The 140,240-nt window shown below is 49.5% G+C and overlaps 4 protein-coding genes across 10 annotated transcripts; 2 read left to right on the top strand and 2 right to left on the bottom strand.

Moving 5' to 3' along the window:
- Window positions 1–433: 433 nt before the first annotated feature.
- PLEKHG6 (pleckstrin homology and RhoGEF domain containing G6) lies at window positions 434–18,758 on the top strand. The gene is made up of 16 exons (XM_007967327.3): window positions 434–600; window positions 1,883–2,088; window positions 3,357–3,512; window positions 4,731–4,895; window positions 5,272–5,367; window positions 5,584–5,634; window positions 5,968–6,117; window positions 7,016–7,126; window positions 7,261–7,410; window positions 7,567–7,704; window positions 8,010–8,129; window positions 8,454–8,586; window positions 8,702–8,817; window positions 15,952–16,097; window positions 16,771–17,463; window positions 17,652–18,758. The coding sequence occupies exons 2-16, from the start codon at window positions 1,951–1,953 to the stop codon at window positions 17,659–17,661; spliced, it is 2,373 nt and encodes a 790-aa protein (XP_007965518.3). The 5' UTR covers window positions 434–600; window positions 1,883–1,950; the 3' UTR covers window positions 17,662–18,758.
- TNFRSF1A (TNF receptor superfamily member 1A) lies at window positions 18,278–32,603 on the bottom strand. 2 transcript variants are annotated; one of them, XM_007967329.3, is made up of 10 exons: window positions 32,272–32,603; window positions 23,923–24,076; window positions 23,571–23,699; window positions 23,201–23,350; window positions 22,901–22,979; window positions 20,355–20,428; window positions 20,125–20,238; window positions 19,794–19,822; window positions 19,305–19,593; window positions 18,278–19,144 (listed from the first exon to the last, which is right to left on the bottom strand). In XM_007967329.3, the coding sequence occupies exons 1-10, from the start codon at window positions 32,308–32,310 to the stop codon at window positions 18,834–18,836; spliced, it is 1,368 nt and encodes a 455-aa protein (XP_007965520.1). In that variant the 5' UTR covers window positions 32,311–32,603; the 3' UTR covers window positions 18,278–18,833. The 2 variants fall into 2 exon arrangements, with proteins under 2 accessions (XP_007965520.1, XP_072876517.1); XM_073020416.1 differs by lacking the exons at window positions 22,901–22,979; window positions 23,201–23,350; window positions 23,571–23,699; window positions 23,923–24,076; window positions 32,272–32,603 and adding an exon at window positions 21,709–21,815.
- A 5,187-nt stretch (window positions 32,604–37,790) lies between these two features.
- SCNN1A (sodium channel epithelial 1 subunit alpha) lies at window positions 37,791–71,762 on the bottom strand. 4 transcript variants are annotated; one of them, XM_073020418.1, is made up of 14 exons: window positions 70,504–71,762; window positions 69,845–70,313; window positions 55,643–55,910; window positions 53,537–53,727; window positions 46,746–46,849; window positions 46,241–46,404; window positions 45,720–45,818; window positions 45,411–45,528; window positions 40,523–40,601; window positions 40,356–40,413; window positions 40,148–40,203; window positions 39,925–40,000; window positions 39,279–39,461; window positions 37,791–38,789 (listed from the first exon to the last, which is right to left on the bottom strand). In XM_073020418.1, exons 2-14 carry the CDS (start codon window positions 70,258–70,260, stop codon window positions 38,751–38,753), a joined length of 1,851 nt encoding a protein of 616 aa, XP_072876519.1. In that variant the 5' UTR covers window positions 70,261–70,313; window positions 70,504–71,762; the 3' UTR covers window positions 37,791–38,750. The 4 variants fall into 4 exon arrangements, with proteins under 4 accessions (XP_072876519.1, XP_007965522.3, XP_007965523.3 ...); XM_007967331.3 differs by having other exon boundaries at window positions 37,792–39,461; XM_007967332.3 differs by having other exon boundaries at window positions 37,792–39,461; window positions 70,808–71,011.
- A 7,438-nt stretch (window positions 71,763–79,200) lies between these two features.
- LTBR (lymphotoxin beta receptor) lies at window positions 79,201–85,794 on the top strand. 3 transcript variants are annotated; one of them, XM_007967336.3, is made up of 10 exons: window positions 79,201–79,560; window positions 79,694–79,790; window positions 80,143–80,253; window positions 80,332–80,484; window positions 81,190–81,286; window positions 81,466–81,563; window positions 82,754–82,861; window positions 83,156–83,181; window positions 84,335–84,563; window positions 84,890–85,794. In XM_007967336.3, the coding sequence occupies exons 1-10, from the start codon at window positions 79,465–79,467 to the stop codon at window positions 85,165–85,167; spliced, it is 1,293 nt and encodes a 430-aa protein (XP_007965527.1). In that variant the 5' UTR covers window positions 79,201–79,464; the 3' UTR covers window positions 85,168–85,794. The 3 variants fall into 3 exon arrangements, with proteins under 3 accessions (XP_007965527.1, XP_007965526.1, XP_007965525.1); XM_007967335.3 differs by having other exon boundaries at window positions 79,202–79,557; window positions 80,128–80,253; XM_007967334.3 differs by having other exon boundaries at window positions 79,203–79,560; window positions 80,128–80,253.
- The last annotated feature ends 54,446 nt before the right edge of the window (window positions 85,795–140,240 follow it).

Below are 140,240 nucleotides of genomic sequence, written 5' to 3' on the forward strand. Positions count from 1 at the left end.
GCAGCGATGGGACCCCCGCCCCTCCAGCTGGCAGGCGGGCTCCCTGCCTGCTTAGGGGTCTAGGCCGAGGCAGGGGGAGGACGGGAGAGTCGGCACTCGCCGCCACCAGTAGGAGAGAGGGGTGCCTGCCACAGGTCGTCACCCTCGCCGCCTCCCCCGGTGGCGCCCCGCCCCGCACTCAGCCCTCATTACGGCAGCGCCTCGCGGGGGTCTGGCCTGGAGGCGAGGGCGCGCGGTCCCAGCCCTCCCGCTGGGCCGGCGGGTGTTGAGTTCAGGTGCGACCGAAAAGGGGACAGGAGGGCACCGCCACGGGAGCTGTCCTCGCCAGGGGAGGCGGTGGCTGCGGGAGGGCGGGGGCTGCTCGGTCCCCAGGGTCCCGCCCCTCTGCCCCGAGCGGTGCTGGCGGTAGGGAGGGGCCGGCCCGGTCCCCGCCCTCCTCGCCCGGCCCCGCGCTGCCCGGCTCTGGCGGGCCGCTCGATCCCAGTCCCAGGCCGGGCATCGGGGCTGACTGGCATCGCCTGGGAGCCGACGGCGACGGGGAGCCCCGCGGGCGGGGAGGGCGGCGCAGGGCAGCGGCTGCGGTGACACCTGTGAGCACAGGTGAGCGGCGGGAGGGCTGCGCGGCCGGGGGCGGGGCGGCTGGGACCGGGGTCTGGAAGCCGGGGCGAAGCGGAAGGAAGGCCTGGCCTCCCGAGGGCGGGGAGGAGGGGAGCCGGGGGCCAGGCTGAGAAAGGACCCTGGGTAGGGAGCAGTGCGAGGGAGACGGCGCCCTCAGAGGGAGGACTATTGGGAGGCGGCAAGAGGGACAGCGAACGTTTCCTCCTCTGCTCCTAAATCGGAGGAAAGGGAGGGTTGAGTCGGGACCTCAGGCTCACCTGGTGGGGCACAAGCACCTGCGCAGCCTCCTTGAGCCCACCGCCCCTTAGGAGGCCTCTCCTCTTCCAGGCCCTGCCCACTCGAGGGCGGGCCCTCCCTCCAGGTTTAGCCGGGAGGGATGGAGCCCCACGCCTGGCCACCAGCTCCATGGTGGTGTTCCCAGAGGCTGGGGAGGACCAAATATACAGCCCGAGAAACTCTTCTTCTATTTGACTGATCTCTAAGGCCAGTGGCCGGACAGCTGGCCCCAGTCACCTCCCTGTCTGTGGCCAGGAGGGTTCGGGTAAGACACGGGCAAGCCTTTCAGTAAAAGTCAGACAGTAAATATCAGCGACTTTGCGGCCTACACCGTCTGTCCCAACGAGCAAGAAAGTGGTCACAGATTATTAGGAGACCAGCAGAGGAGGATGGATTCCAACAAAACTGTAGTTATGGACTCTGAATTTGAATATCATATAATATTTACTTGTCCCAAAATATTGGTGGTTTTTTTGCAGGGGGCAGAAGTTGTTTCAACTGTGTAGATATGTAAAGGCTTGCAGGCTGTACAAAAACTGGTGGCAGCCTGGGCTGTCTCCAGCCACCCCCACTCCCAGCCCACCCCACCCACCAGGGCCTCCCTCCAGCTTTTTCCCAGGCTTTATATGGGGAAGGGAATGGGGTTAGAACCCTCCCACCTGGGTGTATCCAGAAAGCCCGAGACCTGTCTGTGACCCTTGTTCCCATTTGAGACCAGTGCAGGAGCTTGTACCCCAAATATGCACACATTTGAGAGAGGAGGTACATCTCCAAGGGGCTTCCTACACAGTATGTACCTGGACCTACCCTACTCCCATCAAGTCATAGATGAGGCAGCCATGTTCCCCCCAACAAGTGACTAAGCCCTTGGCCTTCTCCTTCCCCACTATACCCTCCTGCCCAGGCCCCCCACCAGTGTTGGTCTCCCACCTGGTGCCATTCGCTGATTGGGAATGGCCCTTCCATTCCTCTCTTTTCTCTCTTGCAGCCCTAGGGGACCTCTTTCTCCTGGACATTGAAGATATGGCCCTTTGGAGGTGACCCAGCAGAGAAGGGATGAAGGCCTTTGGTCCTCCAAATGAGGGCCCCCTCCAAGGACTTGTGGCCTCCCGCATTGAGACTTATGGGGGTCGGCATCGAGCCTCCGCTCAGAGCACTGCTGGCAGTCTCTATCCCCGAGGAGGCCTGGTGCTGGTGAGTCCAGACTGTGCCCCAAAAGTGACCTGGTGGGGCAGAAGGGAGGACACCCAGGCTGTGGAGTCTCTGTCCCCTTACAGGTTCAGAGGTTGAGCTATTCCTGCCTCTTACCCTACTCTTCTTTCCTGGGTTGTGGGGAAGAGGAGGGCAGTGACAGGGCCAGGCTCCAGGGATGTCACACCCCAGTCCCAGACAGCTGGGCAGGAGAGGCAGAGCCAGGAGAAGCCAGGCCCGTAGAGGAGTGCTGTTAGACAGGTCTCAGACAAAGAGCTGCGGGTAAGGTCATCAAACCCCAGAGCTGGCGCCTCCCAGGCACCCGCCTCTGCTTGGCAGGGGTTTGAGGGCTTCCTGAGATCTGCCTTTCCCTAGTCAGGATGAAGATGAGCAAAGGTTCAGGGTGTCCCTACTCCTCCAGTGGTGGGTAGGGACAGGAGGGTGCCTGACTTGGCTCCACCCCTGGTTGGAACTGCCTGGCCCTCCTCCCATCCTGACCAAGGAGAGGGGTGTGGAAGTCAAGTCTGTCCCTCAGCCTGCAGGCTTCCCCTCCACCTTGAGGACAGTTCTGCTTGTGGCTGGGATATCCCCTGCCTCACTGCACGAGTATTTTGCCTGTGGAGATGGGACTTTCCTAGGCTGTGGGTGAGAAGGGAGACTAGGAAGCATGTGGGGTAATTCAGGCCACAGGCAAATGAAGGAATGTGACCAGGCCTGCCCTGGGAGGAGCCGTGTGGTGGCAGTGGCCTCAGCCTTTCACACGGAAGGGCAGCCACTCCCAGCTGGATGGGATGCAGGCTGCACACCCCCGGGGAGGAGGCTGCACATGTGTGTGCCCTCGTCCCCATGTGTGAGGGAGGCTGGTCACAGACAAGGGGAGTTACGAGAGACCAGAATGCTGTGTGCACCATGCCTTGTCCATGCACCCGCCGTGGTACAGAGAGCAGGAGGCAGTGGGGGCACACACACCAGAGCCCAGGCATGTGTGTGCCTGTGCACCTGCTCGGCAGGAGGCCCCACTTCTGCCCCAGGCCCACTCGGGGAGCCAGGCTGTCATGCCCCTGCCCACTCAGCTTAGCCTTGCTGGCAGCGGCCGCTGTGACTCAGGGCAGGAGCAGCCCACACCAAACTGGTTTGCGGGGAGAAGTGAGCCAGCCCGACTTACCAGGGTGGGGGAACAACATCTAGAGCCAAGACTGCCCCCCTACTACCTCTCTGGGGTTTCTGGGGAAAGGGAGGCACCCCCAGAACTTCCCCTACTCCTCTCCCAGGATCCCAGTCGCCGACGCCTCCAGCAGTATGTCCCCTTTGTCAGGGGGTCTGGCCAGTCCCGAGGCCTGTCACCCATGAGATTGCGAGATCCAGAGCCTGAGAAGAGGCACGGGGGCCATGTGGGGGCTGGCCTGCCTCACTCCCCCAAACTCAAGGTAAGGGGGTCCCTCTCCTCCCATCCCCACGCATGCAGCCCCAATTGTGATGGCTCCACAGATGACCGGCAAGCCCCAGGGGCTGAGACCATAGGTCCAGGAGGCTGCTGCCTGCCAGTCAGACATGGCTCTGCCTAGGGCCCCTCAGGGATATATCTCTCCTTGGTCTATGCATGGCAACGAGGGACTTTGACTTGAGACACTTGGATTAAATGTGGATAAACGATTGATATTGAGCTTTCAGTTTTTGAAAATTACCAAGTCAAATTAGCAAGTCGCTGAGAGTCAGGTATGCTCCCTCCATCCTCAGGACCACATCATCCTTCGCCGCCACTGTGAGCCTCACCCCTCCTCTCGAGCCACATCCGAATGGAGTGAGTGAGGGTTAGGAGTGTCTGTTGCTCACATTACTAGATGCCAAAGAAACCTGTAAAATGGGCCGGGCGCAGAGGCTGACGCCTATAATCCCAGCACTTTGGGAGGCCGAGATGGGTGGATCACCTGAGGTCAGGAGTTCGAGACCAGCCTGGCCAACATGGTGAAACCTCGTCTCTAGTAAAAATGCAAAAAAAATTAGCTGGGCATCATGGCGGGCACCTGTAATCCCAGCTACTAAAGAGGCTGAGGCAGGAGAATCGCTTGAACCCAGGAGGTAGAAGTTGCAGTGAGCCGAGATTGTGCCACTGTACTCTAGCCTGGGCGACAACAGCGAAACTCTGTCTCAAAAAAAAAAAGAAGAAAAAAGAAACCTGTAAAATGTAAGCCATGCTACCTCATAAAAAAATGCCATTTTTTGGGCAAATTGTCAGTGGTGCCTGAGACCACTGGTTCTCTAAGTCTTTTTCTGATTCACTTGAAGTTCCCTCTGAGTGTCTGTTTCTGTCCCTCCCCTACCTCATTCTGATTCAGGAGACCCATGGAAAGCCTCTTTCCTGTCAGTGAGCCTAGATCAGACCCCTCTCCAGGGATCTTTTTGCAGACCAGGGTGCCTCTTCACCCACATTCCAGCAATGCCTTTTCCCCTGGAATTCCAACTGGGACCGACCCCTGTCCTCCAGGCCTCCGTGTCCCTACTAATACTCAGTGCTGCCTGTCATCTCCCATTCCAGACACACACACACACTTAAACACACATGCACACACACACAGCCCTCCTGGAGCCCTGTGGCTGGGTGCCAAGGATGTGGCCAGAGCTGATGCCCTGCTTGGCTCCCCCAGGAAGTCACCAAGGCCCATGAGCTGGAGGTGAGGCTGCACACTTTCAGCATGTTTGGGATGCCCCGGCTGCCCCCTGAGGACCGGCGGCACTGGGAGATAGGAGAGGGTGGCGACAGCGGCCTGGCCATCGAGAAGTCCTGGAGGGAGCTGGTGCCTGGGCACAAGGTGAGCCTGAAACTCACAAGGTGAGTCCGTCCCCACAGCGTGAATGCACACACAGATTCTGCTCTAGAGGAGGGAAAGGCCTTGGGAAGTGGGGTCATGTGGAAAAAGCATCTGGAAATGTGTTGATCTGGGTTCAGACCCCAGCTCTGCCACTTACGAGTGAGACCTTGGTCGAGACAGTAAAGTTCTCTGGGCCTCAGTTACCACATATGTAAAGTGGGGATAATACCACCTACACATTGGTTTGAGGATTAAAAGTTCATGGTCATGCACAAAGTGCCTAGAACCTATGAAGTGGATCCAGTAGCACTTAGCAGCTGATACATGCCATTCTAATTATCATTCCCCAACTGAACCAGCATTCTCCCCACCCCAGGAGATGAGCCGGGAGCTCTGCCACCAACAGGAGGCCCTGTGGGAGCTCCTGACCACCGAGCTGATCTACGTGAGAAAGCTCAAGATCATGACCGACGTGAGCCTCCCTCAGCCCCAGCCCCGGCCCCATCTTCCCTGCATGATCCCCCATCCTCCCAGACTGGAAGACAGGTCACTGGGGGAGGGAGGGGCAGGATTTCAGGCCAGTCTGGGATCCAGGAAGATAGGTCAGCAGTACTGAAGTTGATGGGGGGTGGGAGGTGACACTGAAGGGCTGCGCTGGGTCCTGAGACCCTCATCCCCCTCCCTGCAGCTCCTAGCCGCTGGCCTGCTGAACTTGCAGCGAGTGGGACTGCTGACGGAAGTGAGTAGGGGCTCGGGGGGATCCTGGCACAGCCTGAGCTCTGAGCCTGGGGGTGAGGGTGGGCCCTGCAGCCATCCCTGTCTAAATTCCCACTGCACTGTTTTTTGGGACGCCTTGTCCTCCCTACTTCCCTGTTACTGGGGACTCCAAGCAGGCCACAGGCCCCCCATTTCCCAGACTGGCATCCTTGAGATCTCCCAGGCCCACTGCCCCCTTCATCCCTCTTCACCCCCACCCCTGCTGTCCAAGCTTAGGGTCCTCACCTTTCCTGGGCCAGTGCCACCCCTGGTGACCTGCCAAAGGTGTGCTGCTCAGTTCTGCTCCCTCCTCCAGGTGTCAGCTGAGACCCTGTTTGGAAATGTCCCCAGCCTGATTCGAACCCACCGGAGCTTTTGGAAGGAGGTGCTGGGGCCCACCCTGGAGGAAACTCGGGCCTCGGGCCAGCCCCTGGACCCCATTGGTTTGGAAAGTGGCTTCCTGACGGTGAGGCCTGTGAAGGGCTGTGTCCGGATGGGGCAGGACTGGGAGCCCGCGGGGGTTCTGTGTGTAGGGCATGCCCGCAGTATGCAACTCTCTGTGATTTGAAGGGCCACCGGACACAGTCCCTGCCCCTAATATCACCTCACCTCCTCCCTCCATGCCACAAGTGTGACCTCTGTGCCGCGGGTTCCTTGTTCCTCTGGAGGCCCCTATGACATGAACACACAGCTGTCTCAGGGAAGGGTCGCACCTCGGCTCCCATCAACTACAAAAGCTGGGTGCAGCCAATGGGGCCTAAGTGAGGGGACCCTTAAGATGACTTGGGCGGGTGTAAAAGGCCACAGGAGGCACCCGGGGCATGGAGAAGAGTGACAAGAGAAAGCAAGAGGGCCTAGGGTCTCACTTTCTTCTACAATGTTACCTAGCCAGGAAAATGTGGGCCCTGCAGGGAAAAGTTGCAGTGGGGTAGAGAGGGAGGCGTACTTCTCCTGGGAGCCTTAGGCACCCCCTCCACAGGAGCAAGGCTTCTGAGCAAACCCTTAGGTCGCCACCCCACCCCCAGGGTGAAATGGGATCTGCAATGTCCTGAAAACGGTCCAGCTGAATTATTGATGGTGGGAGAGTAAGTTCAGAGCAGCAGGCCCCAGCAGCGCTGTGGATGGAGGGAGCTCAGAGAGCTCTAGGTCTGTGTCGGGACCTCAGGCTCCTCCCTGGAATCCAGAGAGAGGGGCCTAGCCTTGAGAGCATTCCTGGGAGGATCCTGGGAGGGAGGGACTGTCAGGAGCCGGGCTAAGGGCTTCCATGAGACTCTCGTCACCTGCTCCTGGGTCCTGCAGCCAGAGCCTGTATTCATGGTCTTCTCCCCGTACCTGCTCCCCACCTCCTGTATCTGTCTCTCCAGTTTGGCCAGAGGTTCCACCCGTATGTCCAGTACTGCCTCCGAGTGAAGCAGACCATGGCTTACGCCCGAGAGCAGCAAGAAACTAACCCTCTCTTCCATGCCTTCGTGCAGGTGGGAGGAGGGGTGCTGGGGAGGGGGACGGGTGCATCTTAGCCAGCCAGTCTCCAGCTGAGCCTGAGGCTGAGTTCACCACTAGGCAGGGCAGGAGGGAGCAAACCCCTGAGCTCCACCCGCCTTCCCTGCAGTGGTGTGAGAAGCACAAGCGCTCCGGGAGGCAGATGCTCTGTGACTTGCTCATCAAGCCCCACCAGCGCATCACCAAGTACCCACTGCTGCTCCATGCTGTGCTCAAGAGGAGCCCCGAGGCGCGAGCCCAAGAGGCCCTGAATGCCATGGTAGGTGCCCCGGGGGGCTAGGACTCTGGTGCGTCAGGGACTGGGAGGGGGTCTCTTTCTTAGTGTGTCTGTGACAGTGTAGCGCTGTGCCGTGGCTGGCGTTGGTTGGGAGAGGTGCTGAGCCGTCCCTCCTCCCGCACCCCCAACCCCACCTAGATCGAAGCCGTGGAGTCATTCCTGCGACACATCAATGGGCAGGTCCGCCAGGGCGAAGAGCAAGAGAGCTTGGCGGCTGCAGCCCAGCGCATCGGGCCCTACGAAGTGCTGGAGCCACCCAGTGATGAGGTGGAGAAGGTGAGAGGGCAGAGGGAAGGGGCCCAGGAAAAGCAAGTCCCAGGGATACTGGTGAAAGGGGGCCTGGCGAGGCCAGAACGCCCCGTCCTTGGGTGCCACAAGGGTGTCCATCATTCCTTCCCGGTGGTGACAGTCCAAGGGGTAGAGGTCAGAAGAGTACAAAGCAGGCACTGGGAGGCTTCCTCTAGCCCATGGGGGAAGGACAGAAACAGAAAGGTGTTGGTGGCAGAACCAGGAGCCGCTCTTGGCCAGGAAGTCCAGGCAGCCTGCCGAGCACCCTGACCCCTCCCCTCTGTGTCCCTCAGAACCTGCGTCCATTCTCCACCCTGGACCTGACATCCCCCATGCTGGGGGTTGCCTCTGAGCACACCAGACAGCTGCTGCTGGAGGGACCCGTGCGAGTGAAGGAGGGTCGAGAAGGGAAGGTGAGGGTGCTGCGGACAGAGTGGAGGGGACGGGGCATGGTGGGAGAAGGTAAGAGGCAGAAACGCCAGAAGTGGGAGAAGAGGGGTTTTGGGGAAAGGATGTGGTTCTGGCTAAGCCCCAGTCATTTGTGTGACCCTGAGCCAGCCACTTTCCCTGCCTGTAAATCGAGAGATGGGACCAAAGTGACGGCCCTGGCCACTCCCGCATTTGGGCTCTGCGTGTGTCCCTGTGTGCCTGCGCACCATGCCTGTGCCTCCTCCTGGAGCAGCCCTGCCCCTGGCTCCAGCTGACCCTGTCTCTTTCCCCTACGCCCCCACCCCCAGCTGGACGTGTACCTGTTCCTCTTCTCTGACGTGCTCCTCGTGACCAAGCCCCAACGCAAGGTGGACAAAGCCAAGGTCATCCGCCCCCCTCTCATGCTGGAGAAGCTTGTGTGCCAACCCCTGAGAGACCCTCGTACGTCCTTCCTGCGGGGAGCCTTTTCTTCTCCCTCTTCTTAGCGAGGGGAAGGAGGGGCTGGGATGGAGATCAAATAAAGGCTGGCCTCTTGAAGGTTGTCTCCTCCATCCAGACAGCTTCCTGCTGATCCACCTCACTGAATTCCAGTGTGTCTCCAGCGCCCTCATTGTGCACTGTCCCAGTCCTACAGACCGTGCCCGGTGGCTGGAGAAGACCCAGCAGGCTCAGGTACGGGAAAGCCAGGGATGGGGAGGCATGGGCAGGGGTCCCCAGAGCTCAGAAATGGGAGCACGACGGTGGCTCACACCTGTAATCTTAGCACTTTGGGAGGTCGAGGCGGGAGGATCACCTGAGGTCAGGAGTTTGAGACCAGCTGGCCAACATGGTGAAACCCTGTCTCTACTAAAAATACAAGAATTATCCAGGCATGGTGGTGTGTGCCTGTAGTCCCAATTACTCTGGAGGCGGAGGCAGGAGAATCACTTGAGCCCAGGAAGTGGAGGTTGCAGTGACCTGAGATTGTGCCACTGCACTCCAGCCTAGGTGACAGAGTGAGATCCTGAAGAAAAAAAGAAGGAAGGAAGGAAGGAAGGAAGGAAGGAAGGAAGGAAGGAAGGAAGGAAGGAAGGAAGGAAGGAAGGAAGGAGGGAAGGAGGGAGGGAGGGAAGGAAGGAAGGAAGGAAGGAGGGAAGGAGGGAGGGAGGGAGGGAAGGAAGGAAGGAAGGAAGGAAGAAAGGAAGGAAGATGGGAGCATAGAGGGGAGGAGGAGAGAGAGGCTGGGGTGGATTCAGGTTCAGACTGGACAATCTGATGTGCCCCAAAGAGGGAGGCAGAGCCTCCACCATCCATCAGAAGATGGAAAAAGCCTTTGGCCAGCTACTGTGCCAGCCACTGGGACAGCCCAAGACATGGCATCCCCTGAAGGTTTGTACAGCCCAAAATGATTAACTTCTAGAAGTCATCTTCCATTTGCAGACATTTACAGGGCACTTGCTGAGTACAGGCACTAGGGCTAGGTGCTAGGGAATCAGAAAAGAATAAACCACCATTCCTGCCCTCAAGGCATAGGTGCTGTAGCCTAGTTAGAGTAATTAGTAAACAAATAATAGAGAGACGTTGTGTAGAATGAAGCCGGGACAGAGAAGGGAGCAATGCATTGTCTGCTGGGTCTGTTTGGAAGGAACACAGAGGAGCTGATGTCTGAGCACCATTTAGGAGGATACCTAGGAGTATGTCAGGGAGTCAAGGGCGGAAGGGAAGGGCATTCCACATGGAGGAGCAGAAAGTGCAAAGGCCAGAAATGTGAAACAGTTGTGTGTGTTGAGAGAACTGCCCCCATTAGTACTGCTACAGTATAAAGTACAAGAGTAGATGCAGCAGGGAGAGGCTGGTGGGTAGGTGCCACCAGGTCATGCCCATCTCTGGATGTCACGATAAGGTATCCTGTAGGTGAGCTTTGTCCTTTGGATGACAGAGGGCCAGTGAAAGGGCCGGGCAGGGGAGTGATGTGAGCAGATAAAAAGCAGGAGGAGTTCAAAAGAAGAGAGATGCAAATGGAGCTGTATTAGGTCCCATAAACTTGGTGGCCTAAAATATATCAGAAGCTTAATCTCTCACAGTTCTGGAGGCCAGAGGTTTCAAATCAAGGTGTGGGCAGAGCTGAGTTTCCTCTGAAGGCTCTAGGGGAGAATCCCTCCTTGCCTCTTCCAGGTCCTGGTTGCCCCAGGTGTTCCGTGGCTTGTGGCAACCAAATTCCAGTCTCTTTTTCTGTCTTCCCCTGGCCTTCCTCTCCGTATATCTGTGTCCAAATTTCCCCCTCCTTTCTCTTACAAAGACGTGAGTATTAGATTTCGAGCCCACCCTAAATCCAGGGAGAGCTCATCTTGAGCTCTCAGGATCTCTGCAAATCTGCAAAGACTCTTCTTCGAAATCAGGTCACATTCACAGGTTCCAGAGGGTAGGACACAGATATATCTATCTTTTGGGGGCCCACTATTCCACCCACTACAGGAGTGGAATGGCCAAAGGGGGTGAAGATTTGAGTTGGACTTTTAAGGATGGGAAGACCGTGAGCAGAAGAATCAGAGGACCAACTGGGCTGGATATATTTCTGGAATAACGGCCATATCTGCCTAAGTCTAGAGCACAGGGTTTGTGTGAGTGCGTGGTAAGAGGCCAGATTCTACAGACCCTCAGAGCTGCAGAACCCTGTGGCCTGGATGGGGTTGGGTTGAATAGGGTCGACGAGAGACAGCCCACCGTGAAACCGTGAATCTTTTTTTTTTTTTTTTTTTAAGACAGAGTCTTACTCTATTGCCCAGGCTAGAGTGCAGTGGCATGATCTCAGCTCACTGCCACCTCAAATTCCTGGGCTCAGGTGGGTCTCCCACCTTAACCTCCCACGTAGCTGCGACTGCAGGTGTGCACCACCACACCTGGCTAATTTTTTGCATTTTTTTGTAGAGACAGGGTCTTGCCATGTTGCCCAGGCTGGTCTTGAACTCTTGAGCTTATGATCTGCATACCTCGGCCTCCCAAAGTGCTAAGATTACAGGTGTGAGCCACCGTGCATGACCCTGCCATGCATTCTTGAGCAAGGGTGAAATCAGTGGGTTTCCTCTTGAATTGGGTTTTCAGGAAATCAGGTAGCAGTGTGCTAGGTGGGCTGGACGAGGGAGAAATTGGTGACAGGAGGTTTATTGTACTAGTTTGGGTGTAAAACATGGAAGGTTTAGTGCCACAGCCTTAGGGAGACATTGCAAAAAAGGACAAAAAACAAAGGAGAAGAAAGGAGCTAAAGAAGAGGGAAGAAGCAGGGGAGCTTTAGGGACACTGTGGTTAAAGTCTATACTGAGTTCAGAAAAATCCATGTGATTTTTCGTGTGACCTTGTGAAAGTTATATGACCTCCCTCAACTTCAATTTCTCCAACTGCAAAACAGATATACACAATAACAGTACCTGCTTCCTAGGGAGACTCAAAGCTGTCTTTCAGCTTAGGCACACAGCCTGGTGCCAGCACTGGGCACAGGCTCAGGAACTCCAGATACCCAGAGGCAAAGAGCACAATTGGCCTCCTGAAGTTTCAGTTTGGAAGACTGCATTGGCAATGGGACCCCAGAGAGAAATGCAGTCATTAGAAAGGGAAAGGGAAACGCGTTTGTTTAGTTATTGCTTCCTCGGTGAGGTGGCTTTAGGGTAGGAATATTTAAACAGCAGCCCTTTGAAATCGAGGCAGCCAAGATATCCCCTAGTGGAGATATCTTAGGGGCTTTGGGAAATGCAGAAAGAAAGACCCGGAATTCAGGTGAAAAATAAGGACAAAAGACACACCCCAAAGAGAGGCAGGTGAGTTTTGTGATGACAGTGGTCTCCCATCTGCCCTGTCCCCTGCTTCCAGCTACCTTCACAGTCCCCTCTGCGTGGCAGGGGCTTCTCTCCACCCCTTCCGCCTAAGCCTAAACACACTTTCCCCTAGGCTGGACTGACTGGCAAGTGAATCATGCTGGTGGTTAATCAAATTTTCTTGGCCAGGCGTCGTGGCTCACCTCCTGTAATCCCAGCACTTTGAGAGGCTGAGGCAGCCAGATGGCTTGAGCCCAGAAGTTTAAGACCCAGCCTATGGCCAACATGGTAAAAACCCATCTCTACAAAAAATACAAAAATTAGCTGGGGGTGGTGGCATGCGCCTGTAGTCCCAGCTGCTCGGGAGGCTGAGGTGGGAGGATCGCTTGAACTTGGGAGGCAGAGGCGGTGGTGAGCTGTGTTCCCACTGCTGCACTACAACCTAGACAGCGGGGTGAGACCTTGTCTCAAATAAATAAATAAATAAATAAATAAATAAATAAATAAATAAATAAATAATTTTCCTGAAGGCTAGAGGCTCAAGGGGAGCCCAAGGACAAAAGCAGAAGCTAGTGGCATCAGTGTTCCTAAAGCCCCAATTCCCCAGGACAACCAGTGGGGGTGGCAGTGAGTGCCAGGCTACCTTTTTTCTTTGCCACCTTCAGAACTTTCTCCTCTTTTTTTGGTTTTTAGTCACAGAACAACAGCCAGACCCTCACCTCCTCCCTTTAGAACCCCCAGGGCTACTAAAAATTACCGGTATTTTACTAAGCAACACAACTCAGCCCCCTGGTAGCCTCACTCCAGGCTAACAGGAAAGATCTGTAAAGATCTATAACCAAGATACGCACCAAGGCTCCCTGGCCTTCCTTAGCAAAACAAACAAAACTGAAACTTTGAAATTACTTTTCCTGCTATTGTCTTACACCAAATTCTTAGGGAATCCTCTCTGGAACCATCAGTCTTTATAAACTGAAGAGGGCAGTAGAGTCTCTGTTGGTCCTTTTCATGGAGCAATCCCCAGGGGTCAGACTATTGTTTTCTCGCCCTGGCAGAAATGTTGACTTGCAGATGTATTCCTAGCGGGTCTAGCTGTGATGACTCACGCTTTCAGAGAAAGTAAGCTTCTCCAGGGAGAAGAGACTGAATCTTGGGGAATGCCCAGGGACTGAGAAGAGGAAAAGGAACAGTGACAGGAACAGAAAGAGTTGTCAGAGATGGCGACCAAGAAATGAAAGCAGGGAGACCGAAGGAGACAGCCGAAGCTAAGAGCCAGGGTCTGAAGGAGAGGCCAGAGCAGCTGTCAGGGAGTTACTTCACCTCTTGGGGAAATGCAGTGCACGCAGGACAGACAGTCCGCAAGTGGCCAGGCACAAGGCCCAGCACTGTATGGGAACTCCATAAATGTTTGCCATTGTCGTCATTAGGAGAAAGGGGTGGTCTTTGGGCCTGGGTAGGGCCTGCTGCTGACTGGGGAAACGCATCCGCATCTGTTGCCCAGGAAGTCAGTGGGCACCTTTCAAAGCTCGGTTTTAGTCCAGCACTGGGGAGTTCTGGGAGGAGAGTGGGTGAATCTAGGAGCCACCCCAGAGACAGCAGGGAAAGGAGGCATTTCCTCTCCACGGGGACAAAGGAAGAAGAATCCTGCTGGGGGCCCTCCCTTCCTCTTCTCAGTTTTGTAGGGGTGTCACATTCTGGCTCAAGCACCAATTTCCTTTTCCTTTCCCGTCCTCCCCTCTGCCCTCTCTGTGTCTCTCCTCTTATCCAAGCCGAGAAAATCCTCCCAGGGTTGCTGGAGAGGCTTTGGGTTCACTGGGAGGCACCTCAAAGAGGCCCATCCTCATCCCTCCCATTTCCCCAACCCCTGCCCCGTGCTCATGGCTTCCCCCGACCCCGGCCTCCAGCCTCTTCCTGGGGTCGGGCAAGGGGCAAGTTTAGCAGAGATGCTGGCATTGGATGTCCCTTACAGAAACTCTGCTTCCTTCCAGTTCTTTTCTTTCACATAACGTCCCTCCCCTGGCACCCCAAACACAAACCTGAATTTGGTCCTGTGGGGCAAAAGGGCACCCAACAGGACAAGCAGGTCGGCCCAGCGCCTCCACCCTCCCTTCTCTCACTCCTTCCCTCACTTCACATGGAGTTGGGAGATGAGGCCTGGGAAAGAAGGAGTCCTGCCCCAGGTTCTAGCCCTGGCAGGTTTCCTGCTCCCAGGCACCCTCCCCTGCTCTGGCCAACAGACCACATCTTAGGAGACTGCTGTCACCCTTGGGACTAAGTGACTGCAGAGCCAGAAAAAGCAGAATTGGAAATACAAGCCTGATGTCATTTTCCTATCCCTGTTCATCCATTTCATCTCTTGTCCTGACCCAGCTGCCCCCAGGGTTTCTGGAGAGGCTTTGGGAAAGTCTAGGTGCCCAGGAATTGCTGGCTCATATACTTCAAACTGGGGAGATACTGGAAATATTTCACAATTAGTACAGCATGGGCATCAGCCAATCAGAAGGGAGCGTGCACCAGAGGTCCTTTGCTGTGCCAGATGTTCTCCCCCTAGTTGCCAGATCATGGGGGTGGGGGAAGTGAATGAGACCCAGGCAGCAGCCATTTCCTTACTGGCACAGAAGACTTCAATATTTAACAATGATATGGCCATACCAACAAGTGCTGACATTAGTGCTGCCCACGGCAGCCACCGGTACCTCCCTTTTGCCAAGGCTTGCCTCCGCCTCCAACCTCAGCTCTACCACCTTCTCTTCCCTCTCCTTCCCCCTCCCTCTCCCCCTCCCCAAGCTAACAACCGACCTTTCCTAACTCTTTACCTTTCAAGGCTGTCCTTGAACGTGTTGCATTGACGAAACTAGGACTCAAAGAGCAAGGCCCTGTCCCAGCTCTGCTTCTCCGTACCTGTGGGACCTTGGGCAAGTCACTTCACCTCTCTAGGTCTAGGTTTCTTATCTGTAAAATGGGCTAGGATTCATGTTCTCCACACCACAGGGCAATGGTGGGTATCAAATGACCACATGTGCAAAGGTGCTTTGAAAATTTTTTCTCAGATGGCGCCATTTCATTCTGATAGTACCTGTATGAGATCGCCGAGTAGGGGAGGAAGACAGACAATATAATGCCTCCTCTCCTCAGCCTTCTAGGAACTTTCCTCCCTCTGAAGGACAGCAGAGACCTCAGCCCAGGACAAAGCCCACCTCTGCCCATGTTCTGCCCTCCTGCTCCTCCCAGCTTCAGGGCAGAGGCCCAGGTGGTAGGAGAGGGACGCTCTTGAAGGAGCAACCAGTACCAATTCAGAACACTTATTCCACCATCACCACCAACCAGGGAGGGCTTCCTGAAGGAGGGGGCAGACCTGATAACGGGTCTGCCAATGGGACATGAGAAGCAGGAAGACCTGTACAGGTAGGAAAAGGGCCATTCTGTTCACCCCACTCACCCCCAGTACTAGCTCCAGAGTTTGCTGCCAACCAAATCCCAGCACCACCCCACTTTCTTACTGTAAGAAGTACCCCCTTGGGCAGTTACTTAACCTTAAAGTCTCCATGTCTCAGTAGTAAGGTAGGGGTAAAAATATCTGGTTCATGGGGTTTTTGTAAAGATTAAATAAGGTAATGTAGGCCGGGTGCGGTGGCTCACGCCTGTAATCCCAGCACTTTGGGAGGCCAAGTGGGGTGGATCACAAGGTCAGGAGTTTGAGACCAGCCTGGCCAAGATGGTGAAACCCCGCCTCTACCAAAAATACAAAAATTAGCCGGGCATGGTGGCAGGCGCCTGTAATCCCAGCTACTCAGGAGGCTGAGGCAGGAGAATCGCCTGAACCCGGGAGGTGGAGGTTGCAGTGAGCCAAGATCATGCCACTGCACTTTAGTCTGGGTGACAGAGTAAGACTCCATCTCAAAAAATAATAAAATAAAATAAAATAAGGTAATATATGTAATGCACTTAGCAGGGTGCCTGGCAAACAACAAGTGCTCAATAAATGAGAGCTCTTAATAATGAAAGTGTCCTGTCCCAGATCACCCTACAGAAACTGAAGGCAGAGGAGTACGTTCAACAGAAGAGGGAGCTCCTGGCCCTCTATCGGGACCAGGACAGGGAGTCCCCCAACACCAGGCCCCCCACGCCTTCCCTGGAGGGCTCTCAGAGCAGCGCAGAGGGGAGGTAAGGCTCACATGGACTACAAGGTCTCCCTGAGTAGGGGGCCACAGACAGGGAGGGGAAGAGGAGGAAGCCATAAGGCTGAGAAATGGCATCACTGTACACTTTTGGTGGAACTGGGAATAGATAGAGGAACGCAGGCTATAGGGCAGGGTAGGGAAGGTCGGTATCAGCAGTGTTGGGTCGGGGGTGGGGGGTAGGGCACAGACAGCCTACAGAGTTAGCCAGCCTAGAGGCACACAGGAGCGTCCTCAGAGGAGCAGGCTCGATAATGAAGGTAGGTGTGGATTTGCAGAACATCAGAGCTGCCAAACCCCCGAGTGTGAGAGGTCCATCTAGGATAGCACCACTGCTTGGCAGCAGCTTAAGGAGAAAAGAAGAATCGATCATTGAGGATAATATCAAGTAAGTTCAGGAACCACTCAGCAAAAACCTGACCACCCACTCAATACAACATCCTGGACCAGGTGCTATGGATGAAAGAGTTTAGAGGCAGCCCGTACTCTCTTAGGAGCTTAAAATCTAGCCAGCCAGATGAGAAAAACAATCACAGTGCGATGGAAAGGTGATACCAAAATAAGTTTGGAGGAGGGGCCGTTTCTGGATGTAGTGATCAAGGGAAACTCCCTGGACTTGAACTTGACCCCTATGCATCTGACTCTGCCATTAATTGTAGGACTCCTGAGTTCTCGACCATTATCCCCCACCTGGTGGTGACAGAAGACACAGATGAAGATGCTCCCTTTGTGCCAGATGATACCTCAGACTCTGGCTACGGCACTTTGATCCCAGGCACCCCCACGGGCTCCCGCTCCCCGCTGAGCCGTCTACGCCAAAGAGCCCTTCGGCGGGACCCTCGCCTCACCTTCTCCACCCTGGACCTCCGGGACGTCCCTCTGCGTCCCCAGCCTCCCAACCCCCAAGCTCCTCAACGCCGAAGCGCCCCCGAACTGCCAGAAGGAATCCTAAAAGGAGCCAGTCTTCCCCAGGGAGACCCACCGACCTGGTCTGAGGAAGAAGATGGGGCCTCGGTGCGAGGGAATGTGGTGGTGGAAACACTGCACAGGGCCCAGCTTCGGGGCCAGCTTCCCTCCTCCCCAGCCCATGCTGACTCTGCTGGGGAAAGCCCCTGGGAGTCCTCAGGGGAGGAGGAAGAAGAGGGGCCTCTGTTCCTGAGAGCTGGCCACGCATCCCTGCACCCAATGCGGGCTGAGGACATGCTCAGAGAGATCCGGGAGGAGCTGGCCAGCCAAAGGATTGAGGGTGCCGCGGAGCCCCGGGACAGCAGGCCACGGAAGCTGACTCGGGCCCAGCTGCAGAGGATGCGGGGACCCCACATCATTCATCTGGACACCCCTCTGTCCACATCGTAAGTGCTGGAGGGAAGCTGGCCTGGGAGGGGGCAGACAGGGATGTCTGTATGGGGCGGGGGATGCAGTATAGAAAGAGGGCAGTGCAGGAGCAGGGGCGGAGGCAAGAAGGGCTCTCCGCCTCTCTTCACCCGACTCTCACCCATTGCCACTGACTGTCGCCTAACACCCCCTCCTGTCTTTTCAGAGAGGTGTGAGGAAGGCAGAGGACCTTTGGCATGCATCTCTCCCAGAGGAGATCTCTCCCCAGTAGTGCTGGTCACCCTCCGGCATCCGTGACTCTACCTCAAGGACCACATTTCCCAAAGGAAGCCTGGCCCAGGCACCCTGCCTCCGGCTCTGAGGACTTTGGGGATCAAGAACTGTAAATTGATGTATCACAGGTGCACCTAAGCCCCACAGAAAGTTGTGCATAAAAATGACTGCCCTGGCGGGGCATGCCTGCCCGTAATCCCAGCACTTTGGGAGGCTGAGGTGGGAGGATCCCTTGAGCCCAGGAGTTCCAGAACAGCCTGGGCAATATAGGGAAACCCTGTCTTTATAAAAAATTTTTTAAAAAATTACCCAGGTGTGGTGGTACACCTGTGTCCAGAGGCTGAGGTGGGAGGACCCCATGAGCCCAAGGGTAGTAGGCTGCAGTGAGCGCACTCCAGCTTGGGCAACAGATGAGGGTGGGCGGAACAAGAACCTGCTACTCCTCTGTCAGTTGGCGTGATCGTGGTGGGCTGCCTGGCCCTAGTGCACGGCTTTTCCCATCTCACCCCTCAGGATCTGGGCCTCTGCCCCCGCCTCCCATCCTGACAAACCACTCTCTTTAAGAGCAGAGCTTTAATTTCAGAAGTTTTAGTGTATTTACAAAAGTCCACAGCTCCAGCTGAAGGCCCCATTGTTCCGTGCTCGCCCCTGCCTTGGGACAGTTCAGCTTGCTTTGTGCTTGTCCAGGCAGAGGGCATAGGACTGCCAAGTTTCTATTAGTGTAACATGATTGATTTTAAAAAACAACAACAACAAAAAAAACAAAAAACAAACAAAAACTGCTTATGTACTGTGAAAAAGGCTCAGGGACGAACCAGGGGCCCCTGAGCAGCCTTGCTGGTGAGGACACCCAAAACGGGCATGAGGCATAGCGTCCCTCATCCTCGCAACCACCCACTCAAGCTCTTGAGCCCACGGCGCTCCTCTCTCCGCGCGCGCAGTGCTGTCGGCGGCGCGCATGCAGCTGAGAAAAGCTATGTACATCTAGAGGGTAGCACCAAGTAGGCGGCTGCTAGCCCGTTTGCCCCTCCAGGACCCCTCCTCTCCAGAAAAAAGTGGGGTTGGAAGGGGATCTTGCAGGACCGTCCTTAGAGCTGCCCGCAGGGGCGCAGCCTCATCTGAGAAGACCGGGCCCAGGCGGGAGGGCGGCAGGGCCGCACAGCGCCTCCTCGATGTCCTCCAGGCAGCCCAGCAGGTCCATGTCGCGGAGCACGCGGCCCAGCAGCTCCAGCGTGGCCTCGCGCCGCGGCGTGCGCCGCCTCCAGGTCGCCAGCATGCTGTATTGCGCCTCGCGCAGGCAGCGCCCGTTCTGCAGCTCCAGCCGATCGATCTCGTGGTCGCTCAGCCCTAGGCGCCGCACGAATTCCTTCCAGCGCAACGGGGGCACGTTCTCCACCACGGCGTACAGCGTCGCGGGGTCATCAGCTGCGGGGACGTAGGCCGGTGAGCCTGGGGCGGCAACCCCAGGCCCCGCCCCGCATCCTGCGCCCTCCCCTTCTCCTGGTCCCCTCTGGGAGGCCGCCCGCGCTCACCTGGCCCTCCCCCAGCCTCCTCCCCCCAGTCTCCCGCGGCAGGAGAAACTCACTGTCTAGGCTCTGTGGCTTGTGGGCGCTGTCCTCCCACTTCTGAAGGGGAGTGGGGATGGGGGCAGAGGCGAGGGCTGTTGCAAGGATGGGGTCAGCCCCCACGTAGGGTGGTGCCATCTCTCTGCGGGAAGCCGCGAAGTTGGGACAGTCACCGGGGGTATAGGTGGAGCTGGAGGTGAAGGTGGAACTGGGCATGGGACTGAAGCCCAGGGTGGGGGTGAAGCCTGGAGTGGGACTGAAGTTTGGGGTTGGGGCCAGGGGCTTAGTAGTAGTTCCTTCAAGCTCCCCCTGAAAGAGAGAAGGTGGCGCAGCATTAGTAGGGGAGCAAAAAACAACCCCGGCCCTCTTTATTCTGGATAGGGGCTGGGACTTAGAGGGAATGAGGCGACCCTCCGGGAGGTGTAGGATGATTCCAGGGGATCTGAGTATTAGGCAATTATGAGGAACGGTCAGGGACATCTGGGAGTAGCTCTCTGATTTCATCTCACCTCTTTTTCAGGTGTTGATTTCCCACAAACTGAGAAAAAAGAAAGAAAGCATCATAAATTTCACTTCCTCTCTCAGCCCTGGCACCCTAGACTCAGCTGGCAGTGGGGACTTGTGGTGACACGCCTCAGGGCCTATGTGGCCCCAGGGACGAGAGAGCTACTGATGCAGCTCAACCTCTCCCCAGCCATCCAGGGCCACCTTCTACCCAGAGTCCGCAGCAGTGTGAACTGAGGGGACATTCCTCACCTCCCTCCACATGTGTCCATCGCACCCACCCACATCCTCCCTCACCCCCACCAGCTCCACCTCCCTCCCAAAGGCCCCACTCACCAATGGAGTAGAGCTTGGACTTCCACCGTTGGTAGCGATACATTAAACCAATGAAGAGGAGGGATAAAAGGCAAAGACCAAAGAAGATGACCAGGGGCAACAGCACTGTGGTGCCTGGAGACAAAGCAGGTGTTGGTCAGAGGAGAGGGCAGAGGGGGGCCACAGGGATAGATGGATGGGTGGGGGCAAGGAGAGGGAGAGGGCAGGGGAGCATGGTCACTTCTCCTCACCTGAGTCCTCAGTGCCCTTAACATTCTCAGTCTGGGGTAGGCACAATTTGGTGCACTCCAGGGTTTTCTTACAGCTAAAAGAAGAGACGGCACTGGTGAATAGCAGCCCTACCATTGGAGGAACACAGAAAAACAGCAACACAGATTGTTGGACATCCTTTCTTTACAAATATTTTTGCTGTCTCTTGATATAATTTGTTTTGGGAACTGATGCAGAAGAATGAAACACAGTTAATCATAGAATCATTTAATTTTAGAATTGGCAGGGATCTTGAAAAGGTTGTGGAGAAAATGTGAGAAGCAGTCAGGGTCAGGGTGCAAATTCCAGTCCATTCCGTGGCTAGCAGTGTGAATCTAGGCAAGCCATTAACCCCCAAGCCTCGGTTTCCTCATCACCACAGGGATCACCCACCTCTCAGGATTGAGGATTAAGCAAAATGATTATACCTCATTTAATAAGTGCTTGAGAAGGTAACTAGCTCGCTGTTATGGGATTGCTGTTTCATCGCTGTTTTGCTGATAAGAATCCTTTCACAAAGAGAGGTTAAAGGGCTTTTTCTTAAATGACACTGCTAGTTACAATCCCTGACTTTGGGGAGGGGGAGTCAAACATGCATATGAAAAATTTAAAAATACATGTTACTGGGGCAGCCAGAGAGCACGCTGTAGAACTAGCAGAACTTCCACATTGGGAGTTGTCACTGGACAGTGTGGAGTGATGAGAACTCTATGGGGTGGTGCTGGAAGGAACTTGAGAGAATGAGTTCCCAGCAGGAAGCTGAAAGCAGGGAGAGGCACTTTAGCCCACCTCTCAAGCTCATGGTGAGAACCACACAGAATAGTATAAAAGTGCTTTCAGGAAGAAACGAAGCCAGGTGTAGTGGCTCACGTCTATAATCCCAGTACTTCGGGGGGCCCAGGCGGGTGGATCACAAGGTCAGGAGATTGAGACCATCAGGAGATCGAGACCATCCTGGCTAACACGGTGAAACCCCGTCTCTACTAAAAATACAAAAAAAATTAGCTGGGCATGGTAGCAGGCACCTGTAATCCCAGCTTCTCGGGAGGCTGAGGCAGGATAATGATGTGAACCCAGGAGGTGGAGCTTGCAGTGAGCCGCGATCGCACCATTGCACTCCAGCCTGGGCGATAGAGTGAGACTCCATCTCAAAAAAAAAAAAAAAGTGCTTTCAGGAAGAGACGAAGCCAGGTGCGGTGGCTCACGTCTATAATCCCAGCACTTTGGGAGGCTGAAGCGGGTGGATAACCAGGAGTTTGAGACCAGCCTGACCAAACTGGTGAAACTCCATCTGTACTAAAAATACAAAAATTAGCCAGGCATGGTGGCACATGCCTGTAATCCCAGCTACTCAGGAGGCTGAGGCAGGAGAGTTGCTTGAACCTGAGAGGCAGAGGTTGCAGTGAGCCAAGATTGTGCCACTGCATTCCAGCCTGGGCAACAGAGCAGGACTCTGTCTCAAAAAAAAAAAAAAAAAAAAAGATGAAGATTAATGAAAAATAAATAGCTCTGTGTCAGATGTGTTGCAGGTTTTGTTTGTTTGTTTGTTTTTGGTTCTCATGAATTCACCAAATGAATGTCATTATGCTTACTTTAAATATAAGAACGGTAAGGCCCAGGCCAGGCTTGGTGGCTCATGCCTGTAATCCTTGCACTTTGGGAGGCCGAGGCAGAGGATTGCTTGAGCCCAGGAGTCCGAGGCTAGCCTGGGCAACATCGTAGGACCCTGTCTCTACAAAAAGTAAAAAATTAGCTGGCTGTAGTGGTGTGTGCCTGTAGTCCCAGCTACTCAGGAGGCTAAGGCAAGAGGATGGCTTGAGCCCTGGAGGTGGAGGCTGAGCCATGGTTGTGCCACTGCACTCCAGCCTGGGTGACAGAATGAAACCCTGTCTCAAAAATAAACAAATAAATAAAAATCAGGCTCAGAGATGTTAAGAAACTTGCCCAAGGTCACGTAGCCAATAAGTGGCTATGCTGGGGTTCAAACTCTGAGAGCCCTCAGAGTTTATTCTTTGCAAGTGAGTGACAAGAACAGCCACTGTGGAGCCAGGAGTGAGGAGGCCTAGACAAAGAGACTAAGGGGGAAATACCATATTTCATCAAACCTAAGATGCCATCAAGAATAAAAGGCACTTTTCTTTACATGACTACCCAGACACACACAAAGCTGCCAATGAAACCTTGATGAATCATCAATTATAGGAAATTTGATTTCAGAGCTGTCAGAGTGTATGTCCTAGAATCAATGAACTATCATAGATCCTATGGCCCAAGAATCTACATATCTGAGTTGGAAGGGCTACAAGTCCTTGGGGCATGATCTTCTATCCTCAAAGACTCCTTAAGATTTGAAGAACAAGGGGAAGGACCACCTGGTGTCTTCACGAGGTGTCTCCCACTCAGCCAGTAGGAGCCTGAGCACTCTGGGGCATCCTGGCATCCATTGTCCCACTAGTGGCTCCCACCAAAGTCACCCATCCCAATCCATGCCACCATCCAGTGCCCAACAGCTCTCAGAGATACTCACTTACTACAGGAGACACACTCGTTTTCTCTTAGAAAGAACCCTGCATGGCAGGTGCACACGGTATTCTGTTTCTCCTGGCCTGCAGGGAGAAGTGCAGCACAGCTAAAGAAGGAGCACCCTGCACCCTCACCCCACAGGACAGAGGAAGTGACGAGGGACAGGGTGGGGGCGGCCAGAGAGGAGTTGGTCGTCAGACCCACAGACTATGGGAGGGGGAAGGAAAGGAAATGCCGCTACATGGGGAAGGGGCCAGCCCCTGTGGGGGGGGAGAAGGCTTGGCGTCAGGAGAGCTGCACTCACAGGAGAGGTGCACAGTCCCATTGGGGCAGAGGCTGCAATTGAAGCACTGGAAAAGGTTTTCACTCCAATAATACCGGTACTGGTTCTTCCTGCAGCCACACACGGTGTCCCGGTCCACGGTGCAAGAAGAGATCTCCACCTGGCCCATTTCTGGTGAGGGGAGAAGATGGGGTATGAGTTCTGCATCCTCCTGTCCCTGCATCCCCTTCCTGATATTCCCCTAAGCATGTGTCTGTCTCTGTAACACACACTCACATCCATGCAGTGTCCCACCCACACACACCTTCCTGCCCACACCAACCAGCCTGCACAGACAGGCATGCACACACCGGTCAAGACCCGCCTGACTCTCCAGCCTGTGCACACTCACCCTTTCGGCATTTGGAGCAGCTGAGGCAGTGTCTGAGGTGGTTCTCTGAAGCGGTGAAGGAGCCGCTCTCACACTCCCTGCAGTCCGTATCCTGCCCCGGGCCTGGACAGTCATTGTATAAGTAGGTTCCTGTGAATGGAGCAGCAGTTAGGCTGCAGGTGAGAGTTCAAGGAAGGAGCCCCATACTAGGGACAACAGCCAGAGCCAATTCCCTGAAGTCTCTAGGAGAGGAGGGAGGGAGAAAATCCCAGTCCAGGAGAGGCAGCAAAGTTAGGGAAGAACATCTGGAAGAAGCAGAGGAAGAAGCAGCACCCCAGACCTGAGGGCATTCACCGTTTCCACTTGCCCCTACCTTTGTGGCACTTGGTACAGCAAACGGAATTATTTTGAGGGTGGATATATTTTCCTTGGGGACACACACTATCTCTCTTCTCCCTGTCCCTGAGGGGAGGGACCAGTCCAATAACCCCTGAGGGGTATATTCCCACCAACAGCTCCAGGAGCACCTGGGGAAGAATCAGATAGAGGAGACACCATCAGGAGAGGGACGGATGGGAAGCTTAGGGGCAGCAGATCTAAAACTTCCCCAGCTCTGGCCGGGCGCGGTGGCTCAAGCCTGTAATCCCAGCACTTTGGGAGGCCGAGACAGGCGGATCACGAGGTCAGGAGATCGAGACCATCCTGGCTAACACGGTGAAACCCCGTCTCTACTAAAAAATACAAAAAACTAGCTGGGCGAGGTGGCGGGCGCCTGTAGTCCCAGATACACGGGAGGCTGAGGCAGGAGAATGGTGTAAACCTGGGAGGCGGAGGTTGCAGTGAGCTGAGATCCAGCCACTGCACTCCAGCCCAGGCGACAGAGCAAGACTCCGTCTCAAAAAATAAATAAATAAAATAAAAAATAAAAAATAAAAAAAAAAATAAATAAATAAAACTTCCCCAGCTCAAGTCCTTCCTTGTAAAACATTCTGCGCAGGCCAACCCACTCACCAAGGTTAGAGTTCTTCCTTGAATCTTAGACAGTTGGGATCATACAATCTGATGCTTATTGTTCTCTAGTTGTCCTGTGTGTTCATTTTTGTTCCCTCAACTCAAAGCTAGTAGGCCCCAGACCTAAGCTGTATTTTTTTTTTTTTTTTGAGACAGATCTTGCTCTGTTGTCCAGGTTGGAGTGCAGTGATAAAATCACTGCAGCCTCCACCACCCACACTCAAGTAGTCCTCCCACCTTAGCCTCCTGAATAGCTGGGACTACAGGCGTGCACCACCATGCCCAGCTAATTTTTTTTTATTTTTAGTAGAGGCAGGGTCTTGTTACGTTGCTCAGGCTGGTCTCAAAATCCTGAGCTCAAGTGATCCTCCCACCTTGACTTCCCAAAGTGCTAGGATTACAGGCATGAGTTCACCCCTGTATTTTATCCTTACTGTGAAATCCCCCACAGCAGCTAACAGTGCTGGACACAGGGCAGACGTTGAAAGGATGTGTTTTTGCTTGGGAATTGGTAGGTTACTTCAGTGATGGCCCTTTCTTCCAACAAGCAGCCCTAAAGATTGGGGCGGTGTTTCTCCCTCTGGGTGCTGGGTTCACCGTGTGATTGCTTTGTGAACATTCACAGAGGTAAACAGTGAGGATCTGTGCACATCCCGGGAGTATTTCTTCTTTTTTTTTTTATTTTTTGTTTTTTTGAGACGGAGTCTCGCTCTGTCGCCCGGGCTGGAGTGCAGTGGCCGGATCTCAGCTCACTGCAAGCTCCGCCTCCCGGGTTCACACTATTCTCCTGCCTCAGCCTCCCAAGTAGGTGGGACTACAGGTGCCCGCCACCTCGCCCGGCTAGTTTTTTGGTTTTTTAGTAGAGAGGGGGTTTCACCGTGTTAGCCAGGATGGTCTCGATCTCCTGACCTCGTGATCCGCCCGTCTGGGCCTCCCAAAGTGCTGGGATTACAGGCTTGAGCCACCACGCCCGGCCCCGGGAGTATTTCTAAAAAGGTCAGCTGGTGGTGGGGGCGAGTGATGTTCCTGTGAGCTCCACTCCTGGGGAGTGGGCAGAAGCAGAAGGAAGTTTCTTTACATGCTTGTATCAAACCTTACTCTGCCTCCTGCCCTCACATTCCCTGACCCATCCCCTCCACCTCAAAATTTACACAAACACCCGGGGTTGGCAATGACAAATGGGGAGGAGAGTAAAAGGGAAAGGTTGGGGATCCCACATGGGTAGACGGGGGACAAAGTTGAGATGGGGGGAGGAGTGGGCAAAGGTGTACAGGACACTCAAATAGAGCTAGCCAAGGCTAGTGACTCAGCTTGAGTCAGGTGGGAGCTGAGGGCGTGCTGGGGAGTCCTGGAGCCCCCTGCACGCCATGGTATTCTGGAAGGTATGCTTTGCAGTCTCAGGCCAACCCCACAGCAGCTAAATGGCTTGTCCTGTTCTGGCATCAGTGCCAGGAAAGCAAAGCCAGGAGTGAATATTTAGCTCCAACTTGGACTTTGATCTCTGCCAGCTTCATTTCTGGTTTTCCCTGGGCTTCGGTTTTTTGTTTTTTTTTTTTCTTTACTATAGGAGACACTTTGTGTAAAGATAAGAGGGTGTCCTCAACCTCTGTTCAACACTGAGGAGCAACTGACTCACCAGATCACAGAAACCCTGGGGCAGGGAAGGAGGGCCAGGCGGCCCACAGCCACCCAGCCTCACCAACTCCACATTTCAGAGCAGGAGGCCAGTCACACCCTGAGTCAGCCAGTGGGAGATGCTGCAGCTGTAGGTGCGCAGGCCCGGAAGTTCAAGCCTCAGCCGCAAACATGGGAAGTCACACGCAGAAACACAACAGCAGCCCCCGCAGGTGGAGGTGTGCACCCCTGCTCAGAGGACAACCTTCCCCAGCCCACGCCAGCCAACGCCGTGCCACCTCCCCTGAGAACAGGACTGGGGCTTCCAGGGCAACAGGAAGGGTTTGGGGTGGTGATGGGAAGAACTTCCCAATCCTGAAAGTGTGGTTCCTTTCCCTGAAGAAGTTGTTGGAGCACCTAAGGTCACTGGCACTTTGAATCCCATCCAGGGAGCTTGAGGCAGAGTCAACAGGCAGAGACAGAGTCATGACGAAGAACTGGGGGACGCCAACCCCAGACAGCCTTAAAGGGAGCTTTTCAGGGACCTCTGGCCAGTGGGGGATGAGCCTCCCTGCGGGGAGGGAGGGAGAGAGGCTTTCTCAGGCCACATGTTCCCTTCTCTTTCCAGCACTCTGGGGGTTAAATCAAATCCGGGAAAGGGAAATATTTTCCCAGCAACTCCGCCCCAGTGACTCAGGCCAGAGGGAGGGAGATCCAGGGAGGGGAGAGGGAACTAGCAGCTTCCCCAGCTCCTCAAGGGTCATGAGTCAGCAGAAAGGCAGAAGGCACCAGCCTGCAAGAGGGACTCCATCTAATCCCTTCTTCCTATGGCCCAGTCCCTCCCTCCCATCCCCACTCAACCCCCTTTCAACCCCTCCCCTTTCTAAAAGCCAGGCCACAGACCCTTGTCCCACTTGGCCCTCATGTTCCGGAAAATGCCTCCCTCTCCCCATTCCATCCCAAAGGGAAGTCTCCCTCGACCCTGGCTTCCGCCCATCAGGTCTGTGCCCTCCCCTCCCTGAGGGCCACTTGGCTCCTCCTAGCCCCTCAGCATCCTTTAGCTGAGGCCCCGCCCCAGCTCCTCCTCCCAGTTCAACACCCGTCCCGTCCCGTGAGCTCTAACTCCAGCCCCCAACACTCCCCAGTCCCAGCAGGAAGCATGCCGAGGCTGCCCTCCCCCGCTGGGTTCACTGCATTCCCACAGCCTGGCTGGTTCTGGCCAGCTGTGCTGGGTTTGGGGGCCTCCTCCTTAGGGGGACCCCAAGGGGGTCCCCAGACAATCCTTAGGAAATAAGGCCAGTTCTGAGTCTCCACAGCCCCTCCCCAAGACCACTGGCAGCACAGGGAAGGCTCCAGAGCCCTGAACCCCCACTTCCAGGAACGAGGGAGCAGGCGAGAAGGGATGCCAGACGGAAGAACCAGCCCTGCTTCCCAGGCTTCCCCTGGCCCCCAGAATGCTCCGGGTCAGCCCTCCTGACCCCTGGGAGCCAGGGCCCTCAGACTCCCCACCACTGGGCACCACTGCTGGCATCAGCTGGCCCCAGTGAGCCCAGTCCTCAGCAGTTGCATAAGTGAAGCAAAACAGCCGAAACAGGAGGTGAGCTCTTCAGGCCCAGACTCCAGCCTGGAGCAGAAGGGCAGGAAGCTGGGGTGCCTGTGGAGAGACAGTTGAGGGGGTGGCCCAACACCCCTCCAACTCCCCCACAATTTCCGCCAGAGAAGGCTTTAAAGTGTGACTTCCTGTGCTGGGGCTGCAGAGTGGGGAGGCGAAGCTGAGATCGGCCTTGTGGTCTGACCCTGATCCAGCCACCTTGCAGGGACCCAATCAGCCTTCCTTTCCCCCTCATTCATGTGTCTGTTCATTTAATGTCAAGATGTTGGGGGAGGTCATGGCAGCTTCTCCTCCGAGGGCCCAGCTGAGATCCCATCTCCCTCCCATGAAGCCTCCATTGATGATATCTGTTTCCTCCACCCCATCTCCTGAGACCCACAGCCCCTGTGGGCTCAACTCACGTGAACTGACCCTATCTACTTTTGGCTCTTATCATAATATGGTTATGTTGGTTGACAGATAGGATCTCCCCAAAGTGACCACGAACCTTGTAAGATGACAGATCAAATGATGTGTTGGTCAGAAAGTGTCTTATCCTCCCCTGGTGTCCTCTCAGCTCCCAGAACCAGGCCTCCAGACTGGGAGCAGATAAATACAGATCAACTGATCGATCTAATGACACATCTGTCTTCCACTCTGGTGGAAGCCAGTGATTCTCAAAGACGGAGATGAGGAGACAGCACCCCTGGTAGGAATGTATTTATCTCCAGGGGAGAGTTTTCAGACCATCCCCCCACCTCCCCACACACAAGCACACACACCCTTACTGAAGAGTCTGGTGTGCTCCTCTCCTTTTGAGAACCACTGATGAGTGAACACAGTGTGTCCGAATGATACAAAGGCAGAAAGAAGTTGGAGCACCTCTCCTCTAGCTTGGTAGGTGCACCCTTCCACACGACCATTCCCCTGGCCCTTAACATGCCCCAAACGGAATTCATCCATCTCCTCACCTAGACAAATGTCACACCATCGACTTCCCGGATGAACGCTGAGACCCTGCCACGCTCCCTCCCCAGGGCCCTGTCCCCATCCCTGCTGCCATCCCATGTGTCAGTTCCTCTTGCAAGGCCTCCCTCTGTGATCTCTCAGCCCTCTTTGCATCCCTGGGTTGCCTCACACCTGGGTTACTGCAGTTGTCTTCTAGCCTCTCTTCTGCTCCCACCCATCCTACACATTTTTTATCTTCATTCCAGCTTTAACTGGCACGCACAAGTGTGTGAACCTTCCTTTCCATCTCCAGAGCCTGGCTCCAAACACTTCCATGGTCATGGAAATGATCTGAATGGGCACCTCCAGGGATGCCTCACTTCTCTCTTTTTTTTAAAACAGGGTCTCACTCTGTCACCCAGGGTGAAGTGCAGTGGCACACTCATAGCTCACTGCAACCTTCGCCACCAGGATGGAATGTAGTGGTGTGGTCAGGGCTCACTACAACCTCCACCTCCTGGGCCCAAGCGATTCTCCTGAGCTCAGTCTCCCGAATGCTGGGATGACAAGCACGCCCCACCATGCCCCGCTGATCTTTTTTTGTACAGACAAGGTTTTACTGTGTTGCCCAGGCTAGTCTCGAACTCCTGGACTCAGGCAATCCTCACGCCTCGGCCTCCTGAAGCGCTAGAATTACAGGCATGAGCCACGGCACCCATCTGAGATGCCTCACCTCACTTCTAATCACAGTCCAGGCACAGAGTGTGCCCTAGAACAGCTTCTGAATAAACGAATGAATGAATTCCTCCACCTGGGACCATATTCAACGCTCTTCCTCCATCCTCTCCCCGACTCCCTCTAATTTTCCCATTCATATTTCTTAGTGTTTCTCAACATGGTCTTTCCACTCCCACCAAGGTGTCTGATTTCCTGCCACCCTGCCCATCAACACAAAATCCCATCTCTCCATTCCTCTCCCCTTCCTCACATCAGTGTCCGATTCTGCCTCCCTCCTTTATAGCTACCCTGACAGGCAGTGACTTCAGATGTCAGCTCCACATCCACTTTTCTATGAGGCTTTCCCTCCCCCATCCCATCGGACCCATCTCTTGTTCCTTAATTCATTCAGCAAATAGCTAAGGAGTACCGTTTATGTGACAGGTCCTGTATGGGTGCTAGGGATGCTGAGGTGGATAATACACAGCTCGTGCTCTCAAGAACTCTCGCTTGAGTCAAAGACAGTCAGTTAGTTGTTGGCACTGACATCTATACAGGGAATGCTGCAGTTGCACGGTGAAGGACACTGAAGCAGCGTGGGGAAGCTCCTGAATTTTCTGGAGCTGAGCACAGGAGCTGAGACCGGCTAAGCAAGGCAAGGCAGTGGACTAAGGCTCGTCTCCTTCCCCAGTTATTTCTCCTCCCATTGGTGCTCCAGGACACCACATCACCATGCATTTGTGGATATTTTCCTCTGGATTGCTCTGACATCATTTTTCACTGTAAGCCATCTTGGTTCCTAGGCTGTAAGCTCTTTGAGAGCAGCAAAATCCTGTTTGCTTTGCCACCATCTCTCCTGTATCATTCTTCCCTACTCCCCTACCTCACCTCGCCGCCCCCCTGACCCCCGTCCACCCCCAACACAGTGAGCTCTGCATTGCCCATTGAATGGTGAGACATTCAGAAGGATGTTGCATTCCCTTTGTTTCCCCTTTCCCCCAGCTCCAGGCCAGGCTTCTGTCTCTTAGGAGACGTAATCCCACCTGGGCTGAAGCACCCCAGGACCCAGGCACTTCCCTTTACCTGTTCAGGCTACATTTACCCTCTATTTTCCAAACACAGATAGCCACCCAGTAATTACTACTAATCACAGCAATATAAACACTTTATTGAGTGCTTTCTATTTGCTACAACCTGTTCCCCTGATGGACTGTCAAAGCTGTGGGCAGGGATTTCGTTCTCTGCTGTAATCCCAGCACCTATCACAGTGTCTAGCGCAGAGTGCACACTTAACAAATCAAAGGAACACTTAACATGTATCAGTCTATTCAATCTTCAAAACAACAGTATGAGGTCATGACTATGACTCCCGTTGTGGAGATAAAGAAACAAAGGCATGGAAGGTTAGGTTATAGAAGCTGCTCCTGTTCGTGCAGCAGGTGCGTGAGGGAGCCAGGGCCGCCCCCAAACAGAAAACAGAAGCAGGATTTCAGGGCAGCTGGCTGGTGGGGGAGATCGTGGGGGGAAGGACAGCGGGAGGAAGGGAAGAGGGGGTGGGACTAAGGAGGAGGGAGAAGGAGAAGAGTGAGACCCTGACAAGGGACGTGCCGCTTGGGGACCTGAGGCTGGAAATGTGGGACCAGAGCGGAGCAGAGAGGAGGGGAAGGAGGACTAGCGAGAAAAGATTTCAAAAAAAGAGGCTCTGAGAAGTCTGAGGAGAGTCTGGGGAGATTGTTGGAAAGAAAGGAATGGTGGCAGAGGAAAAGTATAAGGCACTAAAGAGAGGGAAGGTAGGCGCAGCCTTCAGAGGCCGGGCAGGGCAGGGCCACAACAGGACAGGGAAAATCTGCCCAACTAGATGGGCCCAGGGCATCTGAACAGGATGATTCCCGGGCCAAGACGTGGAGGACGATCAAGGATACATTGAAACAAGGCTGAGGCCAGAGAAAGGGACATTTTCCAGTGACGAAAACAACTTTCTACCAACTTCCCCAAACTGAACCATAGAATAAGAAACCCAAGGATTGTTGTTTAGCTCTGTGGAAAGCAGCGGGGAGGGGAAGCTGGAGGACAGGCCCAGCGACACTGACCAGGTGGGGGTAGGGCTAGCTCCCTGGGAAGGCTCAGTCCCACAGAGGCCACCCGCCTAGCAGCAGGCAGAAGGGTAAAGAATGTCCCCAGGTGAGAGACCGGGGCTTGGCCAGGGTACTGGGGACGCTGTCCACTGGGTTGCCCTGCCCCATCCAGTGTCCCAGCCCATTCTCAAATACCTCCCACCACAGGCATCCCAAACCCACCACACCACCCCATCCCCACTCCTCAACTCACTCCCCCACTTCACCAGCCGCCAAACTCCTGCCCTACAGGGTGTGCTTTGCCAGGTTCCACAGGCAGCCCTGCCTCCCCACGGCCCAACGCACTGCAGGCCAGCCAGCTGACTGGAGGGACAGAATTCAGAACCGTCTGGACTCTCAGAGCGCTAACCTTCCTACTCCCACTCCTTTCCTTTCCCCGCCAAATCTGCCCCACCCTGGGCCTCTCACCTGCCCACATTCCCTTGGCCCTCACCAACTTCCACGGCTGTCAGGGCTCAGGGCTTCCTTTTACTCTCTCCCTTTCAAACTTCTCCCATTCCCCTGCCTCAGCGCAGCCCCTACTCCAAGCGGTGGATGCATGGGGAACCCCACACTGGCAGTGGCTGAGGTTAGGACCTGCAGGCCTGAAGCCGGCGCCAGGACCAGGCCCGGGCAGGAGAGGCTCGGCCCCCTCCCGCAGAGGGCCCACGCCCGCCGGGCGGTGCCTCGCCCACCAGCCCATTCTTCCCTTTGTCCCTGGTCTCACCAGTGGCAGCAGTAGGTCAGGCACGGTGGAGAGGCCCATGCCAGACAGCTATGGCCTCTCACTCCCCCATTTGGGCTCAGGACAGTGTGGCAGCGGCAGCGCTGGCGGTTTCCCGGGACTCGGTCTGTCCAGGACGTCCCAAGTGCCTTGGGGTGACAGTTGAGGGTTGAGACTCGGGCATAGAGACCACGGCCTGGTTCCAGTGATCTTGAACCCCAAAGGCCAGAACTGGAGCCTGAGTCCAGAGAATTCTGAGAAAATTAAAGCAGAGAGGAGGAGAGAGGAGGTGGGAGGGGAAGAGTGAGGCGGTGTTGCAACATCGGGACAGGAAGAGCAGGAGGAGGAGGCCAGAGGAGGCGGGAGGAGGAGGCCCAAGGTTCTTTAACTCTTTGTAGTCCAGTCACAAGCGCAAGAGTCTCAGATCTGGCTGCCTTGCGCCCCCAACCCACCCATCCGACCACTCCCAACCAAACACCAAGGGGCAATAAGCCGCTTCCCCGCATCACTAGCCTTTCCCAAAGGAACACAGCAGTGAAAGACCCAGCGTTTGGGAGTCAAATTCTCTGGGTTCCAGTTCAGAATGCTTAGCTTCTTAGCTGGGTGATCTCGGATACATAACTGAACCTCTCTGGGTCTGTTTTCCAATTTGCAGAGTGGAGATAACCTGTCTCCTGGGGTTCCTGCAAAGATTTGTTCAGACACAAGAGATATAGATAAGTGTCTGACACATGATAGGTACTCCATGTCCCTTAGTAATCCTCCCCTTTACTCCACAATTCTTCACTAGCCAGCCTCCTAGTCTCCCTCTTTCTTGGGAATTTACCGATCCAATCCAAACCTCAAAGTAAGTCCTAACCCTCATTTTCTGCCCTGACTGGGTCCCTGCTACTTCTCACCCCAGGTCTCATCCAGTCGCTGCCTGACCAGGTCCCCCCACCCTGCCCCACTGTTGATCCTGGCTCTGCCACCAATCATGGGACATCAGGCAACTCCTCTCCTAAGCCTCTGTTGGTTCCTCATTTATTAAATAGGGGTAACAATGCCTGCCCACCTATATGGGGAGAGTGATACCATGAGCATCAATGAGACATATCCACGAAGCTGCCGTGGAAATAAAGATATCTCCATCAGGTGTTCCTAGTATATTCCCAGTGCTCTTTTCCTAAATATTCCGATACATCAATTATAACTAACCTTAGAGATCATCTACTACAACCCCTTAGGTTTTTTTTATTTCTTCATTTGCTTGTTTTTCATTTTTGTGTTTGTTTCGAGGGTCCGCTCTGTTTCCCAAGCTGGAGTGCGGTGGTACCATCACAGCACACTGCAGCCTCGACCTCCCAGGCTCAAGTAATTCTCCCACCTCAGCCTCCCAAGTAGCTGGGACTATAGGTGCATACCACCATGCCCGGGTAATTTTTGTACTTTTTATAGAGACAGGGTCTCGCCATGTTACACAGGCTGGTCTTGAACTCCTGGGTCCAAGCGATCTGCCCACCTCAGCCTCCCAAAGATCTAGGATCACAGGTGTGAGCCACCATGCCCGGCCAACCTCCTGGTTTTATAGAGGAGAAAACTGAGGTCCAGAAACCCAGTGTGCCAGGAGGCAGAGCCAACCGAGAACCCCAGACTCCTGACTCCCGGTCCAAGGGCCGTTTTGGCTATGAGACACACACTGCCACTTTTTCTGTCACTGAGTCAGACCCCACATCCTGACTCTGGTTACTTTATGCCATCCCCACTGATGCAGACATCTCCCAAGAGAATCCTACAACAAAGGTACAGCATTTACCCAACTATCTTCTTGGTACAATGACCTTTCCTACACCCGCCCAAGGGCCTTCAGCTGCTGAGGCAGCTAGAAATGCAGGGAGAAAGAGAAGAGGGAGGCCCTAGGGCTTTGGAACTTGAAATCAGAGCTTGTCACCCCTTCTCCCTCTGAAATGACCTCCCAGCCCCAAGTCCTCGGTCCCCTGGCTCTTCCTGGCTTCCCCTCTGTGATCCGTACATGAGAATGGAGCTTCTGTGTCCCTCACTGCTGGGGGAGCTGACTTTACTCCGTCCCATCATCCAGCTTCTGGAGAACTGTAGGGTTGAAAGTGGATTCAGAAAGGAAGCAGCTCACCACCATCACAAAGGTAGACCCCGGGGACAGTAGAAGCGAACCCAAAGCAGAGTCCTTGAAGAAGCAGGGGCCTTAGAATCAAGTGCAAGTTTCCAGTATGAAGCAGTGAGAAGAACCTCAGTCTGCTCATCTAAAAAATGGGAAACTTGCTGGTACCCTTCACAGAACTGGCTTGATGCTTAAATCAAGCATATAAAGTGTTTAGCAAGCGTTTGCCTTATATTAAGCATTTAATAATTGGTAGCAATTATTATTATTATTTTTGAAACAGGAGCTTGCTCTGTCACCCAGGCTAAAGTGCAAATGGTGCAATCATAGCTCACCTAACCTAGAACTCCTGGCCTCAAGTTAGCCTCCCACCTCAGCCTTCCAAGTGGCTAAGACTACCATCGCACGCCACTATGCCCAGCTAGTTGTATTAATGATTAATAACAACTTCAGAAGGATAAGTGATACAGGGGAGTGTGGTATGGGAGAGGGCGGCAAAAAAAAAAAAAAAAAAAAAGGCAGAGCGCAGCGGCTCATGCCTGTAATCCCAGCACTTTGGGAGGTTGAGGCGGGCGAATCACAAGGTCAGGAGTTCGAGACCAACCTGACCAACATGGTGAAACCCTGTGTCTACTAAAAATACAAAAATTAGCCAGGCATGGTGGCCCGTGCCTGTAATCCCAGCTATTCATGAGGCTGAGGCAGGAGAATTCCTTGAACCCGGGAGGCAGCGGTTGCAGCGAGCCAAGATCCTGCCACTTTACTCCAGCCTGGCCGACAGAGCGAGACTCTGTATCAAAAAAAGAAACCAACTTCAACGTCCTATTTTTTTTTTTTTTTTTTTTTTTGAGATAGAGTTTCACTCTTGTTGCCCAGGCTGAAGTGCAGTGGCACAATCTCGGCTCACTGCAAGCTGCGCCTTCCAGGTTCATGCCATTCTCCTGCCTCAGCCTTCCAAGTAGCTGGGACTATAGGCACCCACCACCACGCCTGGCTAATTTTTTTTTTTTTTTTTTTTTTTTGATACAGAGTCTCACTCTGTCATCCAGGCTGGAGTGCAGTGGCACAATCTAGGCTCACTGCCAGCTCCACCTCCTGGGTTCACGCCATTCTCCTGCCTCAGCCTCCCGAGTAGCTGGGACTACAGGCACCTGCCACCTCCCCTGGCTAATTTTTTGTATTTTTAGTAGAGACGGGGTTTCACCGTGTTAGCCAGGATGGTCTTGATCTCCTGACCTCGTGATCTGCCCACCTCGACCTCCCAAAGTGCTGGGATTATGGGCTTGAGTCACCGTGCCCAGCCTGGCTAAGTTTTTTTTGTATTTTTAGTAGAGATGGGGTTTCACCATGTTAGCCAGGATGGTCTCGATCTCCTGACCTTGTGATCCACCTGCCTCCACCTCTCAAAGTGCTGGGATTACAGGTGTGAGCCACTGCACCCGGCCTTTTTTTTCTGATAGAGTTTCGCTCTTGTTGCCCAGGCCGAAGTGCAGTGGCACAATCTCGGCTCACTACAACCTCCACCTCCCAGGTTCAAGCAATTCTCCTGCCTCAGCCTTCCAAGTAGCTGGGATTATAGGCATGTGCCATCATGCCAGGCTAATTTTTTGTATTTAGGAGAGACTGGGTTTCTCCATGTTAGATAGGCTAGTCTTGAACTCCTGACTTCAGGTAACACCCACCTCAACCTCCCAAAGTGCTGGGATTACAGGCGTGAGCCTCCGCGCCCGGCCTCAATGTCCTATTCTTAATGTTAAAAGGTATTTCTAATAGTCTGTGCAAAGTGCCAAAGCTGTGACACATAGCCTGCCACAAAAGGAGAATATTGTTCAATATTTAGGATAAATGCTCATTTACTCAATAACTTTACAACTTTGACATATGTCGTATTAAATTTTTCAATAAAATTTTGTTTAGAAAAAAAGAAAAGATGGTGAGAAGTGGGTGGATCTAGGAATATGAAAAGCCAACACGTTTTGTGGAGGAGGTGAGAATGAGACCATCATCCCTCCAGGGATAGAAAAAAATCATGGTCAGAGGAGATGGAGAAACAGGAAAGGGGCAGACTGGGGATGGCAGAATTGGCTGTTTGGGTTTGTAGAGCAAAGGATGAAGAAAACAGCTACAGAGAGCAGTGACCTTCCTCCCCCATGTCACACACATAGGTGCGTGCACGTGCACACACACACACACACACACACACACACACAGGCACATGCTTAACCCAAAGGGTCACCGAACTCCAAGTCCAGGTGACGTGGGTTCTAGCCCCAGACCTGCCATTCAGACTCCACGTGTCACAGGGTGGCAGGGTGAGTCATAGAAAGGGAGCTGGGTTCATGGCTAGTTCTGTAAGAATTATGAAGTTCAGCAAGTCACTTCAACTACTAAGCCTGATAAGGAAAATGAGTCAACTTGAACCCTTTTATTGCTAACAGCTTGATTCCAACTCCTAGCCCCAGGGTCCAGGAGTAACCCATAGACAAGCGAATGGAGATAAGGAGACAGCTCCGGGGGGGAAAAAGCAAGAGGCAAGAGAAGCAGGAGTCTGGGGGAGCTGACTGCAGTCATCCGTAATACATCTGGCTGTGTCCAGCAGGTCCTCCCGCCCCAGCCAGAGGAGAGGGCGCTGGGGCCCAGGCGGGCCGAGGCTGAAGCTGAGCGGGCAGACAAGGGCAGTCTGCACCTGAGGGCTCTGACGGAGGAGAACGCTGAAGCAACACCATTTCCCCTTCATCAGCTCAAGTCTAAGAAAGGGAAGTCAGCAGTCGCCACACCGTATTAGGTCATGACCCTGTCTATCTTCCTATCCCCGTCACCAGCTCCTTCTCCTCCTTCCCCAAGGTCTTCCCCCTTTGGCTCCTCAGAACAGGAAGGCTGCAATTAAGATGAATAAGACTAAGGTGGCAGGGACAGAATCCCCCAAGATGGTGAGAAAGGGGTCACTTCCGGATTCCAGGTCTTATGCTGGCGTGGGGGAGAAGCCAGGGTCAGAGAGCTGGAATTCCACTCGCACATCCTTCAGCCTCTCCCTGGAGCTCAGTCTCTGCTCTACTAAAGCTGGGAGGATTCCTTGTGCCCCTCTCTGCAATCATGTACCAATAAGACCACATAAGGCTTTGCATTTCCGGGAGAAACTGGCCTGAGCCTCATGATCCTCCACCACCACCAGGCGGCTGATGGGAGGCAGGCAGATGACGGTTCATCGCCTCCAGGTGGTAAGTGGGACTCAGAAAATGTAGTGGCGGAGGTGGGGAGGTTAGTGATGATGGTGACTAAAGGAGAGAAGGAAAAGGAGGTTCAGACACTGGAGAGGGTAAGTCTCCCCAAACACTGCGAGGTAGGTCCCCTGAAGGGACGGCACCATGTCTTCCCCCTTCCACCCTAACATGGAAGATGCTCATGGGCACACAGCAGACACTCAGCAATGCCCATGGGCACACAGCAGACACTCAGCAATGCCCGTGGACACACAGCAAACGCTCAGCAATGCCCATGGAGGAATTCACCAGACCGTTTGTCCCTCTTAAGACCCTGTGAAGAACGATCACTTCCGTGGGAGTGTGTACCCTCCCCCAGCCCCATGACCACCCAGAAGCTTGGGTGGTGACTCGTATCCACTCCCTACCCCCTTCAAGATGCCCCATCCAGCTCTCCAGACACTCCTTTATGCAACAAACATTTATTGAGCATCTGCCTACTTGCTTCAAGCAGGATGATGGGCTAGAAGACACGGAGCATACATAAACGGGCAAGACTCAGTCCCTGGCCACAAGGCCCTCACAGTCCAGTTGGGGAGGCAGACACAAACGTACAAGAAAGTATGGTGCAACAGCAACACTCCAGCAGATGTTATAGTGTGCTACGGGAGCCCAGGAGAAAGGGGAGTGATCAATTTTTGGGATGACAAGATGTGGCAGAAGCCTTCACAAAAGTAATGGTGTCTGAGCAGGGTTCTGAGGGATGCATAGGAGTTCTCCGGCAGATGGCTGGGGAAACTTTCAGGCTGAGGAAATATCTTGAGCAGACATGTAGAGGGACGAAAGACACAGGACAGAAGCGCTGGAGCATGGCTCTGTGAGGGCACGGGTATGAGCCTAGAGGAGCCCTGGAGCTGCCTTTACTTACACGGGTCTGCTCCGGCCCTGGCTCTCGGGAGTCAGGGAAGGGGAATTGCCTAAGTAATAAAGGGGGCTTTTGGGTGGGGTTTCCCACCCAAGTTCAAGATGAGGAGCAGACATCTGTGTTACTGGAGAGCAGTGTGGCCAGGTCAGTCAGGGGCTGGCTTCAGCTGTCGCCAGGCAGGAAACCCGTGCATGCCTGTGTGTACCCTTGGTTGTGTTTTGTCCTGGTCATCAGCCATTTCTTAGGAAAGTTCCTTGTCAAAGCTCCAAGTGTGGCTTGGCTGATCCAAGGAAAAAGGAGACTTAGCTGCAGTTGGGTGGGGAAACCAGAGTGTTCAGAGGCAGTACCAAGGGGTACAGAGCTGGAGCCAAGGCACTTCTGGGCAGCTTCATTGGCCACTGTTCTTGGAACAACTTCCTGAGCCCCTTACCCATCTCGCTTCCCCTCCACACATCAAAGGCAGTTTGGGCGGCTCTGAGAGGAAGCCCTGCACATCCTTCAATCTTGCCAAGGGCAGCACCCTCCCACCAGGGGAGCATCTGCCTTGGTGCGAGGAACCTCTCCTTCTCTCTCAGGGCCCCCCCAGAGGATAGGCAGAGGAGCTGGCCCTTGCGGAGCCCCCTGGAGATGGGCAGGGGCCCAGGGTGGCATAGGCAGGGGGAGGGGCTGTCAAGGCTGGGGAGGGAGCAGGGCCTAGCTGGGACAAGTTCAGAGATGTGGGGTGGGGGCAGAAGTGGGAAGGCGGGGAGGATGCCTGGGTGGAGGCTACCTCCTGAGCACCCCTGTCCCCTCGGCCTGGAGACCAGTATCGGCTTCGGAACCTTCGGAGCAGCATGAGGAATGTGATGACCAGCAGGTCAAAGATGAGCTCGGCCATCTCCACCACAGACAGCACTGAGGAGCCGAACCACAGGCTCCACTGGCTGCCCAGGTTGGACAGGAGGGTGACCATCTGTGAGAGAAGAGGTACACTGATGATGGGACAGAGGGTTCTGGATGGACTCTGGCAGAGGAGCCCCCATTCCTCCTCACCAAGCTGTCGCCCTTCATCCCCGAGGACCCCTGAGTCCTGTCAGCCTCTCAGCAGCCCCCTGGGCTCCTTGTCTCTGCTCCTGGGCAGCGTCACCCAGAGAAAACTGGTAACTGGCCCACAGTCAGGGGCAGCTGAAATGCGGGCATGGCTCGAGTGCCTTCACCCCAGCATCTAGCATGCCTGTCCCTCCCACCACCCCCAGAGACCTTATGCCCCAGCCGAGCTCCTCCTTCCAACCCGCCTGACCTCTCCCTTGACCCTCTTCTTTGGTCCCCTGCCTTTGAGACCCAGAGCCTTCTGGCCCACAACCTTTTGGTTTTCCCTGACAGCTGCCCTGCTAAGACCCTCAGAGCATCACAAGCTCCATCCAGGCACAACCTACCGTGACAGAGGGAGACTCCGAATTGGTTTTGTAGTTCAGCTCCTTGAAGAAGATGTTGACTTTGGCCACTCCATTTCTTAGGTGTGGGGCAGAGGGTGGGAAGAAATGGTAGAGGATGAACTCCCTGGACCTTCCTCTCATCAACCATATCGATCCCTCTTCCTAGGTCTATTTTCCCTCCCAAAGATTCCTTTCTTGTGGCTGGGACCAGGGCGGGACTCACCTCTTGTCGTTGATGGTGTAGTTGTTCTGTCGCGATAGCATCTCGAAGACCCATTCCTAGGAAAGAATGGGGCTGTCATCAAGGTCCATACGCTTCAGGCTTATAGGGATAGGTTGTGTCAAACACACTCATACACATAATACCCAGAGAAGGCCACAGCATTACACGGGCATGCACATCCCCCACCCGTCCCTTCCCCACACTCTACCTGGGATGTCACCGAGGGCCATCGTGAGTAACCGGCCGAGAGCTGGTAGCTGGTCACACTGGGGATGGAGAAAGGTGTTCAGTGTTGGGGCAGAGCTCTCCCACTCGAAGGCTTGGCTGGGTAACCTGTATTCTACCCAACCTGCACCCGGGGAAGGGGACACTAACCGGCATGGCTTCCGGCACTTGGTGAAACAGCCCAGGTGGTCTGAGGAGAAGTCAGCCTGGAGCTTATAGTAGCAGTAGCCTGTGGGTACAGAGAGATGCCTGTTCTCCTAGGGCACCTCAACTTTCTCTACCCCACACGCAAGAGGTCTCCCAAGATCCCTGGGTACCCACTTTACGAGAGCATTATTTAGCATTATAATGATGTCCTATGAGCGGCAGTACCAAGAAGTACCAAATGTTTAAGAAATTTAGCTAGGCCGGGGAGAGTGGCTCAGCTGTTTGGGAGGCTGAGGTGGGAGGGTCGTTTGAGGCCAGGAGTTCAAGGTTGCAAGTGAGCTATGAGTGTGCCTTTGTACTCCAACCCTGGCAACAGAGTGAGACCTTGTCTCTAAAAAAAAAATTTAAAAATAAATTAATTTTTTCTTTTTTTTAGACGGAGTCTCGCTCTGTTGCCCAGGCTAGAGTACAGTGGCATGATCGCGGCTCTGCAAGTTCCGCCTCCCGGGTTCACGCCATTCTCCTGCCTCAGCCTCCCAAGTAGCTGGGACTACAGGCGCCCGCCACTATGCCCAGCTAATTTTTTGTATTTTTAGTAGAGACGGGGTTTCTCTGTGTTAGCCAGGATGGTCTCGATCTCCTGACCTCGTGATCCGCCCGCCTTGGCCTCCCAAAGTGCTGGTATTACGGGCGCGAGCCACCGCACCCGGCCTAAAAAATAAATTAATGAAGAAAGAAAATAAGCTAAGTCAGGGGAAAAACAAAACAAAACAGGATACACCAGTGTAAGGAAATACACACTATGGACAAAAACTTAAACGCCATAAAGAAAAATGGGAACAATAATTGTATAAGAATAAGGGAACTATGCCACAATAAGATAACACTTCATGCCCATTAAGATGTCTATTATTTAAAAAAAGACAATATGCCAGGCGCGGTGGCTCATGCCTGTAATACCAACACTATGGGAGGCTGAGGCAGGTGGATCACCTGAGGTCAGGAATTCGAGACCAGCCTGGCCAACATGGTGAAATCCAGTCTCTACTGAAAATACAAAAATTAGCCAGGTGTGGTGGTGCACACCTGTAATCCCAGCTACTTGGGAGGCTGAGGCAGGAGAATTGCTTGAACCCAGGAGGTGGAGGTTTTAGTGAGCCAAGATCGTGCCACTGCACTCCAGCCTGGGCAACAGAGTGAGAGTCTTCTCAAAAATTAAATTTAATTTAATTTAAATTTAAAAAGACAATAACAAGAACTGGCAGGATGTATAGAAACTGAAAACCTCATATACTGCTGCTAGGGATGTACAATGGTGATATCACTTTGGAAAACAGCCTGGCAGCTCCTCAAAAAAGGTTAAACGTAGATTACCATATGACCCAGCAATTCCACTCCTAGGTATATATGCAAGAAAATGGAAAACATGGCCGGGCGTGGTGGCTCAAGCCTGTAATCCCAGCACTTTGGGAGGCCGAGACGGGCGGATCACGAGGTCAGGAGATCGAGACCATCCTGGCTAACACAGTGAAACCCCGTCTCTACTAAAAAAAATACAAAAAAAAAAACTAGCTGGGCGAGGTGGCGGGCGTCTGTAGTCCCAGCTACTCGGGAGCCTGAGGCAGGAGAATGGTGTGAACCCGGGAGGCGGAGCTTGCAGTGAGCTGAGATCCGGCCACTGCACTCCAGCCTGGGTGACAGAGCGAGACTCCATCTCAAAAAAAAAAAAAAAGAAAATGGAAAACATGTGTCCACACAAAAACTTGTACACAAATGCTCACAGCAGCATTACTCACAGTAACCAAAAAGTGGCAACACCACAAATGTCCACTAACTGATAAATGGGTAAACAAAGTGTGGTCTATCCATACAAGGGAGTGTTGTTATTCAGCCATATAAAGGAATGAGGCACTGCTATTGCTACAATATGGATGAAACTTGAAAATACTATGCTAAGTGAAATAAGGCAGACACGAAGGTCACACACTCTAAGATTCCGTCTGTATGAAAGATTCAGAATGGCCGGGCATGGTGGCTCACACCTGTAATTCCAGCACTTTGGGAGGCCGAGGCAGGTGGATCACCTGAGGTCAGGAGTTCAAGACCAGCCTGACCAATATGGTGAAACCCCCTCTCTACTAAAAAATATAAAAATTAGCCAGGCATGGTGGCAAGCGCCTGTAGTCCCAGGTACTTGGGAGGCTGAGACAGGAGAATTGCTTGAACCTGAGAGGTGGAGGTTGCAGTGAGCTGAGACTGCGCCACTGCACTCCAGTCTGGGCGACAGAGGGAGATTCTGTCTCTGGGAAGAAAAAAAAAAAAAAAAATTCAGAATAGGCAAATCCATAGAGAAAGAAAGAATCGTGGTTGCCCAAGGGCTGGCAGTGGTGGAAGAGGGGAGGGAAGCTTGGGATTTGCTAATGAGTACAAGGTTTATCTATTTATTTTTTTGAGACAGGGTCTCACTCCATCGCCCAGGCTGGAGTGCAGTGGCCTGATCATGGCTCACTGCAGCCTCGACCTCCTGGGCTCAGGTGATTCTCCCACCTCAGCCTCCCAAGTGGCTGGGACTATAGGTGTGCACCACCATACCCAGCTAATTTTTGTAAAGACAGGGTTTCACCCTGTTGCCCAGGTTGGTGTCGAACTCCTGGGCTCAAGTGATCTGCCCACCTTGGCCTCTCAAAATGCTGGGATTACAGGCGTGAACCACCATGCCCGGCCTGCGTGAGTACAAGGTTTCTTTGGGGAACACTAAAAATATCCCAGAATTGAGGGTGGTGATGATTGCACAATTCTGGGACTATACTGAAAACCCAAAACTAAAAACTAAAATTTGACTAAAATGAAGCTGTACACTTTAAATGAGTGAATCCCATGGGATACAAATTATCTCAATAAAGCTATTACCAAAAAAAAAAAAAAAAAAAAAGAAGAATGGAACTGTAGATTCCCCTCCTCCCCTATTTCCCAAATTCTAAGTAAGGTTATTTTGTCATTATTGCTACTTTTAGTTCCTCAGTCCGAAGTCCTTCTTCATTTCTGACCCAAATCCCTACCAGGGTTGGAGATCTTTAGGAAGAAGGGGAAGCAGCTGGTCCTCTTCTCCGGGGAAGTAAGCCCTAGGAAATGCAGCAGACTGTGTTTTTAGCCTTACTTCCTCTCTCATCCTCATAACTCCTCAGCAATCAATATTGTCATTTTCACTCACAGATGTGCAAACCCACGACGTAGAAATAATTATTTGAGGGAAGGGAGAAATCACGGGTGGCATCCCCTCTGTCCCGGTCCTGTATACCCTGGGACATGTCACATCCTCCCCCTGGACCTCAATTTGCTCATCTGAGAAAGGAGGTGAGGCCAGATGGCCTTTGGGTTTCCCCCAGTTCTGATGTGCTACACTCCTCTAAGGTCAGGGAGACAGGAACCAGGAGGCCACGACTGGAAAGTCCAGGCAGAAGAGAACTGCGGAGCCAGCCCAGGGAAGGACAGAAGTGGAAAAGTCACCACAGACAGGAACAAGGTAGGGATGGACGCTGAGCTCTGGGGTGAGACAATCCGCTGCCTTTGAGGCCTCCGTGTCTCCAGTGTCCGCTACCATGTCACCTCCCGTGATGGCCCTCGGCCCACCCTGTGGGAAGCTGGGCCCAGGGGAGAGCCCTGGGAGGAGGAACTGCAGGGGGAACAGGCCAGTTGTGCCGGGGAAGAGCATGCACTCCAGGAATGCAAACCCTTGCAGCTTCCATATTTTATTTTTGTGATTTTCTTTCTCTCTCAGCTTCCTGGCACACAACTTCCCCGCCCAACAACTCAGCTGTAGTCAAAAGGAAAGAGATTTGTCTACTCCTATACCAGGATAAGGAGGAGATTCCAAGGTGCTTCAAACTTTATTGATTGTGCCCTTGTTCAGGTAAAAAAAAAAAAAAATCTTAAATAAGCAGGTCCAATATACATATTTGATTTATAAATTACATACCTCTATTATTGAATGGATACAGTACGTCCATTCTAAAGCACATAAGATGGAAAATGTGAAGGAATGAGACAGACCCATGTAACTTCTAATATTTTCTTCCTGCGCCCCAGGGAAGTGTTGTGTACCCCACCCAGCCCCTCCGGAGCCTGCCCAGCTAAGCACCCTGGGCACTGAGCAGGGAAGCTGCGGGCAGAGCGTGCACCGAAACCTCAGCAGCCAGTGAGGAATGGCTGGAGGTTTTCTCGCACCCTGGGCACTGAGCAGGGAAGCTGTGGGCAGAGCGTGCACGGAAACCTCAGCAGCCAGTGAGGAACGGCTGGACGTTTTCTCGGGTGCTCTTCTTCCTTCTGCTGCAGGTTGTTTTAAATGGGACAGTTCCTTGACAAACACACAAAGGCCAAAACAGAGAGACTGCAATACTGAGAGGGAGGAAAGAAACAGAAGAGAGAGGGAGGCCGAGGCGGGCGGATAATGAGGTCAGGAGATCGAGACCATCCTGGCTAACACAGTAAAACCCAGTCTCTACTAAAAATACAAAAAAATTAGCTTGGCATGGTGGCGGGCGCCTGTAGTCCCAGCTACTTGGGAGGCTGAGGCAGGAGAATGGCGTGAACTTGGGAGGCGGAGCTTGCAGTGAGCTGAGATTGCACCACTGCACTCCAGCCTGGGTAACAGAGCGAGACTCCGTCTCAAAAAAAAAAAAAAAAAAAAAAGAGAGGAGAGACTGAGGGTGAGGGAAACTGACAGAGGCAGAGACTAAAGGCTGAAAAACAAGAGCAAGGGAGGATTCATCCCAGCAGGTGGGATGTCATCCCAGCCAGAAGTCATCCCCACAAACAGGGGACTGACAGGAAGAAGCGCCTCAGTGAGTACTGGGGTCAGTAGGGCAGGGCGGGGGACTCCCTGGAGTCTCACCCCAGGAACTGTGCTTCCTGTAGTCACAGTACTCCATGTTCTGCGGCCGCGGATAGAAGATGTAGGCACAGCCACACTCCTTGATCATGTTCTCCTGGAAGCAGGAGTGAATACACACCTGGAAGGGAGGAGGGTGGAGAGGAGAGGGGGTTCAGGACTGAACTCAGCAGTTCTCTGCACAGAGCCTCCATCCTCTTTCCACCACCCCCCAGTTTCCCTCTCTCTCACACACACACAATCCCTCCAGCTTTGCAGGACCAGCCAGGGCAGGCCTGGGAGTGGCTGCCACAGAATCAGGTTGGGCCTCACCTGCTGCGTGTACTTTGAAGGGTAAAGGTTCTTGACAGGGACATCACTGCCATTCTTGGTGCAGTCGCCATAGTCGCCCCCAAGTCTGTCCAGGGCTTCCTATGAACCCACATACACCAAGAGATCAGAGGACAGAGCAAGTGCCTCCGGGTTCTCTCCCTTCCCTCAGTTCCAGGTTGTATCTCACACCGGCCAGCCCCTCCTACCAGCCTCACCCTCTCAATACATGCCTCCAGCCACCTCATGCCCACCCACTGCTCATTTCAAGGCCACTGGGCCCAGAGCATTCCCAGAAATCGTAAGCATACCCTGAATGCCTTCTCAGCACTTGTCCCCCAGGGTCCACCCTGCAGGGCCTTACTTCCCAGTGCCAGCCCCTCTGCCCCTCGTTCCTGCTCCTGAAGACCTCCACATGCTCAAGGCCCACCCCACACGCTCTCCCTCCGCAGCCTCCCATGCCGCCCCCCTGCCCCTCTGCAATCTGAGGCTCTCCTTCCAGGCCTCCCAGTCAGCATCCTTGCCTTCCTCATGCTGATGGAGATCTCCACGCCAGGCCGCAAGTTAAAGCCACCATCATCCATAAAGGCAGGTTCATCCTGCCCGTGCACCATTGCCCGGGCCCCAGTCACTGTGGACAGCAGGGGAATGAAGTCATTCTGCTCTGTGCGCAGCATCAGGGACAGACCTAGGGGTGCAGAGAGAGCAGAGTTGGCAGAGGCGGGAATCCTGGAGAAGAGTTAGAAGATGGAAATCCACTCTCCCTTCCTTGCTCAGTCTCCAACACTGCGAGAGGAGCAAGTTCAGGAAGACCCACAAAGGGACCTGGCAACTCATGGGCTGGAATCTGGAGGCAGGAGGAAGACCTGGGACAGGATTCCTCTCATGCCTGGAACGGACTATGTGGCACCTGTTGGGGAGAGAGAGCACAGGGGACCCCTCCCAGCAGTTCTAGGAGGTGAGCTCAAGGTAAGTACACGGGAGTGGCTGAGGCAGAGGGCGCCATGGAGCAAGCGGGGAGTTGCTCACCGTTGTTGACTCCAGGCATGGAAGACATCCAGAGGTTAGAGTTGTTCTTGTCATTGAAAGTGTAGCAGTTTCCATACATGGGGTGGTGGAAGTGAGAGTAATTCCTTATCAGGAAAGAGAGAGTAGGGTCAGAGAGGAAAGCGTAAGTGGTCCAGGGAGCAGGGAGAATTCTCCACTCCCTTAAACTCCTACAGGACTTGGGCTTTCAGAGTCATTTGTTTCCTGATCACCTACCATGTGCTGCCACAATGCTGAGCGCTTTACTCACACTCCCTCAGTCACTCCAACCAACAGCCTGTGAGAGTCTCATCCTCATATCACAGAGGAGGAAGCTAAGGCTCAGAGAGCTCAAACAGCCGGTCCAAGGTCCCATAGCGATGATGAGCCTGGGGGTTCACACCTAGGTCATCTACCTTCTAGCCCAGGCTTCTCTCACCAGGCCATCTGGGCTCACCAGCCTTAACTTCCGTGCTGCCTTGTAACTTCTCTCTTGTTGCACTACAAAGATTCTTGCATGTCCCTAACTGCCCATGTGTCTAAATGTTAGTTCCCCATTGAATCATGAGCTCCTTGATGACAGGAGCCACATCTCATTCATCTCTGTGTCATCTCTGGGTTAGCTGCATAGTTCCTGTCATCTAGGGGATGGAAGAGATGATTAATAAATAGTTGTTGAGTGAGGAATGAACGAATGAATGAATGAATGAAGTGGGGAGGTGGAGGAGAGCAGGGTTAAAGGAGAAAGTGTGAGCAGTGGTGAGCACGGAGCTGAGGGGAGGACGATCAGTACCAAGCGTTTCCGGGCCGCCTCTTGCATCGGCATGTCTCAGAATGGTAGATCCAAAACTCATCTGTGACAGGTGTGGGGACAGAGAGAAAGCAATCACAGAGGCATCACGGCTGCAGTAGGACTGTAATTTCACAGCAAACCACAGGTTCCAGAACAGGGAGCCTGTGTGGGGTAAAGCACAGCTCGCAGGCCACACAGCGCAGAGAGGATCTGTGTTCTGCTACCCTGCCATCTTGGAGCTAGGGACGGGAGCAGGGCAAAGAGGAAAAGGGGACTTCGGCCAGTGAGTAGCAGAGGAGGAATAAAGAGAAGAGGGAGAAGAGGCTGGCCAGAGATAAGGAGTGGGGTTCTGGTTGTACGGCCTTGAGCAAGTCATTGTTTCTAAGCTTATTCTCCTCCTCTGTAAAATGTAGGATGGTTCTGTGAAATGAGGAGATTGGAACCAGATGATCCGGGATATTCCATTGGCCCTTGAAGAACACAGGCACAGAGGCATGACATACTGGTGCCCATTCTAGGAGGTACTAGGAAGTCAGCACTTCTAGAGCCCAGACTAGATGCAGAGAAGGACTGAAGGAGAGGCTACAGAAGTGGCCAGTCCTGAAGGCTGGAGAGCCCTTTGCACACAGAGAGGGGACAAGCACAATGTGGTGGGTGCCACCCCCATGGAAAGCAGGCACAGGTTCGATCAACAGGTGAGGTGGAGCAACATGGATGGATTTTAAAGCATAGAGCTTCGTTGAATTAAATAAATAAAAAGTGGCAGGGCATACTGGCTCACACCTGTAATTCCAACACTTTGGGAGGAGGCTGAGGCGGGTGGATCAGTTGAAGTCAGAAGTCCGAGACCAGCCTGGCCAACATGGTGAAACCCCGTCTCTACCAAAAATACAAAAATTAGCCAGGTGTGGTGGCGGGCGTCTATTACCTCAGCTACTCAGGAGGCTGAGGCAGAAGAATCGCTTGAACTTGGGAGGTTCAGTGAACTGAGATTGCACCACTGCACTCTACAGTGAGGCTCTGTCTCAAAAAAAAAAAAAAAGTAAGAGGTGAAATGGGATCTATAACACAGCACCATTTATGTAAATTAAATACAGATTTTGCAAAAACACAGAGATACACACTAAACACATTAATATAGTGGCCTATGAGAATCAGTATAATGTGGTGGTTAAGAGCACAGACTCAGCCGGGCGCGGTGGCTCATGCCTATAATCTCAGAACTTTGGGAGGCTGAGGCGGGTGGGGTCACCTGAGGTCAGGAGTTTGAGACCAGCCTGGCCAACATGGTGAAACCCCATCTCTACTAAAAATACAAAATTAGCCGGGCATAGTGGTGCATGCCTGTAATCCCAGCTATTCAGAAGGCTGAGGCAGGAGAATCACTTGAACTTGGGAGGCAGAGGTTGTGGTGAGCTGAGATTGCGCCATTGCACTCCAGCCTGGCCAGTAAAAGCGAAACTCCATCTCCAAAAAAAAAAAAGAGCACAGACTCCAGAATTAAATTCCTTGTATTTGAATCCTGGGGCTCTAACAAGTATTAGATGTGGGACCAAACAAGTTACTTACTTAATCTGTACCTCAGTTTCCTCAGCTGTAAAATGGGGATAATAAAAATATCAACCTCACAGGGGTGTTGAGCATGAAATTATGCTTAGAATGGTGTTTAGCCTTAGTAAGAGCTGTATTAGCTCACTAGCACAATTACAGGGATTCATTAAGATGGCTAAAGTCGAAAAGACAGAAAACAACATGAGGAGGATGTAGAGAATTTAGAATCTTCATACATTGCTGGGCCAGGCGTGGTGGCTCAAGCCTGTAATCCCAGCACTTTGGGAGGCCGAGGCAGGCGGATCACGAGGTCGGGAGATCGAGACCATCCTGGCTAACACGGTGAAACCCTGTCTCTACTAAAAAATACATAAAACTAGCCGGGCGAGGTGGCGGGCGCCTGTAGTCCCAGCTACTTGGGAGGCTGAGACAGGACAATGGCGTGAACCCGGGAGGCGGAGCTTGCAGTGAGCCGAAATCACGCCACTGCACTCCCGCCTGGGCCACAGGGCAAGACTCTGTCTCAAAAAAAAAAAAGAATCTTCATACATTGCTGTTGGGAACGTTAAATGGTACAGCCGTTTGGAAAAGTCTCGCAGTTCCTCAGAATGCTAAATATAGAGTTACCACATGACCCCGCAGTTCCACTCGTAGGTGAACACCCAAGAGAAATACAAACATAGATCCATACAAAAACGTACAGGAACGTTCACAGCAGCATTATTCATAATAGCCAAAAAGTAGAAACAATCCAAATGTCCATCAACTGAGAATGGATAAGCAAAAATGTGGGCCGGGCATGGTGGCTCACGCCTATAATCCCAGCATTTTGGGAGGCCGAGGCAGGAGAATGGCTTGAGCTCAGGAGTTAGAGATCAGCCTGGGCAACATAGTGAGAGCTAGTCTCCACTAAAATTTAAAAAAAAAAAATAGCTGGGCATGGTGGCCTGAGTCTGTAGTCCCAGCTACTTGGGAGGCTGAATCAGGAAAATAGTTTCAGCCCAGGAAATCAAGGCTGCGGTGAAGTCTGATCGTGCCACTGTACTCCAGCCTGAGTGACTGAGTGAGAACCTGTCTCAAAAAAAAAAAAAAGTGGTATATCTACACAATGTAATAGTATTCAGCCATAAAAATGAAGATCTGATCCAGCTACAAGATGGATAAGTTTTGAAAACGTTATGCTAAGTGACAGAGGCCACTCACAAAAGGCCACATATTGTAAGATTCCATTTATGTGAAACGTCCACCATAGGCAATCCATAGAGACAGAAAGCAGAAGAGTGGCTCTCAGGGCTTGGAGGAGGGGAGAAAATGGGGAAGAACTGCTAATGGGTACAGGGTTTCTTTCTAGGGTGAGGAAAATGCTCTAAAAACAGGTCGTGGTGGCCGAGCACGGTGGCTTACGCCTGTAATCCCAGCACTTTGGGAGGCTGAGGTGGGCGGATCACAAGGTCAGGAGATCGAAATCATTCTGGCTAACACGGTGAAACCCCGTCTCTACTAAAAATACAAAAAATTAGCCGGGCATGGTGGCAGGCGCCTGTAGTCCCAGCTCCTCGGGAGGCTGAGGCAGGAGAATGGCGTGAACCCGGGAGGCGGAGCTTGCAGTGAGCCGAGATCGCGCCACTGCACTCCAGCCTGGGTGACAGAGCCACACTCCGTCTCAAAAAAAAAAAAAAAAAAACAGGTCGTGGTAATGGTTACACAACTCCAAATATACTAAAAATCACTAAATTATACATATTAAAAGGATACATTTATGGTAAGTAAATTATATGTCAATAAAAGTGTTATTTAAAAAAAGATTATAGGGTAGGGGAAAAGGGTGTAGTTATGGGGGAGGAGAATGGGGAGAAAGCCATGCTAAGGAGCTCCAGCTTGATGCTGGAGGCCATGAGAGACACTGAAGGATTTTAAACAGCAGGATATAGTTTGGATGTCTGTCTCCTCCAAATCTCATGTTGAAATGTGATCCCCAATGTTGGAGGGGATCCTAGTGGGAGGTGTTTGGGTCACAGGGGTGGGCCCCTCTGGAATGGCTTGGTGCCCTCCTTGCAGTAATGAGTGAATTCTCACACTATTAATTAGTTCAAGAGCCTGGTCTCTCTCTCTTGCCCCCTCTCCTCCCCTTCCACCATGGGTAACAGTTTCCTGCAGCCTCCCCAGAGGCTGAGCAGATGCTGGTGCCACGCTTGTACAGTCTGCAGAACCCTCAGCCAATTAAACCTCTTTTCTTTATCAATTACCCAGACTCAGATATTCCTTTTTTTTCTTTTTTTTTTTTTTTCAGATGGAGTCTCGCTCTGTTGCCCAGGCTGGAGTGCAGTGGTGCGATCTCAGCTCACTGCAACCTCCACCTCTTGGGTTCAAGTGATCCTCCTGGCTCAGCCTCCTGAGTAGCTGAGGCCACAGGTGCGTGCCACCACACCTGGCTACTTTTTATATTTTCAGTAGACACGGGGTTTCACCACGTTGGTCGGGCTGATCTCTAACTCCTGACCTCAGGTGATCCGCCCATCTCGGTCTCCCAAAGTGCTGGGATTACAGGCATGAGCCACCACACCCAGTGAGATATTCCTTTATAGCAACACAAAATGGGCTAACACACAGGACTAACTGGAATAGCGACGTGTGGTGACGTGAAGTAAGGATGAAGTACAAAGATTCCTGTGGTTGCAGAAGGAAGGGATGATTTGGAGGCAGAAGAACACAGTAGGGTGGAGGGGTGAGTATAACAGCCCAGGCGAGAAATGAGGCTCTGAGCTGATCTAAGTGCCTAAGTGCCAAGACAAAGATGAACCATGGACTTTCTGTTGATGGGGAGGCAGGCACACAGAGCAAAGGGAGGGCAGTCGATGAGGGCATAGGAAAAGCACAGGTGCTCGAGTGATGGTTAGATATCCTGGTGGCAGGTGTGGGCTGACTCAGGCTTAGGCGTTGCTACCATCTTACTTCCCAGCTGGTAGTTTCTGTCCTCAAACAAACAAAAAGACTAAAGACGGAACAAAATCATGTACTGGGCAGAGTGTGTGTGAAGGGTGAGAAGTGACACCATGCCCTGTGGCCATTCTTCAGCAACAGGGGAGGGAACGCCCCCTGTAGAGTGGAGCTAGGTGGAGGCAGAGAGATGGCTCCAGAAAATCAATGAGCAGGAGAAGGAGGAGGCAGGGGAGGAGGAGGCCAGAGGTTACAGAAGGGGACCCCCCTTGCCTCAGCCTCTCCCAGCCATCAGAGAACCTGCAGCTGCTATGAGCTCACTGCAAAGACATTATAACAGGGGTCCTCACAGAATGAATGCCCGAGGGGCGGTGGGGTGGGAAGAATCCTTAGCCAGGGCCGGCCCATTTCCAAGGGCAAGTCATTTCACCTGTTTGAGTACAAGAGTAATGAAACCCATCATTTACCACGGTCTGTAATGTAAAGTGCCCTCACGTTTGTATCTCGCACTTGCTGCAGCTCTTGAGATGAGTGTTATCGTCATCATCTTCACCACTTGAGTAAAAGTGCCAAAGGGGCACAAATTATATAGTTTTTCCTTTGATGTAGCCCAAATGCCTAGAACAGTGACTGGCACATAGCCCCGATAGTCAAAACTATTTGTTGAATGAATATTGAATGAATCTCATTTTTTGTTTTACTTTCATTTTGCAATCAAAGAAATAGGCTCTGAAGAATGATATGATACATCCAGAGTCACCTGGCCAGGAACTGACAGAGCTAGAGTGGGAGTCCCTCAACCCATGCAAGTCCACCTCACTACTACTGCCAGCCTCAGCTCTGGGAGCAGAGTATGGGACAGACGACCTCCTAGGCCTTTTTGAGCTTTGATGCTCGGGAGAAAAGGGCCTTAGAAAGACCAAGACACTGGCCAGGCGCGGTGGCTCACGCCTGTAATCCCAGCACTTTGGGAGGCCAAGACGGGCAGATCACCTGAGGTCGGGAGTTGGAGACCAGCCTGACCAACATGGAGAAACCCCGTCTCTACTAAAAATAGAAAAAAATTAGCCAGGCGTGGTGGCGGATGACTGTAATCCCAGCTACTCGGGAGGCTGAGGCAGGAGAATCGCTTGAACCCGGGAGGTGGAGGTTGCAGTGAGCCGAGATCGCGCCATTGCACTCCAGCCAGAGGAACAAGAGTGAAACTCCATCTCAAAAAAAAAAATAAGACCCAAGACCCATGCTTCCAGCCTTTGGTTTCTCAAAGCCCCAGTCTTCCCAAAGCATCCTGTGAGGCCGCTTCCCTCAGATCCAGCAGTGCAGGGAGCAGCAAGAGTTCACAGGGCACTCTGGGGCAGGGTGTGGGCCCGAGGCCAGTGCTTCCCCCTGGCCTGCCGGCACTGGCATTTTTTTAGTCAACAAGCATTTCCTGGGCCCTGCCCATGCAGGGCGTGAGGCTGACCCAGGGAAGGGGACCCTGAGGAGAGCAAGGAGCCAGGCAAGACTGACTCACGCCTGGTTGCAGGAGACCTGGTTGAAGCGGCAGGCAAAGATGAAGTTTCCCAGTGCGTCCTCCTCCAGGGATGGCAGAGTCTCTGGCAGCCTCGACAGGATGTTGATGTAGTGGAAGCGGTACCACTCTCTCACTGCATCCACCCCTGATGAGTATGTCTGGTAGAAGCAGTCTGATTTGTTCTGGTTGCACTGGACACAGAGACCAGAGTCAGAGGGGTAAACGCAGCCGTGGATAAGCCCCTTGGCAGGGCCAAGGGCCAAGAATGAGTGATCTGGGGTTCTGAGGACTGATGGACGGGGTCGGAAGCCAGGAGCAGGGAAAGACAGAAGTGGAAGAGAAGCAGAAGTCCCCAGGAGCATGGACCAGGAGAGCATGGGATTAAGGGAATTGCCGGCCAGGAGGGAGACCAGCAGCTGCACACACACGGTTTGGGTTCATTTATACCTCCTCTGCTGGGGGGGCGCAGGGAGGAGCAAGACTTTCCCTCCCATTTCACTGATGGAAAGACTGAGGGATCAACAGATTTGTTCCAGCAAGAGCTGGGACTAGAACTCTAGTCCCCAGCCCACTCTTACTAGTGGGAACCTCCCTCCCTCCCTCCTTCCCTCCCTTCCTCTTTCTCTCTCTCTTTTTCTTTTCTTTTCTTTCCTTTCTTTCCTTCCTTCCTTCCTTCCTCTCTCTCTCTTTCTCTCTCTCTTTTTTTTTTTTGGCAGACAGGGGCTCATTCTGTCACTCAGGCTGGAGTGCAGTGGTGTGATCAAGGCTCACTGCAGTCTCCATCTCCCGAGTTCAAGCGATTCTCCCATCTCAGCCTCCTGAGTAGCTGGTACTACAGGCTTGTGCCACCACACAGGTTACTTTTTGTATTTTTTTGTAGAGATGGGGTTTCACTATGTTGCCCAGGCTGGTCTAAAACTCCTGTGCTCAGGTGATCTGCACGCCTTGGCCTCCCAAGTGCTAGGATTACAGGTGGGAGTCACCACGCCCAGCCTCATTTTATATTTAAAAAAAAAAAAAAAAATTGGGCCAGGTGCGGTGGCTCACTCCTGTAATAGGGCACTTCAGGAGGCCGAGGCGGGCGGATCACCTGAGGTCAGGAGTTCCAGACCAGCCTGACCAACATGGAGAAACCCTGTCTCTACTAAAAATATAAAAAATTAGCCAGGCGTGGTGGTGTATGACTGTAATCCTAGCTACTCAGGATGGAGGCAGGAGAATCGCTTGCACCCGGGAGGTGGAGGTTGCAGTGAGCCAAGATCACGCCATTGCACTCCAACCTGGGCAATAAGAGCAAAACTCCGTCTCAAAAAAAAAATTAAGTTTCCTTTTTTTTGTTTGTTTTTTGAGATGGAGTCTTGCTCTATCGCCCAGGCTGGAGGGCAGTGGCTTGATCTCAGCTCACTGCAACTTCTGTCTCCCGGGTTCAACCGATTCTCCCGGCTCAGTTTCCCAAGTAGCTGGGATTACAGGTGTGTGCCACCAAGCCCGGCTAATTTTTGTATTTTTAGTAGAGATGGGGTTTCACCATGTTGGCCAGGCTGGTCTTGAACTCCTGACCTCAGGTGATCCACCCGCCTCGGCCTGCCAAAGTGCTGGGATTACAGGCATGAGCCACCGCGCCCAGCTAAATTTCCTTTTTTTACTGTCTCCTTCTTCTCTATCTTGGGCTGTTAGCCCAGTTCTCCATCACGCTGGAGGGTCCCAACTGTGTCCCACTAGTGGGGACTGGAATTCAGAAAGTTGCATTTTCCTTCCTGAATCAAGGACCAGAAACAGTAAACAATAATAATAATAATAATAATAATAATAATAATAATAATAAAAGTGCATTTTCCATAATAGATTTGACTTCCTACCCCTGAAGCGTTTCTACACAGGACCCCAGGGAGGAGGCCCCAAAAGCTGGGGCATCAATAGGTATTATTTTAATTATCTAGTTGTTATGTGTATTTATTTACTTATTTTTTTGCCCGCGAGCCCACCACGCCCCACGTGGTGTCAGTGGGCTGCGCAGGCGGGTCCGGAAAGTAGCAGAGCCCATGGGTGGGCGGGGCCAGGGGCTGGCGAGGGGCGGGGCGGGCCCCTCGGCGCTGCGGGCCTCACCAGCTGGAAACCGATCTTCCAGTCCTTCCAGTCCACTTGGGGGTTGTTGTCCCGCACGCTGGAGGCCGCGCTACGGGCTTGACGGGCCCCGTGAAGCGGGGGCGGGACCCTCAGGCGCTGCAAGGGGTGCGGCAGAGTGCCCCGCAGGTCGCGACGGCCGCGGGAGCCGGCCACGAGGGTGCGGGAGGAGTCGTATTTGTACAGGTCAAAGAGCGTCTGCTGTGTGATGCGGTCCAGCTCCTCCAGCTCCTCTTTAATTTCCGGATACCTGAAGGGGCGAGGGGAAAAGGGTCAGGCCAGGGGCCCTGGCGCGAGTGTCTGGCCCCTCCGCGGGTCAGGATCCTCATCTGTGCCCCAGGAGACGGGTCCATCCCGGAGAAGCCTGGGCGGGGCTGGGGTCGTCGTGGCGCCTCCCGGCCGTCCGGCGGTGAAGGGTAAACAGGTGTGTCCGCCGGGAAGGCGAGCCCGGCCGGGACGGCAGTTACTGCGGACTGTTTATTGAAGGAGAGAGGCAGGAGGCGCCTGTCGTCTGCGGAGCGCTCTCCTCCCCCTCGCCCGGACCTAGAAGGGAACCCGGAACTTGTCTGCCCTTTCGCGAGGAGGAGAAGAGTGGGGGCCTCGGCCTTGGCGTGACCGCGGTGCCCAGGTCATCCGGCCCTGATCCCCTCAGGGGAATGGCCTTTCGGCGTGCCGCTTGGCACCTAAGAGTTCACAACTGCACTTTTAGAATCTCCAACTGTAAAAATACAGGATGCCGCACCCACCCCGCCTCCCTCCTCCAAAGACTGTTCTAATGTATTTCGGGTGCAGCCCAAACACCATAAATTAAACACAGCTCACTGTAAATCCCTACATTCCTTCTTAATACAGTTCCTATTACCATCTCCATCATGAAAGTCCAGAGTAGCAAGGCCTTGGAGATGTAATCTACCAAAACACAACAAATATAGAACTAATAAACTGAGAAAGGTTGCAGGGTACAAAACAAATACACAACAAAAATTCATTGCATTTAGGCCGGGTGCGGTGGCTCACGCCTGTAATCCCAGCACTTTGGGAGGCCGAGGTGGGCAGATCACAAGGTCAGAAGACCGAGACCACCCTGGCTAACACGGTGAAACCCCGTCTCTACTAAAAAAAAACAAAAAAACAAAAAAAATTAGCCGGGCGTGGTGGCGGGCGCCTGTAGTCCCAGCTACTCGGGAGGCTGAGGCAGGAGAATGGCGTGAACCTGGGAGGCGGAGCTTGCAGTGAGCCAAGATCGCACCACTGCACTCCAGCCTGGGCGACAGAGCGAGACTCTGTCTCAAAAAAAAAAATTGCATTTCCGTCTCAAAAAAAATAATTAATTGCATTTCTACATGCTGGCAACAAAAAACTGGAAAACCAGAAATACAACAGCAATATTAAATAACAGAAACAACATCAAATACATAGAAATAAATGTAACAAAAGATGTGCAAGACTGAAAAATATATTGAAATCCCAGCTGAAATACATCAAAGTTCAGAATAAGTGGAGATATATATATACACATATATACACACACACACACATATATATATGGATTCAACACAATCCCTATCAAAACTCCAGCCTTTTTCTTTTTTGGACAGGATCTCGTTCTGTCACCCCAGCTGGAGTGCAGTGACACAATCACTGCTCACTGCAGCCTCCTCCTGGGCTCAAGCAATCCTCCCACCTCAGTCTCCCTAGTAGCTGGAACTACAAGTGTGCCACCACACCAAGCTCATTTTTGTATTTTTTTGTAGAGAGGAGGTTTCACCACGTTGCCCAGGCTGGACTCCAACTCCTGAGCCCAAGCAATCACCAGCCTCAACCTCCTAAAGTGCTGGGACTGCAGGCGTGAGCCACTGCACCCGGCCCCAGCAGATATTTTTAAAGAAACTGACAGACTGATTCTAAGACTTATCTGGAAATGCAAACAATCTAGAATAGCCAGAAAATTTTAGAAAAGAAGAACCAAGTTGGAAACTGTATTCCTCCTAACCTTAGTATTTCCTATAAAGTCACAGTAATCAAAACAATGTGGTTCTTGGTAAGGAGAGACAATAGATCAATGGAACAGAATAGAGTCCTGAAATAAACTCACGCATAGATGGTCAAGTGATTTTTGACCAAAACACCAATTCAATTCAGTGGAGAAAATAAAATTTGTTAGCAGATTCTGCTAGAACAACTGAATACTGTATTGGGAAAAAAAAAAAAAAAAAAGACCCTCAATCTCCACTGAATACTGTATTGGAAAAAAAAAAAAAAGACCCTCAATCTCTACCTTATACTATACAGGCAAAAGTTAATTCAAGATGGATCATAACCTAAACATGAAATTCAGAACCATAAACACTCTAGAAGATGGAAGATATCTTCCTGACCTTGGGGTAGGCAAAATTCTCTTGTAAGAAAAATATCTAACAAATAATCCCTACAACAACCCTATGTAGTAGGCACTTTATGAACAGACCTACTTTTTTTTTTTTTTTTTTTTTTTAATGAGACAGAGTCTCGCTCAGTCGCCCAGGCTGGAGTGCAGTGGCACAATCACAGCTCACAAGCTCTGCCTCCCGGGTTCATGCCATTCTCCTGCCTCAGCCTCCCGAGGAGCTGGGACTACAGGCCCCCGCCACCATGCCCAGCTAATTTTTTGTATTTTTTTAAGTAGAGACGGGGTTTCACCGTGTTAGCCAGAATGATTTCGATCTCCTGACCTTGTGATCCGCCCACCTCAGCCTCCCAAAGTGCTGGGATTACAGGCGTGTGAGCCACCGCGCCCAGCCGAACAGACCTACATTTTTTAAAGATTCTGACCCTGTACACAGCTAGTGAGAATATAAAATGATACAATCACTTTGGAAAACAATCTGGAAGTTCTTCAAAAAGTTAGATATAGAGTTACCATATAACCCATCCATTCCACTCCTAAGAGAATGAAAGCATATGCCCCCCGACCACACACACACAAATGTGCACAAATGTTCATACCAGTATTATTCCTAATAGCCAAAAAGTAGAAATAACCCAAATGTCCATCAATTGATGAAAGTATAAATAAAATGTGGTGTATCCATACACTGGAATAATATTTGGCAAATAAAAAGGAATTAAGTGCTGATTTATGCTACAACATGGATGATGCTTGAAAACATTATACTAAATGAAAGAAGCCACTCACAGAAGACGACATATAGCATGATTCTAATTATAGGAAATGTCCAGAATAAGCAAATCTATAGACAGAAAGTAGACTAGTGGTTGCACAGGCTAGGGGTTAGGTAGATGGGAGGGAAAGATGAATGCCTGCTAAAGGGTAGGGGGTTTCTGTTGGGGGTGATGAAAATGTTCTAAAATTGATTGTACTAATAATTGCACGATTCTGTGAAATATATTAAAAACGATTGAATTTTAAGTGGGTAAATTGTATGGCGTGTGAATTACATCTCAATAAAGCTGTTTTTTAAAGGAATAACACCTAATGAAAAGATCATCTTGATATATAATTCTTATAAATTAACAATTTGAAAAAAAATTTAATGACCAAAAAACATATACAAATGGTCACTAAACACCTGAAAAGCTACCCAACATAATTAGTCCTCAGGGAAATGCTAATTAAATCCATGATAAAGTACCATTAGAAAGGCTAAAATTAAAAAGACTGACGTAAGTGTTGGTGACAATGTAGAGAGCAACTGGAATTCTTCTAAGCTGCTGATAGGAGCATAAAATGGTACCACTGCTTTGGAGGACCAGTTAGTAGTTGCTTATAATTTGAGTCTCGCTGTGTCTCCCAGGCTGGAGTGCAGTGGCGTGATCTCGGCTCACTGCAAACTCCGCCTCCCGGGTTCACGCCATTCTCCCGCCTCAGCCTCCCAAGTAGCTGGGACTACAGGCGCCCGCCACCTCGCCCGGCTAGTTTTTTGTATTTTTAGTAGAGACGAGGTTTCACCATGTTAGCCAGGATGGTCCCGATCTCCTGACCTCGTGATCCACCTGCCTCGGCTTCCCAAAGTGCTGGGATTACAGGCTTGAGCCACCGCGCCCGGCCAGTTGCTTATAATTTTAAACATGCATATCTACCTTATCACCCAGCAATTTCATTTCTGAATATTTTACCAGGTCCACTCCTAGCTACTACACAAGAGCAAGAAAAACATGAAGATTTGTACCTGAGGCTGGGTGCAGTGGCTCACACCTGTAATCCTAGCCCTTTGGGAGGCCAAGGCGGGTGGATCACCTGAGGTCAAGAGTTCGAGACCAGACTGATCAACATGAAGAAACCCCATCTCTACTAAAAATGCAAAATTAGCCGGGCATGGTGGCACATGCCTGTAATCCCAGCTACTCGGGAGGCTGAGGCAGGAGAATCACTTGAACCCGGGAGGCGGAGGTTGCAGTGAGCCAAGATCTTGCCATTGCACTCCAGCCTGGGCAACCAGAGTGAAACTCCATCTCAAAAAAAAAATAAATAAATAAGATTTGTACATAAATGTTCATAGCCATTTTATTTATAATAGCCAAAAAGCCTAAAGAAACTCAAAAGTGTGTTGAAGGTGTGTGCTTGGCATTCTAGGAAACTTGTTCATTACTGCTAATTAAAAGAATGGCAATCGGCGGGGCATGATGGCTCACACCTGTAATTCCAGAACTTTGGAAGGCCAAGTGGGTGGATCACTCAAGCTCAGGAGTTTGAGACCAGCCTGGGCAACAGATGAAACCTTGTATCTACAAAAAATACAAAAATTCACCAGATGTGGTGGTGCACACCTGTAGTCCCAGCTGCTCAGAAGAGTGAGGCAAAAGAGTTGCCTGAGTCTGGGAGTTTGAGGCTACTGTGAGTGAGCCGTGATCGTGTGGCTGCACTCCAGCCTGGGCAACAGGGCAAGATCCTGTCTTGAAAAAAAAAAAAAATGGCAATCCTAGCTAGCATTTATTGAGCACTTACTATGAGCCAGGCACTGTAGTATTAGAATGTACATTATTTAATTGTTAAAAGAAGAATGTTAGACAAAATTAAATTTAACAGAGTTTACTTGAGCAAAGAATGATACTTGAATCAGGCAGCCCCTCAATCGGAATAGGCTCCAAAACCACTCAGCAATAAAAAGGAACCGATACATGCCAAAAAACAGGGAAGAATTCCAGAAACATTAAGCAAAATAAGTCAGACACACATACAAGAAAATACATACTGTATGATCCCATTTATATGAATTCTATGAACAGACAAAACTAGTTGATGGTGACAGCATTCAGAAAATATAGTGGGAGAGGAAGAGGAATTGATGGAAAGGGGGCACTAGGTAATGGGAGTGTTCAACATCTTGACTGTCAAACCTGAGTGGGCACTCAAGATTTGTTCATTTTGGCTGGGCGCGGTGGCTCACGCCTGTAATCCCAGCACTTTGGGAGGCTGAGGCGGGCAGATCACAAGGTCAAGAGTTCAAGACCAGCCTGACCAACAAGGTTTCACTGAAACCTTGTCTCTACTAAAAATACAAAAATTAGCTGGGCGTAGCGGCACACACCTGTAATCCCAGCTACTTGGGAAGCTGGGGCAGGAGAATTGCTTGAACCCGGGAGGCGGAGGGTGCGGTGAGCCGAGATCATACCACTGCATCCCAGCCTGGGCGACAGGGCGAGACTCTGTCTCAAAAAAAAAAAAAAAAAAAAAGATTTGTTCATTTTATTGTGTGTAAATTATGCCTCACTTAAAGAAAAAAATAGCAGTGCAGGGTCTTACTTGCCAGATTCAGATTTAATGGGTCTGGGACGGAGCCAGAACAAGGTTGTTTAAAAAGAGCCCCCACGTGGTCCTAACGTGCAGCTACATTAACCACCATCTAGTCCAGATCTTCACTTCCTCTTCTAGTCAGCTCTATTTCCATCTCTACCAGAAAAGTATAGTTGGCTGGGCCTTAGGCATCAGCTCTGGCAGCCCCTAAACTTCTTACAGGAGAAAATGTAGCTCTGGTAAGGTGTGTGTTTGGCATTCTACGAGACTTGCTTGTTATCAGTACTTAAAAGAATGGCAACATAGCTGGCGTTTATTGAGCACTTACTATGAACCAGGCACTGTGGTATTAGAATGTACATTATTTGATTGTTAAAAGAAAAACTTTACACAAATTAAATTTAACTTGAGTTTCACTGAGCGAAGAATGAACCTCGAATCGAGTGCCCCCCCGCCCCCAACCAGAATAGGTTCAGAGTGACTCTGGGGTCTACTGCATGATTAGATAATATTCGTGGACAGGAAGAGGAAAGTGACCCACAGAAAACGGAAGTGAGGTACAGAAACACCTGGATTGGTTACACCTCCGGCGTTTGCTTTATTTGGACAAGGTTTGAACAGTGGGCTGCCTTTCATTGGCCAAAACCCTGCGATTGCTATAAAGGTAGGTTATAGTGTGTTTACATATCTAGTTAGGTGGCAGTTCACTATGCACGAAGAAACCTGTAGGCCAAACTCAAAAAATGTAAAGAGGCAACTTTAGGCTAAAACTCATTTAACATGATTTAATCTTCAGTGTAACGCAGTATACCGTTGGCCACTGTTAGCTAACAGTTGTCATTCCCTTTTCCAGGTGAAAACCCTGAGGCATGATGACTTATTGCAGAAGGCACAGCTAGCAAATGGGTCAGACGGCACTCCAACCACCACACTGCCCTCTGGTCCCTCCCTGCTACCTCTGGCTATTTTAGGAGGGCCACATGTTGCCCCAGAAAGAGCACTCAGGCCAGAATCTCTGCGACGTAGGACCTGGTGTTCCGGCCACACGCTTTCTGTCTATGTAACGCTGGGTAAGTGGCCCAGCCTTTCTGAATCTCAGTCTGAGTTCCTTATCTGTAAAATGGGCATAACACTAGATCTGCCTACCACATGAAGCTCTTGGAGGGTTAAGTGAGAAAATACGCAGTGATACAAAGTGAAGAGACCATCGACTATCAGGAAGACACAGAGGAGCCTGGAGCCCAGGAAAGCGAATTGCCTTTCTCAAGGTCACACAGGAAGAATCCAGATCCCCCACTTGCCTGGAGTTATTTCTACCACATCCTGGCTGGGCCTCCCTTTCCACTCCTTCCCCAAGCTGCCTCAAGACCCTTCTGCCTCCTGCTCCTCCCTCTCTCTCATCACCAACTTCAATCTGGTTGTCACTTCTCTGGCCACACTCCTCTCCCCTGGGGAGCCCCCATGCCATCTCTGTGCCCAGCTTTCTCCTCCATGCTGCCACCCTCCGCACCTACCTCCTGCCCGGCCTCACTGATGAGCCCCTGCACTGAGCACAGCCTGGGCTCCCAGCCCTTGATCCCATACACACACACCTGTGGCAAGGCCTCCAGAGGAGGCTGGGCTCCACAGGGCCCAACCTTCACTCCCAAAAGGTCTACTGCTCCCCGTTTTTGGCATAAGATAAGGATTCCTATATCACCCTCTCAAAAAAAAAAAAAAAACTCTCCCTCCCTGACCCTCTGATACTAGAAATTCCTATAGCAGGAGGCAGAGCCTTTGAGTTGATGCCTAGAGCTAAGAGAATTGACCACTAAACAGAAAGCACACTGAAGACATCTGATCTTGTTTTGAGGAGACCAGCGGCTGGAGGGAAGGGATAAAGAATGCCCACAGTAGGTTCCTCCAGACAGTCCAGCCCTTCTAGCCTTGACCTCCTCCTCAGGCCATGCTCACTGCCCTTACTCCCATCTGCTCTGGCAGGCAGCCCTACATTGGAGGGTGAGTCAACCCTTACACAATTCCATCAGGCAGGCATTATTATCCCCATTTTACAGTTGAGGAGACTGAGGCCTGTCAACTAGGCAAGTTCCCCAGGGTCACTCAACCAGGAAGGACTGGAGCCAAGATGTGAATCCAGTCCTGTTCACTCCATGGCCCCTGCTTTTTCCACTGGGTCTGCCTCCCAGCTCCGAAGCACCTGAGATCAGGCAGCAAATCTCCTCTCCCTGCAGCTGGTCCTCTCTGCTCTGGCCCCTCTTCTGCGTCCAGGACAGGCCAGCAGGGTGTAGGGACCCTGGGAGACTTGGGGGCTGACACCCTGCTCTCTCGTCATCTGGTCTCCTCCTCTTCCCTCCCTCTTACCCCGGTGGCCTCCTCTCACAGAAGAGCCCATGCTCACCCTGACAGCTGTGGGAACTGCCTAGGCCCCTTCCCACCTGGAGGCCCTGCTGGAGCACTCGGCACATTCCCAGATTACCAGGCAGAGCTGGGCACAGGAAATGCACCAACTTCTTCTCTGCAGTGCTGTCTCCCACCTCCAGGGACCATCTAGAAGCCTTGACTTCCCCTTCTTTGGCCCCTTCCCTAGCCCCATTCTCCACCTCTCAGCATCTCCAGTCTTGTCTCCCAGGGGGCTGTGAACACACAACCCCAGTGGAGTCCTCCCCACACTTGGCCCCTACAAGTTCAGCCTGCACCACAGTGTGTTCACAGACAGGTGCCCCAAACCCATGAGTCCCCATGAGGATACAGCCAGGTAATAGAGATCACCCCACTAGAGCCTGTTCTGAGCTCTCAGATCATATGTGGAGTTCAGTCCTGGCTGTGACTTTTTTTTTTTTTTTTTTTGTGAGACAGAGTGTCACTCTGTTGCCCAGGCTGAAGTGCAGTAGTGTGATCTCAACTCACTGCAGCCTCTGCATCCCAGGTTCAAGCGATTCTCCTTCCTCAGCCTCCGGAATAGCTGGAATTACAGGCACACACCACCACACCTGACTAATTTTCATATTTTTTAGTAGAGACAGGGGTTTCGTCATGTTGGACAGGCTGGTCTCAAACTCCTGACCTCAGGTGATCCGCCCGCCTCAGCCTCCCAAAGTGCTGGGATTACAGGCATGAGCCACCACGCCCAGCCCTGGCTATGACATTTTAAGAGCAGTAGGTGCTCACAAACCAATGATTACCCAGAGGATGGACAGCCAGGGCAGTGAGATGTCTATAAACCATTTCATTCAAGGAAAGGGGAAAGGACTAAATTCTCATCAGCTTTCCAGGCTCATATCCTGACCTCACCACATAGTTGCTGGCTCATATCCTGACCTCACCACATAGTTGCTGGCTAACCTTGGACAAGTTACTTATGTTTTCTGTGCCTTTGTTTCATCATCTGTAAAATGGGAATAATAGTAGAACCTGCTCGTAGGGTTGTTATGAAGATTAAATTACTTAATATATGAAAAGGTACTAAAAAAGTACCTTGCAGAGTAGGTACTGTATAACTGCTGGTATTCTTTTGATTATCATTACTGTTGTTATTACTGTTATTGGAGAAGAAAAAGCTAAGGAGACACAAGACACAAGAGCACTGCCTGCCACATAACTACCATGTGACCTTGTGTCTTAACAACAGTGGAGCTAAAGACCCAGATTCCGATTCTGACTCCTCCACTTACCAGCTGGGTGACCTCTGCAAAGCCTATTAGGCTCTCGGAGCCTCCATCTTCTTTTCTGACTGTGGGACTGAAACTTGCCTAAACAAGCGTGTTATGAGGATCAAAATATGACAGTGGGCTTTGCAAACTGCAGTGCAATTACTGCTATTATAGCTGCACCTGAACTGATAGCCAGAGGAAGGAGGGGACGCCTTTAGGGTTGCTTCAAGGACACAGAACCAGGACCAGAGGGCTGAAGTTATCACAAGCCAAGCTGTAGCTCTGCCTAAGGAAGAACTCTCCTAATTTATTTTATTTTATTTATTTTTATTTTATTTTATTTTATTTATTTATTTATTCATGTATTTGAGACAGAGTCTTACTCTGTCACCTAGGCTGAAGTGTAGTGGTGCTATCTCAGCTCACTGCAACCTCCACCTCCTGGGTTCAAGTGATTCTCATCCCTCCCCACAGGCGCACGCCACCATGTCCAGCTAATTTATTTTTATTTATTTTTGTATTTTTGTACAGATAGGGTTTCACTATGTTGCCCAGGCTGCTCTCGAACTACTGAGCTCAAGGGATCTGCCCGCCTTGGCCTCCCAAAGGGCTGGGATTACAGGTGTGAGCCACAGTGCCCGGCCAGGAAGAACTTTTTTTTTTTTTGAGACGGAGTCTCGCTCTGTCGCCCAGGCTGGAGTGCAGTGGCCAGATCTCAGCTCACTGCAAGCTCCGCCTCCCGGGTTTACGCCATTCTCCTGCCTCAGCCTCCAGAGTAGCTGGGACTACAGGCGCCCGCCACCTCGCCCAACTAGTTTTTTGTATTTTTTAGTAGAGACAGGGTTTCACCGTGTTAGCCAGGATGGTCTCGATCTCCTGACCTCGTGATCCGTCTCGGCCTCCCAAAGTGCTGGGATTACAGACTTGAGCCATCACGCCTGGCCAGGAAGAACTTTTTAATAGCATCTGCCACAAAGGTAGCAAGGTTCCTGACATGAGAAGGATCCAACCACCGTGGCAGGGTTGGAGGGGAGTCAACTCTTAAGAGTCCAGGCTTTTTTTCCTGCCAGCCCTGCTGAGTAAAGCCTGGTGTCCAGACTGCCCGGGGAGTGCAGAGCCTGCCCACCACATCAGGGAACTACAGGCAGGGACGGACTCCCTACCTCAGGCCTTCCCCACCCTCCCCACAGGGGCTCTCTCTGGGAAACTGCCCCTTGCTTCACCCACTCCTGGCCTCCTGCTGTGCCATTTCCAGGAAAGAAGCTATCATGACCTTCATTGTTCAAGAACCCCAAGTTCTTAGGTCCAGTCTAAACCGTTCCTGGGACTGGATGAAAAATACGTCTGTGGGCTCTGTTTCCCATGACTGTAGGTATGACTAGCCCACTCCTTTCGGTGAAGAAGCCCTTTGTTGACCAGAGAGAAAGGCGCTGCAGTGGGCAACCCTTCCCTTTGGACTCAGCACCTCCTTGCTTAGTCTGAAAAGTCTTCAGTGCTTTGTCCACTTTCCCTGAAGTTAGAAAGCAGCACAGAGTCCTGCGTGTCCACTTTCCTCCTCTCCCTCTGCTGGTGATGACCCTCGGCAGGTGGGCAGCCCTGGGCAGCTCTGCCTCACTCCAGTTCCTCTAGCTCATCAACTGATTTCCTCGATAGGAATCACTCACCGCGCTCCCTGTGATTCACTCACTGGGGTTGGTTAACCTGTTTACCTTCCTGCCTCTCTCCTGAGTAGGAGGGGCCCTGGATCCCTCCCTCCTGCACGCCTGACAAATTGTCTTCCTGTGACTGCTGCTCTGCCCGCTGGGCTCGCACCAACTGCCCCCGACCCTGGGAGGTCTCTGCCCGATCCCTACTTAAAGTGTAATGGAAAAAAGAGCTTTGAAATCAAACACACTTGGTTTGTGACTCAGCTGCTAACCTGAGATGCCCTGGCTTTTCTTTGGAGCCTGGCGGGGAGGAGGGCGGGTAGGGGGGCGAGGGGGGGAGGGGAGTGGGGGGGCGGGGGATGATTTCTGAGTCCCAGTTTCACGGCTTGCTGTCTGTCTGAAGCTGAGCCAGTTACTTAACTCTCTGGGCCTCAGTTTCCTCATCCATAAAATTAGAGTAATCATGATACCTACTTCCAAGGTGTGTTGTGAGAATTAAATAATTTAAAGCAGAATCATCTGATTTAGATTCATTTGTAAAAATGTCTGGCACATAAATATATACAAGCGTTATTGCTGGTTTTTTTTTTTTCTTTGAGACAGTGTCTTACTCTGTGGCCCAAGCTGGAATGCAGTGGCATGATCTCGGCTCACTGCAACCTCGGCCTCCTGAGGTGATTCTCCTGCCTCAGCCTCCCAAGTAGCTGGGACTACAGGCATGCGTAACCACGCCTGGCTGATTTTTGTATTTTTAGTAGAGATGGGGATTTCACCATGATGGCCAGACTGGTCTTGAACTCCTGGCCTCAAGTGAGGGGCTCTTTTAAACAACCTTGTTTGGGCTCCATCCCAGACCCCTCAATACCTGCCTTAGCCGGGATTACAGGCGTGAGCCACTGCGCCTGGCAGTTATTTTTTAATTTAATAAATAAATAAATAAATAAATAAATAAATAAAGTATGTTCCCTTGTTCAAACTATTTCCTCTTGCCAAGCCTTAATTTCCCCATCTAAAAAAAAAATGGGAATAATATTGCCCACCTCCCTGGACTTGTCAGTATTAAATGAGAGAGTGTCTATAAAGCACCCAGCTTTAGGGTGTAGCACATAATGTGACTACAAGGTCAAGCGAGTAGTGTTTGGTGGGTGTTGAATCTCCTTCTCCTGTGCTGGGGAGCCTTCCCCGACTTCCCTCCCCTCCTAGGTGTTCTCTCCCTCCTAACTCCCGCCGTAGCCCTTCAACCAGGAGGGATTCTTTCTGGGCGGATGGCTGCTTCCCAGCCTGCAGTCCCCAGAGGCAGGGCTTTTTCCTGGACTGTCCAAGGACAGCAGAACCTAAGAACTGTGCAGCAGAACCTAAGAACTGTGCAGGCCTCGCTCCATTCACCCCTGCCCTCCCTCTCCATCTCTCACTGACATATTTTCAACCACAAATATTTATTGAGTGCCCACTGCCCCGCCTGCTGTGCTTCCCCTTCCTGCTGCATCCCTCCCCTCCACCAAGGCCTTAAGGGGTGAAGATGTCTGCAGGCACCAGGGGGAGAAAAACGAGGTTGAGGGGAAGTACCCAAGAGAGCTCTGAAATGAGATGGAAACCACGTCTGCCTGGAAATTTCATTCACTCAACGCCCCACATCTTGGGTATTAAAAAGAGGCAGAGTTTTGGGATTAGGCATAAACAGGATGAGTCACAGCTCAGTCACTCTCTCTGTGATGTTGTGACTTGCCTCTCTTTGCCTTAGTTTCCTCAAGTGTAAAATAGGGATGACAATAGCACCGGCCTGGTAAGACGTGAGAATGAAATGAGATGCCCGTGGACACCTTAGCAGTGTCTGAGCACACAGCAGCTTCTTAAGGAAATGGTCCCTACCCAGGACATTATACAGAGGTTAATTAACATCATGGCCCGGCTTTTCTTTTCTCTCTCTCTCCTGGACAGGACGTCCCAACCTTTCTTAGTCCATAACACACCTTTGGACATGATGGAATATGCGAAGGGGCCTCCACCCACAGCATGACAAATCCCAAGCATCCATAATCGCACACATACCAGTGTGCACACACACACACTCACACTCACACCCATAAAGATCTGACACTCCTTGAAGGCACACTAACTCACCATTTTTATCATACTTATCCCAGCGTGCCACAGTTACTGGCTTATATGCCTGTCTCTGCCATCTTCTTTTGTCTGTCTCCAGAACACAGCAAACTACCTGCCCTTCAATAAAGGGTGTACAAATTATTCATGAATCCATTTTGCCTGGTGCCTAGCCCTGTGTCTGGCTTAACGCGGGTGTCCCCAAGGTGTGGCATGGCTGAGTGAATGCAAATAAAAGGTATATAAAAACACTCAGCCCTGCCCTCCTTTCTTCTCCACGCTCACCACCCGCTCCGGTTTCCAGACCCAACATTGGCAAAACAGCACTGACGAAACCCAAAACTTCAGGACACACCCAAGCACGTAAAGGTCAGGCACCTGGGCAGGTCAACAGTGTGGCATTTCAGCCTGGGTCTTTTGGGGGAACAGCTTCACAAGGGGCTGCTCTCTAGCCTGACCCATTCTCCTTGTTCTGTAAGGCCCCTGCCCCCAGCCTTTGGGCTCACTTGCAGCCCTAACCTCCACGAACCCCCACTTTGCTTTCTCCATAACAAATTCCCCTTCTAAACAAAGACTGACAGCACCCACCTCCGCAGCACCTGCAAGGCCTCGCCTCCCCTCACCTAGCCTCACCTCTCCATCAGACTCTCCTGTGAGGGCGATGAGGCCGTATACTTTGCTGGCATCTTGCTCCAGAAAAGGATGGAGCTGAGCACACCCCTGCCCTTTTGCAAGCACTCCTTCCCACTTGCAGGAGGGAGAAGGGAACGGGAGGAAAGGAGGAGGGCAGGGGAGGGCAATGCTGCTCCAACAACCACGCTCTGGGTGAGCCTGGGGTGCTAGGATGGCTCCACTGGGCAGGGACGGCAGTCCAGCAAGCTGGAGGCTCCTCGTTTTGCCTCCACTGCCTCCAGTGGTGAGCTCTACCTGGGACAGGGGTATCAGCTCCCACCCTCAGGTCTGAGGCTGTGCCTGCCCAGTGAGCACCTCAGCACCCCGGACCACCCTTCCAGGCGCAGGCACCAGGGAATGGGCAGAAGAACTAACTGACCTGTAGGGGTTGAGGGTGCAGATGGTCACTGCGGGGAAGACAAGCTTGTCCGAGTTGAGGTTGATGTTGAGGCTGACGGGGTAGCTGAAGTACTCTCCGAAAAGCAGGCCGAACTGCCAGTACATCATGCCAAAGGTGCAGAGCCAGAGCACTGCCCAGAAGGCCGTCTTCATGCGGTTGTGCTGGGAGCACACCAGGCGGATGGCGCCGTGGATGGTGGTGTTGTTGCAGAAGAACTCGAAGAGCTCTCGGTAGGAGCGGTGGAACTCAATCAGGGCCTCCTCCTCCGCCGTGGGCTGCTGGGGTGCCGCAGGTTCTGGGCCCAGCCCCTGCTCCTCACGCTTGTCCCCCTTCATGAGCCCTGGGGTGGGCTGTGGAGGTCTAGGGTCCTGCTCCTCCAGCTTGTTCCCCTCCATGAGCCCTGGTGTGGGCTGCAGAGGTCTAGGGTCCTGCTCCTCCAGCTTGTTCCCTTCATGAGCCCCGGGGTGGATTGGGGAGAGCAAGGGTCAGGGTCAAGGCTGAGCTCTGGGCCCTGAGTGCCCTCTCCCATCACCCCTGGAACCCAAGTGAGGTTGCCCCTGGCCATGCCCACGTCCCACCCTGCGCCCACATTCTCCCACTCCTCCCTCCCTCCTCCACCTTTCCTGGAGCCAGCAGACCTGCGGGAGTTGGGGCCAAAAGTGCCGGAGCTGGGCTTCCCTGGAACAGCCTCTCTTCTGCTTCCCTGAGAGGGCCACCTTTTGGTTTCTGTCCCAGCACCTCCTTTTCTGTCTCTGCCCTCTTCCTTTGATCTTCTTCCTCTGGGATCTGTGTCTCAGCTCCTGCCTCTCACTCCCTCTCTATCTGCCCTGTTTCTCTTTGGGTCTGTCCCAGCTCTCCTCTTCCTGACCTGGCTCCTCTCTCTAATCCTGCCTCTCTTCCTCTTCCCCACTTGCCTTGTCCCTTCTCACTCTAGGCCCTCACCTCCAGCCTCTGGCCCTGACCTCGAGCTGCGTCCTGATTCTGTCGCTGCCCCAGGACTGCCGGGCTCCAGGAGGTCTGGGCTGCCTCCAGCTTCCCACTCCCAGGTTGCGACTGGACTGGGACTGGTTCCTTTCCAGTTGAATCTGGCAGCCAAGCCTCTCCTCCCGCTCACCTGACAGGTGCAGCGGCTGGGCTGGGGAGCCCGCCCACCGGCCGGCCAGGGATGGAAGCGACAGGAGTCTCATTAACATCTCAATTAAAAGTGAGCAGGGCAGGGGGAAGGGCTGAGGAGGAGTCAGAGCTGGGAGTTTTCCAAAGGAAGGAGGGCTCCCGAGGGCAGGTGAACTGGGAGTACTGGACCTGAGAAGGCAGACTCTGGGCAGGGGCTTTAGATGCAGACCTGACAGGCAAGGGGGCTGGGGGACAGGATGGCAGGTTAGGGGCAAAGATCCGAACAAGTAGAAGGATCCTGAGCCCACAGCCAGGCGGGCAACACAAGGAGAAGGGGCCAGCCAGGCTGAGAGGGCCTGGGTGGGGAAACCGGAGGACAAGAGGACAGAAAAAGGGAGACAATAGAGAGGGACAGCAAAGGACGGAGAGATGGGGATGGAGGAGGGGCACTGAGTGAGTAGAGGCGGGTGGGGGGCGGAGGCGGGGGCCAATAGGAGGAGCCAGCACCAAAGGGAGTCTCTCTCCAGGCAGGAGAGCAAGGGGGGAGTCCCAAGTGTGCTTCCAGGAACTGGAGTCTCAGCAAGTGGGCAACCCTCTAAGGGTACCCACGGCTCAGCCTCACCCCCAGGTCCTGGAGAGAAGAGAGAAGAGGTCTCTGCAAACCTCCTCCTCACTCACTAAGTGGACGCGGCGCACTCAGGTGGGGCGCATCTGCCTCCTCCTGGTCCCTCCTCTTTCCTGCTGAGTCCTCACCACTCCCTCCAACCTTGTCCAGACCCGGGAGGGGCCCAGGTGAAGCTGGGGGCTAGGCGGGGCCTTAGGACATTCTGTTCTTTTTTACACCATTGGCTGCCAGGCCAGGAATGTGTAATCGCCCCTGTTGTGGTCACAGAGTTGCAGGAATGTGGGCAACCAGAGGCAGCACGAGGGCCAGGCAGGACACTGTGGGCACAGACCCGGAGCCCAGGGAGAGGCAGGGAAAGTAGGCACTAAAGGTGCAGGGAGAATGTGGCCAGCGCTGGAAAGGAAGAGAGTGGGCATGGCGCAAGCCTGGACAGGCCCTGGGAGGAGGAGAAATTCACTAATAGGGGCTATATTTTTCTCCAAAATCTCTTTCCAAACTTAATGCAGCAAAAGGATAAGGAGTGGAGTGCCAAGTGGTGAGCAAGGAGAGAGGGGAGGGTCAGAGAATCAGACCCAAAAAGGGCTCTAGGAGACTCTGGAGAGCCACCCACACAGCCCGGGCCCTGCACGCAACAGGGAGGCCTGCCGCTCCCTCTCGGGCCCCACAGGAGGCAGCCCAGAGTGCAGGAATGTGGTCGCTGGCTTGTCCTGCCTCCCTCCGCAAGCCCACAGACAAAGGCCCAGCCTGAGCACTGATACACACTGGGGGAGGAGATAGGCCTGCAAATAGGTAGCTGCAATACAGTAAGATAAGGTTTCTATTTGTACACTTTAAAAGATCGTCTTTAAAACAGACTTCTAACCAAAGCGCAGATCTCAGATTTCTCAGAGATAAGAGATAAGAGCCAAGGGCTGGGGGAGCCTAGGGCTCACTGCAGGAGACTCAGGAAGCCTTCCCAGAGAAGGTGTCCTCTCTGCTGAATCTTGAAGAGCAAGGAGTTTAGCAGGCAAAGAGAAAAGGCGGTACTCCAGGCTCAGGGTCCAACCTGGTCTGTGGCTTCCTCTCTTGCCACTGTCTCTTGCGACTTCTTAAAGTGAGAGCGGTGTCAACCAGGATTCCAAACCAGGTTCCCTTGTTTACCTTGATACTGCTTATGATACCTCCCCTTGGAAGGGACAGCTGGATTTTTCTTCATTGTCCTGATGAAGAAACTGACCCTTCCCAAGGATAAACCAGTTTTCTGAGGTTAGAAAACAAAATATGAGCAGAGCTATAAACAGAATTCAGAATCCTCCTCCTTTGGAGTTATCTACTTAGCGCTTTAGCCATTTACTTCCTGAGACAGACTCATGGGGGATCGGGGCTCCGCTGCACCAGGATGGGAAAGCCGGGAAGGCCTCCCTCACTCCCACACAGAGCCCATGGATTCATCCACTCTCTGGGTGCAGGGTTATCTCCTTGGCTCTGTGAAAAGGTCTCTGCACTGTCCCCACCGCCCCACAGATCCCAGATACCCCTAGAAACTCCAGTTTCCCTTGAGCCAGGTCCTTACATTGGGCATGGTCCTCCCTGCAGACAAGGTGCTCAGCACCCTGGCTGTTTGATCTCAAAGGTTCTGAAAAGCACCTCCCTGCCTTTTCTATTTGCTAGCTCATGCCTGAAATCCAACCACTAGCTTAAGGCAGCATGGCAAATAGTTTTCATATCAAGGGCTCTGTGAGAAGAATTGCAATGCCTGGTCTGGGCTGAGCCAGAGGGTGGTGACCCTGCCACGTCCTGCCGGGTATGGGAGTGGCAATGCAAGCCCAGTGCTGCAGCATTCTAGACCTGGAGTAGGCTAGAGCAGGCTTGGTGTTGTGAGGAAAATAGAAATCTGAGACCTGTGCTTTGGTCAGAAGTCCATTTTAAAGATGATCTTTTTAAAGTGTACAAATAAAACACAAATATATTTTTGTCATAATACAATTTTTCAGCAATACGGAAGTATGTAGAACAATAAAAGCTTCCCTTTGTCCCCTTCCTTTCCCTCCCCCAAGGGGAGCCACCGTAATTTGTATATCTCTCTGTATCTTTTTGTGTGCTGTTATAATAAACTTACATGTATTTTTAAAAAACAAAACATATAGTTCTTTTTTAGAAGTGGGACCATGTTACAGGTATGTTTCTACAACTTCCATTTTTGCTTTAATTTTCTTATTTATTTAGAGACAAGATCATGCACTGTCCTCTAGGCTGGAGTACAGCAGCATGATCATAGCTCACTGCAGCCTCCAACTCCTAGGCTCAAGCAGTCTCCTGCCTCAGCCTCCCAAAGTGCTGGGATTACAACCATGGGAGCCACCATGGTCAGCCCTTATTTTTGCTTTTAAACTATGTGACTTTGAGAAAGGCACTCGAGCTCTGTGGGCCCCGGTGATCTTACCTGAGAAAATGAAAGGGCAAGAAGGGGTGGGTAAGGCAACCCAGATGGGCACAAAGACTTTTTCCAGCTGACCTTGCATCTGGCCCCCTGCTTCACGCATGAGGGGACTGAGGCCCACAGAAGCAAAGTGACTTGCCCACAGTCACCCAGGAGTTAGGGGTGGGGCCAGACTGAAAACTGCGCCACTCCTTTCCAAGCTCAGTTCTCCTTCTCTGACTTTGAGAGAAGTAGTTTTATTCTATAAGAAGTCAAGAGCTTTGTAGACTCTGCCTTGGAAGGACCTCCTGCCTTCCCAGGACTACCCCCAGACTGCCCCAGAGCCCCAGCCCTTCCCGCCAACCCAGGGCTGCCTTCCCCTCCCAACACCAGCTATCCTCTAACCCTGTGGTGTGGCCATAAAATATGCACGGCTGCAGGGAGAGAAGTGAAACCAGAGGGGCTGCTGTGGGATGAGGGTTATGAGTGCACAGGGTCTTCCTGCCTCTTGTTCTCCGCGGACAGGAGATGACGGAAGTAATCACTCCAGCCTCCTAGGGAGAGCCCATCTCTGCACTTACCACTGTTTACTATTATTTATTATTATTACCCTGATGTATGTGTGTTTGTACATATGCAGGGACAGAGACCAGGTGTATTCATCTTGGTGACTTCAGTGTCTAGTGGTCACTGTTTGCTGACGCACTCTGTGGAAGACAGCAGAACTAGCATCTTTGCTACTTTATCTTTGACAGAACAGGATATGCTATGAAAAAGCATCTGCAAAACTTCAAACATCCTAACTTCCTCTGACAACCCATTTATTTGTGGTCTATTAATTTATCTAAATTTTCTTCGCTTTTCCCTGTTCACTTCTATCCTTTCCAGGATGAGAATCAGTTACATAGTTAAATGCAAGTCTTTATTCTTACTACTTGGAGCTAATTAGCCACTTCACACTGGGGGCTGCCCACTGTGGAAGACAACAGTCTTTTCAGCTGCCCTTATGTGGTACAGATTTCTCTTTCATTTAAAACGATGGACCAGAAAAATGCCACTCTTCATCTAGTCCCCTGGCAGTTTACTTAGAAGTTCACTCCTAGAAGCTGATCGCTTTGAGTTAAGACAGGGTTTATCAACCTTGGCACTATTGACATTTTCAGCTGTATCTTTCTTGGTGGTGGGACAGGATGATTCTGTCCTATCTACAATCCTGTGCATTGTAGGACGTTCAGCAGCATCCCTGGCTTCCATCTATTAGATGCTAGTAGCACCTCCTGAGTCATTGTGACCAAAACATCTCCAAATATTGCCAAATGACTTCTGGGGGGCAAAGTCACCCCCGTTGAAAAGACTCCGTTAAGGCATTGTCACCACTGAAAATGCAAATACTCTGGAAAAAGACAACCCTCATCCGTTATGCACTTCTGGGTGTTTGCCAGACCCTTTCCAAGAGCACTAGTCCGCTAAGAGCAGAGTGGAGAAGAAGAGAGAAGAAATAGTATTTTTCTTCTGGCCGGGTGCAGTGGCTCATGCCTGTAATCCAAGCACTTTGGGAGGTTAAGGTGTGTGAATGACATGAGGCCAGGAATTCAAAAACAGCCTGGCCAACATGGCAAAACACCATCTCTACTAAAAATACAAAAACTAGCTGGGCCTGTTAGCGCATGCCTGTAGTCCCAGCTACTCAACTTGGGAGGCTGAGACCAGGAAAATCACTTGAACCTGGGAGGTAGAGGTTGCAGTGAGCTGAGACTGCACCATTGCACTCCAGCCTGGGTGACAGACTGAGACTCTGTCTCAAAAAGAAAAAAAAAGAAGAAGAATCCATTCCCAACAACCCCCTTTCTGGATGCCTCATGGGCCTGTGAAAAGAAGGCGCTCTCAGCAGCTCCCTCGGAAGAAGTCCTGGTAGAAGAGTCCCACCCCCACACACCTTTTAGGAGTCCTGGGGCGCTCGGTCTGGGTCTGATGTTGCTCAGTGGAAATCAGTCTCAGGGAGACTGGTGAAGAACACAAAAGGAAAGAAGCAAAGACAGTGCCCTGCCTGTTGTGAACTTGTGAATTTCTCACCCCTGTGAGTCTCCCTTTATCCTTCTGGGGATGGCCGGGCATTATGGTAGCCGTTTATTGGTAAGATTTGTCTTTCATGATCCAGCTGGGAAACAAGAAACACTCTTTCAAAGTCTTTCAAACAAAGGAATTTAACACAGAGAACTAACTGGTCCATGGGTGATGGAGGAGTTGAGAAGCCAATGGGAGATAGCTCAGAAAACAGCAGAGCAGGAAACAGCTACCATCTCTAGGCCTGGAAAGATAGCAGGGTGATGTAGCATCAAAGACCATGAAGCCTCCTGAGCCATTTGGCAGGAACTAAATAGTGTGGACTTCTGGTAGGAGATGGGATTATGGAACGGGGAAGGAAGGAAGACAACCAACTGCAGGTGAAGCCAGATAGCAGAGAGGGGAGAAATAGCCCGGCTGCTTCTCTCCTCCCACCCCACCTCTGTCCCACAGATCTGCAGGCAAACCAGCAGCCAACTGAACAATAAAGAGGCCACAGAGATAACGTGATGGGGCCAGGATCAAAACCCAGATCTCAGGGCTCATTCCTTAGGGTGTAGAGAGTCCATGAGGGCTGAAGCGCCAGCTTAGGGCTGGCAGCAGAAAGAAGGATACAGTCCAGCCAGCTGGGGTTAAAAGGGGTCTGACATAGTGGTTACCTCTGAAGCAGGAAGCTTTGACTGGGAAGGGCATGTAGCAACCTTTTGTAGTTCAAGGAACATTCTGGGGCGGGGTGTGGTGGCTCACGCCTGTAATCCCAGCACTTTGGGAGGCCAAGGCGGGTGGATCACAAGATCAGGAGTTCAAGACCAGCCTGGCCAGCGTGGTGAGACCCCATCTGTACTAAAAATACAAAAATAGCCAGGTGTGGTGGCAGGCGCCTGTAATCCCAGCTACTCAGGAGGCTGAGGCAGAGAATTGTTTGAACCCAGGAGGTAGAGGTTGCAGTGAGCCAAGATCGTGCCACTGCGCTCCAGCCTGGGTGACAGAGCGAGACTCCGTATAGAAAAGAGGAGACGAGAGGAGAGGAGAGGATAGGGGAGGCAGGAGAGGAGAAGAGAAGAGACGTTCTGGAACAATTGAGGGATTGCAAGAATACATAAAAGTGAAGACTCTCTGAGCTGTATCTGTAAGATCAGTGTACCTCGTGTGTTTCACTGTATTATATGTTACACCTCTAGTAAAAGAAAGGGTCTCAGCACATAAGACAGGGTGGGGAAAAAAGGAAAAATAGAAAAGAGAAAGAGTCCCTGTCTTTTAGAGTAAACTCCTGAAATATTTTCAAATGAAATGATATGATGTCTGGGATTTACTTCAAAATAATCACGAGGGATTCGAAGAGTGTGTGCGTTGGTGGGGGAGGGGGTATACAGAATTAATGGAACTGACGGTGAGTGGAAGCTGCGTAAGGAGTATACGGGAGACTCCAAATATTGCTTTTTCTCTTTTGCTATATTAACTTGCATGTGAAATTTCCACAGTAAAAAGAAGAGAGAGAAAAAAGGGCCTAGGGTCACTACACACACATTCCTTTACGCATGTAAGAGCTCAGTGGGGCATCTCACCCCAGCCCCCAGCGCTAGGGCCCTAGAAGGTGCAGCAGCCCCGCACAGTGCACGCTGTTCTGATACTTCTGCCCTTTCTAGCCATCTTTGGCCCATCTGTACAGTGAGCTGCCTGCACCAGGTGAGGGGAGATAGCCTTACAGAGTGACATGCCTACAGCCTGGGCAGGTCCTTTCCCCGTTTTGTGACCTCCCCTCCCCATGCACACTTCCCATCACTTGTACCTGTCCAGACATCAGACCCGAAGTTAGACAGACCAGTGTAAGGATGAGTGCTGAACAGAGTCCTTCAGGGTGGGGGACGGTGCCCAAGTGACCGATCACAAGAGAAGTTAACCCCTCATCCCAAGGGAGACACCCCTGAGCCACAAGGAGGTGGCAGGACTGCTGGAATGAGTTGGGACCTAGACATCAGGAGACCCAGACTGTAGCTGGCTCTGCTGTGGACTGGCTTTGTGATGTGGCCATCACTCCTTTATTCCATAAATACCTGTTGGGCACATGGTATGTGCCAGACTCTGCTAAGCATGGGGAACACATACTTGAAGATTCAGCCTGGGACATGGCGGCCCTCACGGCCTGGTAGGAAGCAGACAAGACAGCCAGGTACAGAGGGCGGTCTTCATGGGGACTGGACAGCCTAGGGCAGAGGACACCTTCCAGAGCCTCAGTGAAGCCTCAAGGACAGGTGGGAGTCAGGAAGACAGAAACCTGGGGACTAGAGAACCACGTGTAAAAGGGGGCAGCTGCAAGTAGCTCTATGGGTGAATGGGCTGTTGAGGGAGATGGGAGGATGAAAGGAACCAGACCAAGCCACCCTGGAATTCCATTCCCCTTATGTGTCACCCTTAGCTTCCCTCTCCATGCTTAAGGTGAGGGGGCTGCACTGGGTGGGCTCTCAGCTTTCTCCAGTTCTAAGGGGTTTGAAAGTTCATGGCCAAAGAAGCCAGAGCAGAGGGCCTGAGTGCCCAGGTCCAGCCTGCTGGCCCCAGGACTCCCCTCCGCATACCCTCCCCGTCTCTTTGGGAGGGAGGTTCCCTGAGGACAGGGAGCAGGGCGAGCTGCCCAGTTCTCAAGGGTCTCCTGGGTGACCTGTGTCCACTCCTGTGTGGATTGGGCTGGGTTGGTAGCGTGGGGGGCTGGCTGACTTGCTAGTCCCTTGTAATTTGTCTGAAAAAGTCCCAAAGCAGGGCAGGACAACAGGGGAGGAACCCGGGCGTCTGCCAGCCGGTTCTCTTCGGTCTCAGCGCTGCTTCTGCGGCCTTGCAGTCCCTGCGCCCTGCCCTCTCCATGATCGCCCGTCCTGGGCCCCTCGCTTTCCAGATCCCGCATCCATCTGTCCCCTGCGCTCTCTGAAACTCCCTCTGCTCCCCCTGCTAGGCTTGTCCAAGGGCTGACCCCCGGCCTGCCGCCCTTCCCTCGGCTGGGCCCGGGCTGTCCGCAGTCCGCTCTCCTGGTCGGGCTTCCGAAGAAGGGAGGAGGCCGGTTCCGGCCCCGCGGCCCTCACGTGCTTTCCCGGCCGCCCCTCCCGCCCCGCATCGAGGCAGACAAGCCTGTTCCTCTTCCCTTGGCTGCGATTGCGACAGGCCGGCCCGGCTCCCAGCGCTCCCTGTCCCCGCCCCGCGACCAGCTCCCTCCACTCCCACTTCCTGAGCTCCGCCGTGGGAGCCCTGGAGGCCCGGCCTGGCCGCTCCCGGCCCTGGGGGGCACATCGGCCCTGAGTCCCGTCCCAGGCTCTGGGCTCAGGCAGCTGCTGCCACCGCTGCCCAGGGCGTCGGGCCTCCTGCCTTCCTCCCAGGGCCCCACGCTGCTGGCCGCCTGGCCGAGTGGCCGCCATGCGCCTGCCTTGGGCCACCTCTGCCCCCGGCCTGGCCTGGGGGCCTCTGGTGCTGGGCCTCTTCGGGCTCCTGGCAGCATCCCAGCCCCAGGTGGTGAGGAAGGGGCCTGGTAGGAGTGGGCGAGGGTGGGGAAGAGGGATCTAGGCAGGCTTCGCTGCATTCCCTCTGCCCTCCCAAGCTGACGCCTGACTAATTCTTCTCTCCTCTTCTCCATCTCCCTTTGAAGGTGCCTCCATACGGGTCGGAGAACCAGACCTGCAGGGACCAGGAAAAGGAATACTATGAGCCCAGGCACCGCATCTGCTGCTCCCGCTGCCCGCCAGGTGAGAGGCAATGGCAGGACGAACCTGGGCCTCGGAAGTGGGTCACGGGGTCTCCAGCCCCCTTGAGGCCTCAGAGGGAGGGTGGGCACTGTCCCCCCAGGAAAACTGGCTGCTGGAGAGGAGCATGGGAAACCCTAGACATCAGGTGGAGAAGATAGGACTGGCCCTCCCCACTGGGCCTCCTCTTTCCTTACCTCACTGAGAGGGAGCCAGAGGGCCACGGGCAGGATGATGGGGGGCCAGAGAGACCGAGGGAAAGGCCGGGGTCACACCACAGGCAGCCGAGGTGAGGGTGGACCCTGTCTCCTGAAGCTCTACTACCGCACTCACGTTCTAGGCACCTATGTCTCAGCTAAATGTAGCCGCAGCCGGGACACAGTTTGTGCCGCATGTGCCGAAAATTCCTACAACGAGCACTGGAACTACCTGACCATCTGCCAGCTGTGCCGCCCCTGTGACCCAGGTGAGTGGGGAGGTGCCTGCGGGGGGCTGGATCCCCTGGAGCTCGGCCCCTCCCTAAGCCCTCCCGTCTCCCCACCAGTGATGGGCCTCGAGGAGATTGCCCCTTGCACAAGCAAACGGAAGACCCAGTGCCGCTGCCAGCCGGGAATGTTCTGTGCTGCCTGGGCCCTCGAGTGTACACACTGCGAACTACTTTCTGACTGCCCGCCTGGCACTGAAGCCGAGCTCAAAGGTCAGAGGTCCCTGAGGGGCTGGATGTGAAAAGGAGGCTGGGTGCCAGGGATGGCAAGTGGGAGAAGGGAATATGATACTGTGTCCACAGCGACCCCCCAGGTCCTTGGCTTAAAATTCCTCTTCTCATTCCATGCAGAGGTTCCCAGAAGGGCTCTGGAGGGACATGAAACTGGGACAGGTGCAGAGGGGCACACCAGGGGTTTCTTCTCAGTACTGAGAAGCTGGGGCAAAATGGTAGGCTGTAGGCCAGGTGCGGTGGCCCACGCCTGTAATCCCAGCACTTTGGGAGACTGAGGCAGGTGGATCATGAGGTCAGGAGACCGGGACCATCCAGACTAACAAGGTGAAACCCCGTCTCTACTAAAAATACAAAAAATTAGCCGGGCGTGGTGGTGGGTGCCTGTAGTCCCAGCTACTCGGGAGGCAGAGGCAGGAGAATGGCATGAACCCGGGAGGTGGAGCTTGCAGTGAGCCGAGATCACGCCACTGCAGTCCAGCCTGGACAACAGAGTGAGACTCCTTCTAAAAAAAAAAAAAAAGGTAGGCAGCAAAGCAGAGCTTGGGAAAGGTGAGGCGAGAGCTACGGAGTGGGGTGCATGGGCAAGGAGGAGGCCATCCCGAGGCTTAAAGGAAACTCACAGCCCGGCAAAGGGCTCCTCCCTTTTGCCAATTCACCCTGGCTGGCCTGCCTTTCTGTTGGCAGATGAAGTTGGGAAGGGTAACAACCACTGCGTCCCCTGCAAGGCAGGACACTTCCAGAATACCTCCTCCCCCAGCGCCCACTGCCAGCCCCACACCAGGTGAGTGCGGCCCCACCCATGCTCCTTCCACCCTCTGAGAAGCCTCAGCTGCTAACAACCCCCAGCCCCCATCCTTGACACTGTGGACTTGACTCACCACTTTCAGCTGCCCCGAATGCCCACTGGGACACTGGTGGGCCAGGGCATGAAAAGGTCATCATCTCTTTTTTCCTCTGCAGGTGTGAGGACCAAGGTCTGGTGGAGGCAGCTCCAGGCACTGCCCAGTCTGACACAACCTGCAGAAATCCATCAGAGTCGCTGCCCCCAGAGATGTCAGGTGAGGGTCCAGGGCTGAGGGAAACAGAGGGGTGCCTTGGAAAATGCCTTAATGCTCCACATCTAAAAAAAAAAATGGAGAAAAGATTAATCCTTCCTTCCCAGAATTGGAGCAAGAAGAAAAGTTCCTTACAGAAAAAATTAAGAGTATCCCTAGGCTAGTTTACACACACACACATACACACACACACACTTACTTTTAAAATTATATATACTGCAATACTATGTAAAGGAACACATCCCTTGGCATTTTAGAGCTGGAATTGTAGAGAGTGTGTAAGCTAACCTTCTCATCTTATATATGAAAAACTGATGCTCAAAGAAGTGAAACGACTTAAAAGTCACACAGCTGGGCAGGAAACCATAGCCCAGACTCCCAGTCCAGTTTCTCCCCAGGCCTCCCATTCCATATTCCCTTAGGCTACAGATTTACATGAATGAGAAGGGGGAAAATGCCCAGCAGAGAAATGCGCCAGTCCTCCCACCCTTCCCCAGGCGTAGTTGAAGGGCACTGGAGACTCCATGCTATTGCTGGCAGCTCTGGTACCCAGAGAAGGAGAAATTACCCACTGCTACAGATCAAAGCTGGAGAAGCTGAACTCCAGCCTCTCTTTCTCTTCCCCTCCTAGAATCTGCCCTGAGCAAGGGGGTGGAGAACTTGCAAGCCCTGCTCTCCCAGGTGACCACAGGCAGTTCCAAAGCAAGGTTCCCCACTCTCTCATACCCGTAAACACCCTCGCAGGTATAGCAGGGCAACCCTAGCTCCTCTACAGCGGCCCCTCTGTACAATGGCTGAGGCCACAACTCCAAGCCCCACCTTTCCCTACTGTCTCCCAATCCCACTTCCAGACCTTGAAAATCAGCTGCCCAAGCTCCCATTCTGCACGCACAAGCCTGCCCAATCCTGATCTCTGAGCAGGAGGGCACCAGCACCACCCCCAAACATGCCCATCCATGATACAGTCTCTCCTGGCTGCCAAGAGGTCCTCAAGTCCAACTTAGTTCCCCTTCTCTGTAACCCAAGGGAAGTTTCTCTCACTCTGCCTTTAGGAGCTGCAGTGTGGCTAGAAGAAAAAAAAGCTGCTCCCTTTTCTCTGTCTGGGTTGCCCAGGGTTCTGGAAAGCTCTTCCTTCTTCTCCCCTCTGTCCTTTTTGGGGCTGTGATCACCCCTCCTGTTTGCTGTCCTGGCAGGAACCATGCTGATGCTGGCCATCCTGCTGCCGCTGGCCTTCTTTCTGCTCCTTGCCACCATCTTTGCCTGCATCTGGAAGAGCCACCCTTCTCTCTGCAGGAAACTGGGTAGGAAGGGGTCAGCTGCAGTGGATGGGTTGGCGGTGGGAGGTGGAGGGAGGAATATTCAACTTCCCCAGTGCAACCCTCCACACCCTCAAGACTCCCAAAGCCTACCCCCTACGTAGACATCCTTATCTTCATCCAGCTGCTCATTCTGAGGCTGGAGATGAGAGTGACAGTGGCTTGTTCCTCTGGCCCTCGGGTGGTCAAGTTGCTACACACTGTGGTGGGGTGTGGAGGCTGAAAGGCTAGGTCTGAGGCCTGCCGGGGAGCCTACACCCATTTCATTCTCCATTGCAGGATCGCTGCTCAAGAGGCGTCCACAGGTAATGGCGGGGGCTGAGAAGGCAGCAAGGAAGGGAAGAGGTGATGAGAGTACAAAGTGGGAGCAGACAGGAAAAGAGTATGCAGGCTGACTCCACACTCATTCATTCATTCATTCAACTGATGATTGACTGAACATGCCATGTGCCAGGCACTGTCCTAGGCACTGGGGGTACCTCCTTTCCTAGAGTCCACATGCCCATGGAGCCAGAATAAAGTTAAACCATATATCAGGTGGTATAATTGCTAAATAAAGCAGGTAAGGGCTCAAAGAGTGACAGTGGCAAAGGAGGGGGGTATTTTAGACAGAGGGGACAGTGAAGGCCTCTCTGACAACCTGATATTTGAGCGGAGAGCTGAAGAAGCGAGGAGCCAGCCATGGGGTTATCTGGGGGGAAAGTGCTCCAGGAAGAGGGAATATCCAGTGCGAAGACCCTGAGGCAGGGGCATGGGGAGGAGCAGAGGCGGGTGGTGAGTTGCCAAAGCATGGAGTGGGGTACGAGAACTAAAGAAAGATGAGCCAGCCTGGGCAACACAGCCAGACCCCATCTCTACCCAAAATGTTGTTTCAAGTTAGCCAGGCAGGGCCAGGTGCAGTGGCTCATGCCTGTAATCCCAGCACTTCAGGAGGCCAAGGCGGGCGGATCACCTGAGGTCAGGAGTTTGAGACCAGCCTGGCCAACATGGTGAAACCCTATCTCTACTAAAAATACAAAAATTAGCCGCGCTTGGTGGCAGGCACCTGTAATCCCAGCTACTCAGGAGGCTGAGGCAGGAGAATTGCTTGAACCCAGGAGGCAGAGGTTGCAGCTGAGCTGAGATTATGCCACTGCACTCCAGCCTGGGTGACAGAGTGAGACTCTGTCTCAAAAAAAAAAAAAAAAACAGTTAGCCAGGCAGTCCCAGCTACTCAGGAGGCTGAGGCTAAAGGATCACTTGAGTCCAAGAGTTCTTGAGCCTGCAGCGACCTATGACTGCACCACTGCACTGTGGTCTGGGTGACAGAGCCTGACCCTGTCTCAAGAAAGAAAGAAAGGAAGAAAGAGAGAAAGAGAAAAAGGGAGAGGAGGGAGGGAGGGAGGAAGGGAGGGAGGGAGGGAGAAAAAAGGGTCTGGGGCCCTTGTCATTGTTTGGTTCTCCATCTCTTTCCTGCAGGGAGAGGGACCTAATCCTGTAGCTACAGGCTGGGACCCTCCAAAGGCCAATCCACAGTACCCTGACCTGGTAGAGCCACTGCTACCCATCTCTGGAGATGTTTCCCCAGTATCCACTGGGCTTCCCACAGCCCTAGTTTTGGAGGAAGGGGTGCCGCAGCAGCAGAGTCCTCTGGACCTGACCAGGGAGCCGCAGTTGGAACCTGGGGAGCAGAACCAGGTGGCCCACGGTGAGCCTGGGGCAGGGAGAAGAGAGGAAGGATGGGGAAGGATGGGGAGAGAGGATGACTGGCAGAGAGAGACTGTGGGCCAGATGAAATAAAAAGACCAAAACAGAGGCAGACAGAGACTCTGCTGCCAGTCAGTGTCACAACTAGAGAAAAAGGAAGAGACTGGAAAACCCAGAAACACAGAAATGAACACAGAGCTCAAGGAACCAGCAGCAAACAGGAGAGGGGCAGGGCCAGGGAAAGGCGTGAAGAAGGTAAGAATTCAAGAAGCAGCGGGCCTGAACTGGGGGCCTTCCTTCCTCAACACTCTGCCTCCTTTCCTACAGGTACCAATGGCATTCATGTCACTGGTGGGTCTATGACTATCACTGGCAACATCTACATCTACAATGGACCAGTACTGGGGGGACCACCAGGTCCTGGAGATCTCCCAGCTACCCCCGACCCTCCATACCCCATTCCCGAAGAAGGGGACCCTGGCCCTCCCGGGCTCTCTACACCCCACCAGGAAGATGGCAAGGCCTGGCACCTGGCGGAGACAGAGCACTGTGGTGCCACGCCCTCTAACAGGGGCCCAAGGAGCCAATTTATCACCTATGACTGATGGCGTCTGAGAAAAGGCAGAAGATTGGAGGCACAAGGGCACCTTCTCCCTTGAGGCCACCCTGCCCATGTGGGATTCACAGGGGGCCTGAGTAGGGCCCGGGGAGGCAGAGCCCTAAGGGACGAAAGCTCAGACACCTCTGAGAGCAGGTGGGCACTGGCTGAGTACAATGCCCCCCACAGGACTCTCCCTACTGCCTGAGCAAACCTGAGGCCTCCTGGCAGACCCGCCCACCAACTGGGGCTGCTCAGCCTCGGGCACGGACAGGGCACATGATACCAACTGCTGCCCACTATGGCACGCCGCACCGGAGCACGGCACCGAGGGAGCCGCCACATGGTCACCTCCAGGGACGTCACCGGGCCCTCTAAAGGATTCGTGGTGCTCATCCCCAAGCTTCAGAGGCCCTTTGGGGTTCCACACTTCACATGGACTGAGGTAGACCCTGCATGAGGATGAAATTATAGGGAGGACGCTCCTTTCCTCCCCTCCTAGAGGAGAGGAAAGGGAGTCATTAACAACTAGGGGGTTGGGTAGGATTCCTAGGTGTGGGGAAGAGTTTTGGAAGGGGAGGAAAATGGCGAGTGTATTTATATTGTAACCACATGCAAATAAAAAGAATGGGACCTAGATAATTTATTTTCTTGGGATTTATACAGAAACACTATTCCATGGAGACAGTCCCAAAGACAAAGGTCAAGACACTAAAATATAATCCCATAAAGGTATTTCAATGAGGAACTGGTGGATATAGTCCAGGAAATAACAGTCGAGTCAGTGATGGCTGACAACGTGCCTGGCAGTGTTCTCAATGTTTTACGATACTAACTTATTTAATCCTCACAATAACTCCATGAGGTAGATACGATTCCCATTTAACAGATGAGGACACTGAGGCACAGAGCAGTAACTTTCCCATTTCAGCTACAAATGACAAAGCTGGGATTTGCACCCAGTTTGTCTGGCTTTTAGAGGCCTCTTGGCGGGGGGAGAAAAACACGCCCTTCCAGAATTTCTTTGAACAGGTAGAATGGTCTGGCCTTCTCAAATAATCAGATCTCTTGCCTGTTCCGCAGGTGTTAAGTCTCAGTCAACTCTCAAACATCTAGCCACATGCAAAGTGAAAAATGTTCTCCAAGGTTGATTGAAGGGAAATGTGTGTGTTTTTTTTTTTTTTTTAGACAGTGTTTCATTCTGTCACTCAGGCTATAGTGCAGTGGCACTATCATGGCTCATGGCAACCTTGAACTCCTGTCTCAAGGGATCCGCCTGCCTCAGCCTCCCAAGTAGCTGGGGCTGTAGGTGTGTGCCATGACGCCTGGCTAATTTTTTGTATTTTTTGTAGAGATCAGGTCTCCCTGTGTTGCCCAGGCTGGTCTCGAACTCCTGGGCTCAAGCAGTCCTCCGGCCTTGGCCTCTCAACATGCAGTGATTACAGGCGTGAGAGCCACCGTGCCTGACCCGAGGTGTGCACTTTAGACATAAAATGAGAGAGGCCAAGTTCACATTCTGTTGGTGAACAGAAATCTAGGCTGGCCTCCTTTTGGTTCAGAAAGAGTATTTGTGATTTTTACTTTTTTGGTTTCTTTTTGTCTTTTATTTTTCCCCCCAAAAGGACTTTAAATCTTCTCAAGCCCTCTTATTAGTAAGTGTTTGCCCCTCCCCGTCCCTGAATTCTCTCCCGTGCTCCGCAGAGAGGATCTTAGCTTGCAGGATTGTTAGGGAGCTGCTGCCAGTTGGCAGCTCCTTCCATAAAAGGCCACTGTCGTGGCTCTGATATGAAGAACTCTGTCACTGGGGCTCATCGGGATGGAGCGGCTGCCAAACACACACCTCAGAAGGCGTCTGATCCAACTGAGTGGATGGGTCATTTAAGGTTGACTGTGAAAGTATCACATCCAACTTCCTTTTTTGAAAAGTAAATAATGGTGAGCTGTATCTTTAAATAAAGTTAAATCCTCCTGCCGCTGCAATATGCTGGGGCCAGACTGCATGAATTCTTAATAATTGTTCTAATGTGTTTAGATTAAAAAAAAACAAATTTTACACATTTTTTTCAACAAAATAAAAGGAGGAAAATATTTTGAAAGAAATGGTACTAAAGCACAGCCCTTTGTGACACCATTCAAATTTATGATTATACCTGCCGATATGTTTTTAGAGACAGGGTCTGACTGTGTCACCCTGGCTGGAGTGCAGTGGCACAATCATGGCTCATGTAGCCTCAACTTCTAGACTCAAATGATCCTCCTACCTCAGCCTCCCACATAGCTAGAGCTATAGATGCATGCCACCACATCTGGCTCTTTTTTTTTTTTAATTTCTTTTTTAAGAAATGGGGTCTTGCTATGTTGCCCAGGCTGGTCTCAAACTCCTGGGATCAAGTGATCCTCCTACCTCAGCCTCCCAAAGAGCTGAGATTGCAGGCATGAGCCACTGCAGCCGGCCTGCCTAAATTAATTTTCTAGGGCCGCCATAACAAAGTACTGCAGACTGGATAGCTGAAGCTGCAGAGATTTATCTTCTCACAGCTCTGGAGGCTGGAAGTCCGAGGTCAAGGTGTTGGCAAGGTTGGTGTCCTCTGAGGCCTTGCTCCTTGGCCTGCTAATAGTGGCCTTCCTGACGCCTGTGTCTTCACATGATCTTTCCTTTGTGCATGAGTGTGTCCTAATCTTCTCTTAGTGGATTAGGCCCACCCTGATGACCTCATTTTAACTTAATCACCTCTTCAAAGCCCCTGTTTCCAAATAAGGTCCCATTCTGAGATCCTGGGAGTTGGCTTCAGCGCATGGATTTTGGAGGGGGACACGATTCCACGCAAAGCATTGCCCGTGTCTATTTTGCCAGTGTTGAGTCAGTACAGGCTCCAGGACACATCCACAGAGCACAGGCCACGTGGAGGGGAGCTTCTGTCTAGAAGGAAAAGTTGGCAGAAAACCAACAAAGACAACTTCTTGATGGTCTTCAAAAGATGCAACAGGATGCAATGGCAGTTGACAGTGGAATAATTGTTGGTTGTGAGAACCCTAATCCTCTGCCACAGGGAGGAGACAGCTGACACCAAGTCCAATGCACATCAACATGGGGGTGGGACACCCGTGAGCGGGACAAGGCTGTAGCCCAGAAGAAAGGTGGATGAAACTGGGGAAGGAGCAGTAGCACAGGGAGATGGGGGAGGATGGGGTAATTCAGAATTTCCCTTTTTGAGAGTGGTATCAACACAATGTCAAAGTAGGAGTTCTCCGGCTTCTCTCCTCCCCAACAGAATTTCAACTAGCAACAATCCCGTGGCAACTTTACCACCCTGAATACCCCAGAACTTGGAGTGAAGCTTTGTGTCCCCTGGGATGACAGAGCCGAGGAAAACCATGAAGACAGTAAGGGGATGGCTGCTCTCTGACCACGCCACTCCTCCCCAAGCCTGCACAGTGCCACACGCAGAGGAGTCCCTGGATGCTCGGTTTCTCCAGTGGACATAGTGGATGAGAGGTGGGCGTTCAGCTTCCCTACCAGACTTCACAGGAGACTCACTCTAGTCTTTTCCGGCAGGAAGCACTGTGAGTACCGGCAGGGTTAGCCCACCAAGGGTCAGTAAGAACTTCCCTTTTCTTTCTTTCTTTTTTTTTTTTTTCGAGACGGAGTCTCACTCTGTCGCCCAGGCTGGACACTGCAAACTCTGCTCACTGCAAGCTCCACCTCCCGGGTTCACACCATTCTCCTGCCTCAGCCTCCCAAGTAGCTGGGACTACAAGTACCCACCACCACGCCCAGCTAATTTTTTGTGTTTTTTTTAGTAGAGACGGGGTTTCACCATGTTGGGCAGGATAGTCTGGATCTCCTGACCTTGTGATCTGCCCGCCTCGGCCTCCCAAAGTGCTGGGATTACAGGCGTGAGCCACCGCACCCGGCCAGAACTTCCCTTTTCAAAGGATAAAGCGGTTCACACAGACAGCTGTGGTGGACTCCTTCTGCTGCCTGCCCAACAGACTTCTGCACATTTCCTAAGGACAGAACCACATTTCTGTACTAGAGCAGAGATTCTGTGACATCAGGAGAAGAGGCCCTTCCCCCAATCCCAGGAGCCGATAAACTCTTTCTTCTTTGCAATTGTACAATGACATGCACAGGGAAGTCTTCCTTTCCAGGATATAAAGCACCATTAGGAGAAAGTTTTTGGCTTACCTTGGCCCTTATTTTTTGTTGGGGGGATGTTGTGTGTGACAGCATCATTCCTGAGCTGTGGTAGCCATCTTACCATCATGAGGAAACAGCCACGGGAATAAAAAGTCAGTCCTCTGAGGACCTGGAAGAAAGGAAAGAACCTGGCTCCCAAGGCATCACTGAGACCCAAATCATCAGTAAGTAAGCACAGCACCTACTTCTGGGCTTCTTTTTACCAGAGGCAAAAAAATTCCCATTTGTGTCAATCATAGCGTCCAGTTTTCCTTTTCCTTTTTAGTTTTAATTGTATTTATTTCCTCTCTTTCGGATGGATGATTTATTCACATGGGTCAAAATTCAAAAAGTATCAAAGAGTAAACAGTGAAATGTCTCTCTTTCACTCCTATCCCCCAACCACCAAGGTCCCTGCCCTGGAAGCAACCAATGTTACTGTTTCTGATGCTTTTCAGAGGTAATTTATGCATATTCAAACAAATATATATGAGTATATTCCTTTGGTTTTTTATTTCTACAAATGGTACTACAGTAGTCCCCCCTTATCTGTGGTTTTGCTTCCCATGGTTTCAGTTATCTGCTGTCAACTGTGGTCCAAAAATATTAAATGGAAAATTCCGGAAAGAAACAACTCATCTGTTTTAAATTGTGCACTGTTCTGAACAGCATGATGAAACCTCAAGCTGTCCTACTGAGTCAGATTAGGGATGGGACTTGGCCCCACTCGTGCACCGCCTAGAACCTCTATTGTAAGCTAGTGGGGGTGTGGCCAGCGAGGACCCTAACCAGACTGTCCAGACCTTGCACCGTGAATCTTGCTCAAGGCACTATGCCCACTCATCGCAGACCCTTAGAGAGACTAACATGAGCAATGTCCCACCATAAATCTTACTCCAGGTGCCATACCCACTAGTTGTAGAACCTTGAAGAAATTAAAATAAGCAGCTCCCACCTTAAATCCTACTCAAAGGAGTTAACCCTATCTCCCGTATGTACACCACAAGACCAGAAGAATGAGTGCTTCTTTGCCTTATCTTCATTATAATTCCAAAAATCACACCCAGGGGTGGGGACTTAACATGCTAATGAGACACTTGATGCATAAAGAACTGTGTTATCAAACTGAACAGGTGCCAAAGTTTCCTCATCTCTACCTGCTCAAACTCACTCCCTTCCCACTTCAGCTCCTTCAGGATTACTCTCTTGAGTCTCTTCCAGGAGCCAGCCAGATAATTCTCTCTCGTGCCGCCTCCCTTATGCCCTGCATAAGCTCTAATAAAGCCTTGTCTGGGAGAACTCCTTTGGCCTCATGTTAGCAACTATTGCATTAACAACCCCCAAGACCCCGTGGTTGGTAACACTACTCCTGTCCTTCAAGACATGAATTCTCCCTTTGTCCAGCATCTCCTCCCTGCAGACGCTCCCTACCCCTTAGTCACTTACAAGCCTTCCCAGTGATCAGACCAACTGTTGGGGTATTGCATGCTCGTGTTCAAGTCACCCTTATTTTACTTCATAATGGCCCCAAAGTGTAAGAGTGGTGATACTGGTAATTTACATATGCCAAAGAGAAGCCATAATATGCTTTCTTTGATGACTTTGCTAAGATCTACAATAACAATGAACCTTCTATTCATGAAATTGTGAAGCAGATAAAAGAAATTCATACTAGTTTTGCTGTCACACCTTAAACTACAAAAGTCATGGTGCATGATAAGTGCTTAGTTAAGATGGAAAAGGCATCAAATTTGTGGGTGGAAGACATGAACAGAAACGTGTTTTGACTGACAGCAATCAGGTTCAGTGCTATCCACAGTTTCAGGCATCCACTGGGGGTCTTGGAACGTATCTCCCTTGGAGGGGGGTGGACTACTGTACACGATGTTCTGTAAGTTCTTCCCCTTGCCTTTTTCATTTATTAAAATAGCTTGGCCATAACTCCCTATTAGTACCAAAAAAACTTTCTCATTCATTTTTCTATCTATGTGGTATTCTATTACATGGCTGTACCATTTAACTGGATCCCTTTTGAGGATTTTTAATTCATTTCCAACCTTTACTATTACAGACAACACTACAGTAATAACCTATGTCATTTTGCACACGTGGAAGTACTACTACAAAAAACAATTGCTGGAAATAAAATTTCCTGGTTAGAAGGTACATACATTTTGTTTTGATAAACGTTGCTAATTTGTCCTCCATAGAGATGGAACGTCGGAAATTTTTTTTTTTTTTTTTTTTTTTTTTACACAGAGTCTCGCTCTGTTGCCCAGGCTGGAGTGCAGTGGCGCGATCTCGGCTCACTGCAAGCTCCGCCTCCCGGGTTCACACCATTCTCCTGCCTCAGCCTCTGGAGTAGCTGGGACTACAGGCGCCCGCCACCACACCCGGCTAATTTTTTGTATTTTTGGTAGAGACGGGGTTTCACCGTGTTAAACAGGATGGCCTCGATCTCCTGACCTCGTGATCCGCCCATCTCAGCCTCCCAAAGTGCTGGGGTTATAGGCGTGAGCCACCGCGCCTGGCCGAACATCGGAAATTTTTAAGTGTCCATTTCCTTACATAAACACCAACTTTGGTGTGTTATCAAACATTTTGATCTTTGCCAAACTGAAAGATTAAAAAAAAAGTTATCTCAGTGTCATTTTTATTTGGATTTCCTATTGTGAGTGAAGTTTTTCATTTCACTGTGAATGAACATTTCATTTCATATGAGTGAACATTTCATACGTTAAAGAGCGATTTGTAATTTATTTTCTATTACTGTTCATATCTCTTTCTAGTTTTCTTTTCTTTTCTTTTTTTTAGACAGGGTCTCGCTCTGTCACCCAGGCTGGAGTGTAGTGGCACAATCACAGCTCTCTGCAGCCTCCACCTCCCAGGCTCGAGCGAGTCTCCCACCTCAGCCTCTCTCCAGTAGCTGGGATTACAGACACACACCACCATGCCAGGTTAATTTTTTAATTTTTTGTAGAGGTGAGGTTTCACCACGTTGCCCAGGCTGGTCTCAAACTCCTGAGCTCAAGCGATCCTTCTGCCTTGGTCTTCAAAGTGCTGAGATTACAGGTGTGAGTCATCACACCTGGCCTCCTATATTTCTATTAGTTTCCAAATGTTACTTCTTATCTCCAGTCGTCTATTGAACAATAGTTTTTTCTTCACTAATTTAAAACTACTGTTATGATAAAACAAATTTTTGTGCAAGTTTGAATTTACTTCTGGACTTTCAATTCTCTGTCATTGATCCGTCTTTTCAATTTGCCAACATTACAGTCTTTCAATGGTTTTAGCTTTATATTTTAATATCTCTTAGGGCCAGTACCTCTTTTTACTCTCTCTTTTTAAAAATCTTTCTAACTATATTTTCTTCTTTTTCCACATGAATTTTAGGATCAGCTTATTTAGTTCACTCTCCCTCCAAAAGAAAGGCTCCTTTGAGGATGTGTTTTGAGATTGTGTTGAATTTACAAATCAATTAGGGTGTTGGGTTTGTTTGTTTGTTTGTTTTTACTTTGAGACAAGGTCTCCCTCTGTCACCAGGCTGGAGTGCAGTGGCATGATCTCGGCTCACTGCAACCTCTGCCTCCTGGGTTCCGGTGATTCTTCTGCCTCAGCCTCCTGAGTAGCTGGGATTACAGGTGCATGCTACCACACCCAACTAATTTTTGTATTTTTAGTAGAGATGGGGTTTCACCATGTTGACAAAGCTGGTCTCCAACCCCTGACCTCAAGTGATCCGCCCGCCTTAGCCTTCCAAAGTGCTGGGATTACAGGCGTGAGCCACTGCGCCGGGCCGGATCTCCTTTTCAAGAACGTGATATATCTTTCTATTTGTTGATACCTTCCTCTTTGTGTCCTCAGTAGCATTTTAATGTTTCCTTAATATAGGTATTTCTCATTATAGTCATTCCTTGGTGTTTTACCTGTATAAGTGCTATAAAAATGGGATTTTTTAGTTTCATTCTCTTTTTTTTTCCCCAGTCACCTACTGAATTCCCTCATGATCTATAATTGTTTTGTTTCGTTTTGTTTTGTTTTTGTTTTTGTTTCTGAGATGGTGTCTCGCTCTGTCACCCAGGCTGGAGTGCAGTGGCGCCATCTCGGCTCACTACAAGCTCCTCCTCCCGGGTTCATGCCATTCTCCTGCCTCAGCCTTCCGAGCAGCTGGGACTACAGGTGCCTGCCACCATGCCCGGCTAATTTTTTGTATTTTTAGTAGAGACGAGGTTTTACCGTGTTAGCCACGATGGTCTTGATCTCCTGACCTCGTGATCCGCCCCCCTCTTCCTCCCAAAGTGCTGGGATTACAGGCCTGAGCCACTGCGCCTGGCCTATAACAGTTTTTCAATTAATTTTCTTAGATTATCACCTATAAATAATGCTAATTGTGTAATAATTTTTCCAGAAACAAGTTCTTGCCATGTTACCCAGGTTGGTATGGAACTCCTAGGCTTAAGCAGTCTGTCCACCTTGGCCTCCCAAAGTGCTGAGATTACAGGCATGAGCCACCGTGCCTAGCCCTAATATTTTTAAATCTCATCTAAATGCATCACGTAGTACCTCCAGAACAATAGTAAATAGTAATGGACAGCTCTGTCTCAAACCTGATTTTAAGGGCAATACTTTTAGTATTTTCTCGTTAAGCAGCCGTTGAAATACATATATTTATTTTATTATGCTAAGGAAGTATCCATATCTTATTATTTCATAATAATCCAATGGATAAGGAATAAATAAAACAGAAAGACCAGGTAGAAGGCTACTGCACCAGGGAGATGGAGAAAGGTGGAAGGTTGGAGATACGCCTTAGAGATAGAGTCAACAGGATTTATTGGTGGGCGTGGGTCTAACTCATATTTTACGGCCTTGGGTTACTAGTTTGTTTAATCTGAGCCTCACTTTCAAATTAACATTTGGTAAACATTAAGTGAGTATTTACTATGTACTAGGCATCTTAAGATACAACAGCCAACGAGACAGACCTGATACATAAACTTCTGGAGCTTGGAAAATAATCACAATTATTGTTTTTGTAGACAAGTGCTACAAAAGAGAAGCACAAGATATAACTAGCGACCGATTCTAGGTCTGGAGATGAGGAAATCCCTCCCTGAGGAAATTCAAGATGCAACCTAAAGAATAAATAAGGGTTAGCTAAACTGAAGGGGTGTTGAGAAGGAGAGCTCTGCTGGTGGGCTAAATGGTATGTGCAAAGACCCTGTGATAGAAGAATAGTTTGGCTGGAGCTTGGGAATAGAGAGATGAAGCTAGAGAAGTAGGCGGGTAACACATCATTTAGACTTTCAGACTACAACAGTTTTGAACTTTACCCTAAGAGCAATAAGATACCAGTAAAATTTTTTTCCCAATGTAGTAAAGTACATATATATGTGTGTGTGTGTGTGTGTGTATACATAGATATAAATTTTTTTTTTTTCACTCTGCTGCCCAGGCTGGAGTGTAGTGGCACAATTTTGGCTCACTGCAACCTCTGCCTCCCAGGTTCAAGAGATTCTCCTGTCTCAGCTTCCCTAGTAGCTGGGACTACAGGCGTGCACCACCACACCTGGCTAATTTTTGTATTATTAGTAGGGATGGGATTTCACCATGTTGGCCAGGCTGGTCTCGAACTCCTGACCTCAAGTGATCCACCTGCCTTGGTCTCCCAAAGTACTGGGATTACAGGCATGAGCCACTTCGTCTGGCCTGTAAATAATATAAAGTATACTAATCTTAAGTGTATAGCCTGAAGAAGGGTTACATAGGTAAATACCCATGTTACCATCACAGAAGATATGCAACATTTTAGTTCCTTAGAAGATAACTCCATGCCACTTTCCACTCAGTCATGCTTACTGCTTGAGTTCCAGTTTATATTCTGGGAGACATATGATATCCCAGAGATATCTACTTTTTTCCCTATTTTGACTTATATCCCCATCAGTAAGTGTGTGTTTGTTTGTTCGTTTTTAAGATAGAGTTTTGCTCTTGTCGCTCAGGCTGGAGTGCAGTGGCACTGTCTTGGCTTACTGCAACTTCAGCCTCCCAGGTTCAAGCGATCCTCCTGCCTCAGCCTCCCGAGTAGCTGGGATTACAGGTGACCACCACCACACCCAGCTAACTTCTGTATTTTTAGTAGAGACGGGGTTTCGCCATGTTGGCCAAGCTGGCCTTCAACTCCTGGCGTCAAGCGATCTGCCCATTTCGGCATCCCAAAGTGCTGGGATTACAGACGTGAACCATCACACTTGGCCTCATTTGGGTTTTTTTTCTTAATGAGTTTTTAGTTTGGAATAATTTTAGAATTACAGAAAAATTGCAAAGATAGTACAGAGGGTTCTGGTATACCTTTCACCCACTTCCCTTAATGTTAACATCTCACATAGCCATGATACATTTGTCAAACCTAATTAAGAAATTAACATGGTTGAAACATATTAACTAAACTACAGATTTTATTTAGATTTCACCAGTTTTTTCCCTAATATCCTCTTTCTGTTCCGGAATCCAATCCAGGATACCACATTGCACTTAGTGATTGTAACCCTTTAATATTTAGTCTTCTCTGATCTGTGACAGTTTCTGTCTTTCCTTATTTTTTCATGACCTTGACAGTTCTTTTGTTTTTGTTTCTGTTTTTTTTCAGAGACAGGATCTCACTCTGCTGCCCAGGCTGGAGTGCAGTGGTGTGATCGTGGTTCACTGTAACCTCGAACTCCTAGGCTCAAGCAATCCTCTCCATCTTGTAGCCTGAATAGTTAGGGCTACAGGTGTGCAACACCATACCTGTCTTTTTTTTTTTTTTTTCTTTTTTTTTGAGATGGGGTCTTACTATGTTGTCTTGAACTCCTGGCCTCAAGCGATCCTCCCACCTTAGCATCCCAAAGTGCTGGGATTACAGACATGAGCCACCACACACATGACCAACCTTGGCAGTTTTAAAAACTACACTTTTCTGATGAATTATTTTGTAGGCTGTCACGCCATTTGGGTTCATATGATATTTTCTCATGATTAGAAACTGCCAACCTAGGCCAGGCACCGTGGCTCATGCCTGTAATCCTAGCACTTTGGGATGCCGAGACGGGCAGATTGCTTAAGTTCAGAAGTTCGAGACTAGCCTAGGCAACATGACTAAACCCCATCTCAACAACAACAACAACAAAAATACAAAAACTAGCCTGGTGTGCTGATGTATACTTCTAGTCCCACCTACTTGGAGGGCTGAGGTGAGAGGATCACTGAAGTCCAGGAGGTCAAGCCTGCAGTGAGCTGTGATCGCACCACTGCATTCCAGACTGGGAGACAAAGCGAGACTCTGTCTCAAAAAGTTAAAAAAGAAAAAAAAAGGAGGCAAAAAGGAAAAAGCAACTGCCAACCTGTCTTCCAAAGTGACTCTACCATTTTGCATTCCCAAAAGCAATGAATGAAAGTTCCTGTTGCATATCCTCACCAGCATTTGGTGACAGTGGCAGTGTTTTAGAAATTCTAGTAAGACCAGCATTTGGTGGTTGGTGGCAGTGTTTTAGAAATTGTAGTAGGTGAACAGTGGTACCTCATTGTCATTTTAATTTTCATTTCTCTAGTGACAAATAATGTTAACCAACTTTCATATGCTTATTTGCCTTCCAGATGTTTTATTTTTTGAAGTGTCTCTTTAGATCTTTTGCTTGTTACTAAATTGGATCATTCGACTGTGTGCAGTGGTTCATGCCTATAATCTCAGCACTTTGGAAGCCCTAGGCGGCTGAATCGGTTGAGGTCAGGAGTTCGAGACCAGGCTGACCAATACAGCAAAACCCCATCTCTACTAAAAATACAAAAATTAGGCCGGGCATGGTGGCTCACGCGTGTAATCCTAGCACTTTGGGAGGCCGAGGTGGGCGGATCATCTGAGGTCGGGAGTTTAAGACCAGCCTGACCAACATGGAGAAAACCTGTCTCTACTAAAAATACAAAATTAGCCGGGCATGGTGGAGCATGCCTGTAATCCCAGCTACTTGGGAGGCTGAGGCACAAGAATTGCTTGGACTTGGGAGACGGAGGTTGCAGTGTGCCGTGACTGCATCACTGCACTCCAGCCTGGGTGACAGAGCAAGACTCTGTATCAAACAAATAAATAAATAAATAGGGCCATTTTGTTGTTGTTTATTTGTTTTTGTTTTTGTTTTTTTTTTTTTTTGAGACGGAGTCTTGCTCTGTTGCCCAGGCTGGAGTGCAGTGGCCGGATCTCGGCTCACTGCAAGCTCCGCCTCCCGGGTTCACGCCATTCTCCTGCCTCAGCCTCCCGAGTAGCTGGGACTACAGGCGCCCGCCACCTCGCCCGGCTAGTTTTTTGTATTTTTTAGTAGAGACGGGGTTTCACCGTGTTAGCCAGGATGGTCTCGATCTCCTGACCTCGTGATCCACCCGTCTCGGCCTCCCAAAGTGCTGGGATTACAGGCTTGAGCCACCGCGCCCGGCCGTTTATTTGTTTTTGAGATGGTCTCGTTCTCTCGCCAGGCTGGAGTGCAGTGGTGTCATCTCAGCTCACTGCAACCTCTACCTCCTGGGTTCAAGCAATTCTTGTGCCTCAGCCTCCCGAGTAGCTGGGATTACAGGCACATGCCACCACGCCCAGCTACTTTTTGTGTTTTTAGTAGAGACGGGGTTTTACCATGTTGTCCAGGATAATCTCAATCTCCTGACCTCGTGATTTGCCCATGTTGGCCTCCCAAAGTGCTGGGATTATAGGAGTGAGCCACCGCACCCAGTTGGGCCATTTGTTTTCTTATTCTGTTTTAAGAATTCTTTATTCTGGGCCAGGTGCAATGGCTCACACCTATAATCCCAGCACTTTGGGAGGCCGAGGCTGGTGGATCACGATGTCAGGAGTTCGAGACCAGCCTGGCCAATATGTGAAACCCTGTCTTTACTAAAAATATAAAAAATTAGCCGGGTGTGGTGGCACATCCCTGTAATCCCAGCTACTCGGGAGGCTGAGGCAGAAGAATCGCTTGAACACGGTGGGCAGAGGTTGCAGTGAACCGAGATCACACCACTTCACTCCAGCTTGGCCAACAGAGTGAGACTCCATCTCAAAAAAAAAAAAAAAAAAAAAAAAAAACAAGAAAAAGAAGAATTATTTATTCTGGGTACAAGTCCTTTATCAGATACATCATTTGCAAATATTTTCTCCCAGGCTGTGGCCTGTCTATTCATTTTCTCAAGCTATCTTTCACAGAACAAAAGTTTTTATTTGTGATAAGGTACAATTCATCATTTTTTTCTTTATGAATTGTGTTTCCAGTACCTGAAAACTTATCACCAAACCCAAGGTTACATATACACAGGGCCTCCTGTGCTTTTTTCTAGATGTCTTACTTTTTATGTATAAGTTTATGAGCCATTTTTTTATGTAAGTGTGAGGTATGTGTTGAGGTTTTTTGGTTTTGTTTTTACATATGAATGTCTAATTTTTCCAGCACTGTTTGTTGAAAAGACTGTTCTGTCACCATTGGATTGCCTTTGCATCTTTGTCAAAAATCAGTTGACATTATTTGTGTGGGTTTATTTCTGGGCTCTCTATTGGCTCCATTCACCTAAGTTGTCTACCCTTTAGCTAATACCACACTACTTGCTTTCTAATAAGTCTAATAAGTGGTAATTTCTCCAACTATTTTTTTTTAGTTCCTTTTCATTTCTTTCCCTTTTCATATAAATTTTAGAATCAGTTTGTCAATTTCTACCAAAAAAAAGCTTCCCATGATTTTGATTGATAATGCATTGAATCTGTAGATCAAACTGGGGAGAATTAACATATTTACAATATTGAATTTTCTAATCTATGAATACAGTATATCTTTCTGTTTATTTATATCTTTTTTCTTTTTTTGAGACAAGGTCTCACTCTGTCACCCAGACTAGAGTGCAGGCTAGAGTGCAGTGGTGCAATCATAGCTCACTTCAACCTTGACCCCCTGTGCTCAAGTGATCTTCCCACCTCAGTCTCCTAAGTAGCCGAGAGTACAGGCACACGCCACCATGCCTGGGTAATTTTTTATTTTGTGTAGAGACAGAGTCTTTCTGTGTTGTCCAAGCTGGTCTTGAACTTCTGGCCTCAAGTGATCCCCCTGCCTCACCCTCCCAAAGCACTGGGATTACAGGTGCACCCAGTTTGCACTCAGCCATTTATTTATATATTTGTTGATTTATTTTTCTTTCTTTCTTTTTTTAATTTGAACAGATTTTTTTTAATTTTAACTTTTTTTTGGAGGGGAAAGGGAGTGGTCATGGACATACTGAGGTAGACACAAAACTATAGAGAAGACTGAACTTCCCAGGGCTCACCACACATGCTTCAAAAATTACCAACAACTTACCATTTTGTTTCATTATCTGCACCCACATTGGCGGATAAGGGAGTCTAAAAAATATCCCAAACATGAAATCCCAAAAATGTGATTTTAATCATGAATATTTTCACAAGCATCCTAACAGATAGGAATATAAAGAAAATACACTGAGATTTTATACCTAAGAAAATTTTAAAAATGATTTATAACATTATCCAGTACCTAACCTTTAAAGAAAGGAAATCCTGAATTGTCTCAAACATTTTTTATACTGATTTTGCCTGAATGAGGTCCCACCAGATCCAAATATGGCATTTGATTGCTGTTCCTCTTAAATCTATTATAATCCATAAATTTACCCAAGTCTCCAAGTAGTCTGTCTGCTCTTTGAAAAAGGAATTGAAAATAATCTGGGTGGAAATTCTCACTGATCATGGATTGTCATTGCTTTTAAACCATTCTTTGAAAAGTGTTGTGGAAAAAAATGTTTTGTTTTCTTGTTTTCTTTTTTTTTTTTTTGTTTTTTTGAGACAGAGTCTCACTCTGTCTCCCAAGCTGGAGTGCAGTGGCGCTATCTTGGTTCACTGCAACCTCCACCTCCCAAATTTAAGCAATTCTCCTGCCTCAGCCTCCCGAGTAGCTGGGACTACAGGCACACACCACCACGCCCGGCTAATTTTGTATTTTTAGTAAAGACTGGGTTTCACCATGTTGGCCAGGCTGGTCTCAAACTCCTGACCTCTGGTAATCTGCCTGCCTCAGTCTCCCAAAGTACTAGAATTACAGGCGTGAGCCACCACGCCCGGCCAAAGGTGTGTTTTTTATGAGAGTATTTTTAAAAACACTCAAATTGTCTGTCACAGTGCCCTAAAAAGAGATAGACCAAGACAGATGGGGGGAAAAAAGGGGGAAACAGAAACAAACAGAAAACTGGCAAACAGAGGAGGAGCCCAAAAGCCCAACTCCCATACGTCAAGACTTCCCGCAGTTCTCCAAGTCAGCAAATGAATGTAATTTAAACTGCTTTAAACTTCATGTAAAAATACATCTTTTTTGGTAAATCGATAAACAGAGGCATCTCCGTGACTACTGGTGGCAGTATGTACTCCTCCTTTTCTAAAACAAAAAAACAGCGGAGAGCCCTGAGGTGGAAACATGAAAAGCATAACTTTCTCTAGTTGGCTGTTAAGTGTACTAGGAGAGGTACCACTTCATTCTTACCTCTGCTTTCTTTAACCAATACATTCTGGCTACAGAAGAAAGTATGCCTATTCTTAGTCACTATTCAGCACACATACAATGTCGAAAATTGAACAGTACTCCAAGAGGGTGCAAAATGACTACTTGCCATTGAGTAGTCATTTAACTGAGGCTTCCAAAAATTGAGATTTCTACTTACAAGGGATGTGATACACATTAGAACTACTGAGTCCCATGGTCATCCATGCATTACCTTACCCTTTTTGTATAACGTATAGAAATGGATCCAAAAAGATGTTGTGAGATACGAGGTATAGTGTTCAGTAAGTCCACAGATGGTCCTGCTAACAATAGCATGTAAGAAAATGAAGCATATCCAAATCTAGACTAAGTGTTTATCTCAGTGAAGACAAATCCCTGCCCCATCCGTGACAAAATACTTGCAAGAATGCAAGACTACTTCCCCTGATAGATGGGACACTTAGCAGCATCAGTATCCAGAGGTCAGCCTTGGTGAGCTAAGTCTATACTATAGAGCGCAATTACAAGCTCTACCACTGCCTGCCACCCTGGTCACATTGTTTTGTTTTTGTTTTTGTTTTTTTGTTTTGTTTTGTTTTTTTGAGACAGACTCTCGCTCTGTCACCCAGGCTGGAGTGCAATGGCATGATCTCAGCTCACCACAACCTCCGCCTCCCAGATTCAAGCAATTCTCCTGCCTCAGCCTCCCCAGTAGCTGGGATTGCAGGCGCCCGCCACCACACCCGGCTAATATTGGTATTTTTAGTAGAGACAGGGTTTCACCATGTTGGCCAGGCTGGTCTCAAACTCCTGACCTCAGGGGATCCACCCACCTCGGCCTCCCAAAGTACTGGGATTATAGGCGTGAGCCACCACACCTGGCCACACTGTTTACAAATAAATCACTTGGGCAGTAAGTGGAGTGACAGGAAGAGACTACATGACAGCCACAGGGTTGGTGTGTACCTGATTGTTGATAGCCTCCTCTGAAGAGTGGGAATTTTGATTAGCATTCACGTGGGACATTATTCTCATACTCTGGGACCATTCTGGGAAATTCATCCACATCACTGTTTCCCAAAACTTCTTGTCAGCACAACCTTCACTTTTGCCCACTTAAAATCTCTGTCTATCCACACCATTAGCCATGCACATTCAGTTAAGATTAGTATCTTAGGTCACTCTCCTTCCAGAAAAAGTAAATAATGACATTCAATACTCTAAATTCTGCTGAGTGGCAGCAATTCTTTTCCCTACTGCCAATTATGGACATATGTGACTGGGGTAATATTATTACGGCTTCTAATACTACTGTTACAATTGGCATCAGTAGTATTAGCCAACATATGTTGAATGCTTACTATATACAGGACAGTGTTCTAAGCATACTAAAACTATTCACTCATGAGAGGCACTATTACCTCTCCATTTTTAAAATGAGGGAAAAAGCCAGAAGAAAAAAAAAAAAAAAACGAAAAAAGAAAAAAGCCGATTCTTCTGGAACTGGTTAGTAATGGGCTGAACTTGTATCATTCAGTTTTTCTTTTCTTTCTTTCTTTCTTTTTTTTTTTGGACAGAATCTCCCTCTGTCGCCCAGGCTGGAGTGCTGGAGTGCAGTGGCACAATCTTGGCTCACTGCATCCTCCGCCTCCTGGGGTCAAGCTATTCTCTTGCCTCAGCCTTCCGAGTAGCTGGGATTACAGGGGCCCACCAACACACTGGGCTAATTTTTGTATTTTTTAGTAGAGGCGGGGTTTCACCATGTTGACCAGACTGGTCTTGAATTTATGACCTCAAGTGATGCGCCTGTCTCGACCTCCCAAAGTGCTGGAATTACAGCAGGAGCCACCGCGCCCGGCCCCGTGTTGATTTCTTTCATCAGTATTTTGTAGTTTTTAGCACACATATCTACCATATATTTGGCTATAATTATACCTAAAAACTTCATGGAGGTGCTATTGTAAATGGTATTTTATAAACTACAGTACGTTGTTTCTTTGTATAGATCCAAGATTTTTATTAGATTTCTTCTTCTTCTTCTTTTTTGAGATGAAGTTTCACTCTGTTCAATCCAGGCTGGCACAATCTCGGCTCACTTCAACCTCCACTTCCCGGGTTCAAGTGATTCTCCTGCCTCAGCCACTTGAGTAGCTGGGACTACAGGCGCCCACCACCACGCCCAGATAATTTTTGTATTTTCAGTAAGACAGGGTTTCACCAGGTTGGCCAGGCTGGTCTCGAACTCCTGACCTCAAGTGATCGCCTGCCTCGGCCTCCCAAAGTGCTGGGATTACAGGCATGAGCTACCACACCCAGTCTCTTCTTCTAAGAGAACTTGCTTTAACATTTATTGTAAAGTAGGTCTGTGGCAGTCAATTTCCTCAGTTTCTGTTTACCTGATAAACTCTTAATTTTGGCCAGGTGTAGTGGCTAACGCTTGCAATCCCAGCATTTTGGGAGGCTGAGGTGGGAGGATCACTTGAGTCCAGGAGTGTCAGATCATCCTGCGAAATGTAGTGAGACTCCGTCTCTAAAAAAAATAAAATAAAAATAGAAAACTCTTAATTTGGGCCAGGCACAGTGGCTCACGTGTGTAATCCTAGCACTTTGGGAAGCCAAAGTTGGTGGATCACCTGAAGTCAGGAGTTTGAGACTAGCCTGGCCAACATGGTGAAACCCCATCTCTACTAAAAATACAAAACTTAGCTGGGTATGGTGGCAGGTGCCTATAATCCCAGCTACCCAGGAGGCTGAGGCAGGAGAATCGCTTGAACCCAGGAGGCGGAGGTTGCAGTGAGCCAAGATCATTCCACTGCACGCCAGCCTGGGCGATGGAGCGAGACTCCATCTCAAAAAAAAAAAAAAGATATTACTCTATATCTTTTTGCTTTTATTGTTTCTGATTAGCAGTCTGCTGTAATTCTTTTTTTTTTTTTTTTTTTTTGTATTTTTAGTAGCGATGGGGTTTCACCATGTTGGCCAGGCTGGTCTCGAACTCCTGACCTTGTGATCCGCCCACCTCGGCCTCCCAAAGTGCTGGGATTACAGGCGTGAGCCACCGCACCCGGCCAGTCTGCTGTAATTCTTATCCTTGCTCCTCAGTAAGATACTATGTTTTTTTCCCCCTTTTGCTGACTTCAGGATTTTCTTTCTCTTTGGTTTTTAGCAGTTTTAATATGATATGCCTAGATGCGTGGGTTTGGGGAAGGGCTTTGTAGTTTTGGTATTTATCCTGCTTGGTGTTTTCTGAGCTTCCTTGATCTGTGGTTTTCTGTCTATTACTAATTTTGGATAATTCTAAGCTATTATCTCTTCAAATGTTTCTCCTGTCCTATTCTTTTTCTTTTTTTTTTTTTTTTAAACTAAGTCTGAATTAGACAAATCCTGTCCAAGTCTTTCTTCTCCTTCTGGAATTCCAATTATGTGCATGTTAACTCATTTGGTATTCTTGGATGGTGCCTTCTTTCTTTCTTTTTTGTTGTTGTTCTGTTTTGTCTTCCCCACTCTTCTTTTTTTTGCATTTCAGTTTGAGTAATTTCTATTGACCTCTACACTCAAGGTCACTGATTCTTTTCTCAGCTATACTGAGTCTACTGAGGAACCAGTCAAAGGTGTTCTTCATTTCTGTCACCATGATTTTATTCAAGCATTTCCATTTTATTCTTATAGTTTCCTCTGCTGAAATTATCCATCTTCTTTTGGCATGTTGTCTACCTTTTCCATTAAAACCTTTAACATAATCATGTTACTTTAAATTCCATGATTGATGTCACATCTGAATCTGATTCTTATTTTGTGTGTGTGTGTGTCTTTTTAGATGGTGTCTTTTTTTTCTTTTGAAACGGAGTCTTGCTCTGTCGCCCAGGCTGGAGTGCAGTGGCATTCACTGCAACCTCCGCCTCCCAGGTTCAAGCAGTTCTCTTGCCTCAGCCTCCCCAGCAGCTGGGTTTACAGGCATGCACCACCACGCCCAGCTAATTTTTGTATTTTTAGTAAAGATAGGATTTCACCATATTGGCCAGGCTGGTCTTGAACTCCTGACCTCATCATCCGCCTGCCTCGGCCTCCCTAAGTCTGGGATTGCAGGTGTGAGCCACTATGCCCAGTCCAGATTGTGTTTTATCTTTCCTTTTTGTATACCTTTCGGTTTTTGTTGAAAGCTGGATGTGCTGTATAACACAATAGATACTGACATAAATATTTTGTATTCTTGAAGATAAGCATTCATTTCTTTCTGCTACTTCTCTAGTGTAGAGGTTTCTGTTAATGTAGTCAGGAGGGCTAGGTTTGAAGTTTGCTTTTGCGCCAACATGTATTATTATTTTTATTTATTTATTTATTTATTTTTGAGACGGAGTCTCGCTCTGTCGCCCAGGCTGGAGTGCAGTGGCCAGATCTCAGCTCACTGCAAGCTCCGCCTCCCGGGTTCACGCCTTTCTCCTGCCTCAGCCTCCCGAGTAGCTGGGACTACAGGTGCCCACCACCTCGCCTGGCTAGTTTTTTTTGTGTGTTTTTTTTGTATTTTTTAGTAGAGACGGGGTTTCACCGTGTTAGCCAGGATGGGACAACATGTATTATTATCCTCAGTACATCTGTGGCTTAAAATTCCTCTAGTGGTGCCTTGTTTTTGTCTCTTGGATTTGTATCTTCCTTTTGCACTGTTCCCCAAATAAAGTCTGTCTCTTGCAAGTTCTCCCAGATACATTCTTGTGTTATTTTTCACTGGATGCCTGTCATGTGGTGGTAGGATATGAAGGAGGTTATGTGTTTCCTTGTGTTATGATTGAGCCTCAGCCTTAGGGAGGCACTATGAACCTGGATCTTTTTTTTTTTTTTTTTTTTTTTTTTATTATACTTTAAGTTCTAGGGTACATGTGGATAACGTGCAGGTTTGTTACATATGGAACCTGGATCTTGTGTGGCCTTCATAATTGCCCTTCCTCCAGGAATAATGCTAGGGCTGGCAATTATTCCAGTCCTCATTAGAAGAAGAACTTCTTTTTTCCCCTGTTCCCTTCCCCTAATTTCAGTGGGTTTCCGTCAATGCCCTCTGCCTACAAGTGAAGGGGTGGCCTACCCCTGCACACCTGTGGGCGTTTCTCGTTAGGTGGAACGAGAGACTTGAGAAAAGAAATGAGATACAGAGACAAAGTATAGAGAAAGAAAAAGTGGGCCCAGAGGACCGGCGCTCAGCATACAGAGGACCCACGCCAGCACCGGTCTCTGAGTTCCCTCAGTATTTATTGATAATTATCTTTACCGTCTTAAAGACAAGGGAGTGGCAGGATAATAGGATCATTGTAGGGAGAAAGTCAGCAGTAAGACAAATGAATAAAGATCTCTGTGACATGAATAAGTTTAAAGGAAAATGCTATGCCTTGATATGCATATGCAAACATCTCCATAAACCTTTTAGCAGCATTGCGCCAGCAAGTCCCACCTTTTGCCGTAAGGCGGTTTTCTCCTATCTCAGTAAACAGAACATAAAATCGGGTTTTACACCGAGATGTTCCATTGCCCAGGGACGGGCAGGAGACAGATGCTTTTCTCTATCTCAACTGCCAACAACCACCAAAAGGCCTTCTTTCCCCTTGTACTAGTCCTCCTCAGCACAGACCCTTCACGGGTGTCAGGCTGGGGGACGATCAGGTCTTTCCCTTCCCACGAGGCCATATTTCAGACCATCACATGGGGAGAAACCTTGGACAATACCTAGCTTTCCTAGGCAGAGGTCCCTGCCACCTTTGGCAGTGTACGTGTCCCTGGGTACTTGAGATTAAGAGAATGGTGATGACTTTTAACCAGCAAGCTGCCTTCAGGCACTTGTTTAACAAAGCACACCCTGCACAGCCCAAAATCCTTTAAACCTTGAGTCACCACAGTACATGTCTCTTGCAAGGACAAGATTGGGGGTAGGATCACAGATTAACAGCATCTCAAATACAGAACAAAATGGAGTCTCTTATGTCTACTTCTTTCTATATAGACACAGTGACAGTCTGATCTTTCTTTTCCCCACATACAAGTTTTGTGTTTTTTGTTTTTTTGAGACAGAGTCTCACGCTGTCCCCCAGGCTGAAGTGCAACGGTACGACGTTGGCTCACTGCAACCTCTACCTGATAGGTTGAAGTGATTCTCCTGCCTCAGCCTCCCAAGTAGCTGGGATTACAGGCATGCACCACCATGCCTGGCTAATTTTGTATTTTTAGTAGAGATGGGGTTTCACTGTAAGTTGGCCAGGCTAGTCTTGAACTCCTGAGGTCAGGTGATCTGCCCACCTCAGCCTCCCAAAGTGCTGGGATTCCAGGCATGAGCCACTGCACCCGGCCTCAGATATGTAATTTTAAACACTACTCTGACTACAGTAGGGAGAATGGATTAGGTGGTAGCCAGAGGGGAAGGGGATGGAGATGTCTGTTAGGAGGAGCCCATTGCTGTCATTCATGAAGGAGATGATGGTGGCCTAGGTACGTTTGGTGGCAGTGGGAATAAAAAGAAGAGGCTACATTCTAGATATATTTGGGAAACAGAATAAATAGAACTTGCTAATTGATTGGATGTAGGAAGTGAGGAAGAGGGAGGAAACAAGGATGACTCCCAAATTTCTGGCTTCAGCAATGGAGCGGGTGGTTGTTTGGGTGAAGGAGAAAGGACAAGATGGAGGAAGGTGAACAAGAAGGCATAATCCATATTGCTTCCGGTTTTTCCTCACCAACTTTCCCACCTGCGGGAAAATGCAGCCCACGCCCGGGAAGATGCAGATCAACCAAGCATGCGCCAGGTGACATCAATCAGAAGAGATCGAAACTTACCCGGCCATGCCTAAGAAGACGCCCCTATCACGCCCTTATCCCGCCCACTGCCCTCCCCCTTCCAGTACCAATGCATAAAAGTCTGCCACTGGCAGGAGCCAGTGTGACTTCTTCGGCCCCTCCCACATTCGTGGACCGGAGAACATCACCCAAGAGCGCCGGCATGACTTCCCTGGCCCCCCATACCTGAGGGTAGTGGATAAGCCAATTTCTTTTCTCATCAATATGGAGGCTACCTATTCTGTTTTGTCAACCTATGGAGGTCCTAGCCAGCCATCCATCATCTCAGTAGTTAGGGTAGACGGTAAACCGTCTAACCCTCGCCAGACCCCAATGTTAAATTACTGCCTGGACTATGCATGCTTTGCCCACTCTTTCCTCATCATGCCCTCTTGTCCCACCCCCTCTTGGGACGAGACTTGTTAACCTAACTCAAGACATCTATTCCCCTTCCCTTTCTCCAGGTGACCAGGTTCTACTCAAGGATCAACACCCTTCTCAATTTTCCCGCTTCCTCACCATTCTTCATCTTAACTGACTTTTCCCTCATAAACCCCATAGACACCCTCTTTCCCGATCCATCCCCCAACCAGTGGGTTTCCCGACTTTTTACTCTCATAGAAGACCTAGCTTGGCAGGGTGCCCTTTGTGATTTCCTAATTCCCATACTAATCCTCTGCCTTGCCTTATATTTTGCTCCCATTTTAATAAAATTTCTCTGAGCCAGGGTCCAAGAGATCACCCGAGTCACCTTCAACCAAATGCTCCTGCATCCCTACACCCAACTGCCAACCTCAGACCCTAACTACGCCCCCTAACAGCAGGAAGCAGCCAGACAGACAACGGTGCCCCAAATTCTTATAATCAATAAGAGGTTGGACTGTTTGGGTGAAGGAGAAAGGACAAGATGGAGGAAGGTGAACAAGAAGGCATAATCCGTGTTGCTTCCGGGTTCTTCCTCACCAACTTTCCCGTGCACGGGAAAATGCAGCCCACGCCCGGGAAGATGCAGATCAACCGAGCATGTGCCAGCTGACGTCAATCAGAAGAGATCGAAACTTACCCGGCCATGCCTACGGAGACGCCCCTATCATGCCCTTATCCCACCCACTGCCCTCCCCCTTCCAGTACCAATGCATAAAAGTCTGCCACTGGCAGAAGCCAGTGTGACTTCTTCGGCCCCCGCATTTGTGGACCAGAGAACATCACCCGAGAGCGCCGGCACGACTTCCCTGGCCCCCCACACCTGAGGACCAGAGAACCTCGCCCGAGAGTGTGTGCATATTTGCAATAAAAGACTGCCACTTTCTTACGTACTTTGGCCTCATGTTTAATTACTTAGCTCTCCTAAATTAAGTTACATTAAATTAAATGAAACAAAACAGTGGTGATGTCATTTACTGAACTAGAAAATTATGAGGGATGAAAAACTATTTTACACATATTAAAATGTAAAACATTACAAGTGATGGTGGTAGTTTAAAAAAAAAGTAAAATAACTGTCCACTAATAGGCACTATAATAAAGAACAGACTGGGATAAAATATTTACAATTGACAAAAGAATTTCTATCCAGGATTTAAAAAAAAAAAAAAAGAAAAAGAAAAAAAGAAAACACTACACATCAGCAAGAAAAAGAGAAACAACTCAACAGAAAAACAGGAAAAGAGTTTAGTCAATTCACTAAGAAAGAAACCCAGTGTCAAAAAACATCTGAAGATATGCTCAACCTCATCAGTAGTCATGAAAATACATATTAAAACAAGATACTGTTTTGCATATACCAGATTTAGCAAATTTTTTTTTCTCTCTCTCTCTCTTTTTGTTTTTGAGACAGAGTTTCGCTCTTGTTGCCCAGGCTAGAGTGCAGTGGCACGATCTCGGCTCACTGCAACCTCCGTCTCCTAGGTTCAAGCGATTCACCTGCCTCAGCCTCCTAAGTAGCTGGGATTACAGGCGTGCACCACCACACCTGGCTAATTTGTGTGTTTTTAGTAGAGACGGGGTTTCTCCATGTTGGTCAGGCTGGCCACGAACTCCTGACCTCAGATGATCCACCTGCCTCGGCCTCCCAAAGTGCTGGGATTACAGGCATGAACCGCTGTGCCCAGCCAAGATTTAGCAAATACTAAGAAATTTGATGATACCAAGAATTGGCACGGATTTGGAGCAATGGGAATATAAATGGATAAAATCATTTAGAGAGCAATTTGGTCAAATCTTGCAAAAATGAAGATACACATCCTTACCTATAACATACATTTAATTCCTAGGTATATAATCTAGAAAAACTCTTGTTCATGTGCACCAAAAAACACATGCGAGAATGTTGATTTGGGCATTGTAAAGTGAAAAACCACATAAGCTTCCATCAGCTGGATGTATACATGGGGTATTTTCATACAATACAACACAAATATAGTACAATAGCAAAAAATGAAAGAACTAAAGTTACATGTATCAATATGTTAACACATAGAGACAGAGAGAGGGAGAGAGAGAGACAGAGAGAAAGCCAAAAACAGCAAGTTGGTTTAAAAAAAAAAAAAAAAAAACACACGTAGTGTAATACCAATTATATAAGATTAAGAAACAAGCAAAATACCTTATATAGATTATCAAGATACCTGTAGAAAGTGTATTAAAAGATATATGGAAATTATGATGCCAAATTCCAGATATTAGTTACTTCTGGGGACAAAAAGATGGCAAAGGGGTACATAAAGAGCCTCAATTTTCCATGTAGTATTTCATTTTATAAGCTGAGTCATTGTTAAATGTGAGATTATTATCTATTCTTTTTTATATGCCATAAATATGTCATTAAAAATACTTTTGGGCCTGGTATAGTGGCTCACTCCTGTAATCCCAACACTTTGGGAGGCCGAGGCGGGTGAATCACTTGAGGTCGGGAGTTCGAGACCAGCCTGACCAACATGGTGAAACTCTGTCGCTATTAAAAATACAAAAATTAGCTGGGCATGGTGGCGTGTGCCTGTAATCCCAGTTACTGGGGAAGCTAGGGCAGGAGAATCGCTTGAACCCAGGAGGCAGAGGTTGCAGTGAACCGAGATCGCGCCACTGCATTACACCCCGGGCAACAGAGCGAGACTCCCTCTCAAAGAATTTTAAAAAATTAAGAATTATCCAGGAAAAAATCTAAGAGACAGTGAGAATCCAGACATGTAGACAGCAAAAGGCTTTCACTCTCACTTCACCAAAAATGAAATCCACATGGCTAATGAACACATAAGAAGGTGCTCAGCCTCATCAGACATCAGAGAAATAAAAAGAAAAACACATATGGCCAGGCACAGCGGCTCATGCCTGTAATCCCAGCACCTTGGGAGGCCAAGGTAGGAGGATTGCTTGAGGCCAGGAGTCCAAAACCAGCCTGGACAACATAGTGAGTCCTTGTCTCTATTTAAAAAAAAAACGCCGGGCGTGGTGGCTCAAGCCTGTAATCCCAGCACTTTGGGAGGCCGAGACAGGCGGATCACGAGGTCAGGAGATCGAGACCATCCTGGCTAACATGGTGAAACCCCGTCTCTACTAAAAATACAAAAATAAAAATTAGCCAGGCGTGGTGGCGGGCACCTGCAGTCCCAGCTACTCGGGAGGCTGAGGCAGGAGAATGGCGTGAACCCAGGAGGCGGAGCTTGCAGTGAGCCGAGATCGTGCCACTGTACTCCAGCCTGGGCGACAGAGCGAGACTCCGTCTCAAAAAAAAAAAAAAAAAAAAACCACAATGTAATTTGGCCAAGTTACTCAAATATTTTACATCTTGGGGTCCAAATCTGTAAAAAAAAATATATATATATAAATGCAGTAGGACTGTTGTGAGGAGTAAATCAAACAGTCTACATTGAAGGGTTTGGCCAATAGTAAGCATTCAATAAATGTAAATTATTATTTTCTGTATTGCTTAGACAACTTTTTCAAGAAACCTGGCTATTAAAGGAGAGAAATGAAACAATAGCTGGAGGAGGATGTAGAATTAAGGGAATTTTTTTTTATTTTTGAGACAGAGTCTCATTCTGTCTCCCAGGCTGGAGTGCAGTGATGCAATCTCGGCTAACTGCAACCTCCACCTCCAGGGTTCAAGTGATTTTCCTGCCTCAGCCTCCCGAGTAGCTGGGATTTACTGTGCCACCACATCTAGCTAAATTTTTTTGTATTTTTAGTAGAGACAAGGTTTCACCATGTTGGCCAGGCCGGTCTCCAACTCCTGACCTCAAGTAATCCACCCGCCTCAGCCTCCCAAAGTGCTGGGATTATAGGTGTGAGCCACTGCGCTCAGTCAGGAAAGTTATTTTCGTTTTTCAAATTTTTTGACTGTTTTTTTAGAGCAGTTTTAGATCTACAGAAAATTTTCACAGAAAGTACAGCGAGTTCCCATAGACCCTTTCGCCCCCTCCAAACATGTAATTTCCCCTTCTGCTAACATCCTCCATTAATGCAATATATTTGTTATTATAGATGAACCAATATTGATACATTATTATCAACTGAGGTTCTTAGCTTACATTAGAGTCCTTCCTGCTGTAACTTTCTATGGATCTTAACACATGTGTAACATCCTGAATCCACGTTACTGTATCATACCACACAGTTTCACTCCTAAACAATCCCCTGTGCTCCACCTGTTCATTCCTCTCCCCAAGCCCTTGGGAACCACTGATCTTTTTCCTGCCTCTTTAGTTTTGCTTTTCCAGAATATCCTATGTATAGGCACGTGATGATGATGTGTTCTGAGAAATGCATCGTTAGGTGGTTCTGTCACTGTGTGAACATCATCGTGTACTTTCACCAATCCAGATGGTGTTGCCTACTACACACCTAGGCTAGATGGCATAGCCCATTGCTCCCACGCTACAAACCTGTACAGCATGTTAGTGTACTGAATAATGTAGACAATTGTAACACAATAAGTATTTGTGTATCTAAACATAGAAAAGGTATGGTAAAAATATGGTATTATAATCTTAGGGGACAAATATGGGACCACCATCATATATGCAGTCTGCTGTTGACTGCAACGTTGTTACGCAGCTCGTGACTCTAGTTGGAATCACACAGTACCTAGCCTTTTCAAACTGGCTACTTTCACTTCGTAATATGAATTTAAGGCTCCTCTGTGTTTTTTCATGGTTTGATAGTTCATTTCTTTTTAGCACTGAATAATACTCCATTGTCTGGATGAAATCACCATTTATTTATCCACCCACCTACTGAGCAGCATCTTGGTTGCTTCTCCATTTTGGCAATTTTGAATAAGGCTGCTAAAACATACATATGTGGGTTTTCGGACGGATACTCAACTTATTTAGGTAAATTCCAAGGAGTGTGATTGCTGGATCATACGGTAAGAGTACATTGAGTCTTACAAGAAACACCAAACTGTCTTCCAAAGTGGCTGTACCATTTTGCATTCCCACAAGCAATGAAGGAGAGTTCCTGTTGCTCCACAACCTCACTGGCGTTTGGTGTTGTCAGTGTTCTGGATTTCGGCCATTCTAAGAGGTGTGTAAGGGTATTTCATTGTTGTTTTTAATTTGCATTTCTCTGATGACATATGATAGGCAGAATCTTTTCATATGCTTATTTCCTATCTGTATATCTCTCTCTGTGGAGTGTCTGTTAAGGTCTTTGATCCATTTTTTAGTCTGATTGTTTTCCCATCGTTGAGTTTTTTTCTTTGTAAATTTTGGATAATACTCCTTTGTCAGATGTCTTTTGCAAATATTTTCTCCCAGTTTATGGCTTTCATTCTCTTGATAGCATCTTTCACAACTCAGATTTTTTTTAACTTTTAACTTTTTTTTTTTTTTAATTCGAAGACAAGGTCTCAACTGTCACCCCAGCTGGAGTACAGTGACACAATCATGACTCACTGCAGCCTCAACCTCCCAGGCTCAAGCAATTCTTCCACCTTAGCCTCTCGAGTAGCTAGGACTACAGGTCTAAGCCACCACATCTAACAAATTTTTAAATTTTCCTGTAGAGACAGGTTTCACTATGTTGCCCAGGCTGGTCTTGAAATCTTGAGCTCAAATAATGTTCCTGCCTTGGCCTCCCAAAGCATTTAGATTACAGACATGCGTCACCGCACCCAGCCAGATTTTTTTTTTTTTTTTTTAAACAGGGTCTGGCTCTATCACCCAGGCTGGAGTGCAGTGGTGCATCTTGGCTCACTGCAACCTCTACCTCCTGAGCTGAAATGATCTTCCCACCTCAGCCTCCCTAGTTGCTGGGACTATAGGCATGTGCCACCATGCCCCAGCTAATTTTTGTATTTTTTTTTCCTTTTTTTCTGTTTTTGTAGAGGTGAGGTTTTGCCATGTTGCACAGGTTGGTCTCAAACTTCTGAGCTCAAGTGGTCCACCCACCTTGGCCTCCCAAAGTGCTGAGATTACAGGTGTGATCCATAGTGCCTGGCCAGAAAATTTCAATTTTAATGAAATCCAGTTTACCAATTCTTTCCTTTATGGCTTGTGCCTTTCGTGTCTAAAAAACCCGAAGTCATCCAGATTTTCCATGTTATCTTCCAGGAGATTTTTTAGTTTTGCATTTTATATTAATTTTCGTGAAGAACACAAGGTCTGCGTTTAGGTCTTTTTGTTCATGTGGATGCCCAGTTGTTCCAGCACGTTTTGTTGAAAAAACTATCTTTTCCCCATTGTATTGCCTTTGCTCCTGTGTCAAATATCAGTTGACTATATTTATGTGGGTCTACTTATGGTCTTTCTATTCCGTTCCATTAATTCCTTTGTCTATTTTTTTTTTTTTTTTGAGATGGAGTTTCACTCTTGTTGCCCAGGCTGGAATGCAACGGCACGATCTCCGCTAACTGCAACCTCTGCCTCCCGGGTTCAAGTGATTCTCCTGCCTCAGCCTCCCAAGTAGCTGGGATTATAGGTGCCCGCCACTACGCCCAGCTGATTTTTTTTGGTATTTTTAGTAGAGATGGGATTTCTCCATGTTGGCCAGGCTGGTCTCGAACTCCTGGCCTCAGGTGATCTGCCTGCCTCGGCCTCCCAAAGTGCTGGGATTACAAGCGTGAGCCACCACGCCCAGCCCTTTGTCTGTTCTTTCCACTAACACCACATCGCCTTTGCTACCGCAGCTTTATACAGAACTCAGTAGTATCAGTGCTCCAATTTCATTCTTCTGCAGTATTGTGCTGGCTATTCTGGATCTTTTGCTTCTCCATGTAAACTCTATAATCGGTTTGGCAATATCCACAAAATAGCTTGCTAAGATTTTTACTGGGATCACATTGTATCTATAGATCAGGTTGGAAAGAACTGACATCTTGACAATATTGAGTCTTCTTCTCCAGGAACATGGAATATCCTTCCATTTATTTCCTTTGATTTCTTTCATCAGAATTTTGTAGTTTTCCTCATATAGATTTTGTTTTTCTTTTTTTGAGACGGAGTGTCGCTCTGTCACCCAGGCTGGAGCGCAGTGGCACGATCTCGGCTCACTGCAACCTCCACCTCCCAGGTTCAAGCAATTCTCCTATCTCGGCCTCCTGAGTAGCTGGGACTACAGGCACATGCCACAACCCCCAGCTGATTTTTGTATTTTTAGTAGAGGTGGAGTTTCACCATATTGGTGAGGCTGGTCTAGAACTACTAATCTTGGGTGATCCACCCACCTTGGCCACCCAAAGTGCTGGGATTACAGGTATGAACCACTGCGCCCAGCCCTCATATAGATCTTGTACATATTTTGTTATACCTAAGTTTCTTTGGGGGGAGGCTTCCAATATACTTGGTATTGTGTATTTAATTTCAAAGTCTATTTGTTCATCGATGATATATAGGAAAGCAATTGACTTTTGTGTATTAATCTTGTATACTAAAAACTTGCTATAATTGCCTACTGGGGCTGGGTGTGGTAGCTCATGCCCTATAATCCCAGCACTTTGGGAGGCCAAGGCATGGGGATCCCCTGAGGTCAGGAGTTCAAGACCAACCTGGCCAACATAATGAAACCCCGTCTCTACTACAAACACAAAAATTAGACTGACATGGTGGTGGGCACCTGTAATAACAGCTACTCAGGAGGCAGAGGTAGGAGAATCACTCGAACCAGTGAGGTGGAGGTTGCAGTGAGCCGAGATCGTGCCATTGCACTCCAGCCTGAGCAACAGAGGTAAGACTCCGTCTCAAAAAAATATATATATATATTAGTCTGCAGTTTTATTTCCTTGTAATGTCTTTGTCTGATTTCAGTAGTAGGGTAATGCTGGACCCATAGAATGAGTTAGGAAGTATTTCCTCTGTGTCTGTCTTCTGGAAGAGACTGTAGAAAATTGGTATAATTTCTTCACTAAATGTTTGATGGAATTACCAGAGAACCCATCTGAGCATGATGCTTTTTGTCTTGGAAGGTTATTAATTATTTATTGAATTTCTTTATAGATATAGGCCTGTTCAGATTGTCAGTTTCTTCTTGGGTGAGTTTTGGCAGATTGTATCCTAAAGGAATTGATCCATTTCATCTAGGTTATCAAATCAATGGGCACAGAGCTGGCCCTTATTCTGCCTTTTTTTTTTTTTTTTTGAGACGGAGTTTCACTCTTGTTGCCCAAGCTGTAGTGCAATGGCGTGATCTCGGCTTACTGTAACCTCTGCCTCCCTGGTTCAAGGGATTTTCTTGCCTTAGCCTCCCGAGTAGCTGGGATTACAGGCGCACACTACCATGCCTGGCTAATTTTTTGTATTTTTAGTAGAAACAGGGTTTCACCATGTTGACCAGGCTGGTCTCAACCCCTGACCTCAAGTGATCCACCCGCCTTGGCCTCCCAAAGTTCTGGGATTACAGATGTGAGCCACCGCGCCCAGCCCCACTATGTTTTAATTAATGCTAACCATATCTTTCTCCATCCACTCACTTTTGGTCTATATGGGCCTTTATATTTAAAGTGGGTTTCTTGTAGACAACACATAGTTGGGGCTTTTTAAAAATTCATTCTGACAATCTCTGCCTTTTAATTGGTGCATTCAGACCCCACTGGCATTCACAGTGATTATTCATATAGTTGGATTCATACCGATCCTATTTGTTACTGTTTTCTGTCTGTTGCTCTTGTTCTTTGTGCCTACTTTTGTCTTCCACTCTTTTTCAGGCTTTTGTAATTTTAAGTGAGCATTTGTATTATTCCATTTTCTCTCCTTCCTCTTAGCATATCAGCTATACTTATTTTTTTCCATTTCCTTTATTTTAGTGATTGCTCTAGAGTTTACAATATACAGCTAAAACGAATCCAAGTCTACTTTCAAATAACACTATACTACTTCACAAGTAGTGCAAGTACCTTATAATAACAAAATAATCCTAATTACTTCCCCCATCCTTTGTATTATTACCATCATTAACTTCACTTATGCATAACACATATATATATGTATATATATGACCAAATACACTGATGCTATTATTTTGAACAAACTATTACCTGTTAGATAAACTAAGATCAAGAAAGACCGGGCGCAGTGGCTCACTCTTGTAATCCCAGCACTTTGGGAGGCCAAGGCGGGTAGATCATTTGAGGTCAGGAGTTCGAGACCAGCCTGGCCAACATGGCAAAACCCTGTTTCTACTAAAAATAATTTCTTAAAAAATGGCCAGGCCTAGCACTTTGGGAGGCCAAGGCGGGCAGACTGCCTAAGCTCAGGAGTTCAAGACCAGCCTGGGCAACATGGAGAAACCCCATCTCTAATAAAAATACAAAAAATTAGCTGGACGTGGTGGTGCATGCCTGTAATTCCAGCTACTCAGGAGGCTGAGATGGGAGAATCGCTTGAACCCGGGAGGTGGAGGTTACAGTGAGCCGAGATCATGCCACTGCACTCCAGCCTGGGCAGCACAGCGAGACTCTGTCTCAAAAACATAAAAATAAAAATTAAGGCCTGGCACAGTGGCTCACACCTATAATCCCAGCACTTTGGGAGGCTGAGGCAGGTAGATCACAAGGTCAGGAGATTGAGACCATCCTGGCTAACACGATGAAACCCTATCTCTATTAAAAATACAAAAAATTAGCCAGGCGTGGTGGCGGACGCCTGTAGTCCCAGCTACTCGGGAGGCTGAGGCAGCAGAATGGTGTGAACCCGGGAGGCGGAGTTTACAGTGAGCCAAGATCGCGCCACTGAGCTCCAGCCTGGGCAACAGAGTGAGACTCCCTCTCAAAAATAAATAAATAAATAAATAAATAAATAAATAAAATTAAAATTAAAATTAAAGTAAAAATAAAAATAAAATTAAAATTAAAATTAAAATAAATAAAATTAAAAATTAGAGAGTCCAGAAAATTAAAACTAGAGTCCAGAAAATTCTCACACACTGAAGTCTTATAGGGGAGTCAGTTCTTTCCTTCATCCTTCTAAGAGATTCACTCATAGGTTCGCTAAGCGCCTGCTGGCATCAGGCACTATGCTAGGGACAGGAATGTCTGAGACATGATTCCTACCTTCAAGAAGCTTGTAGACTGTTGAGACAAACAAGCATTGGTACAGTATGTAACAGCATAACAGCATATGAAGCACATGTTCTATCACTTTTTTTTTTTTTGAGACAGAGTCTCGCTCTGTCGCCCAGGCTGGAGTGCAGTGGCCGGATCTCAGCTCACTGCAACCTCCACCTCCCGGGTTTACGCCATTCTCCTGCCTCAGCCTCCCGAGCAGCTGGGACTACAGGCGCCCGCCACCTCGCCTGGCTAGTTTTTTTTGTATTTTTTAGTAGAGACGGGGTTTCACCGTGTTAGCCAGGATGGTCTCCATCTCCTGACCTTGTGATCTGCCCGTCTCGGCCTCCCAAAGTGCTGGGATTACAGGCTTGAGCCACCGCGCCCAGCCCACTTTTTTTTTTTTTTTTTTTTTTTTTTTTTTTTTGTGGGGGGGACAGAGTCTCGCTCTGTCGCTCAGGCTGGAGTGCAGTAGCCGGATCTCAGTTCACTGCAAGCTCCGCCTCCTAGGTTCACACCATTCTCCTGCCTCAGCCTCTCGAGTAGCTGGGACTACAGGCACCCGCCACCTCGTCTGGCTAGTTTTTTTGTATTTTTTAGTAGAGACAGTGTTTCACCGTGTTAGCCAGGATGGTCTCGATCTCCTGACCTCGTGATCCGCCCATCTCAGCCTCCCATTACAGGCTTGAGCCACCACGCCTGGCCGCCCAGCCCACATTTAATCCTTATTGCAACTCGCCATTTCCTCCACTTTTCAGATGTGGAAACCCTTTGACCACAACCTTCAATTCTTGCTCAACCACCCCCACTATGCCTCAGCCCCTCACTCAGGACTGCCAGTCCTCTGCCTCCTCTACTTGTTTTGCAGGCATCAGCTCCTTCCGTTTTCACTTCCTTTCTGTCCATCTTACATCCTATAGCCCACTGTTTTTGTCATTCTTTTGTTGATACTGTAAAGTCTCTTGCTTTTCTGAACTTTAATCACGCCTTTATGGAAACATCCCACTTCTGGATGTACTGAACTATTTCCTTCTCCATGTTGGCAGTGAATCTCTGAGTACCACGGACAGTCTCACAGGTCAATGTATGTTGTGACTTCAAGTTTACTGTCCCACTGGGCCCTCAACACTGCCTGGAGATCCTGCTACCTCCCAGTGGCCAACCTGCTTCTTCCGTCCATGCAATGAGCGCTCACACCTCCTCTATGCAAACTTCCAAATGCTACCTCATCATGCTCTTGCTGTCAACAGATGACATGGCACCCATCTTCACCAAAAAACTCAACATCCTCCTTTACGATGACAGACGTCCAGTTGTTGATGATACCAAATATGAGCAAAGATATGGAGCAACTGGAATGCTCATAAACTGCTGGAGCAAGTGTATGGGGGAAACTCCCTCTAACTGTGTTTTTTCTCTACTCTCACACCACAACATTCAACACAGAAGAAGACTTCTAAGGCCAAATGTGTTGTGGAGGGTTCCCTGCACACCAAGTGGCAGACACCAGCTGGCTCTCCTCTCATTCAGTTCCCACACTGTCTTCCCGACACTGTCTCCCACAGATGGAGGGCTTAGTCCCCAAGACTGCCCTCTGCCACACCAGTCACAAGCCCAAGCCTCTGGAACTTCTGATCTACTGGCTTCAAGTTGGGGTTCCCACAACCCCCTCTCTGGGTTCGATTAATTTGCCAGAGCGGCTCACAGAACTCAGGGAACTTACCTATGTTTACAGGTTTATTATAAAGGATATTGCAGAGGATACAAGTGAAGAGATACACAGGACGAGGTATGGGAAAAGGGGCATAGAGCTTCCGTGCCCTCCCCGGGTGCATCGCCCTCCAGCAGCCTCCACGTGCTCAGCTATCCAGAAGCTCTCTGCACGCAGTCCTCTTGGGTTTTTGTGGAAGCTTCAAACATCAGCATTCCTTCTCCCAGGGTATAGGGTGGTACCCTCTCATTGGAGGCTATTTAGACCCACAATCAGAAAGAAGGGGCAACATTAGAGTCCTGCCTCGAACAGGTGAAAAGAGGACAGGAGGTCAGAGGCCTGCCCCTGAGGCCCAACGTACCCAACATGATAAAAAAAAGACTGTAACAAGGGCTATTGGAGTTATGAGCCAGGAACCATGGATGATATCCAATATATATCATAACACCACAGCAAGTTTAAAATGTTACAGCTACTTTGGAAAACTCTTTAGGAGTTGCTTATAAAGCTAAATGTACACTTACTCTATGACCAAGCTATTCGACTCCTAGGTATTCATCCAAAAGAAAGAAAAACGAATATCCAAAATACTTGTATAAGAATGTCCACAGCAGATTTTATTTATAATAGTCAAAAACTGGAAACAACCCAAATGTCCATCAACAGGTGACTGGATAAACTAATTGTGTCTATTCATACAATAGTAACCTACTATATTCCACTGTAGTAACACACAGGTACACGCAATGACATGGCTGAATCTCAAAACCATTATGTTGGGCAAAAGAAGTTAGATAAAAATAAGCCATGGCTGGGCATTGTGGGGAAAAGAAAGAAAGATCAGACTGTTACTGTGTCTATATAGAAAGAAGTAGACATAAGAGACTCCATTTTGTTCTTATTTGAGATGCTGTTAATCTGTGACCCTACCTTCAACCTTGTCCTTGCAAGAGACAGGTGCTGTGGTGACTCAAGGTTTAAAGGATTTTGGGCTGTGCAGGGTGGGCTTTGTTAAACAAGTGCCTGAAGGCAGTATGCTTATGAAAAGTCATCACTATTCTCTTAATCTCAAGTACCCAGGGACACGTACACTGCCAAAGGTTGCAGGGACCTCTGCCTAGGAAAGCTAGGTATTGTCCAAGGTTTCTCTCCATGTGATGGTCTGAAATATGGCCTCGTGGGAAGGGAAAGACCTGATCGTCCCCCAGCCTGACACCCGTGAAGGGTCTGTGCTGAAGAGGACTAGTATACGAGGAAAGAAGGCCTCTTGGCGGTTGTTGGCAGTTGAGATAGAGAAAAGCATCTGTCTCCTGCCCGTCCCTGGGCAATGGAACATCTCAATATAAAACCCGATTGCATGTTCTGTTTACTAAGAAAGGAGAAAACCGCCTTAGGGCGAAAGGCAGGACTTGCTAGCCAATGCTGCTCTTTATGCACTAAAAAGGTTTATGGAGATATTTACATATGCATATCAAGGCACAGCACTTTTCCTCAAACTTATTCATGTCACAGAGAACTTTATGCATATGTCTTACTGCTGACTTTCTCCCTATAATGATCCTATTATCCTGCCGGTCCCCTCAGCCCACTTTTTCTTTCTCTATACTTTGTCTCTGTGTCTCATTTCTTTTCTCAAGTCTCTCGTTCCACCTAACGAGAAACGCCCACAGGTGTGGAGGGGTAGGCCACCCCTTCAGGGCATGGTGGCTCAACCCTGTAATCCCACCACTTTGGGAGGCCGAGGCAGGCGGATCACTGGAGGTCGAGAGTTCGAGACCAGCCTGGCCAACATGGTGAAATCCCGTCTCTACTAAAAATACAGAAAATTAGCTGGGCATGGTGGCACATACCTGTAAGGCAGGGATCCCTTAGGATCCCTGTAAGGAGGCTGAGGCAGGAGGATCCCTTGAGCCTGGGAGGCAGAAGTTGCAGTGAGCTGAAATCACGCCACTGCACTCAAGTCTGGGTGACAAAGTGAGACTCTGTCTCAAAAAAAAATCACAGACCATCCTCATAACTAAATCTTTGTACACATTTTATTTCCTTAGCCTAGACTCCTAGAAGTGGAATTGCTAAGTCAAAGAGTGTGAGCACTTTTAAAGCCTTTGAAACCTATGAGAACATTGACTTTGAAGCCAGATAGACCTGAATCTTGAATTCCTGGCTTATGGCGTGTGGCCTTGAGCACACCACTTCTGGGTACTGCGTGTGCCCAGTACTCCTTCTTGTCCCTCTATTTGGCTACTTACCACACTCTACTCTATTATCACTATTAATCCATGGGTCTTGCATATTATAAACCCCTAATTAAGAACCCTTGAGGGCAAGGCCAGAGCATATTCCTCCCCGCATCCTGCCCAGCACCCAGCACAGAGCTCAGTGTCCGGGCCAGGGGCAGTTGGTGCTGCAGCAAGAGTAACGGTCAGGAAGAAAGGCATCCAGGTTCCATTCCCAACTTTCCCACTACACACAGTCATAGAAGAGCCTTTCATGCCAGGCGCAGTGGCTCACACCTGTAATCCCAGCACTTTGGGAGGCCGAGGTGGGTGGATCACGAGGTCAGGAGATCGAGACCTTCCTGGCTAACACGGTGAAACCCCGTCTCTACTAAAAAAAAAAAAAAATACAAAAAAAAAGAAAAGAAAAGCCTTTCCTGGTCTGGCCCTATTACCTGTGCAAACTCATCACCTCTCACTCTGTTCTTTAGCAATTCTGAACTCGTGCTTCTCAAGAACTAGTAGATCCCAGAACACACTTTCCTTTTTCACATTTCCACGCCCTCGCCCACATCTCAAGACTGGTAGCCCATATTGTGCCTTTGTGGAAATTAGGAAAAGGTGCCACTTCCCCCTGTTGAGGCTAGATTCCAGACCCCACGCATCCCTTGGCCTGGCACCATATTGCCCTGATCAACCTGCATACTATTTGCATGGCCTGGAACAAACACGCTGGCCCACCCAGCAAACCTCTCCTCACCCATCAAGCCACAGCGCAAACGCTGCCTCCTCTGTGAAGTCATCCTCAGATACTCTCGCAGGTTTAGCTGGTTTCTCTGCTAAGTAAGCTTCCACTGCTTTTTAAACAGCCTCCATGAAAACAATTATCTTTTTTGAATCATGGCTTTTGGCCAGATGCCGTGGCTCATGCTTGTAATTCCAGCACTTAGGGAGGCTGGGACGGGCAGATCACTTGAGCCCAGGAGTTCGAGACTAGTCTGGGCAACATGGCAGAACCCTGTCTCTACCAAAAATACAAAAAATTAGCCAGGCATGGTGGTGCGCTTGGTCCCAGCTACTCAGAAAGCTGAAGTGGGAGAATCACTTGAGCCCAGGAGGCAGAGGATGCAGTGAGCCAAGATCTTGCCACTGCACTCCAGCCTGGGTGACAGAGTGAGACCCCCATCTTAGAAAAAAAAAAAAAAAGGAATTGTGGTTTTCCCCTTACATATCTCCTTACCTCATGAGATTATCCTCAACGTATTTTCATCTTTTCTTTTCCTTTTTTTTTTTTTGAGACAGAGTGTCACTCTGTTGCCCAGGCTGGAGTGCAGTGGTGTGATCTCAGCTCACTGCAACCTCCACCTCCCAGGTTCAAGGGATTCTCCTGCCTCAGCCTCCTGAGTAGCTGGGATTACAGGCATGCGCCACCACGCCCGGCTAATTTTTGTATTTTTAGTAGAGACGGGGTTTCATCGTGTTGGTCAGGCTGGTCTCCAACTCCTGACCTTGTGATCCACCTGCCTCGGCCTCCCAAAGTGCTGGGATTACAGGCGTGAGCCACTGCGTCCAGCCCTCTTTTATTTCTTATACAAAGCCCAGTTCCTAACACATAGGAAGTGATGGATAAACTTGTTGAATGAATGAATGAGGAACAGTTTTCATCTCTGGTTCTCATGTTGCTTGTCTGAGAATAAAGGAATCAGACTAAAAGATGGCTGAAGTTCCTGCCAACTCTGAAATACTCTTTTCCAGTATGCATTAAGTAAATATTAGTCAAGTAAATAAGCAGTACCCACCAAAAGAAAATTCCTTTAAAAGTGTGTCTTGAAAGAACATGAATCAATTTGTTTAAGTTTTCTTCTAGAAGCAGTTTGGTATGAGTTTTTGGAACCTCTTAAATGTTTTGCCTTGACTCTGGAAACTTTCAGAGACCATCTGAGATCAACCAAAAATAGAGTTTAAGAAGAATTGCTTTAGGAAATCCTTCCAGAGAATGTCTTGTCTTTCATCTCATTCAGATCCCTCAAATTAGGCAATTTGGAGACAATCTCTGTCTTGAAATTATGTAAATTATCCATCTCTGTTATTTGTCTTTCTCGGATATTTTCAAAAAAGGAACGTCTGTTTCTTGACACAAGGCAACTCTTTACGCATCTTTGAGGCTAACGCTAACGTTACTTCTCTCATAAGAAGAAATTTTACCCTGTGTCCTTTCTTCCTCTCCAGAGAAGCTGTCCTTAAGTGGACACTGTCAGCCTCCTCAGAGAGCAGCAATTCTATTTGAGGGCTTCAAGCCCCTGAGACAGTAATAGGACCAGAGATCTAGAAGTGGAGCTTTTACAAACCCTATGGGCTCCTGCATCCCCAAAGTTCACAAACTCCTTAAAATTCTATTCACAATATTGTATGCATGTGCTTTTTTTTGGGAGAGTGCAGTGGGGGGGGTGGGGATGGAGTCTCACTCTGTTGCCCAGGCTGGAGTGCAGTGGCGCGATCTCTGCTCCCTGCAACCTCTGCCTCCTGGGTTCAAGCGATTCTCCTGCCTCAGCTTCCCCAGTATCTGGGATTACAAGTGCCTGTCACCATGCCCAGCTTATTTTTGTACTTTTAGTAGAGATGGGTTTTTACCATGTTGGCCAGGCTGGTCTCAAACTCCTGGTCTCAAGTGATCCGCCTGCCTCAGCCTCCCAAAGTGCTGGGAGTACAGGTGTGAGCCTCCACACCCAGCCTGCATGTGCATTTTTCTTTCTTTCTTACTTTTTTTTTTTTTTTTTTGAGACAGAGTCTTACTCTGTCACCCAGGCTGGAGTTCAGTGGCGCGATCTCTGCTCACTGCAACCTCTGCCTCCCGGGTTCAAGTGATTCGCCTGTCTCAGCCTCCCAAGTAGTTGGAATTACAGGCACCCGCCACTACACTCAGCTAATTTTTTTTTTTTTCTTATACAGAGTCTCGCTCTGTTGCCCAGGCTGGAGTGCAGTGGTGTGATCTCGGCTCACTGCAAGCTCCGCCTCCCGGGTTCACGCCATTCTCCTGCCTCAGCCTCCCGAATGGGACTACAGGTGCCCACCACCACGCCCAGCTAGTTTTTTTTTTTTGTTTTTTTTTTTTGTATTTTTAGTAGAGACGGAGTTTCACCATGTTAGCCAGGATGCTCTCGATCTCCTGCCTGCCTCGGCCTCCCAAAGTCCTGAGATTAGAGGCATGAGCCACTGCGCCTGGCCTCCTTTCTTTTCTTTTTTTTCATTTTTTCTTTTCTTTTTTTTTTTTTTTTTTTTTGTTGTTTGCATTTTTAGTAGAGATGGGGTTTCACCATAATGGCCAGGCTTGTCTCAAACTCCTGACCTCAGGTGATCCTCCCGCCTCAGCCTCCCAAACTGCTGAGATTACAAGCATGAGCCACTGTGCCTCGCCAGCATGTGCATTTTTCTAACGCAAGGTCAACATCATTTCTAAGATTCTCAAAGGAGCCCCTTGATCCCAAAAAAGTTAAATAAAAGCCACTGGTCTAGAGCCTGGGCTAAAATAGGCTAGTAAGTACAGAAGCTTTTTTTTTTTTTTTGAGATGGAGTTTCACTCTGTCACCTAGGTTGAAGTACAGTACAATGGTATGATCTTGGCTAACCACAACCTCTGCCTACTGAATTCAAGTGATCCTCCTGCCTCAGCCTCCCAAGTAGCTGGGACTACAGGCACCCACCACCACGCCCAGCTAATTTTTAGTAGAAGCAAGTTTTCACTATGTTGGTCAGACTGGTCTTGAACTCCTGACCTCAGGTAATCCACCCACCTTGGCCTCCCAAAGTGCTGAAATTATAGGCGTGAACCACTGCACCTAGCCACAGGAGCTAAAAGTTCAGATCATAACTAGGCATGGTGGCTCACTCATGTAACCCTAGAACTTTGGGAGGCTGAGGCAGGAAGATTGTTTGAGGCCAGAGGAGTTTGAGACCAGCATGGGCAACATAGCAAGACCTTGTCCCTATTTTAATTATTTTATTTTATTTATTTATTTATTTATTTATTTATTTATTTATTTATTTATTTTTGAGACTGAGTCTTGCTCTGTTGCCCAGGCTGGAGTGCAATGCCATGATCTCGGCTCACTGCAACCTCTGCCTTCTGGGTTTAAGCGATTCTCCTGCCTCAGCCTCCCAAGTAGCTAGGACTACAGGTGCCCGCCACCACACCCAGCTAATTTTTGTATTTTTAGTAGAGACGGGGTTTCACCATGTTGGTCAGTGTGGTCTCAATCTCCTGACCTCGTGATCTGCACGCCTCAGCCTCCCAAAGTGCTGGGATTACAGGCATGAGCCACCGCCCCCGGCCTCTATTTTAATTTCAAAAAGAAAACAAGATCAGGTCATACTTTGGTGCATTCTTTTTACTTTCTTTCTTTCTTTTTTTTTTTTTTTTTTTTTTTTTGAGATGAAGTCTCGCTCTATCACCCAGGCTGGAGTGCAGTGCTGTGATCTTGGCTCACTGCAACCTCTGCCTCCCGGGTTCAAGAGATTCTCCTGCCTCAGCCTCCTGAGTAGCTGGGACTACAGGTGCCTGGCACCACACCCAGCTAATTTTTGTACTTTTAGTAAAGACGGAGTTTCACCATGTTGACCAGGATGGTCTCAATCTCTTGACTTCGTGGTCTGCCAGCCTCAGCCTCCCAAAGTGCTTGGATTACAGGTGTGAGCCACCTAGCTGGCCTTTGGAACATTCTTTTAGGTTATATTAAAGATAGATTCCTCAAGTCACAGATAGGAGTCCTTGGGATCACCTCTCTGTCCCCACCAGTGGCCCTCCCTTAGGGGGTTCCTCAAATTCTTTGAACTTGCTGAAACCCAGCCTGCTGTGCAGATACAGAGAAGCCCTGGGAGTATACCAGACGCCTGGCACCTCTGCCCTTATGTCCTTTTTTTTCTATTAGGATCCCATTTTGTTTTATTTTTATAGATGTAGGGGGTACAGTGCAGTTTTGTTACATGGATATGTTGAGTCATGGTGGAGTCTGGGCTTTTAGTATAACCACGATCTGAATAGTGTACATTGTACCCATTGGGTAATTTCTCATCCCTCACCCACCTCCCACCCTCCCACCTTTCCAAGTCTCCAGTGTCTACTATTGCACTCTCTGTGTCCATGCACACACATTATTTAGCTCCCACTTATAAATGAGAACATGTAGTATTTGACTCTGTCTCTGAATTATTTTACTTAAGGTAATGGCCTCTAGTTCCATCCATATTGCTGCAAAAGATGTAATTTCATTCTTTTTAATGGCTGAGTAGTATTCCATGGTATAAATATGCCACACTTTCTTTATGCAGTCATCCATTGATGGGCCCTTAGGTTGATGTCACATCCCTGCTCTCGTAAACAGTGCTGCGATAAACATAGCTTCAGAGTAACAGCCTTGAAGCCCGAATTGGGCTCCTGAGAGGGCAGTGTTGAGACAGTGCGAAGCGCGAAATCACTATTCTGCCACAAGGGGGCACCCAAAGCCCAGACAGATGGGACGACGCGCACCCGCCTCCACTCGAATCAAGCGCATGACTGGACAGCAGAGGCTCCTCGGGCAGGGAGCCACAGCTTGAAGGTCCCAGTTATGCAACTGGCCCACAAGGCCCTTTTACCCCTTCCCCAGGGGGCTTCACCAGCTCCTTTTAGGACAGAGTTTATGTATGGTTCTTGCTGGCTTCAGTCCCTCCCCTAGAGGTGACCCTGAGTCGCTGGGATTACAGGTGCCTGCATGTGCACCTGTAATCCCTCCTCCGGGGGGAAAATCTCTGCCTGGGATGGGTAAGATCCTGACCCTGCGTGAACATGGCATGCGCTTCTGTTCTCCACTCCCTGGAGTTCCTCCTGAGGCCGTGCAGGGTCCTGTCCAGTGCTCACGAGCATGAGCATGATTTCAGGGTTGTGAGCAGAGCCCTGCGGAGGTATGCATATGGCTATAGAGTGGTGACCCACTCGGACAGGAAGAATAAAGAAAGGATCCAGTAGTCAGGACAAAGGGAAGAGGCACCAAGAAGGGCTGCAGTTGAGGGGGGAGATTCCAGACTGCCAGATACTCTAGTGGGGGTACAATTTGGACTCAGGAGGCAGGTTGCAAATCTAAACCCATCAAAAGCCTATCGACTCTTCTTTTGATTCGTTGTCAACATGAAAAAAATTAATTTTTAAAAAGGGTATAGACTTAGACAAACTCAGAACTATTAAATGTATTTATTTATTTATTTATTTATTGAGATGGAATCTTGCTCTGTCGCCCAGGCTGGAGTGCAGCGGCACATTCTTGGCTCACTGCAATCTCTGCCTCCCGGGTTCAAGCCATTCTCCTGACTCAGCCTCCTGAGTAGCTGGGACTACAGGCACACATCACCACGCCTGGCTAATTTTTTTATTTTTAGTAGAGACAGGGTTTCACCCTGTTGGCCAGGCTGGTCTCAAACTCCTGACCTCGTGATCTGCCTGCCTCAGCCTCCCAAAGTGCTGGGATCACAGGCATGAGCCACCACACCCAGCCAGAACTATTAAATTTATAAATGTAGTTTGAAACATTTAAGGGAACAGTGTACTAAACTGAGAACTATATAGATGTACGCAGGCCCAAGTCTGGCTTCCTAGCCTCAGATCTGGCAAATAAATAAGGTTAGCCTTCCTGAGACAGTAACCACAGATCACGGTCATACACTGCCCACTTGAGACAATAAAACTGTTCCCCTCGTGGACGAGTGTTCTTTTAACCCCAGGAAGGTTTGGAATCAATCTTTGTGATGGCTTTTACCCTCTCAATGTAGCTAAGATGAAACCATATTTCTTGGAAATTAATCCCTGTATGGTTCTGGGTGAGACCTTGACATAGAAGCATTATACATTAACCTCATTATTATATTAATATTTAAAATGTATAATTGCCGGGCATGGTGGCTCATGCCTGTAATCCCAGCATTTTGGGGGACTGAGGCGGGCAGATCGCTTTGAGCCCAGGAGTTCAAGACCAGCCTGGACAACCTGGTGAAACCCTGTCCCTACTGAAAATGCAAAAACTAGCTGGGCATCATGGCGTGCGCCTGTAATTCCAGCTACTCAGGAGGCTGAGGTGGGAGGATTGCTTGAGGTGAGGAGTTCGAGGCTATAGTGAGCTATGATCACACCACTACACTCTAGCCTAGGTGACAGAGCCAGACCCTGTCTCAGAAGACAAAACAAGACAAACAAACAAAACCACACAAACTTGTAACATCCTGCTTCTTGCAGCTCTCCCCATCCAGCCCACCCCACTCCTTTGGTACGAAAATATGATGGGGTCTCCTCTGCCCAAGAAGCACCCACACCGTTCATCCTAAAGCTCCCATTGACTAGCTGAGCTCTCATAAAGGTGGGATTTGTCCCACATGCCTCCCACACACCTATTCCTAGTGGATTTCTTCACTCTTTCCTTTCCATTCTGAGCACGGCCCCACTTAAGGAACTCTGAGCTCTCATGCTGCCCTATCCCAGTCAAGAAGGAAGTTGCTGGTGATGAAGTCATACCCCGGTGAACGCTGACTGGCACCTCTTCTGCATCAAGTCCTCGCAGGGCATTCACCCGAGTTACCAAACATGGCTGCTCACACCCTCCCTATGAGGCCAGCATCCGCACCCCCATGTGACAGTGGAAACAAACCCACAGAGCATGAGTAACTGGGCAGCGAGCAAGTAGCTGAGCCTTGGACGCAGGCCAGGCAGCACAGATTTACTCGAATCATCCTCCACTCCTTCAGATTTTCACCAACTGATTGATCCCTGGACTCCCTCCCCAGGCTTCTCTGACATCACCAGCCACCAGGACCCTGCCTATGCCTGTCGTCTGCAACATTCCTCTATGCCCATCAAAGTAGGGAGCATCAGGCCGAGTGCAGTGGCTCACACCTGTAATCCTAGCACAATGAAAGGCTGAGGTGGGCAGATCACTTGAGGCCAGGAGTTCAAGACCAGTCTGGCCAACATGACGAAACCCCATCTCTACTATAAATACAAAACAATTAACCAGGGATGGTGGGGCGTGCCTGGGGTCCCAGCTACTTGGGAGGCTGAGGTATGAGAATTGCTTGAACCCGAACCCAAGGCTGAGGCAGAGGTTGCAGTGAACCAAGATCACGCCACTGCACTCCAGCCTGGGTGACAGAACTCCAGCCTGGGTGACAGAGGGAGGCTCCGTCTCCATAAATAAATAAATAAATAAATAAATAAATAAACAAATAAACAAATAAATAAATAAAGTAGACAGCATCAATTCTGGCCAACTTATGGGTAAAAGAGAAGGCTGCCACAGCCCTTGCTCTTTGGGAGTGCCTGTCCCTTCAGTAGCTGCCCAAAAAAACCCTGCAGAAGAGAAGGGTCAGAGGAAGCACCTGTAAGAAAGGGTTAGGCCCCACCAACACACTCTCTTCCTCTCCTCCTCCTAGCTGAGGGAGCCATCAGAAGCAAAGGAAGTGTGGGAAAGATTAGTCAGACATGTTTCCCTTTGTGTCACAGAGTCAAACTCTCCATCTGTGACTTCAGAAAAGTCACAAGAGAGCCCCAACAATGGCCCACAGGGTGTCATAGCAACACGCCTACACCTTAAGGCACCACCTTTCAACTCTGGAGAAAACAACTGCCTCCTTCAAATGTCAACTGCTACATGGGCAATGAATAACTTGAAAATGAACTTCGGGGCTGGCTGCGGTGGCTCACACCTGTAATCATTTTGAGAGTCCAAGGCGGGTGGATCACTTGAGCCCAGGAGTTCTGGACCAGCCTGGGCAACATGGCAAAACCCCATCTCTTCAAAAAAATGCAAAAAGTAGACAGGCATGGTGGCACGTGCCTGTGGTCCCAGCTACTTGGGAGGCTGAAGTGGGAGGATCACTTGAACCCGGGAAGTGCAGGTTGCAGTGAGCCAAGATTGCACCATTGCACTCCAGTCTGGGTGACAGAACGATACACTGCCTCCAAAAAAAAAAAAAGAAAAGAAAAGAAAAAGAAAGAAAAGAAAAGAAAAAAGAAAGAAAATGAAATTAGGGGCTGGGCACGGTGGCTCATGGTTGTAATCCCAGCACATTGGGAGGCCGAGTCAGGCGGATCACCTGAGGTCAGGAGTTTGAGACCAGCCTAACCATGATGGTAAAACCCCGTCTCTACTAAAAACACAAAATTAGCAGGGTGTGGTGGCGCAGCCTGTAGTCCCAGCTACTCTGGAGGTTGAGGCAGGAGAACCACTTGAACCCAGGAGGTGGAGGTTGTGGTGAGTCGAGACTGCGCCATTGCACTCCAGCCTGGGCGACAAGAGTGAGACTCCATCTCAAAAAAAAAAAAAAAAAAAAAAAAAAAATTAGGAAAAACAACTCAATTTACAATAGTATCAAAAAGAATAAAACTTAGGTATACATTGGTCAGGTGCGGTGGCTCACATCTGTAATCCCAACATTTTGGGAGGCCAAGGTAAGTGGATCACCTGAGGTCAGGAGTTCGAGACCAGACTGGCCAACATGATAAAACCCTATCTCTACTAAAACACAAAAAATTATCCAGGCATGGTGGCAGGCACCTGTAATCCCAGCTACTCGGGAGGCTGAGGCTGGAGAATCGCTTGAAACTGGGAGGCGGAGGCTGCAGTGAGTCGAGACTGGGCCACTGCACTCCAGCCTGGGCAACAGAGTGAGACTCTGCCTCAAGAAAACAAACAAACAAACAAAAAACCTTGGTATACATTTAACAAAGAAAGCTCAAGACTTATACATTGAAAACTACAAAACATTGTTGAAAGACATTAAAGAAATCCTGAATAAATGAAAAGACATCTGTGTTCATGTACTGAAGGTACCAATATTCCCCAATTTCATCTACAGATTCTATGCAATCCCAATCAAAATTCTAACTGCCTTCTTTTTTGCATAAATGGACACACTGGTCCTAAAATTCATATGCAAATGCAAGGGACACAGAATAGCCAAAATAATTTTGAAAAAGAAGAACAAAGTTGAAGTCGCAATTTTGAAACTTACTATAAAGCTACAGTAATCAAAACCGTGGTATTGACCTAACGACGGACATCTAGATCAATGGAATACAATTTAGAGTCCAGAAGCCAACCCATACATCTATGGTCAATTAATTTCAACAATGGTGCCAACACCATTCTATGTGAAAAGAATAGTCTTTTCAAGAAGCAGTGCTAGGACAAGTAAAAGAATGAAGTTGGACCCCTAGCTAAAACCAGATAAAAAATTTAACTCAAAATAAATCAAAGAACTAAATTTAAGAGTTAAAAACTATAAAACTCTTGGAGGAAAAGATAAGTGAAAATCTGTATGAGTTTGGATTTGGCAACAGTTTCTTAAATATGACGCCAAAAGCACAGGCAACAAAAGAAACAGTGGATAAAGTGAACTTCATCAAAATGTGAAACCTTTTTTTTTTTTTTTTTTTTGAGACGGAGTCTTGCTCTGTTGCCCAGGCTGGAGTGCAGTGGCGCAATCCTTGGCTCACTGCAACCTCTGCCTCCTGGGTTCAAGCAATTCTCCTGCCTCAGCCTCCAGAGTAGCTGGGACTACAGGCACCTGCCACAACACCCGGCTAATTTTTTTTTTTTTTTTTTTTTTTTTGTATTTTTAGTAGAGATGGGGTTTCACTATGTTAGCCAGGATGGTCTCGATCTCCTGACCTCATGATCCGCCCGCCTCGGCCTCCCAAAGTGCTGGGATTACAGGTGTGAGCCACCATGCCCGGCCAGAGAAAATATTTTCCAATCACATATCTAGTAAGGTCTAGAATTCATAATATCAAAAAGAAAAAAAAAAACTTCTGGAACTCAATAACAAAAGACACATAATTTAATTTAAACATGGGCAAAGGATTTGAATAGACATTTCCAAAGAAAATATACAAATGGCGATGAGCACATAAAAAGATTCTCAACATCATTAGCCCTAGTGAAATGCAAATCAAAACCATAATAAGATACCACTTCATACCAACTAGGGTAGTTATAACTTTTTTAAAAATAGAAATGTACCTGTGTTGGCCAGCATGTAGAGAAATTGGAAACCTCAAGTACTGCTCGTGGAAACGTAAAATGGTGCAGCTGTGTGGAAAACACTTTGTCAGTTCCTCAACTAGTTAAACATAGAGTTACCATATGACCCAGCAACTCTACTAGTAGGTATATACCTAAGAGAATTTAAAACATATGTTTGCATAAAACCTTGTACATGGGCCGGGCGCGGTGGCTCAAGCCTGTAATCCCAGCACTTTGGGAGGCCGAGGCAGGTGGATCACGAGGTCAGAAGATCGAGACCATCCTGGCTAACACGGTGAAACCCCATCTCTACTAAAAAATACAAAAAACTAGCCGGGCAAGGTGGCGGACGCCTGTAGTCCCAGCTACTCTGGAGGCTGAGGCAGGAGAATGGCGTAAACCCGGGAGGCGGAGCTTGCAGTGAGCTGAGATCCGGCCACTGCACTGCAGCCTGGGTGACAGAGCGAGACTCCCTCTCAAAAAAAAAAAAAACACCTTGTACATGAATGTTGACAATAGCATTATTCATAATAGCCAAAAAGTGGAACAAGCTCGGGCAACAAAACAAGCTTGGACAACGAAACCCTATCTCTACAAAAATAAAATAAAATAAAATTAGCTGGGCATGGTGGTGCACTCCTGTAGTCCCAGCTACTCGGGAGGATGAGGTGGGAGGATGACTTGAGCCCGGGAGGTGGAGGTTGCAGTGAGCTGAGATCACACCACTGCACTCCAGCCTGGGTGACAGAGAAAGACCCTACCTCAAAAAAACAAATAAATAAAAATAAGAAAATAAGAAGTGGCAACAGTACTAACGAGTGGATAAACAAAACAAGGTATATAGCTGTACAATGGAATGTCATTCAGCCATAAAAAGGAACGGACTGATATAAGCTACAACATAGATGAACCTTGAAGACATTATGCTACATGAAAGAAACCAGATGCAAACGGTCACGTTTTATATTAATATGATTCCATTTATATGAAATGTCACAAATAGGCAAATCCATCGAGACAGAAGCCGGATTAGTGTTTGCCAGGGATTGGGGAGGGAGAATTGGGAGTGACTGCGACTGCTGGTAAGACGTCTCGTTTAGGGGAGATGGAAATGTTCTGGAATTAGCGGTGATATCTGCACATCTTTGCAAATATAGTAAAAGCACTGAATTGTACATTTTAAATGATTACAATGATTCATTTTATCTCAATAAAAGTCTAGCCACTGAATGGTACATTTTTAAATTATTAAAATGATTCATTTCATCTCAATAAAAGTCAACAGACACCAAGGATCCCTTCAGTTTGGGCTGGAGGTCAGTGTAGTTTGGGGGGTCATTGAGTGCTGAAGCAGAAAGAGTCTGGGGTCATGCAAGTCCCAGCTGCCATGTGACAAGTGAGGTAAAGGACACACCCTCTGTGCAGGTCTGAAGTCCCCTGACATTAGTAAGGGAGGGACAGCAGAGATTTCCCCTGCCACCAGGAGGCTTTTCTCAGTCCCCAGGGCAGATGGCAAGCGTATACCATGTTTGGCAGAGGCATCCCCGTGACTGTAGAGGCAATGCAGTTTGGGTCTGGAGGACAGGATTGCTGTGGGGAAGAGCCAAGGGTGGACTTCAGAGCACTGGTGGTGACATAAGGATACAAAGACCTTGGATACAAGAGAGGAAACACAAACAGCGTAATCATGGAAAGATGCTCAGCCTCCCCGGGAATGGGAAGAGTGCACCCTGAAACAATGAGACAGCATTTTCCTCCAGTGAGATGCTCAAAAACAGCTTGCTAATACGAAAGGCTGGCAGGACGTGAGGAAATATGTGCTCTCATTCCACTGCTGGTGGGAGTGCGGATTGGTAGGGCCACTCTGGAGGGCAACTCGCCAGCATCTATTAAAGTGAAAAATGTGCACATCCTATGACTCAGCGATTCCAATGCCCAGCACTTATTCTAGAGAGGCACTCCCACATGCACAGGGAAGTATGAGATGTTTATGCAACACCACTTATGATCGTGCATTGTTGGGAACAACCTAAGTATTCAGGAACCAGGAGAATGGCTAAAAAGCCTCTGCACATCCATTCCCTATTTAGGAAAACGAGTAGTTCTAGAAGTATAAAATGAAATGATCTCCAAGACATATAACTGGATTAAAAGCGCAAAAAGCAAATCGTTGGATACATACTGTATTATCATTTATGGGGAAAAAAAGAAACAAACATAAAAATACAACTGTGCCAGGGGCGATGGAGAATTGTGCCTGGCAGGCTGAGTCATGAGGCCAGTTAACAAGCCTTTCTCTATCTGCAAAAAGAAGTAATTTAAAAAGCAATATAAGAAGAACATGAACCAGGGGCAGTGGTTCACGCCTATAATCTCAGTACTTTGAGAGGCTGGGGTGGAAGGATGTCTTGAGGCCAGGAGTTTGAGACCAGCCTGAGAAACATAAAGAGACCCAGTCTCCACATAAAATTAAAACTTAGTCAGGCATGGTAGTGTGCACCTCTAGTCCTAGATACTCTGGAGGCTGAGGTGGGAGGATCTCTTGAGCCCAGGAGTTCGAGGCTACAGTGAGCCGTGATTGTGCCACTGCACTCCAGCCTGGATAAGAAAGCAAAGCTGTCTAAAAAAACAAAAAGAAGAAGAAGAACATGGAACTGCCAGACTTGGGCTATTTCATTTCCCAGAGATAATTTTTTTACCGAGTGGAGAGAAAATGGATGGTTTGTTCCTTAGGCTCTATTTCTTGCCCTGTGCTAGAATTATCGCAGCTTTGTATAAAGTTTCCTTTAGCAAATATAGGTGGCCTGCGATGCCCCAAATAAGAAAGGAAAAGACAAAGGCAGATGTTACTGCTGTCAGTCATCTCAGATATGGAAAAGAGAGGCGGCCCCTTGCCAGGGAGAAGGAAGAGCCAGATGCTGTGCATGAGGCACTCTCCTACCTCCCCTAAGACAGGGGTCACCCTTGCTCTGAAAAATTCAAGCAGAGAATCCTCAGGAGGAGTGGGGCCAAGAAATCAGAGTGAGAAATATTTGATTATTGCTTAATAACATTTTACGTAGAAAATAAAATAATTTTTTAAAACAGGCTGGTTGGGCGCGGTGGCTCACGCCTGTAATCCCAGCACTTTGGGAGGCCGAGGCAGGTAGATCAGGAGATTTAGACCATCCTGGCCAGTGTGGTGAAACCCCGTCTCTACTAAAAATACAAAAATTAGCTGGGCGTGGTGGCAGGCGCCTGTAATTCCAGCTACTTTGGGAGGTTGAGGCAGGAGAATCGCTTGAACCCGGGAGGCAGAGGTTGCAGTGAGGCGAGATCATGCCATTGCACTCCAACCTGGTGACAGAGCAAGACTCCGTCTCAAAAAACAAAAACAAAAACAAGCAAACAAAAAAAAAAACAGGCCGGGCGCAGTGGCTCACGCCTGTAATCCCAGCACTTTAGGAGGCTGAGACGGGCAGATCACCTGACGTCAGGAGTTCAAGACCAGCCTGACCAACATGGTGCAACCCTATGTCCACTAAAACAACAAAAATTAGCCAGGTGTGGTGGCAGGCGCCTGTAATCCCAGCTACTCGGGAGGCTGAGACAGGAGAATCACTTGAACCCAAGAGGTGGAGGCTACAGTGAGCCAAGATCATGCCATTGCACTCCAGCCTGGACAAGAGCAAGACTCCACTTCAAAAAATAAGAAGGAAAGAAAATAATTTTTAAAAACATATAATATGCCTAGCACGGTGGCTCATGCCTGTAATCCCAGCACTGTGGGAGGCTGAGACAGTTGGATCAATTGAGATCAGGTGCCTGGCCAACATGGTGAAACCCCATTTCTACTAAAAATACAAGAATTAGCTGGGTGTGGTGGTGCACGCCTGTGGTCCCAGCTGCTTGGGTGGCTGAGGCAGGAGAATCACTTGACCAGGAGGTGAAGACTGCAGTGAGCTGAGAACGTGCCACTGCACTCCCAGCCTTGGCAACAGAGGGAGACTCAGTTAAAAAAATAAACAAACAAAAAAACACACACACACCCCCACAACAACACACATAACTTTTTTGTCTAGGAAAGTTCTGGAAGAATACTCAATAATCTGAAAATAGTGCTTACCCTAAGGAGGTAGGAAGAGGACCAGGGATTGGGGGAGGAGATTGATCAAAGGAAACCTGAGTCTTATCTATAATTTTCCATTTTTATTTTCACCTCCAACTTTTAAAATATAATTTGTACTTTTTATTGTGAACTAAAGATATGCAAAATCGTACATGAAAATAACACATTGAAAACTCACGTTAAGATCAGAACATTAGCAGAACCTTAGAAGCGCCCTGATCACACCTTCCCTCCTCACCCGGGGAGGCAGCTCTGGCTTGTGTCTATCACTTCCTCACTTTCCTTTCTAGTTCTACCATCTGTGTGCACCCTGAACAACAAACTGTTTCGTTTTGCTTGTTTTTGAACTTTATATATGGAATCGTATGTACTTTTCAATGCCTTGCTTCTGTGTGTGTGTGCAATATCACTTAACATGCTTTTTCTATCTACTTATTTATTTATATGTGGTAAAATAGACATAAAATTTACCATTTAAGCCGTGTTTAAATGTACAATTCAGGAGGCATTAAGTACATTCACGATGTACAATATTATATTTTTGAGACTCATGAAAATTAATCTACATGGCTATATGCAGGTGGTTCATATTCATTCCTCTAAAGTATTACATTGTGTGAATATTCCACTGGGTGAATATACAACAATTTATTATTCAACTACTGTTCCCTCCCTCCCTCCCTCCCTCCCTCCCTCTCTTCCTTCCTTCCTTCCCCCCTTCCTTCCTTTTCTTCTCTTTTTCTTTTCCTTCCTTCCTTCCTTCTTTCCTTCCTTCCTTCCTTCCTTCCTTCCTTCCTTCCTTCCTTCCTTCCTTCCTTCCTTCCTTCCTTCCTTTTGCAGTGGCGCGATCTCAGCTCACTGCAACCTCCACCTCTCAGCTACAAGCTATTCTTATGCCTCAGCCTCCAGAGTAGCTGGGACTACAGGCATGTGCCACCACACCACACACACTAATTTTTGTATTTTTAGTAAAGATGGGGTTTTGCCATGTAGCCCGAGCTGGTCTCAAACTCCTAGGCTCAAGCCACCTGCCTGCCTCAGCCTCTCAAAGTGCTGGGATTACAGGTGTGAGCCACCACACCGGCTTTCTTTCTTTCTTTGTCTTTTGGAATTACAAACAGTAGTGCTTGAATCTTTTTGCATATGTCTCCTGGGGCACAGGTACAAGCATTCTTAGTGCATTTACCTACTGATGAAAATGATGGATTTTGCTGGTTTAATTTTTCATAAGGAGGTGATATGAATATTGCTTTTATCATTAAATTTCGATTTTAAAAAGGAAGAGAAACAAGTTGGGAGGGGCTCATAGAGTGAAAGGGCAGGGAACGGTCTATGAGACCAGAAGCAGACAGGCAGGAAGGGCGGCTGAGCCATGCCTGCAGGCTGATCATGGAAGGTGCTGCGAGTACACAGTCGGATCAGCGCAGGAACTGAGCACCTCTGAGGCGTGCACTCTATAAGGGCTCGTCAGCAGTCAACTGGGGTTCAGGAGACCTGGGTTCTCTCCCAGCTGTGCCATACAGGGAAAGTCATTTTGCCTCCGCAGCCCATGGTTCTGATAGATGTAGAGTGAGAGGGTAAAGCCGAAGGTCGGAATCATTTTCCAGCCCTGCTGGCTTGAAATCCTAAGCTGGCTGGAGCAGTAAGATGGGGGATCCCCACAGGAGCTTCTACCTAGAAGCCAGGAGGAGGGGACAGGATCCCAGAAAGGAAAGAACTCTGTCTCTCCAAGACCCAAAAAATGACTAAAAGTAATGACGGGGCCTCACCCCGGTAAGTCAGCAGTGGTGGTGTGGTGGTAAATGTTAACAGCCAGCTTTCGGGGTGGGAAGCCCTTGATCTATGGCATTGGTGATGTATGTGGTTGGAAGTATTCCTACTATGGCCAACTGGCCAATTTCAAGCTACCAACGAGTAACCTCACAAAATTCCTGAAAATGTAAGCATCCAGCTTTGGCGAGGCAGTGCTAGCAGGCTCCAGCACAGTCTAGGAGCAAGCTGCCCTCAGAGCTCAGGCTCAGACACCACACCAGAGACTAGCAGGGGAAACAAAGGTCTTAGGTGCCTCTCAGGGGTCACAGTCATGAGGCTCAGAAACAGCTGTGGGAAGTGGGGCATGCCTGCCTCCCCAACACAGGGAAGATCACTAGACTGGCTCCATGAGCCATTTACCTCATCTGGTGGGCAAGGGAAGTCACTCAGAAGAGCAAGAATGACCCGGCATGGTGGCTCATACCTGTAATGCCAGCATTTTGGGAGGCAAAGGTGGGCAGATCACTTGAGCTCAAGAGTTCGAGACCAGCCTGGGGAACACAGTGAAACTCCATCTCTACAAAAAATACAAAAATTAGCTGGGCGTGCCGGGCGCGGTGGTTCATGCCTGTAATCCCAGCACTTTGGGAGGCCGAGGCTGGCAGATCACCTGACATCAGGAGTTTGAGACCAGCCTGACTAACATGGAGAAACCTCATCTCTACTAAAAATACCAAATTAGCCGGGTGTGTTGGTGCATGCCTGTAATCCCAGCTACTCTGGAGGCTGAGGCTGGAGAATCGCTTGAACCCAGGAGGCGGAGGTTGCAGTGAGCAGAGACTGCGCCATTGCACTCCAGCCTGGGCAACAAGAGCGAAACTCCGTCTCACAAAAAAAAAAAAAAAAAAAAAGCTGGACTTGGTGGTGCATGCCTATAGTCACAGATATTTCGGGGGCTGAAGCAGGAGGATTGCTTGTGTTCAGAAGGTCGAGGCTACAGTGAGCCGAGATGGTGCCACCGCACTCCAGCCTGGGTGACAGCACGAGACGCTGTTTCAAAAAAAAAAAAAAAGCAAGTAGAAAATGCCAGGGGCAGTTGGGCACAGTGGCTCACACCTGTAATCCCAGCACTTTGGGAGGCCAAGGCAGGTGGATCACCTGAGGTCAGGAGTTCGAGACCAGCCTGGCCAACATGGTGAAACCCCGTCTCTACTAAAACT

This window comes from Chlorocebus sabaeus, chromosome 11, assembly GCF_047675955.1.
Source record: "Chlorocebus sabaeus isolate Y175 chromosome 11, mChlSab1.0.hap1, whole genome shotgun sequence".
In the NCBI taxonomy this organism is placed as follows: domain Eukaryota; kingdom Metazoa; phylum Chordata; class Mammalia; order Primates; family Cercopithecidae; genus Chlorocebus; species Chlorocebus sabaeus.

Bases quoted from the DNA above. Each gene is read 5' to 3' on its own strand.
- SCNN1A (XM_007967331.3), bottom strand. From the start codon at position 70,260: ATGGAGGGGAACAAGCTGGAGGAGCAGGACCCTAGACCTCCACAGCCC. The intron at 40,602-45,410 runs GTGAGACTCCAG...CTGTACCCACAG, and splicing joins CAGGAAGCACAGTTCCTGGG to GCTACTGCTACTATAAGCTC. The intron at 40,414-40,522 runs GTTAGTGTCCCC...CTCCATCCCCAG, and splicing joins AAGTGCCGGAAGCCATGCCG to TGTGACCAGCTACCAGCTCT.
- LTBR (XM_007967334.3), top strand. From the start codon at position 79,465: ATGCGCCTGCCTTGGGCCACCTCTGCCCCCGGCCTGGCCTGGGGGCCT. The intron at 79,791-80,127 runs GTGAGAGGCAAT...CTCACGTTCTAG, and splicing joins CTGCTCCCGCTGCCCGCCAG to GCACCTATGTCTCAGCTAAA. The intron at 84,564-84,889 runs GTGAGCCTGGGG...CCTTTCCTACAG, and splicing joins GCAGAACCAGGTGGCCCACG to GTACCAATGGCATTCATGTC.
- TNFRSF1A (XM_007967329.3), bottom strand. From the start codon at position 32,310: ATGGGCCTCTCCACCGTGCCTGACCTACTGCTGCCACTG. The intron at 24,077-32,271 runs GTGAGACCAGGG...ATTCTTCCCCAG, and splicing joins CTGACCTACTGCTGCCACTG to GTGCTCCTGGAGCTGTTGGT. The intron at 22,980-23,200 runs GTGAGTGCAGCT...TTCTCCCTGCAG, and splicing joins TGGGACTGTGCACCTCTCCT to GCCAGGAGAAACAGAATACC.
- PLEKHG6 (XM_007967327.3), top strand. From the start codon at position 1,951: ATGAAGGCCTTTGGTCCTCCAAATGAGGGCCCCCTCCAAGGACTTGTG. The intron at 4,896-5,271 runs GTGAGCCTGAAA...TCCCCACCCCAG, and splicing joins AGCTGGTGCCTGGGCACAAG to GAGATGAGCCGGGAGCTCTG. The intron at 16,098-16,770 runs GTAAGGCTCACA...CATTAATTGTAG, and splicing joins CAGAGCAGCGCAGAGGGGAG to GACTCCTGAGTTCTCGACCA.